General features: G+C 38.7%; 1 protein-coding gene and 1 pseudogene across 5 annotated transcripts; one reads left to right on the top strand and one right to left on the bottom strand.

The window, feature by feature from the left end:
* Positions 1-35037: 35037 nt before the first annotated feature.
* LOC129560988 (large ribosomal subunit protein uL16-like) lies at positions 35038-35730 on the bottom strand (annotated as a pseudogene).
* Positions 35731-42783: 7053 nt separating this feature from the next.
* Positions 42784-137958, top strand: ZNF292 (zinc finger protein 292). Of its 5 annotated transcripts, XM_088840729.1 has the most exons (10): positions 66987-67089; positions 85434-85468; positions 94937-94978; positions 96787-96941; positions 97134-97212; positions 99476-99611; positions 116433-116635; positions 122375-122511; positions 124360-124501; positions 128504-137958. In XM_088840729.1, exons 1-10 carry the CDS (start codon positions 66987-66989, stop codon positions 135638-135640), a joined length of 8169 nt encoding a protein of 2722 aa, XP_088696855.1. In that variant the 3' UTR covers positions 135641-137958. The 5 variants fall into 5 exon arrangements, with proteins under 5 accessions (XP_055289747.2, XP_055289746.2, XP_088696855.1 ...); XM_055433772.2 differs by lacking the exons at positions 66987-67089; positions 85434-85468; positions 94937-94978 and adding exons at positions 42784-42845; positions 43042-43238; XM_055433771.2 differs by lacking the exons at positions 66987-67089; positions 85434-85468; positions 94937-94978 and adding an exon at positions 43036-43238.
* Positions 137959-144179: the final 6221 nt, after the last annotated feature.

Raw genomic sequence — 144179 nt, 5'->3', positions numbered from 1 at the left:
AGTGCAGCTGTGGCGCTGTTATCCCTCTGATAGGAACTCTAACTCAGTGTAAAGCCCCAAAGTTCTGTTACTTATTTTTATTCAAGAGAGATCTTATAGTTTTGAGTTTCCCTCACCTTTCCTCTCCATATATTTATATATTTTTTAAAAAATATATTTGTTTATTAATGTATTCATCTGTTTGGGTGAACCGGGTCTCAGTTTCGGCATGCAGGATTTTTCAGTTGTGGCACATGGGATCTAGTTCCTGACCACAGATCGAACCTGGGCCCCCGGCATTGGGAGTGCAAAGTCTTAGCCACTGGACCACCAGGGAAGTCCCTCCTCCCCATATATTCTGATCCTCTTCTTCCACCATGACTCAGCACAAGTCCTCTATCTCCCCACTTTCATCTCTCGCTCCTCAAGTCGCACTTGCTTCCTTCTCTGAACTCTGCAATACTGATTGTTCAGTATCCGGGAGTTAGTGGTTGTGTTGATAATGGTATTTCTACAGCCATTGAAAGACTGCAAACTACCTTCCTCTTCATCATCCAGTTTGAGGACTTCTCAGCAAACCTAGGAGATTGTTCTTATTTCAAAGGTAAAAAATCTGAGGCTCTGTAATGCACGGTGATTTGTTTAAGGCCACATAGCTAAGAAAATTTTCCGTACATTTTTGAAATGAACAAATGAAGACAGAACTAGAAAACTGACTTAGCAATCAAGAGGAAGAGGCAGGACTGTTTTTAATAGAGAAGAAATTATTTAAAGCCAGAAAAGGACTATGTCAAGTCAGAATTTGACCATGATTGCATTCATAGAGACCACACTATCTGTTTGGTTTTTGTCAGATCGGTAAGTTACAGTAAAGGATAGTACTTAATCTAAACAGTTCAACAGATGAACTTTTAATAAACTTGAAACTGGAAAACAGTACCCTAAGCAGGCACTTATTTCTGCTTCTGTGACTGTTGGAGCTGGCTGTGTGGGAGAGTTAACTACTATGTAAAATGTGGAATTAAAATTAAAAAGCTCTGATGTATATTTTTAGAGGACAGAAACAATTAAAATTAAATGCAACTCAAAATTCAGTTAGTAGAGTTGGCATTTAAATTGGCTGTTTAATTAGCAAAATTCTATATGATTAAAGTAGTCACTTGAAAATGTCTTTCAAAGTAAAGCATTTTAGTATGCTCCAGTTCTTAGATGATCGACATCGCTTGATCTTTGTGTTCTCCTCTGGAATTGACTTGTTCTGCAGGTTGAGTTAAGGAACTCTTGGACTAATGTTTTAGAAAGGAGCTTATCAGAATGAAAGAAGAAAGAGAATCTTATTTGACAATAAAATATCCTGGTCCTTTAAATACTGATAGCATCTTAAGTGTAGAAAGGAGGATAGGGAGGAATCATTTTCTTCATGTTAAAGGCTTGGACCTTTATCTCACAGTCCATTTGAGTTATTGGATGGGTGACTATCTTTGAGGGTGCTGATGAATCAGAAAATTCTTGCGGTTGTGCTTCTGACCTAAAACATTTTTTAAACAAAAGACACATTTTTTAAAACCTCATGTAAACAACCATATGGTCTTTGAGAAAGGTTATGTAGTTTATTCCATTTTTTATTTCATCTAGAGTTGCACCAAAACCATGACCAGCAGATAAGAAACCAATTTTTAAAACTCCCCAGGGTACACATGAAAAGATGCTCACCATCACTAATTGTAAGAGAAGACAAATCAAAACTACAATGAGGTATCACTTCATACAAATCAGAAGGCCATCACCAAAAAAATCTACAAGCGATAAATGCTGGAGAGGATGTGGAGAAAAGGAAACCCTCTTACACTGTTATTGGGAATGTAAATTGGTACAGTTACTATGGAGAACAGTATGAAGGTTTCTTAAGAAACTGAAAATAAAAATACCCTATGATCCAACAATCCTACTCCTTGAGGTTTACCCAGAGAAAATCATAATTCAAAAAGACACAAGGACCCTAATATTCATTGCAACACTATTGACAATGGCCAGGATGAGGAAGCAACCTAAATGTCTATCAACAGAGGAATGTATCGATAAAGAGGTGGTATATATGCTGCTACTGCTAAGTCACTTCAGTCGTGTCCGACTCTGTGTGACCCCATAGACGGAAGCCCACCAGGCTCCCCCGTCCCTGGGATTCTCCAGGCAAGAACACTGGAGTGGGTTGCCATTGCCTTCTCCATATATACACAATGGAATATTACTCAGCCATAAAAAGAAATGAAATTGTGCCATTTGCAGAGACCTGTCCTGTGCTTAGTCGTGTCAGACTCTTTATGACCCCATAGACTGTAGCCTGCCAGGTTCCTCTGTCCATGGGGATTCTCCAGGCAAGTATACTGGAGTGGGTTGCCATGCACTCCTCCAGGGGATCTTCCCAACCCAGGGATCGAACCAGGGTCTCCTGCTTTGCAGGTGGATTCTTTACTGTCTGAGCCACCAGGGAAGCCCAAGAATACTGGAGTGGGTAGCCTATCCCTTCTCCAGGGGATCTTCCTAACCCAGGAATCAAATCAGGGTCTCCTGCTTTGCAGGTGGATTCTTTACTAGCTGAGCTACCAGAGAAGTGGATGGACCTAAAGACTATCGTACAGAGTGAAGTAAATCAGAAAAACAAATATCATATATTAATGCATATATGTGGAATCTAGAAAAATAGTATAGATGATCTGATTTACAAAGCAGAAATAGAAACACAAACATAGAGAACAAATGCATGGATATCAAAGGGGAGGTAGCGGTGGCGGTGGTGGTGATGAATTGGGAAACTGGGATTGACATACATTCACTATTGATGCTATATATATAATAGATAATTAATGAATATACTGTATAGCACAGGGAACTCTACTCAATGTTCTGTGGTGACCTAAACAGAAAGAAAATCCAAAAAAGAAGGGTTATATGTAAATATATAGCTGATTCGCTTTGCTATACAGCAGAAACTAACATGACATCATAAAGCAACTATGCTCCAATAAATTAATACAAAAATCAACTAAAATCCCCAGGGCAGAGACTAGCTAGATATTCACCAAATACTTTTCCTCTTCCTGTGCATCCAGATAAACGCTTCCCAACCCCTGAGCACTTAAGAAGAAGGGGCCATATAATCAGTTCTTGTGAATGAGATGTGAAAAGGGATGTGCCTCTGTCCATTAAGGCACTTAAGAGGGATCCCCCCTGTGCTACCTGGATAATGCTAGGGTGCCTCTGAGGTGACATGTTGAAGATAGCAGAGTCACAGCACAGAAGGAGCCTGATCCTCAGTCAACTATATGTAGAAGACCCTCCCATACCTTCCACCTTCCACCACTAACTGCATTGATCTTCACAGTGAGAAAGAAATAAATGGTCATTATGATAAGGCATCAGAGTTTCCGAGATTGTTTATCAGACAATTGGCTGTTGGCATACTTACTGTCTCTTTGCTCCCCTCAAAAGAAATTTCTACCACTATGAGCTACCATGAAATGTCTAAACAGTTTTTTTGTTTTCACATTTTTTTTTTTGTTCTAGTTGCCTGCTCAAAGCCAGTGGATCCTAACTTGGAAGCCAAGGAATTTTTTGAATTTGACAAAAATTCAAAACCCCTATCCCTCAGAAAATAAACAAATGCACTCATGTTCCCAATTTTTTTTTAATTGGAAGATAATTGCTTTTCAATGTTGTGTTAGTTTCTACTACACAATGAGGTGACTCAGCTATAAGCATACATAAATCCCCTCACTCTTGAACCTCCCTTCCACAAACCCTGTCCCATCCCCTCTAAGTCATTACAGAGCACTGAGCTGAGCTCCCTGTGTTAAACAGCAGCTTCCCACTAGCTAGCTATTTCACACATGAAACTGCAAGTGTTAGTTGCTCAGTAGTATCTGACTCTTTGAGACCCCACAGACTGTAGCCTCCCAGGTTCCTCTGTCCATGGGAATTCTCCAGGAAAGAATAGCCTTTGCAATTTCCAGGGGATCTTCCCAACCCAGGGATCGAACCCAGGTCTTCTGCTTTGCAGGCAGATTCTTTACCGTCTGAGTGTAGTGTGTATATGTCAAGACTACTCTCCCTATTCGTTCCACCTTCTTCCCTTTCTGTCCACATGTCCTTCCTCTATGTCTGTGTCTCTATTTGTGCTCTGCAAATAGATTCATCTGTGCCATCTTTATAGATTCCATACATATGCATTAATATACAGTATTTGCTTTTCTCTTTCTGACTTATCTCACTGTGTATGACAAATTCTAAGTTTATCTATATCACTTCGTTCCTTTTTATATCATGCCCAAAATTTTGCTTAAAACTTCAAAATATTTTCAGAATCCCAGACCCCAGGCTAAGATCCTTGCTCTTAGCAATTAGTGTATTAGGAATGTAGAGGAACCTGAGTAAGTCTTAAGTGTATATTATTTTCACTCTTTCCAGTTTTACTTGTCATCCCCTTCATTATACAGCTGCCCAGTCATATTCATGTCTTTGATCTTTGGATTTTAAAAATGCAAAATAAAACCTGGTTCTCCAACATTGATTTTTCTCTCCCAGAGTAAAGACATCAATGTAACAGTCCCAATGCCAAATATCAATTCTGCAAACAGGTCTTTTGATTTCTGTATTGATTATGAGCAGTCTCTGCATCAGAACCATCAATGATGTGATGGTCAATATTCTATGCCAGGCACTGTGCAATTGCTTTTGGAAACAGCACCTTAACTCCCCAGTGTGAGCCTTGAGACCTTTTCAGTTTTGCCCTGTCAAGCTCCCCAATCTCATTTCTCATCAGTATGGCACATAAAATATTTGTTCTTATAATATCACATGGCTCATGGTACATGGAATCTACCATGCTCTATGACTTCTCGTGGAATATCCTCTCCCTGACTCTCCAAAATCTCCTGTTATCTTTGAAGGTTCAGCCCAAGCATCACCTTTCTGGGAACCATTCCTGGCCTGCACGCTCCTGAATGAAGTGTCCTCAAGCCTGCTTCCACAGGGTGACCCAGGCCCTGGCCACAGTACTCATCACAGTGAAGATTTGCTGCTATGCCTCCCATGGGACTGCTAGCTCCTTGAGCATGAAGACTGTCTTTTGTTGCGTGCTCTTTTTTATGATTTTGTTATTGAAGTATAGTTATTTAAAATGTTATAGTACATTGAAGTATAGTTAATTTAAAATGTTGTGCTAGTTTCAAGTGTATAGCAGTGTGATTCAGTTATAGGCACCTAGCAAAAGGACACCTGCACCTCAGTCCTCTGCTTCCACATTAGTTTTTCTTTCAGGGGACTCCATTCTTTTTTTTTTTTTTAATTAGAGTATAATTGCTTTACAATGTTACATTAGTTTCTGCTGTACAGCAAATCAAATCAGCTATATGTATACATATAACCCCTCTTTTTTAATTTCCTTCCTATTTAGGACACCACAGAGCTTTGAGTAGGACTTTCCTGTAGCTCAAATGGTAAAGAATCTGCCTGCAATGCAGGAGACCAGGGTTCAATCCCTGGGTCAGGAAGATCCTCTGGAGAAGGGAATTGCAATTCACTCTATTATTCTTGCCTGGAGAATCCCATGGACAGAGGAGTCTGGTGGCCTACAGTCCATGGGGTAGCAAAGAGTCGGACATGACTGAGCAACTAACACACACACACACACACACAGAGCTTTGAGTAGAGTTCCCTGTGCTGTACAGTTGGTTCTCATTAGTATCTATTTTATACATAGTATCAATAGGAATGGGGCTTACCAGATGGTGATAATGGTAAAGAACCCACCTGCCAAAGCAGGAAACTGAAAAGAGATCAACCCAGTTTGATCCCTGGGTTGGGAAGATCCCCTGGAGGAGGACATGCAGCCCACTCCAGTATTCTTGCCTGGAGGATCCCTTAGACAGAGGAGCCTGGCAGGCTACAGTCCATAGCGTTGCAGAGTCGAATACAACTGAAGCAACTTAGCATGCATGCACACATAGTGTATATATGTTAATGCCAGTCTCCCAGTCCACCCCCCTTCCCTCTCCCCAACCCCTGCCCTTGGTGTTCATACATTTTGTTCTCTATGACTGGGACTCCATTCTTTTTCCTTTATGCCAATCTCTTCTGTACCTCACAGAATATGATTGCTGGTGAATCCCAAACCTCATATGTCAGAGCTTCCATTACCATAAGTGATTTTTCTCAAGTTCCAGGGCATAAAAGTCCAGAAGGATGCTGGCCTGACTTTGGTCATATTCTTATCCTGAATCAACTGTGACAAGTTACATAATGACCCTCTCAATAGATGCCCACATCCTGATCCCCAAAACCAGTTGAGACTAAGTTAAGGATCTGGAAAGAAATATTGTCTTGGATTATCTGTGTGAGCCCAATATAATCACAAGGGTCCTTATAATAAGGAGGCAAGAGAATCAGAGAGAAACAAAGAAAGAGAGAGATGTAAAGGCAGAAACAGAGGTCATAGAGGAGAGAAGATGCTACACTGCTAGCTTTGAAGATGGAGGAAGGGGCCACAAGTTAAGAAATGTAGACAGCCTCTGGAGGCCAGAAAAGTCAAGGAAATGCATTTTCCCCCTAAGCTTCCAGAAGGCATGCAGGTTTGCTGGCACTAATTTTATCCCAGTGGAACAATTTTGGATTTCTGATCTCCAGAACTGTATGATAATAAATGTGGTTGGTTTTAAGTCAATATGTTTGTGATACTACCTTATAGCAGCCATAGGAAATTAATATACCAATCAAATATGGCCAGGGAATGGGCTGAGCTTGAGTCCAACTTGAGTCAGATCCTGCCTCACATTGATTTCCTACAACCAATATCACCCATTAATAGTATCTGCGTTCTAGGCTACATTATAGAGCTGACAGATGTGGAATTGTTTAAGCTATTAAACTCCCTTGAGGACCCTCAACATCTAACATTTCTTTAGGGTAAAATGACCAATTGGTAAATTAAAGGTAAAGATTCTAATATATTGACTTTCCAAGCAACTTATATATATATATATTCTAAAAGAACTAAATTGCATAACATATATTAAGATATAACAGTATAAGATTTAATTCTCTAAATTCTCTACTCAGTCATGATCATTAAATGACTCCCATGTACCAGACACTATCAACCCAGGTGCTGGTGATTATAAACAAAAATTTATGTGTGAACAAAATATAAGTGATCTCTGGGACTTTTGTGATGATCCAGTGATTAATTAAAGCTCTGCACTTCCACTGCAGGGGGCTCAAGTTCGATCCCTGGTTAGGGAACTAAGATCCAGCATGCCTCATGGCATGACCAAAAAGTAAAAGAAGAATAATAATAAATAAATTATATATATATATATATATATAATTGAGCTCTGCTTTCACAGTGTATATTTTGAATAGGAGAGACAAATACTAAATAAAGTCAAATAAATATGTAATTAAAATGTTATTATAAATTATAATAATGAATATAATTTAACTGGGAAACAAGTCAGAAAAATTTAGAGTTTTTATCTCTTCAGATTTCAAGGTAAAAAAAAATCCATCAGACGTAAAAGTGATTTAGCCATACTGACATCTTTCTTCCTTAGGTAAATATAGCATATTTCCTGAATAAAGGCTCAATCTGAATTTTGGACATATACCTTCTTCTTTACATTTTTCTTTTATTTATCCCAAATAACCCATTAAGGATTGGTGGCAACTTCCTGTGGAAACTTATCTTGGGCTTTCCAGTGAGCCAGTCTTTAAGACAGAAATATATTCATCTGAAAGGAAAAATTCTCTCTAAATGTATTTAAACACAGAATCTGTGTGTGCTGAAAGGTAGCAGGTAAGATAAACTTGGAAAAAGCTTTGGCTATATTTCTACCCTGGATATCATTACAAAAGATATCTTGTTTATTTCCTCCCTGCTTTCTCTCAAAATGAATATTTGGGCTAAAGTTATTCTTTTTACTTTTTAAAAATTCCTTTTCATAGTTTACCAAGAAGCCATTTACACTTGGGATTGGATGGTAAAAATTAAGGCTGTGATGAGGTTAAAGAGACCAGGAATCTTCCTGATTTTGTGGGTAGATTCCTGCTATCCAATGACTTCTAAAAATCAGCACTGCTTCTTCAAAGGCGAGACTGTCCTCCTCACCTGCTATCGATGGACTGCTGATCACAGTCACAGGGCTGCCTTTCAGCAAATTGGGCTCTGTCCCAGAAAGTAGTTTGATCAAGATCACAGGAGTCAAAAAAGCCACAGTTAATAAGACATCTGAAAGAATTTGGAAGATGCTATTGGTTCCTTATTCCCTACAAATTATTTAATCTCCTTAATGTTCCTTAAAAGGACAAAAAGAAATCATACACACACACACACACACACACAGACACACAAAATCTTGGATAACAGCACAAGCAGAGTTTAAATAACAAATCAGATCTTATAATGATGGCAGGTTCTGGGGCCAAGTTACTCAAGGTATGAATTTGTGAATTAAACTGTAGAATCCCAGATCTTGGCTGATGAAACCATCATCATTATAATCACAGTTATGAGTGATTTCTGAGGGCTGGAATCCAGACTAAATAGTTAATATACATCAGTTCAGTTCAGTTGCTCAGTCGTGTCCGACTCTTTGTGACCCCATGAATCACAGCACGCCAGGCCTCCCTGTCCATCACCAACTCCTGGAATTCACTCAAACTCATGTCCATTGAGTCGGTGATGCCATCCAACCATCTCATTCTCTGTCGTCCCCTTCTCCTCCCGCCCCCAATCCCTCCCAGCATCAGAGTCTTTTCCAGTGAGTCAGCTCGTCGCATGAGGTGGCCAAAGTGTTGGAGTTTCACCTTTAGCATCAGTCCTTCCAACGAACACCCAGGATTGATCTCCTTTAGAATGGGCTGGTTGGATCTCCTTGCAGTCCAAGAGAATCTCAAGAGTCTTCTCCACCACCACAGTTCAAAAGCATCAATTCTTCGGCGATCAGCTTTCTTCACAGTCCAACTCTCACATCCATACATGACCATGGGAAAAACCATAGCCTTGACTAGACGGACCTTGGTTGGCAAAGTAATGTCTCTGCTTTGTAATATACTATCTAGGTTGGTCATAACTTTCCTTCCAAGGAGTAAGCGTCTTTTAATATACATCAGATTACCATAATTACTTCTCACAGTGACTCTGAAAGATAAAAACATTTATCTTCATTTTACAAATAAGTGAAATGACACTTAGAAAACTAGAAACAGTAAAGCCAACTTTCAAACCCAGACCAAACTTTCCACATCCCAGGATGCTCTCTGACTGCATATCAATATTGTTTTAATTGCTTATTGACTTTAAAAACTCAACCTAAATAAACAACAGTACACAATGTTCTAATTTTGGAATTGTTAAGCCTTGAAGCACTGTTTTGGGCTTCCCAGGTGGCTCAGTGGTAAAGAATCCACCTGCCAGTGCAGGAGACACAGGTTCTGATCGCTGGGTTGGTAAGATCCTCTGGAGAAGGAAATGGCAACCCACTCCAGTATTGCCTGGGAAATCCCATGGACAGAGGAGCTTGGCAGGCTATAGTCCATGGGGTTGCAAAGAGTCAGACATGACTTAGCAACTAAATAACAGTAAGTACTGTTTTGAATGCATCCAAACGGTTTGCCTTCATTAACTCTACATATATAAGTCTGTCAGTTTAGATCCCAACAATAATTTAATATCATATTTCAAAGAACAGTTGTTTTTTTCTTTTGAACTTTTTATTTTGTATTGGGGTATTGTTGTGATAGTTTCAGGTGAACATTGAAAGGGCTCAGCCATGCATACATATGTATCATTCCCAAAGAAAAGTTCTTTAACTTACTGATTTACTACATCTTTCATCTAATGTGTATGTCAGTTCTGTGTTTTTTAAACTAATGCTGGATTTCTCAAACTGATGTTCATTGTGAAGAAAAGTCATTCTTCAGAGACAAAAATTTACCTATTAACATTATTAAATGCTCATCTTGTGGAGAAATCTATTACAAAAATGCAATTATTGAGATATACTGGATTATATTGTGGCAACAAATTAATCTTGAATTCTTGGTTGCTTGCTTAACATAATAAAGATGTATTTCTTGCTCATCCTGCATGTCCATCACAGGTCAGCAAGTATCTCTGCTCCATTCAAGGACCCAGGCTGACCAAGACCCTACCAAATTGCAGGCACTCCATATGGAACACATAGCTTCCTCAATTAGAAGAGAAGAAAGGCTGAAAATTATACATAGGCTGCTTATTCCTTCACTCTGAAGATCTCTTTGGCTCCCATTTCATTGGCCAAAACTAGTCACATAGGTTCACAAACCATAAAGAGGCTGAGAAGTGGAGGAGGAACCAAATGAAACATTTGGTGAGCATTACTATTTCTCCTACAATAATATAATAATTTTTTGTCTTTTATTCATCTTTCTTGTCTTTTTTTAAATTGAAGAATAATAATTGCTTTATTTCTTGTCTTTTGAGAACAGCATAAATTATTGGTCAAGCTGCATGCACTCAAATAGAAATTCTTTTTAAATCATATTGTTTTGTTTTTGTGTTCATTTATAATCCATATCTATTTGAACTAACTTAAGAAGAGTATGAAAAAAAAAGAGTGGTTTTTAGATATACCCACTAACAATTTCCATTGAGAGTAAATAGGCATCTGCAATGCCCCTCCCTGCTTTCTGTTTTTACCCTTGTGATTTGATAGCACTTTTTGGTAGCTCAGATAGTAAAGAACCCACCTGCAATGCAGGAGACTTGGGTTCAATCCCTGGGTCAGGAAGATCTGCTAGAGAAGGGTATGGTACCCACTCCAGACTTCTTGCCTGGAGCATTCCATGGACAGTGGAGCCTGGTGGACTACTAAGAGTTAGATACAACTGAGTGATGGCATCACCAACTCTGTGGACATGAGTTTGAGTGAACTCTGGGAGTTGGTGATGGACAGGGAGGCCTGGCGTGCTGTGATTCATGGGATCGCGGCGAGTCGGACACGACTGAGCGACTGAACTGAATTGAACTGAACTGAGTGACTAACACTTTCACTTTTTCCATGATTTGGATACATGGTCCCACTACAAACAGAGATAAACATTTTCTTATGCACAGATTACATGCCTATTCAAATAGTCCAATATTGGCTTTAAGGTAGAATCAAACTTTCTATTATACGACTTTCCTCAAAAAAACTAGAGATCAAGTATTCTCAAATCAAAGTCTTTACTTTTGTTCAATATCATTCAACCTTAAATGAGTTCATAATTTAAAACACTATAAATCCATTTATCAATATCTTGCAACCAGTTTAACTTAATATTTCCATCAGAAAATCATATTTCTTAAAGGTATACAATTTTCTGAGTCCTTTACTGAGATAGTTTTATGGCCAAGGTCAGTGATTAATTATAGCTCCTCTACAGTCTTTCTGGAATGAAATGATTGTGTATGTGGTCAGGGTAAAGAACTTTGACCTCTGAGAGCTCACCTGTCTGTGTTTCGCCCTCAGCAAATATTGCTTCTTGAGAAGAATCTTGCCATGCCTAAAGATACTGCCATAGCCATCTCTGTGCCAAAGGTGTGAAATGACTATTTTATGAGACCCCTGCATTGTGATCCTGGCCAGTTTGGTGTGAAAAGCTAAGGCTGTGACTCCGCACACTGAATACTCATTTGATAACTTTGAGTGAAGCCCCTCTGGGAGATCTGCAGAAATGAGAGAACTCTAAAGACAGTAACAAATACTTTGCTGGTTAGGAGGTTTCTAATTCTGTGCTTTCAATAAAATTGAAGGAGCACCTAATCAAGCTGTCAGTTGCCCTATTTTTAGCACAGAACTTGAAAGAAATTTTTAAAACTGAGTAATATTGCCACAATAAAGCTTCTTCCATTCCCATTACTTACAGGAATAAAGATTTGTCACAGGTTACATCATTAAAATTTTTTTGAAAATTGAATAAATTTGATGCTGCAAATTCCATCTTCTTCTAATGATAAGTAATAGCTATCCTTAAAAGTGAAACTGATGGTCGCTCAGTCGTATCCAACTCTTTGAGACCCATGGACTGTAGCCTGCTAGGCTTCTCTGTCCGTGGAATTCTCCAAGCAAGAATACTGATGTGGGTTGCCATTCCCTTCTCCAGGAGTCTTCCTAACCCAGGGATCAAGTCTAGGTCTCCTGAATTACAGGCAGATTCTTTACCCTCGGAGCTACCAGGGAATTATCCATAGATGCATGTAAGATGTGAGTAGTAAGAGTCACATCATAGTACTGCTGTGAACAGTAAATAAACTAATACAAAAATGCCATAGACCATGAGTCACAAAAAATCAACACTAATACACATTAACTATTATTATTTTTATCATTATGACCCTTGTACTTGGCATAGAAGTAACAATCATATGAATTACAGCTGTTTCCCCATGCATTTCTAAAATGTTTAGAAATGCCTTAGTCTCTTCATCCATAAAATGTGGGTAATAAGAGTACGCTCTTCATGAAGTTGCTGTGACAAGTAATTAACCCGGTTCACGTAAAACAGACAATGCCAGGCACCTAAAGGCTATTCTATCCATATTAGTTATTAATATTATTCTCCCTACACTTGGCATGCATGCTAAGTCACTTGAGTTGTGTCCTACTCTTTGTGACTGCATGGACTATAGACCACCAGGCTCCTCTGTCCGTGGGATTCTCCAGGCAAGAATACTGAAGTGGGTTACCATGCCCTCCTCCAGTGAATCTTCCCAAGCCAGGGATTGAACCCGTGTCTCCTACAGCTTCTGCATTGCAGGTTGATTCTTTACCACTGAGCCACTGGGGAAAATCAATAATGCAGACATCTTAGCACAAGTCTATCGGTTCCTGCCTGGTCCCATACTGCTTTTTCAGCTTTTTTTCTCTTAGGATCCAGCATGAAGTTATTCTGGGAGACTCTTACCTACTTTTCCTCACATTCCCTGCATTTCCTATTTTCTGTTTCTCTGTTTTGTTCAGTTTATTATTTTCCTGAAACACTCCTGCTTTGTATGTCTGGGCTTACCATGGTGCTGGAGTTTATGTTTCTGTTGCTTTGTTATAGGTGCATGCTAAAATAATTGCAGACTGGGTTCCTGCAACCTCATCAAGACATGGAAGTTTGATAAAAAATGGTGGAAATTTTGAACAGGTCCTACTGACTACAGTCACAAGACAAGATTGTGCCAATAGCTCTGTGCATGCCTGGTCACTATGAGAAAACCCTTCCCAGGCAACTTCCCTGGGAGATGTCCTGGGAACCCATCTACATCTTATGTTTTGTCTATCCCAGATTCTATGACCTCAGCTATCATGGAAAAAGTGTAATTTGACACAACTCCATAGTTCTTGGCCAAAACTAAGTCTTAGGTTTTTTAAAAAGTAATATAATTTTATAATCCCACAGCCCTACCTCCGAAATCTAAAAATCTCTTAAAAGTGAAATCTTATTCATTACCCTGTTGGCAGTAAAACCCGACTCAACTCAGACTCATTTGGCAGTAAATCCTGGCCCAAACTGAGGAGATCATTTACAATCTTCATTCTACTTTGTGTGAATATTTATGTATTCCTGAGAAATATCAGAGTGTTAGATTACTTGATTATCAGTTGCTTTCCTAAACTTTATATATATGTATATAAATAATTATAATATGTATATAAAGAATATATATTATATGTAATTATTATATTCTTTTTATATCTATCTATCTGGCCTCTGGTGGAGTTTGGGAAAATTGCTTATAATAGAGTAATCAAGCACTTCAGTATTTCTCAGCAAAACATGTATATGTGTATATATGCTGCTGCTGCTGCTGCTGCTAAGTCACTTCAGTCGTGTCCGACTCTGTGTGACCCCATAGGCGGAAGCCCACCAGGCTCCCCCTTCCCTGGGATTCTCCAGGCAAGAACACTGGAGTGGGTTGCCATTTCCTTCTCCAATGTGTGAAAGTGAAAAGTGAAAGTGAAATCTCTCAGTCGTGTCCGACCCTTAGCGACTCCATGGACTGCAGCCTACCAGGCTCCTCCATCCATGGGATTTTCTAGGCAAGAGTACACTACATAGACATAATTTTTCTAAAATTAATACTTTAAAAAAATCTCTGAATTCTGAAACAGATTTGTGTCCAAGGGGTGCAGATGTGGGTCTGTGAGCTTGAACAGATGTAAAAACACCTGTCATATACAGTCTTCCTTCCACCATGCATTTGACCAGGGTTGAAGCTGGGTGTAGAAACATTGTAAATGAGTGAAACTGGGCACTATACCATTAATTTCCAAGTACCATTTCCTGTTTACTAGCAACTTGTTAGAGTCTCCTTCACTTGCAGTCTTGAGGAAATTCTGGTAAGCTTGTCTAACTTTTCTGGAGATAATGCACATCCTAAGTTGTGTATTATCACATGAAAAGTTATGCTTTTCGTGTGTCTGCTTCTTCACCCAGATGTTAAAGCTGTACTCTTTTTATTACCCAAGACTTTTACTGGTGCCCCCAGAATTGGACTGAAGTGGGTTTCTGAGTCACCCCTTTAGGGGCATCTCAGTGTCCTTTCTTCTAGCAGACATAACTGGCTGATTCCAATATTTGTATTTTTTTTCACCCTTGTTCCTCTAGTTCAAAATTTCCAGAACCCTGTTCTCATAATTTGCCATCAATGCTATTGTCATTTTCTTCTTTCCTATTTCCAGTTCTCTCCTTTCCTAAATTACTCTAAAAATAATCATTCACCTATTTTGAAAATAAACTTTTCATGATTACTAGAATGCATACAAAAATAAAATTAAGTATATTACAATTTCACATAATTTCACAATTTCCCTTGCGTTTAGGGAAGGACTGCTGGCTTTACGATCTTTGAATATAATTTCTAGCCATTACTTTCTGTGCAGACAACCCAGGATTCTCTACATATGCACCATGTGCATGTTTGTGCCTGCGTCCTCAGTCGTGTCCAACTCTTTGCTGCCCTATAGACTATAATGTAGCCCACTAGGCTCCTCTGTCCATGGGGTGTCCCAGGCAAGAGTAATAGAGCGGGTTGCCATTTTCTTCTCCAGGGGATCTTCCCCACCCAGGGATCGAACCCATGTCTCTTGCCTCTCCTGCATTTCAGACAGATACTTCATCACTAGAGCCACCTGGGAAGCCCCCCATACATGCACCATAGTCACAATAGTTTAAGGGATAATGTGACTTTTCCCAAAAGTGAGAGTGATAATTTGTGTTTCCAGCTAATAAATAGTTGAGTAACTCAAGCAATTTCTCTCCTGCACATGCCCTCACACCCAGTTTAAACTGTTGACTTGGAATTCCCTGGCCTTCCAATGGTTAGGGCTGGGTTCTTTCACTGGTGGGGCCCAGCTTCGATCCCTGGTTGGGGAACTAAGATCTCGCAAGTCACACCGCATGGTCAGGATGAGGGATGGAGAGGACAAAAAACCTGGAATTAATTCAATCTTTCAGTCTGATCATCCAGAAGTTTCTCTCCATCACACTTTTGAAGAAACTATTGCTGCAGATTCCAATCATAAGCATCAGATTCTGCTTGTTGAAGTTTATACTTGTTCACCTAGACACACACCAAGTAAAAAATCTCTAGTTCTGTGTGTGTGACAGTAATTAGGGATACAAGATGATTTTTTTTCCACAAGACTTGCAGAGTAAGTTGCTGATCTGTACAAACTATGAAAGCATGGCCCAGCAGAGGAAGATGTGAGACCCTTAACCCCTGAGGTGACATTAAGGGCTTCTCTGTCATTTGTGAATAGTTCTGTTCTCTCAGCAATACTCTCCCAAGTAAGTAACAATTGGGGTCTCTTTGTCACTGGCATTTTATGATCAGACCCAGCTCCAACCCTGACATCATGATGCATAAGAGGTAAGAAGCTGCAGTTAATGTTCATCATAATACATTCCTGTCGACTCAAAGTCAATATCCCACTTGACATTCAGAAAATGTCCTCATGAGCCTGCCGTGAACAAATACCATAGACTGTAGGACTTACACAGGAGAAATTTATTTTCTCAGTTCTGAGGCTGGAAGTCTGAGATCTGGGTGCTATCATGGTTGGATCCTGGTGAGGATTCCATTCCTGGCTTGCAGACGGTCACCTTCTTGCTATATCCCAACATGGTGAAGAGAAAGAGAGAGCAAACTCTGGCATCTCTTCTTAAAAGTCGCTAACCCCTTCTTGAGTGTCCTGACGACTTCATCTAAACTATAAAGAAGACTGAGTACTGAAGAACTAATGCTTTTGAACAGTGGTGCTGGAGAAGACTTTTGAAAGTTCTTTGGATTGCAAGGAGATCAAACCAGTCAATCCTAACAGAAACAGAAGATATTAAGAAAAGGTGGCAAGAATACACAGAACTATACAAAAAAGATCTTCATGACCCAGATAACCACAATGGTGTGATCACTCACCTAGAGCCAGACATCCTGGAATGCAAAGTCAAGTGGGGCTTAGGAAGCATCACCATGAACAAAGCTAGTGGAGCTAGTGGAGAAATTCCTGTTGAGCTATTTCAAATCCTAAAAGATGATGCTGTGAAAGTGCTACACTCAATATGCCAGTAAATTTGGAAAACTCAGCAGTGGCCACAGAACTGGAAAAAGTCAGTTTTCATTCCAATCCCAAAGAAAGGCAATGCCAAAGAATGTTCAAACTACTGCATAATTGCACACATCTCACATGCTAATGAAGTAATGCTCAAAATTCTCCAAGCCAGGCTTCAAAAGTACATGAACTGTGAACTTCCAGATGTTCAAGCTAGATTTAGAAATGGCAGAGGTACCAGAGACCAAATTACCAACATCTGTTGGATCATCGAAAAAGCAAGAGAGTTCCAGAAAAATATCTACTTTTGCTTTATTGACTATGCCAAAACTTTTGACTGTGTGGATCACAACAAACTGAAGAAAATTCTTCAAGAGATGGGACTACCAGACCACCTGACCTGCCTCCTTAGAAATCTGTATGCAGTTTGAGGAGCAACAGTTAGAACTTGACATGGAACAACATACTCATTCCAAATCAGGAAAGGAGTATGTCAAGGCTGTATATTGTCACCCTGCTTATTTAACGTTTATGCAAAGTACATCATGCAAAATACCATGCTGGATGAAGCACAAGCTGGAATCAAGATTGCAGGGAGAAATATCAATAACCTCAGATACGCAGATGATACCACCCTTATGGCAAAAAGCGAAGAACTAAAGAAAAGAGCCTCTTGATGAAAGTGAAAGAGAAAAGTCAAAAAGTTAGCTTAAAACTCATTATTCAGAAAACTAAGATCATGGCATCCATGGAAATGGCATCACTTCATGCCAAATAGATGGGGAAACAATGGAGACAGTGGGAGACTTTATTTTGGGGGGCTCCAAAATCACTGCAAACGGTGACTGCAGCCATGAAATTAAAAGACACTTGCTGCTTGGAAGAAAAGTTATGACCAACCTAGACAGCATATTAAAAAGCAGAGACATTACTTTACCAACAAAGGTCTGTCTAGTCAAAGCTTTGGTTTTTCCAGTAGTCATGTGTGGATATAAGTGTTGGACTATAAAGAAAGCTGAGCACTAAAGAATTGATACTTTTGAACTGTGGTGTTGGAGAAGACTCTTGAGAGTCCCTTGGACTGCAAGGAGATCCAACCAGTTTATCCTAAAGGAAATCATTCCTGAATATTCATTGAAAGGACTGATGCTGAAACTGAAACTCCAATACTTCGGCCACCTGATGAGAGGAACTGACTCATGGGAAAAGACCCTGATGTTGGGAAAGATTGAAGGCGGGAGGAGAAGGGGACAACAGAGGATGAGATGGTTGGATTGTATCACCGACGAGATGGACATGAGTTTGAGTAGATTCTGGGAGTTGGTGATGGACAGGGAAGCCTGGCGTGCTGCAGTCCATGGGGTCGCAAAGAGTCGGACACGACTGAGCAACTGAACTAACCAATCCTAAAGGACGTTAACCCTGAATATTCATTGGAAGGACTGATACTGAAACTGAAGCTCCAGTATTTTGACCACCTGATAAGCAGAGACCCTGATGCTGGGAAAGATTGCGGGCAAGAGGAGAAGGGGATGACAGAGGATGAGATGGTTGGATGGCATCACCCACTCAACATGAGATTGAGCAAACTTGGGGAGATAGCAAAGGACTGGGAAGCCTGGCGTGCTGCAGTCCATGAGCTCACAGAATCAGACTTGACTGAGCGACTGGACAGCAACAAAACCTAATTACCTCCCAAGGATTCTATCTCCGAATACCATGACAATAGAAGTTAGGGCTTAAATGTATTAATTTCTGGTGGTGGGGGAGGGGACACGATTCAGTCCATGACAGTTTCATAATGTTTTTTCTGAGCAAATAATGGAATAGTTGCCGAGGTTCAGCTCCATGGGAAAAGCATGTGAAAGAGGTGATGTGGCAATAGAGGTTTAAGTGCAAGATCTTCATCATGAACTTCATGCACGCACACACAAACACACAGACACACATGTTTTCACAAGATGGCGTCTGGGAAATTTCCCCAAACAGTAATGCAAGGTCTTAACATAAGCAGCAATTTGCTCTCCTGTTTGTTTCTAGAGGGGAAATTTATGGGCTTCCCTGGTAGCTCAGACGGTAAAGAATCCACTTGCAATGCAGGAAACCCTGGTTCAATTCCTGGGTTGGGATGTTCCCCTGGAGAAAGGATAGACTACCCACTCCAGTATTCTTGGGCTTCTCTGGTGGCTCAGGTGATAAAGAATCCATCTGCAATGCAGGAGACCTGGGTTTCATTCTTGTGTTGGGAAGATCCCCTGAAGGAGGGCATGGCAACCCACTCCAGTATTCTTGCCTGGAGAATCCCCATGGACAGAGCAGCCTGGTGGGCTACAGATCATGGGATCACAAACAGTTGGAAACAACTGAGTGACTAAGCACAGCACAGGGAAATTTATATTTCAGAATAATTTTTGGTGGGTTTTTTTTTTTTTTTTTTTGGACAATTCCACCTGAAGACTAGCCAGAGAAAGAAAAGTAAAGAGCAATCATTCTCCTCTGGCCATTTTGCCTGCTGAAAGGAAGTTTCCTCATATATTTACATCCACAACTGAGCCTTCATAAAGAGCACTTCTTTGCCCATTATGGGATTGAACCAGTTAAGGGGAAAAGGAATTGTTGTCACTTATTATTCGTTCTTAATTCTTTTTCAGTTTTTGCATGTATCCAGGCTATAGTGATTCTTTGCTTTAGAGGGAATTCCAGAAATAAAAGATTATCCTTTTGAAGACCTATTCCTTCCTTGCTTGGTTTTTGTGTTTTGTGTTTGTTTAATTTTTACTAATAAGCAATATGTCTCTGAGAAGGAAATGGCAACCCACTCCAGTATTCTTGCTGGGAAATCCCATGGACAGAAGAGCCTGGTGGGCTACAGTCCATGGGGTCACAAAAGAGTTGCACATGACTTAGCGATAAAAGCAACAGTAATATGTCTTTGCCTTCCACCCAAGTTCTCTCTCCCGCATGAATCATATTTCATTCCGTTCTGAATTTTTCCTTTTTCTGGTTCTTAAAACATGCATTGTTTGTGCTGCACAATCACTTCCTCAATAGTTCTTTAAGGTGATCATATATAACATTCAGTAAATATTTGATGAAATGAAATGAAAGTTGTTCAGTCGTGTCTGACTCTTTGTGACCCCATGGAATTCTCCAGGCCAGAATACTTGAGTGGGTAGCCTTTCCCTTCTCCAGGGGATCTTCCCAACCCAGGGATCGAACCCAGGTCTCCCACATTGCAAGCAGATTCTTTACCAGCTGAGCCATATTTAATTGGGCTTCCCTGGTGGCTCAAGTGGTGGGGCTTCCCAGGTGGTGCTAGTGATAAAGAACCTGCTTGCCATTGCAGGAGACATAAGAAACGCAGGGTCTGATCCCTGGGTCAGGAAGATCCCCTGGAGGAGGGCACAGCAACCCATACCACTATTCTTGCCTAGACAAAGGACAGAGGAGCCTGGTGGGCTACAGTCCACAGGGTCACAAAGAGTTGGACACAAGTGAGGCAACTTATCACGCACACATGGTGGCTCAGTGGTAAAGAATCCACCTGCTAATGCAGGAGATGTGGGTTCGAAACCTGGTGCAGGAAGATCCCCTAGAGAAGGAAACGGCAACCCACTCCAGTATTCTTGCCTGGAAAATCTCTTAGAGGAGCCTGGCAAAGGCTACAGTCCATGGAGTCACAAACAGTAGAACATGACTTAGTGACTGAGCACAAGCACACAAGAGTCTATTAATTATCTGTTTCCTTAAAAAGAGAGAGCTAACAGGAGAGACAGCAAGCTGTGTGCCACTGAGCTTCTTCTGGAAACCTCTTCATGGTTTATGCCATCAGGCATAAACACAGCTCTCAGGCAAGAATGAAGGGAGGTAAGGGCAGAGTGGAACTCATTTATCAAGTATTCTTTCCAATCTCTCTGCCTTATACTTAGTCCTGGAGATTCAAATTTAAAAGCAAGGAAACAATTGATCAAAAACAAGAGGTTGCTGCCTTAAGAATTCCTCAATTCTGGTTAGGATTCTGTGCTTTCACCTCTGAGGGCCTGAGTTCAATCCCTGATCAGAGAAATAAGATCTTACATGGCACAAAAGAGAAAAAGAAAAAAGGAAATTGCTACCTTGTTTCTCTGGTTCCATTGTCCTTGGGACATGTGGGGGCATTGGCAGCCTAACATCCATCCCATAGCACAACTGGGAAAGGGTTAAGGAAACAGAAGAACACAGAGGGGACCACATCCATAACTAATATTTTAAAACCTCATTTGGGTACAGATTATGGTGATTTGATTCAGTACCAAAGGCAGTTTAATAATTATTGAAGGACTTATTATAAAGAATACATTTGAGAAACAGGATTTAGTGATCAATTTAAATAATTATTTTTAAATGAATCATAAAATTATGTTTGTCCTAGATTCCTACAGGTTTCTCCAATTCTTGGCTCACACAACAACTTACCCTATCAATGACATTTTTTTTCCTACAGAAATCCATTAACAATTTATATCTGTAAAGTGCAATTTTGATCATTTGATTGCTGTGAAAAGCAGTGGTTTGCTTTCAGCAAAGGTGACATTTTGCCCCTAATCAAGGAAGAGAATAACTGTGTGTGGAGCTGTTATCTTGGTGCTAAACAATGGAGTCTGTGCATCCTGAACAAAGAATGTATTTTCAAGTTGTTGATTTCAGGAGAGATTTAGAGGAGGAAACTAATACTTGCTAAACTCTATATCACCATAATACTTTGAATTAATTTCAAATTAATGCAAAGGTTTGTATGAGTGAAAATTATATACAAAGAGCTACAGGAAAATAAATTTAGCTGCTGAAGATATATGTGTTATAAAGCTTTTTATTAAGAAATGGTTAATATTACATTCTTCTCCCAAAATTTTCTACATTCTTAGTTCTGCTACTCAGCTAGGTTACAAGAGGAATTTATTACATTCATTGTATTCCCATTAATCTTTTAAAAAATAAATACTGTATTGCTTTTCATTTTATTTCTCCGCTATTGTTTTTCCACTAGGCAATGATTTTTACCAGGAGGCTGAAATCAATAAACATTTAACAAGTACTATACATAGGTTTATCATCAATCAAAAACCCCAAGGACCTAGCACAGCACTTATTAAAATTGAGTTGGATTTCATCCTTGCTATTGTATTTTGTGAAACCTCTTTTACAGGTTCTGGTTTATTTTACTGAGAAAATGATGCAATTCTCAACAATAATTGACAAAAGATTTAAGGGCATGTAATTCAGAAAAAAATAATTTACTGCACATAGCTGGAAAATGAAAATTTGGAACGCTTTTCTTCCACTCTCATTCTGCTTTGGTAATATAGTAGAGAAGGATATTTTGAGACTACTTTGGCTTTATGTAGTTTTTACATAGAAAACCTTTACTTAAAAGGAGATCAGAGATAGAGTGCTTTCCAGGAAGGCAAAACCAAACTCACATTTTTGAGGAAAAGCTGCTTAAAATAACATGAAGTTGTCTTTGGTTATTTGATTATACTGTCTACTCCTAAGCCAAGAAACTAAAATGGGACAAGCCAAAAACTTTAAGATAAAATTATTAAAATGATGGCAGAACTTTAGAATTAGACTGCAGCACTAAATATTATTAGGAGTAGAAGAGAAAATACATAGTTAATACTAAGGAAAGCTGAAAATACCCATACAAATGGACCTATAGAGAAAAGAGTCTAGCTAGCAAGGAGAGGTCCTGGTACTGAAAACCACACAACTCCAGATGTAACGATGCAGAAATGACAGAAATGAACTGTCTGGCCAGGACCTCAAACTTTTCATGCATTGGTCTCCTTGTATAATCCTCCATCATTTGGTTACTTCTTCCTTTATTGCAGCCCATCACAGTCCAACCTACAGTATTTCTTTGGGTTCTGGAACCCACTTGCTGGTTTTTCCCACCTACCAGGAAGAATTTATGGCTGAATGTTTACCAAAGAATAATTCTCACTTATATTAACACAGCAAAGCATCAACAGTGCTAGAAGCACACTCTTCCACTTCAAGAAACTCGTAGCCATCATTTTTACACATAATCCTCGCCAAATGGAACTCAATATTGTTTGAAATGGCTGTGTTGTCTGAACATGCATGTATATGGTTATGAAGGAAATTTCTTGGGGAATATTTTGATAGTTAAGAAAAGGAAAAGAAAGGAAAGGTGGGAAGGTGTAAAAACTTTGTGGAGAATAAAGTTTAGTAATTAGAAATAAGTCTCTGCAAGAAACTGGGAATTTTGTAAGACTAACCATAAAATCTCTGGGCTTACAAACCCTTCTGTAATCAATCTATCCTCCCAAAAAAAGTTCTCAGAGGGCTGTCACTCCCTTTTCTCCCACCATTTGATTTATAAATTAAAGTCAGGGGCATTTTGTTGAAAATATCCAACAAACCAAAAGAGGATAAGGCCCATTTAAAATTTGTATACTACCAGGTGTTAAATAGCAGGAACCTGCTACAAAACACAAGAATCTCAGCTTGGTACTCGGTGATGACCTAGGTGGGTGGCATGAAGCGGATGTGGGAAGGAGGTCCGAGAGGGAAGGGAAACATGTATACATATAGCGGACTCACTTCATTATACTGCAGAGATTAACACAACATTGTAAAGCAACTATATTCCGATAAAAAAAGAATATTTTCAGTTTATGAAAATGCAGGAACACATTAGAAAAGACTCTGATGCTGGGAAAGATTGAAGGCAGAGGAGAAAGGGATGACAGAGGATGGATGGCATCACCAACTCAATGGACTTGAGTTTGAGTAAGCACCAGGAGATGGTGAAGGACAGGGAAGCCTGGCATGCTGCAATCCCCAGGGTTGCAAACAGTTGGATACATCTGAGTGATTGAACAACTGGTCAGTTCAGAGACTTTTCAGCTTCTCAAAGGCTAATATTACTTTTGAAGAATATGTTACAACTTGAATGCATGGTAATCTATAAAATAAAAGAAGAAAAATCAGAGCAACATCCATCACTCCAAGCTTTAGTTAATATTCCTTTAGAATAGGGTGATTTTTCAGAGCCTTAAATGCTTGCAACTGAAAACAGCTTTATGAATAAGAATAAGGTAAATTCTTAGCAGATCAATACCTTGTTTTCAAGGAGCCGGGTTCTCATGCTATGTAACTATGGAAATCAGATTACACAGGAAGACAATCTTCCCCAGAGAGCTGGTTACAGGTGAACCTTCTCATACTGCTAGTGAAATTAAAATTCCAAATCCAGCTATGTTGATTGAATTCAACACACTCTACTGGGCATATGCCTCCTTTTAGTAAGCTTTATTTTAGTAAACGGAAACAAAGTACAAATACTCTGATTGAAAGGCTTATTTGGCTTCTGAGTATAATGCTGCTGAACAATGTGAAAACATCCTCTGCATCAAGAATCTGGTATTAACATCCTTTACAACCAGCAGTAACACTTAGCAGTTGGTTTTGATAAATTGTTTTCTAAACCAAATCACTGTTATATTTTCTAACATCTCTAGGCTCCTCTCTCCATGAGGTTCTCCAGACAAGAATACTAGAGTGGGTTGCCATTTCCTTCTCTAGGGGATCTTCCAGACCCAAGGGTCGAACAGCGATCTCCTGCAACTCCTGCCTTGGTAGGTGAATTCTTTCACCACTGAGCCACATGGGAAGCCCATTTTGTCTTAAGTATCCTTGTTTTACAAATTTCAAGTTGTTGATTCTATACTAAAATTAATCAGTTTAAAGACTATCTTCCATCTTTTTAGGACATTAGTACTTGTTACATTAGCACTTGTGACTACTGTAATAAGTGACCACAGACTACATAGCTTAGAACAATACAGATTTGCTATCTCACAGTTCGGGAGGTCAGAAGTCCTAAAGGAGTCTTACTGCTAAAGTCAAGGCTTTGGCAGGGCTACATTCCTTCTAGAGGCTCTAGAAGAGAACCCATTTTCTTGCCTTTTCTAGTTTCTAGAGGCTGTTGCCCCCTTTCATCTTCAAAGCCAGCAATGGCTAATCAAGTCTTTCTCACAGTGAATCATTCTGACTTCCATATGTTATGACCAACCTAGACAGCATATTAAAACGCAGAGACATTACTTTACCAACAAAGGTCCGTGTAGTCAAAGCTATGGTTTTTCCAGTAGTCATGGAGAGAGGACTCTTGAGAGTCCCTTGGACTGCAAGGAGATTCAACCAGTCCATCCTAAAGGAAATCAGTCCTGAATATTCATTGGTAGGACTGATGCTGAAGCTGAAACTCCAATACTTTGGCCACCTGATTCAAAGAACTGACTCATTTGAAAAGACCCTGATGCTGGGAATGATTGAAAGGGGGAGAAGGAGACGACAGAGGATGAGATGGTTGGATGGTATCACCGACTCAATGGACATGAGTTTTAGTAGGCTCTGGGAGTTGTTGATGGACAGGGAAGCCTGGTGTGCTGCAGTCCATGGGGTCGCAAAGTGTCAGACATGACTGAGTGACTGAACTGAACTAAACTATACATATTCATTTGTATAATTTTTTCAGATTCCACATTTATGTGATATCATGTGATATTTGTTTCTGACACTTCACTTAGCATGTTAATCTCTAGGACCATCCATATTGCTGCAAATGATTTTTTATGGTTGCAATAGCGACCCATTCCAGTACTCTTGCCTGGAAAATCCCATGGACGGAGGAGCCTGGTAGGCTGCAGTCCATGGGGTCGCGGAGAGTCATACACGACTGCGTGACTTCACTTTCACTTTTCACTTTTATGCTTTGGAGAAGGAAATGGCAACCCACTCCAGTATTCTTGCCTGGAGAATCCCAGGGACGGGGGATGGGCTGCCCTCTCTGGGGTCGCACAGAGTCAGACAGGACTGATGTGACTTAGCAGCAGCAGTGTTCCCCATACATGTGTATGTGTATATGGATAGATATAGCTATACACATATGATATATATGTACGAGAAGTGAAAGTTGCTCAGTCGTGTCTGACCCTTTGCAACCCCATGGACTATAAAGTCCATGGAATATCTAGGCCAGAATACCGGAGTGGGTAACCATTCCCTTCTCCACAGGATCTTCCCAACCCAGAAATCGAACCCAGGTCTCCCACACTGCAGGCAGATTCTTTACCAGCTGAGCCACAAGGGAAGCTCGATATATACGTATGGAGTTTCCATACATACGTGAAAACTATGTTCTCCATAGTGTTGGCTACACCAATTTACAGTCCCACCAACAGTGTAGGAGGGCCCTTTTTCTCCACACCCTCTCCAGCATTTATTGTTTACTATTATTATCTTCAATTTTTTGGAATAGTTTGAGAAGTATAGTATAAGTTCTTCTTTATATATTTGGTAGAATTCCACAGTGAAGCCAACTACTCTTGAAGTTTTGTATGTGAAGATTTTTTAAAATTATAGATTCTGTTTCACTTTTAGCAATTGGTCTGTTCAATTTGTCTGTTTCTTCTTCTTTTTTAAAAAATTTGAGTAGAGTTGATTTACAGTGTCATGTTAGTTTCAGCTATAAGCAGCATGGTTCAGTTATATGTATAAATGTATTAATTCTTTTTCAGATTCTTCTCCCATTTAGGTTATTACAGAATATTGAGTAGAGTTTCCTGTGCTATACAGCAGGTCCTTGTTGATTATCTGTATTATATATAGTAGTGTGTGTATGTTAATTCCAAGCTCCTAATTTATCCTTCTCCTCCACTTCCCCTTTGGTAACTATAAGCTTGTTTTCAAAATCTGTGAGTCTGTTTCTGTTTTTTAATGAGTTCATTTAAAAAAAAAATTAGATTCCACATGTAAGTGATATTATTGTCTGTTTCTTCTCGACTCAGTCTTAGCAAGCTGCATCTTTCTAGAAATTTGCCCATTTCTTATAAGCTGTCCAATTTATTGGCATATAACTGTTCCTCTTATGATTTTTTATATTTTGTAGTATTGGCTTTTATTTATCCTCTTTCATTTCCTATTTTGTTTATTCAATTAAATGAGACTCAATTTTAAGCAATTATTATGCTGTGTAATATTAGTAAGAAATTCCATGAATATATCATGCTTGAAATTGTTTATTAACTTAGATGTTAAAATATCCCCTTAAGGGGAAAACTTACTCTCTTACATCAGTAAAGGAATATTAAGAGTGAACTAATGTTTCTTTCTCATTTGATATTTCTGCTAATAGAATGGTTTTCTGGTATATTATTTCTGTTTTGTATTAGTGACAGGTCACAAATGGCTTGATTTCTAGTAAGAATTACTTATTTTATATAAAATATTCAGTGAACCAAGGAGGCAACTTCTTTTAACTTTGCTTCAGGAAGCCCAAGTCTTGCTGCTACTTTCATTCCACTATAGGATTTCCTTCTTTAGTGCTCTGCCCTATTTCAGGTATAGAAAGAAACAGAACCCCTACAAGCACTCAACTGTCTACAGCTTTGATGCATCATTTAGAAAGTAAGAATCATTTTTTACTGAGTGCTGACTGGCACAACACAGCAGGGAAGTAAAGCCGAAAAGACAAACCAGGAGAAACTTATGTGTTCTCTATGCTTGGGTTTCCTGTCAAACTAGTAAAAGCAGGAATTAAAAAATGAATCGAATGTGCTTCAAATAAACTTTCAAGATTAAAGTCAAAACATCAGGTTTTAACTTCCAAGTGATCGTATGTATCGTTCCTCACAGAAGAATTAGAAACTACTGTGTACATATTTATTCGAGGTTGTAAGTCTATAACTATCAAAACTAATTTTATGACAAACAAGATGTTGGAGTATTTTTTATTTTTTATTTACTCAAGCTATACACACACACACACACATATACATGTATATATATATATGTATGGGACTCAAAAGGTTACTTTTAAAAGGTTAACCAATCACCATTACTATCCTGTATAAAGTTTTGCACTAAGAATTTTCCGTTACTCCAAATACTTTCCCTTTAAAACACAGTACACCTAAAGTCCCTAGTTGTGTTAAAGATGACTGCATACATGTGCCTTGTAGTGTGTCATGCAGGATGTCCATAATATCTGTAGTGACGATCTTCATGAATTGAAGCCTAAGCCCTCCATTTCCACCTCCGAACTCATAAAGCCATTTTTTGGTACAATTATCTTGGAAAACAACTTTCTTTGACACACTTGCCACTGTTAAGTTTCTATTTGGGGCGGGGGCCATATCTTCACAGATCCTTAAAATTTGAAGTTGTGTCTTAGTTGCTCTTGATGTTGAGTGATTACTATTTTTTTTTTTGTTTTGTTTTGTTTTGCTTCCAGTGACATAACGTGCTTCTATTATATTGGATCTTTGATCTCTTCAGAAACCCCCTTCGGACCACTAAATATTTTTCTAAGTTTTAGTCATCAGTCTTATTGTATCCTCTACTTTGGCCATCTCATCCATGTTCATGGCTTTAATTTTTATTTTAATTTTTATAAACGTGACTTTTCCCTTCACACATCCACCTGCCTGATAGACAGCATCACCTAGATGTTGTGCTGGCATCTCCATCCCAAAATGAACCCATCAAGATCCCCTCCCACACTTGCTCTCACCCAGGTTAAGTTTTCTTTTGCTTTCTTATTTCTGTTCAGGGTATTACTGCCCTTCCAAGTTTTGGCTTTCAAACCTTGAGTTCAGCTTTGACCTTTTTCTTCCCCTCTCCTGTCTGTCCCACAACTGTTCAAACTTGCCTACAAAATCTTTCCATCACTTCTCTTCTCCCTTCCCAATGTTGTATCCCAGCAGCTCTCATACATCTCTCCCAGGAAGAAGTTCCTTAATTAGCCTCTTTGCCTTCTGTCTCTTCTATTTTGTCCTAAGGATTTCCAGCTAGAGCTGCCCTTGTAAAGGACAACTCTGATTTTAAGGCAACTCAAGGTGGCTCAGTGGTAAAGAATCTGATACAATGCAGGAGACACGTGGAAGATATGGGTTCGATCCCTGGGTCAGGAAGATCTTCTGGTGGTCAGTGGCAACCTGCTTTAGTATTCTTGCCTCAGAAATTCCCAAGGACAGAGAAGTTTGGCAGGCTACAGTCCAAGGGGTTGCAAAAGGGTCAGACAAGACTTAGCGACTAAACAGCAACATCAGATTTGAGCCCCCAAATCTGAAGTAAGCTAAGGGTAGAGGATTAGTTAAGCCACTTTATCTTCAATTCATTAGTTCTTATTTGTATTGTGGATAATAATAATTTCTGTAAGTTATCATTATAGTTGCAATTACATGAAAATATACACATAAGATGATTTTCCCTGGCATTTTTGGTTTTCCCAGGTGGTTCAGTGATAAAGAATCCACCTGACAATGCAAAAGATGCAGGAGACAGAGTTTTGATTTCTGGATTGGGAAGATCCCCTGGAGAAGAAAATAGCAACTCACTCCAGGAATTCTTGCCTGGCATTTTATTATTAATAGCACTCAGTAGATGGTAAGTTATTTTCATGTCACTCTGCTGCTCAAAATTGTCAATAGATTGGGCAGTCAGTGGTTAGGACTCCATGCTGTCACTGCTGGTGGAGGTCGGATCCCTGGTCAGAGAAGTAAGATTTCTGAAGCCGTGAGGTGTGGTCAAACAAAAAATTTTCAGTGGTGCTGTAATAGTCACAGCTCTAATCTACCTTTCTAGTGTTGAATCCCACTTACTGGACCTTCACAAACTATTTTCAGTCATACATGCTGAACTGTTCTCTACACATTTCATTTATCTAATATGTTTCTTAGTTTCTTATTTGTCTCATGGATGTTTATTTAATTTCCCCTATCTGAGTCAACATTCTATTAATTACTACTGACATACTTTTCACAGTGAAGTTAAGTAAAAAGGGATATTATTAACTCAACCATGGAAGTCAGTCAGGGACTACAAGGCTGTCAAGCCTCATGGAAAGCACCCCCTTGGTCACTGGCTTTTTGGGACCCCACGGGCTCCACTTCTTTCTACACATCAGCTTCATGTCCTGCCCAGCAAGTTGGCTTTCTCTGCCTCTTCTTCGACCTGCAGCAGCTCACCTCACAGATATATGCCTCACTGTTTCCATCCACTCAGGTTCACACACAGATCAAATGACTCTGCATTCCAACTGCAAATTTCTGGGTCAAAGAGTCATTACTATCCAATCAGGTACAGCATGAGGGTAGATTGCCTCAAACAACCTGAGTGGCCAGGGACCACCCTGTGTACGCCAGGCAGTTCTCAGAGCAAATCCATTCAGGGTAAGATGTTCCAAAGACAGTTAATATCTCAGAAAATAAGATCATTGGAGTATGAGTACTGTCTTCCTATCTTTACATTTTCTCATCATTCTTACAAATTGTGACATCCATTCTACTGCTGCTGCTAAGTCGCTTCAGTCGTGTCCGACTCTGTGCGACCCCATAGATGGCAGCCCACCAGGCTCCCCTGTCCCTATCAGTTCAGTTCAGTTCAGTCACTCAGTCGTGTCCGACTCTTTGCGACCCCATGAATCACAGCAAGCCAGGCCTCCCTGTCCATCACCAACTCCTGGAGTTCACTCAAACTCATGTCCACAGAGTCGGTGATGCCATCCAACTACCTCATTCTCTGTCGTCCCCTTCTCCTCCCGCCCCTAATCCCTCCCAGCATCAGAGTCTTTTCCAGTGAGTCAACTCGACGCATGAGGTGGCCAAAGTATTGGAGTTTCAGCTTTAGCATCAGTCCTTCCAATGAACACCCAGGATTGATCTCCTTTAGAATGGACTGGTTGGATCTCCTTGCAGTCCAAGGGACTCTCAAGAGTCTTCTCCAGCACCACAGTTCAAAATCATCAATTCTTCGGCGATTAGCTTTCTTCACAGTCCAACTCTCACATTCATACATGACCACTGGAAAAACCATAGCCTTGACTAGACGGACCTTGGTTGGCAAAGTAAGGTCTCTGCTTTTTAATATACTATCTAGGTTGGTCATAACTTTCCTTCCAAGGAGTAAGCGTCTTTTAATTTCATGGCTGCAATCAGCATCCACAGTGATTTTGGAGCCAAAAAATATAAAGTCTGACACTGCACTGTTTCCCCATCTATTTCCCATGAAGTGATGGGACCAGATGCCATGATCTTTGTTTTCTGAATGTTGAGCTTGAATAGACCCTTTGAATAAATGTTTGTAGAAAGATCCGAAATTTTATATTGTGAGTTTGCTAAAAGCAATACCAATATTAATAGTGAAGTTAAATTTATAATTTACTTAGTCTGCAGACAAAGATATAGACTTGAATGGGAGCTCCAAGACCTCATAATGCAATGGAAATTTTTGCCAAAAAGTGAAGGCCACATGAAAAAAGGCTCAGTGTCACCAATTATTAAAGAAGGCAAATCAAAACCACAATGAGGTTATCACATCACACTTGTCAGAATCCTTTCCGTTCCGTTCTGTTGCTCAGTCGTGTCCGACTCTTTGCGACCCTGTGGACTGTAGCCTACCAGGCTTCTCCATCCATGGGATTCTCCAGGCAAGAATACTGGAGTGGGTTACCGTTTCCTTCTCCAATAGACATCATCAAAAATTCAACAAATAACATACTGGAGAAGGTGTTGGGAAAAGGGAACCCTCCTGCACTTTGGTGGGGATGTAAACTGGTACAGCCACTATGGAAAACAATGGAACTTCCTTCAAAATATTTAAAGTGGAACTATCATATGACCCAACAGTTCCATTCCTGAGTATACATCTTGACAAGGGAGAAAATTCTAATTTGAAAAGATATATATATCCCTATGTTCATAGTAGCACTATTTACCATAGCCAAGACACAGAGCAACCCAAATGCTCATTAATAGATGACTGGCTTAAGATGTGGTATGAATACATACACACACACAATGGAATGTTACTCAGCCATAAAAAAGAATGAAATATTGCCATTTGCAGTAACATGGATGGACCCAGAGAATATTATATGTAGTGAAGTGAGTCAGACAGAGAAAGACAACTACTATATGATATCTCTTATATGTGGAATCTAAAAAATAATACAAATGAATGTATATACAAACCAGAAACAGACTCAGAGACTTATGTTTGCCAAAGGTGGGGAGAACTGACAGGCACAAAATTAACATATACAAACTATGATAAGTAGAACAAATAAGTAACAAGGGTTTATTGTATAGCACAGGGAAGTATACCCAAAATCTTGTTACAACCTATAATGGAATATAATTTGAAAAAATACGAATGCCTGTGCTGTGCAACTGAAATGAACACAATAATGTCAATCGACTATACTTCAACTTAAAAAAAGATGCTCAAAATTTAAGAAATGCTCATCAAAATATGGTACTATTTTTAAATGATGAGATTGTTTTAAAGGCTTGACAAAACATAGTTCTACTAAAGATTCCTTGAAAATGGGTTCTTTTCAACACCTTTCTAAAGTGTTGATGGGACTGTAGCTGGTCCCATATTTTGGAAGCACAATTTACCAACATCTGACTAAAATAAAATCACAAATTATTTTGATTTAATAATTCTTCATTGGGGAAATTATCCATTCATATTTACCTATTCAAATAATCAAAAAAAATAATCAAATATATGCACAAGGAAGGTCACTGCAGCATTTTTATATTAAAAAAAAAATAACCTAATTGCCCATCAGAGAAATGATTAATTAAATTACCTTCATTTATACCATGGACTATCATATGCCCATTAAAAAGAATCCTGATATGGAAAACTTGTAAATAAATTACTGAGAGAAAAATGTAAAATGGAAAACCATCCAACTAAGTGGCATGAATAGATTTGTTAAGAAAATAAGAGTAGTAATAAGCATACGTTGCTTATATATACAGAAGAAAAAAAATATATATATATATTTTTGCCACTGCACAGCTTGCAGTATCTTAGTTCCCCAACCAGGGATTGAACCTCAGTTCCTAGCAGTGAGAGTATGGAGTTCTAACCACTGGATCACCAGGGAAAATAAAATTTTAAGACTAAGTAAATCATTGCTAAACCAAGTAACAGGGTGGGACTTGATCTTGGAGGTCAGAAATGGAGGAAGATGTTTATTTTTTTTATTTTATATCTTTATTTTCCTTTAGAATGGACTGGTTGGATCTCCTTGCAGTCCAGGGGACTCTCAAGAGTCTTCTCCAACACCACAGTTCAAAAGCATCGATTCTTCGGCGATCAGCTTTCTTCACAGTCCAACTCTCACATCCATACATGACCAGGGGAAAAACCATTGCCTTGACTAGATGGACCTTGGTTGGCAAAGTAATGTCTCTGCTTTTTAATATACTATCAAGGTTGGTCATAACTTTCCTTCCAAGGAGCAAGCGTCTTTTAATTTCATGGCTGCAATCAGCATCTGCAGTGATTTTGGAGCCCCAAAAAATAAAGTCTGAAACTGTTTCCACTGTTTTTCCATCTATTTCCCATGAAGAGATGGGACCAGATGCCATGATCTTTGTTTTCTGAATGTTGAGCTTCAAGCCAACCTTTTCACCCTCCTCTTTCACTTTCATCAAGAGGCTTTTGAGTTCCTCTTCACTTTCTGCCATTAGGGTAGTGTCATCTGCATATCTGAGGTTATTCCTGGGTGTTCACTGGAGGGACTGATGCTAAAGCTGAAACTGCAACACTTTGGCCACCTCATGCAACGAGTTGACTCACTGGAAAAGACTCTGATGCTGGGAAAGGTTGGGGGCGCGAGGAGAAGGGGACGACGGAGAATGAGATGGCTGGATGGCGTCACCGACTCTGTGGACATGAGTTTGAGTGAACTCTGGGAGTTGGTGACAGACAGGGAGGCCTGGTGTGCTGTGATTCATGGGGTCGCAAAGAGTCGGACACGACTGAGCGACTGAACTGAACTGAACTGAGAGGTGTGGCCTGAGAATTTGCATTTAAGTCAAAATTTTCAAGTGAATTTATGCACACTGAAGTTTTAGAGGTTCTCCTGTAAGATAATTCAGATACTGAAGAATAAACCCTATCTGGAGTCAGAGATAATCTTCTTACATTTATTTTTCTCTTTAGAATTCTAGGAAGGTGGTAAGGTCCCATATCAAGCATTGCACTAAATGACAGTGAGTAAACACACGGTGAAGAAATTGAGAAACGATTTGATTATGTTAAAAAACCAATCGGACTGGAAATTTAGAATCTCTTGAGCAGATGATAAAAAAAAACCAATATTGTAACAAAATGTAAGAGCAAAGACAAAACTAAATTAGATCTAAAGCACAGTTTGTTTGTGAAAGAGAAAGCTAGAGCCTGTGTTTTAGCAGTTCACCTGCTATAGTGTAACAACTGAACATCTATCTTGCCATCTTTTGATTCTACTTGCCATAACTTTTGATTATAGATAATTTGATTGATAAAACATGGATTCCCCAAAATATTTGAAAGGCAGCTGCAAATAGGTTCTTGTAGGTGTGCTGTGCTAAGTTGCTCAGTTGTGCCTGACTCTTTGCGACCCCATGGACTGTAGCCTCACGGGCTCCTCTGTCCATGGCGATTCTACAGACAAGTATACTGGAATGGGTTGCCATACCCTCTTTGAGGGGATCTTCCCAACCCAGTTATGGAACCCAGGTCTTCCGCATTGCAGGCAGATTCTTTACCATCTGGAGAAGAGCATGGCAACCCACTCCAATATTCTTAGTTCAGTTCAGTTCAGTTGCTCAGTCACGTCTGACTCTTTGCGATTCCTTGAATCACAGCACGCCAGGCCTCCCTGTCCTTCACCAACACTCAGAGTTCACTCAAACTCATGTCCATCGAGTTGGTGATGCCATCCAGCCATCTCATTCTGTCGTTCCCTTCTCCTCCCTGCTTCAATCATCCCCAGCATCAGGGTCTTTTGCAATGAGTCAGTTCTTTGCATCAGGTGGCCAAAGTATTGGAATTTCAGCTTAAGCATCAGTCCTACCAATGAATATTTCAGGACTGATCTCTTTTAGGATGGACTGGTTGGATCTCCTTGCAGTCCAAGGGACTCTCAAAAGTCTTCTCCAACACCACAGTTCAAAAGCATCAATTCTTCAGTGCTCAGCTTTCTTTATAGTCCAACTCTCACATCCATACATGACCACTGGAAAAACCATAGCCTTGACTAGATGAACCTTGGTTGGCAAAGTGATGTCTCTGCTTTTTAATATGCTGTCTAGGTTGGTCATAACTTTTCTTTCAAGGAGCAAGTGTCTTTTAATTTCATGGCTTCAGTCACCATCTGCAGTGATTTTGGAGCCCCCCAAAATAAAGTCTCTCACTGTTTCCCATCTATTTGGTATGAAGTGATGAAACCAGATGCCATGATCTTAGTTTTCTGAATATTGAGTTTTAGGCTAAGTTTTTCACTCTCCTCTTTCACTTTCATCAAGAAGCTCTTTAGCTCTTCTTCACTTTTTTTGTTTGTTTGGTTTTTTGGGTTTTTTGACAGGAAATAGCATTTATTGGTGAGCATGATTAAGGAGGGGACAGCACTGATGCTCATGAGTGCAGGGCCCGCCAATTTGTCCAGGGGACCACGATTAGGGATGTGTTTGACCCTACAGCTGTCCGGGATGAGTCACTTTTCTGCCACAAGGTTTTCAAATTCATCCATGTTGAATTTGGTAAATCCCCACTTCTTGGAGATGTGGAATGTACTGGCGGCCAGGGAACTTGAACTTGGCCCAGCAGAGGGCTTCAATCACACGCTCCTTGTTCTATAGCTTGGTGCAGATGGACATTATGACCTGGCCACTGTGGACCCTGGCCACTTTGCCCTGGGGCTTTCCAAAGGCACCACGCACACCTGTCTGGAGTCTATCAGCTCCAGCGCAAGACAACATCTTGTTGATACGGATGACATGGAAGGTGTTGAGCCGCACTCGGATGTGAAAACCATCTTTGCCACAGCTTTTTACCATGTACTTGTTGGCACAAATATGGGCAGCCTCCAGGGCGTCAGAAAAGAGCTGCTCATAGTCATCTGACACCATGTGGCACAGAGTGGGAACTCATCCACTTTGGCCTTCTTACACCCCAAGTTGAAGATGCAGATCTTAGCATCAGGGACACCTCGGCAGAAGCAGGATTTTGGGTACGGCTTGTTCTTACAATACTGGTAACACTGGGAAGGGCGGCGGCCCATGGTGACACCAGGATCTTCAGTGGTGTGCGGAACGGAAAGAGCTCTTCTTCACTTTCTGCCATAAGGGTGGTGTCATCTTCATATCTGAGGTTATTGATATTTCTCTTGGCGATCTTGATTCCAGCTAATGCCTCATCCAGCCCAGCATTTCTCATGATGTGCTCTGCATATAAGTTAAATAAACAGGGTGACAATATACAGCCTCGACGTACTCCTTTCCCTATTTAGAACCAGTGTGTTGTTCCATGTCCACTTCTGTTTCTTCTTGACCTGCATAAACATTTCTCAGGAGGCAGGTTAGGTGGTCTGGCATTTCCATTTCTTTAAGAATTTTCCACAGTTTGTTGTGATCCACACAGTCAAAGGCTTTGGCATTAGTTAATAAAGCAGAAATAGATGTTTTTTTGGAACTCTCTTGTTTTTTCAATGATCCAACAGATGTTGGCAATTTGATCTCTGGCTCCTCTGCCTTTTCTAAAGCCAGCTTGAACATCTGGAAGTTCACAGTTCATGTACTGTTGAAGCCTGGCTTGGAGAGTTTTGAGCATTACTTTAGAGTGTGAGATGTGTACAATTGTGCGGTAGTTTGAGCATTCTTTGGCATTGCCTTTCTTTGGGATTGGAATGAAAACTGACTTTTTCTAGTCCTGTGGCCACTGCTGAGTTTTCCAGGAAGCCAGTTTGCTGGCATATTGAGTACAGCACTTTCACAGTATCACCTTTAGGATTTGATATAGCTCAACTGGAATTCCATCACCTCCACTAGCTTTGTTCATAGTGATGCTTCCTAAGGCCCGCTTGACTTTACATTCCAGGATGTCTGGCTCTAGGTGAGTGATCGCACCATCACAATATGGTTATCTGGGTCATGAAGATCGTTTTTGTATAGTTTTTCTGTGTATTCTTGCCACCTCTTCTTCATATCTTCTGCTTCTGTTAGGTCCATACCATTTCTGTCCTTTATTGTGCCCATCTTTGCATGAAATGTTCCTTTGGTATCTCTAATTTTCTTGAAGAGATCTCTAGTCTTTCCCATTCTATTATTTTCCTCTATATCTTTGCATTGATCACTGAGGAAGGCTTTTTTATCTCTCCTTGCTCTTCTTTGGAACTCTGCATTAAAATAGATATATCTTTCCTTTTCTCCTTTGCCTTTCACTTCTCTTTTCTCAGCTATTTGCAAGGCCTCCTCAGACAACCATTTTGCCTTTCTTTTTCTTGGGAATGGTCGTGATCACTGCCTCTGGTACAATGCCATGAACCCCCATCCAAAGTTCTTCAGAGACTCTGTCTACCAGATCTAATCCCTTGAATCTAGTTGCCACTTCCACTGTATAATCATAAGGGATTTTGTTTAGGTCATATCTAACTGCCTGCTGTTGCTGCTGCTACTAAGTCGCTTCAGTCGTGTCCGACTCTGTGCAAACCCATAGACGACAGCCCACCAGGCTCCTGTCCCTGGGATTCTCCAGGCAAGAATACTGGAGTGGGTTGCCATTTCCTTCTCCAACACATGCAGGCATGCTGAGTCGCTTCAGTCATGTCCGACTCTGTGCTACCCCATGGACAGCAGCCCACCAGGCTCCTCTGTCCAAGGTATTCTCTAGGCCAAGAATACTGGAGTGGGTTGCCATTGCCTTCTCCAAACTAAGTAAGGTCGCTCAGTCATGTCCGACTCTTTGCGACCCCATGGACTGTAGCCTACCAGGCTCCTCCCATGGGATTTTCCAGGCAAGAGTATTGGAGTGGGTTGCCATTTCCTTCTCCAGAGGATCTTCCCCACCCAGGGATCGAACCCAGGTCTCCCGCATTGTAGGCAGACGCTTTACCGTCTGAGCCACAAATGTCTAGATATTCCTATTCTTGCCTAGAGAATGGACATAGGAGCCTGGTGGGCTACAGTCCACAGGGTTGCAAAGAGCCAGACACGACTGAAGCAACTTAGTTAGCATGCACAGTGTTTAGAGAGGATCATTACTCACTCTGTAAAGTCTAGGATATTTTTTGATAATATGAGGATAAATATAAATCCATTATCTATGACCGCCCAAAATAAATCAAATTAAATTTAGTTCAATGGGCATTTATTGACTACTCATTTTTACCTTGAAATGTGTCAAGGAATATTAGAGAAGGGAGCCTGGATATAAGACACAATCTCTACCCTCAAAGGGCTTACAGGCTTATGAGCATAGACTGTAATAAAAGGCAAGATAAGGGATTTCAAATCAAAATGCAGTAAATAATAGATTGAAGCTATAGGAGTTTTGAAGGGTGGTTATTTCTGTATGGAAAGTGGGGGGGGGGCATGTAAGCTAAGGGAAAATAGAACACATCAGTCAACTCTACTTTGGTGACAGATATATCCAGACTTTACTTCATTACCATCATAAAGGAAGACTTATCAGAGAAGCCCTGATTACAGAGGGTGTGGTCAAGAGAGTGAGGATGTGGAGAGAGGAATCATGAGTAAATGAACATTTTTGTAAAGGTGTGATAGAGGGTAAGCATCTAGTGGGACTCATCTGGTCCAGTGTATGAACAGAATATTAAACACTCAATTGACATTATTATTATTGTTTTTGTTGTTATATTGAAGAATATACCTGTACGAATCACAGAAATCAGCAAAACTCCTAAGAAGTTGATGTCCTAAAATAGTAAAAGAAATTTGTGCATTTCCAAGTTTATCACACTTTGACAGTTCTGTTTTTAAAAATCCAGATACCATAAAAGTGATATTCTTTGGTGGATTTCTAGTGAGGTAAAGGAAGTGCAATGATTAATACTTAGAAATAAGAAAAAGGCACTTTTTATATTGCCTTTCTAAAGGCAATTTCTAGATTTCTTGTCTAGACAGACGCTGTGAATCAACACAAGCATTCCCTGAGACAGCATAGACCACATTTATGATATCAAGATTTTATTTTGCTTTATCTTGCAATTTTTTTTCACCTAGGTTAATATGTTTGAATAATTGAGGCTCTATTAAAAGTATTTTTCCTTAGAATGCTATTACTCTTTCTCATCTGCACTTGGCTTTTCCTCCGGGAAAGAAAGACAAATCCAAATAGGCAATACAAATATCCCTCTTCATTAACTATTTTTTCATTTAAATATATCCCCTGGAGAGGGAATGGCTACCCACTCCAGGATTCTTGCCTGGAGAATCCCATGGCCAGAGGAGCCTGGTGGGCTACCGTTCATAGGGTCGCAAAGAATCTGACAGGACTGAGCAACTAACACTTTCACTTTCATTTAAATATATATGCTATCTTCTTTCCGGGAAGAATTCAAGGACTCCAAGTCATCCTTTTAAACCCGGGATCGGCGTTTCCGGCGCCTTTGGCATCATTTCAGTGTGTGGCACAGCACCTGCCTCCTGTTTTCAACTTTGAACTCCATTCTCTGCTCGTCTCATGAAAAATGTCTTCTTCGGCAAAGTGTGGTGTGTTTTTAACCGATTCCAATAGACCTTCAATCCATGCTCCTCCTTTGTGTCTGCACACAATGAGTGCTTCCCAGACTCCGGGCGGCGTGGGGTGGGGAGCGGGGGGATACCGGACCGATCCCCAGACAGACTCCGGCCCTCACCTCAGAGATTCAGAAGGCGGCCTGTCTGGGGCCTGGCGGCCCAGCCCCTCGCAAAAGAGCAGGTAGTGCCCGCCGGAGACCCAGCAGCCGCGCCCGCGTCGGGGTCTCCGCACGACAGACTTAGCATCCCCGCCGCTCCCTTGAGAGGCTCCAGCATCCCTCGGCCTGGAGGTTCCGGGCGGCCGCGACTACTGAGCCAGGATCCACAGTGGTTCCGCGGCCTCGATCCGCAGGGCTGGGTGGAGGAGCCGCGCCGCCAGATGTCAGGGCTGCGGCTGCTAAGCGCCGGCCTCCGGGCAGCGAGCGCCCGGCCGCGCCCCGTGAGCCCAGCCCCGTCCGAGGACACGGCTAGCCGAGCGGATCGGAGGCAACCGCAGCCCGGCTCCAGCCCCATGCACCTTCCCGGTCGCCCCAGGAGAAAGACGGGGCCGGGAGCAAGGGCGGCGGGAGGGCGGCCCGCGGGCTCTCCCAGCGTGCCGGGGTCGCTCTGCGCCCTGGGGGCCTCCGCCCTGAGCCATCCGCCGCGCCCGCCGCAGCCCGGGCGCGGCCTTCTGGCTCTGTTAGCAGGCACAACCCCGCGCCCTTCCGGCTCTCAGGCTCTGCCATTTCAAGAATTTTAGGGGGAAAAATGTGCCCTGGCGAGGTGGGGGCCCACGCAGCCTGGGAAACTCGTGAAGCAGGCTGGCAGGCGCGGCCTGGATGCAGTGACCTCTGTCCCCTAAGGGTCTCCCCGGCTTTGCTGATCGCAGGGGTGAAGTGGGGGGCTTTTTCTGTCTCCCAAATTTACTCTGAAATCGAGTCTCTAGGGAGTGAAGGTCCACATGATTATATCACGTCCATAGCAGTCGCGCTGTGTCCTATATGGGTACGGGGTACTCGCGACGCAGACACTGAGGTCCCCAGAGCTTATGCTTGTTTTCTGGATGGAACAGGCCTCCGAATTCTCCCAGGAACGTCTCAGTAAGTAGGGGTGTGTGTGCGTGTGTGTGCAATGATTCCCGTGATCTGACAGGTGTCTTATTAATATAAGACCAAATAGACTTAAGTGCAATAATACATCGTGTACTTGTAGATACACCTTTTTAAATAGATAGTGAAATTTCTGCGATCTTGAAGATCAACCTGTCAAAGCATAGTATTTCCAGTCCTCGTTTAATTAAAAAACCTGCACTTTTGTAGAGATTCGATGGACATGTCTAGCTAGCACCTTTGGAGTTCCAAATTGAATCTACATTCATTTTCACAATAGAACACTTGTCAGAGGAAGTGCCATTGCAGGTCACTCTTCCTCAAAACTGTAAGCTGCCTTGAGGCAGGGATAGTTTTCATTCACATTTGATTTTCCCCTGTGCAAAAGTACTCAATAAATGATTGTTAAATGATTGCACCACTCACTCCAATCCTTACATTTTCTATAGATTCTAAAGGAGGAATGTAGGAAGGGGGAGGTGGGGATGAAAGATACCAAATAGAAGTGAACAACTTAGTAGTCCAAGCTGGGGCACATTTGCAAGACAGTGATAATGCTTAGAATCAATTTGTTCATCAAATCTTTTTGGTTTTAGGGCTATCATGGGCAGGGAGTGGAAATGATCCACATTCTCTGGCTTTTTTTTTAAGCCAATAAGTGGATACATTTCTTTTGGATATATTTTGCTTTCTTTTCTCCTTTTTTTTCTTTCTATATATTAGGTGTGATGCTAAAGCTGAAACTTCAATACTTTGGCCACCTCATTCGACGAGTTGACTCACTGGAAAAGAGTCTGATGCTGGGAGGTGGGAGGAGACGGGGACGACAGAGAATGAGATGGCTAGATGGCATCACCGACTTGATGGACATGAGTTTGAGTGAACTCTGGGAGTTGGTGATGGACAGGGAGGCCTGGCGTGCTGTGATTCATGGGGTCGGAAACAGTCAGACAGGACTGAGCGACTGAACTGAACTGATCTAAAGCCATTATACTTGAAAATATGCCTTGCTGGCCTTTGAAACCTTAGATGTTTTGGATTTACTGGTAGCTAATCTCATATTTCTCACTTTTTATATTTTCACTGGCATACTACGATAACATACATTGGAGAAATCTGGTTTAGATACCTAAAATACTTCACTTGGGCACAAGACCTACAAATACTAAAATCCATTAGCTGCCTTAATTGTCGGTTTTTAGCTCTCAATGAAACTTTTGTATCTTTGTTCCTTAGCCTTTGAGTGTACTCCACAGACTCTTCTATTCCTAAACATTTGAAGAACCTGTGTTGTTAATAGGTAATATCAGCACACACATGCTGTATTATTATTTAGCTGATAATTGTTTTCATAAAGGGTTCATTTTGTGCCGACTCATATAATGGCAGTTAAACACTGGCATCACTGATGCATTACAAAACATTCATTCTGGACAACATACTGTCTAGAATGTTTTCTACTAATACTAGAAATCCTCTAGATACCTCATCACTATCATTGTTTCTGAATTTCTGTAGACCAGTTGTAAGAAGATAAGCCTTTTGTCTAATTTTAGACTACTAAAAATATTTGTTATAGTTTGAACTTTAGGCTTAAGCACTTGAATTTTTGTACTACTTCTACTGTTTCGTTCAAGTGCCAAGTATCCATTCTCTTCAGGTTGTAAATAAAATATGGTTCAGAATACCGTCTCTATTTACAGCGCCAGGAAAAAGTGCTGTTAAACTTATAACTCTAGATAACCTTCTTTTATTTTAGCAATTTTACCTCCGTTGTGATTTTTAATGAAGTCCTTATTGCTGTCTTTTTCTTGACCTACTTTCAAGAGCTTTCATATACAACGTGTTTTCAGTGGTGGTGATTTCTGTGTAGGAGAGTCTTAAATCGCGTTGGAACAGATTAGTTGGCTATCATTTATTCCAGAAATGTCTTCGTGGTTTCAAATCACCTGGTTTCAACGTCCACAATTTCACCGTCTGAAATCTTTTAAACTCTGCTTTTCATGGGTTTGCTCCGTTCTCCAGACTGAGGACTGACTGGACCTCATTCTGCTGTGATCCAATTGTTATTTTTCTTTGTTGCCTCCACCCCCTAGAGATTGTATTTCCAAGGGAGAGCCGTTCTTGGGGCTGCAGAGGAGAGTGGGACGAGATCTGGAACCTCAGGCAGTAGGAGATCCCTCCTCCCCATCCCGGTGAGAAGTTGGGGACAATTTTGACAGTTCAGAGTCTCGCTTTGGCTCTCGGGCTTGTGGTCCATGGGTAGGTTTTACCTGCTCCCACTTCCCCTGCCTCTGGCCTGCCTCCGGGCCAATCGCAAATGCAGCCCTTACCCCACCCCACCCAGAGCGCTCCCTCACCCATTCTCTTGGGGAACCGGGGCATGTGCCCGTAGAAGAATTCGGGGACTGGGGAAAGCCACGCCGGGATCCGGACGCTCGAAACGGCAGCCCCTCCCGAGGCTTTTCCCCGCGTCGCGGCGCCCACGTGACCGAGAACAGGCCTCCCCCGGCCCGCCCCTTTCGTCCGCTGCTGCCCACTTCCCGCTGGCGGTAAGTAAACCGCGGTTTTCCGCACCGCCCCACCCCGCCCTCCTCCCTTCCCCTTCCCCTCACCTCCCTCCGGCCCCCTCGCGCCACTCTCCCCGCCCCCCCCTCCCCACCGGCCCTTTGTACGTGCTCGGCGGCGTGCGAGCGCGCCCGGCACGTGACCCCGCCGAACGTGGCATTGTGTTATCACGTGACCCAGGTGCGTACGCGACGGAGCGGGGTGTGAAGATGGCGGACGAAGAGGCCGAGCAGGAGAGGCTGAGTCGCAGCGGAGGCGGCTGCGCCGCGGAGCTGCAGCGCCTAGGCGAGCGGCTCCAGGAGCTGGAGCGGCAGCTGCGGGAGAGCCGGGTGCCGGCCGTGGAGGCGGCCACGGAGTACTGTCAGCAGCTGTGCCAGGTGAGGGCGCCTGGGGTCCCCTCCCCCTTTCCCCCTGCTAGAGGGGAAGAGGGCGAGCGAGCGCCTGGCGGCCGAGCGGTGGTCGGCGCTGCCTTGGCATCGTCGGCGCCGCCGCCCGGGCGGGAGCGGCGAGTACCAGGAAGGCGCCTTTGTGTGGCTGCCGTTGTGGCGGTTGTTGTCGGCTGCTCCCGGCTGGGGGAAGGGAGTTGTGGTCAGGATGGAAAATCTCCCCCTCCCCTTCCCTTCCCCGAACTCGGGACTGCGCGGTCCCCGAGACCGAGAGATGCGGACGGCGAGGTCTGGAGCCCTCCCCGCTGTGGGAGAGGGTAAGCGGGGAATGGAGGCCAGGTTCGCTTCCTCCTCTTATTGTGCACTGGGGATTACCGCGCCCCGCGCCTCTGCGCCCCTGCTTCCCACTCCGACGGGCCTGCGCCCCCACTGGGTTGATTCCTTTGCCTCCGCTAGCTTGCTTTCATCCGTCCCGCCCCCCGGTCCCGTTCTCGCTGTCTCCCGGCCTTTGTTGTTCGAGTTTCGCTTTAGGACTGAAGGGGCCTTTGTTGATGTTCCGAGGAGCAGTCCCCGCCGATCCCTTCTAGCAGGCGAGACGTTCGGGGGTAGGGGGGCGGAGGTTGTCCCCTCCTGCCTTTACTTGCTAGGAGCCCCACTTCCATGGTAAAGGTTGCTCTCCTCGGCGGAGGGAAGCTGTGTGTGTATCCTAGGGTCGAATGTCCCTGTGGGGTGGCTTCTCCAGAGTCCCCCTCTCTTTTGCTTTCACCCTTGGAGGAGTGTGTTTTCCTCTGCCCTTCCTCCCCCGTCTACCCACCCCTCTATTACTTGGAGCCGTCCCTGTTTAGCCTTCCGGTGGAACGGAGAAGATTATGTGGACCCATGCTTAGGTCAGTTTCAGGCCTTACCCTCCTTTTTTTGCAACAGGGACACTGCTTTCCAGTAACTGCGTTCTAACCAGGATTTGGAATGTTAATAGCACTGTTTGCTTGATAGAAATCGGGGAGTTTGTGTCTACATTTGGACTTGATTACATACCCTCCAGTTAAGTTTGAAATTTCAAGGTGCTGCTGCTGGCTATGGTGAAGATTTTGGTTAGATTATTTTCTTGAGGAAGCAAAAGAATTTATACGGGTCGCATTTCGAGTTAGCTTGTGAACACATCATAGAGAAGTTGTTTATGAAAAATACTGAACTGAAGGTGGAACAATAGTGGGCCGTTTTAGCATATCAGAGTCGATCACATTTTCACTTGATTTTTAGCCTCCACGTTCTTGAATCTTCACAAGATCACGGATACTTGATCCCATACTCAAAATTCTCCATTGTTGTTTGCACCTTATTGTCACAGATTATTTGATAGTGGTTCATTTTCTTGAAACAAGCAAACCAAAAACAAATTTGTGAGACTGCAAGGTGACTTTCTGGGAATAAATGCAATGTGAAAGCCACCCTGTTAAGGTAATATAGATATGGTGAGTACCTATGGCATAATTAGAGATTATGTCATTCCTTTGAATCCTAGGTTTAAAGAATTGTTGAAATTTACTAATCTCACTATCCTGACTGTAACTACTCATTCCTAATTGGCCTTGTAGATATTAAAGTTTATCTTAGATTTTTTTTTAAAGCCACAAAACTTTAGTAAGATATGCTTTAAAGGAGCTCTTTCATTTGTAAGTGAAATTAGCTTTTTATAGTCCGTGAAAAGTGTATCTTTGCTGAAAGACAATTTTCAGGTAGCAGTTTCCACTGATGGATTTAAGGCTGATTACTGTAAATACTCTTGACCAGCTGTAATTATAAGCAGAATTAATAATTCTGGGAAAGTTCAGTTTCATACAAGTTGGTCTTCATCTGGAGGGTGTGCAACATAGATAGTTGTCACTTTAAAATGATTTTTAATGTATGAAGCAGTCTTCCTTTTTGTCAGCATGAAAGAAATTTTTTGTAGCAGTTTTAAGTGTTCCATCTTACAACATGTACATTGTTTTTACTGACCAGTGCTACTTGAAATAGTCATAAAACAAATGCTGGGTTTGTGAATTTCAAAAATAATGAAGTATTGCAGGCACTAAAATCCACAATAATGTAACTGCATTTAAAAGTGATCTCCATTATTTGAATATGAGGGTGTATCTGATGTTTCAGATCCGCCATAGAACATTTTCTGTGTGTGTGTGTGTGTATATTTGGTTACCTATTTGGTCTTGCCAGATGGGAGGTAACTGGAAACAATTGTTTCTTTAAAATTGTATCATAGACATTGTTACTTAACATTTCAGGTAGGAATTGAGCAGAGCAATGGTTAACAATTACAGAATTTATTAGAGCGATCTAAAAAACAGTGCTAGAAATACTAGGAGCTAGAAATTGCGTCTACCTTTATTATTTAGCTTTTTCTAAGGTTTCCTTGTAAAACTGGGATATTCACATGCTTCAGGAAGGCAAAGATGAATAATATTTGTAAGAGTTAGTGTGCTTCAGAGTTAACATTCTGTAAGTGTTGATGCTTAGTGCTTGTGTAATCCTCATTGTTGCATTTATTTTAAAATATGACTTCGTTTGTATCCTGATTTTTTTACCTCAACAAAAGGTGAATTTCTGGAGAATGTAGTGAAACCAGCAGGAATAAAGTCGCTTACTCTTTTTTGTTATAGATTTTTCTTTCTTTTTGAATGAGGTATAGGAGAGTAACAGATTTCTTGAGTTCTGAGAAGAACTCTTTCATTTCTAAAATAGAAATGAAAAATGTTTAAGTTTTCCTTATTGTTAACAGTATTGTTTTGCTCTTTATATTGGGTTGGTTCCTGGAAGCATGCCCCACTTCTACATGAGCATTTGCTTTAAGCTTAAAAGTAGGGGAAGGTGGTAGAGGATGGGCACATGGGAGTGTCTGTAAAGAAAAATCTTAGATTTCTTTATATCTTTATAAGCTAGTTGTAATCTGGATAATGCTTTTTTAAAAACCAAATTAGAATAAAAATATCTGTATCATTATTATATATAAAAATTGATTATAGTTGGGACTTGGGACTCTTTATTGTATTAGACTAGACCAGCCTTCACTCACGCATTCAGCATTGTTATTGAATACCTGCACCGTGAACCAGGCAACCATAAGTGTGGGCCTTGGCCACAAGGATTCTAGAGTCTCTGGAGAAAGACAAATAATTGCAGCAAAGTGTGATTTATATCTTTTATATGGAACATTGTTTATTTGGAAGTTTCAGCAGAGGCATTTCAGTAGAAGACTTGCTTTGAAAGGATTTTTAAATGACTGTTCATTTAAAAATTTATGCCATGGTAATAGTTGAAGAATGAGTTGTTGGAGCATGGTGTTTGTTGACAGCATTATATACTGGACTGGATGACTGCTTGATGAATGAGTAATGACTTTTTTGGTTATTATCAAAACTGATGACCTTTTATTTATTTTTTTATTTGGCTGCGCCAGGTTCAGTTGTGACACGAGATCTTCAACCTTCGTTGCTACATGTGGGATACTTAGTTGTGGCATGCAGGGTCTAGTTCTTGAACTGGGAGTGTGGGATCTTAGCCAGCGGACCACCAGGGAAGTCCCTAATAATTATTTTAGAAGGTGGAATTGCTCTTGTGGAAAATCAGTTGCATATCATACACACGCACACACACACACGTATCTCATACCTTTGTTCTTACCATAGTTCATATAAGCAGTGCTTCTCAACTAGGCATAATGCTTTTCCCACTGCATTTCTCTCTTCAAGGACATGTGGAAATATGTGGGGTCAGTTGTTTGGTTACTCCAGTGACTGGGGTTGTGAGAACTAGCATTTAGTGCTCATGGGTCATGGATGCTACATTTTCTGAAGTCACCAGGACAGTTGCACACCATTGAAATGTACCACTCTGCCTAAAGACCCACAGTGCCCTTTTGAGAAACAGTGGCAAGAAAGAAAAGGAATATATTAATGTTTTTGGTTGTTATGTTCTTTTTACATTAATGTATAGGTATATTGGGCTTCCCTGCTGGCTCAGAATAGAGAAGCCACTTGCAATGCTGGAGACCTGGGTTCAATCCCTAGGTTGGGAAGATCTCCTGAAGGAGGGCATGGCAACCCACTCCAGTATTCTTGCCTGGAGAAGCACCCATGGACAGGAGCCTGGCAGGCTACAGGCCATGGGGTCGCAGAGTCAGATATGACTGAGCAACTAGTAGGCACACAGTATATTAACAAATGTAGTTAATCTGGAACAGATCCAGGCCAGTGCTTTTTGACCACTGTGTAAATGCACACTGAGCTTCAGTGCACATTGAACTTGAGCATTTCTACTTTCTTAACAAATTATAAGCAATTACTTAAACAATTACTCAAACAATTCACTTTTACTAGGTTAAAAAGGTTGGCAAATTCAGCATACTGAGTTGACCTGATTAAAGCAGAGATATCACTGAAATTCTGTGCTTATAAGAAGATACAAGAGACTAGTAAGATGTAAACGAATAAGATAAGATTTAAACATCACTTTTGGTCCAGTGGTTAGATCTGTGCGTTCACTGCAGGGGGCGTGAGAGTCAATCCATCCCTGGTCTCAAAGGTGAGCTAGGATCTCACAGGCCAAGTGGCAAAGCATCATTCCCTCCCCACCCCCCACCCCCCCCAAAAGAAAATATTTAAATCACTTCAAGATGACAGTTGAAGAGGGTCAAAAGTCTGTGTGTCATTAACATACTTGCTTTCTTTTTTATTCTCTTTATAAATTGAAAATGTGGTATGTTAAAATGATCTTTTAAAAGACAAACACTGAAAACTTGATCTCCTTCCCACCAGTCACCTTCCACAAAGACAGTCCCTTAATAGTATTTTATGGATCTTTCCAGAAATGCCGTTTACTCTTTTAAGAAAAAATTTTATTTTATTTTTTGGGCCTCGATCAGAAGGACTTGGGTCCCCCATGAGCGGCGCGGGGGAATGGGTCTTCTGTACGCCACATGTCTCGAAGAAAAAATTTTTAAATGAGGGCATAGTGTACAGTGCATCTTTGTTTCACCAAAAAAAAAAGTGAGAGCATTTTGTAGCTGCACGTGTAAAGCTGTGGCTTTGTTTTAAATTGTGTATTGATTCTAGTCTGTGTCTTAATCAGTTTGTTGGTGATTATTTAAAAGAATAATTTAATTTCATGTGCAGTAGTTTCAGTAGAATTCAAAATAGGTAGTAAGCACATCATCCTGCGGTATCAGAAGGCTTTATTGAAGAAATGGGATTTGACTTAGACCTTAGTATGCCTTTATTAACTATGTTTAGTGCCTTATTGGTGTAAGAAACAAAAATGAAATTGAAACCGTTGAGAGCTACTAAGTTAAAATTGTGCAGTTACAGTATATCTTTGTATATGTTTCTTTCATCTGATACAAGTTGATTCTTTTGTCTCCATGTTTTGCTTCCTTTTAATTGTAGCGGCAAGAATTTTGAAAATTCTTAAACATTCTCCTTGAGAAACCAGACTTGATTGTTAGAGACTATCTTAAGTTAATTTGTAGGTCACTTCAAATCAGAAGAAAAGATGGCTTGCTTGTTAATTAGTGATAATTACTTTAGGTATTGAGGGAGTAATAAGTCATTTAAACTTCAAAAGTTTAGGTAATGCTCAGGGGAAATAATTTAAGTGTTCATAATTAGAATGATTGCATGCTAGAGACATTAAATTCCACTTTCCAGAATATACTTTTACCAGTTTTAGCAAAGGAAAGCTTTACCAAATTTTGCTTGTCTCCTTAACGCTTCTTGGCCCGAACTTAAAATGGGGGAAGGGAAGATGTATTTTGCAATTGCCATTCATAATATTTTATGTTCAGTTCAGTCACTCAGTCGTGTCCGACTCTTTGCGACCCCATGAATCACAGCACGCCAGGCCTCCCTGTCCATCACCAGCTCCCGGAGTTCACTCAAACTCATGTCCATCGAGTCGGTGATGCCATCCAGCCATCTCATTCGTCCCCGTCTCCTCCCGCCCCCAATCACTCCCAGCATCAGGGTCTTTTCCAGTGATTACTAACCTGCAAAACCAAGGATTTTTGAAAATATATGGTCTTAACTATGAAACTTCTGCTGTACTTATTTTCCTTGAAATTCTGTCCAAGTTGAGAAATTACCTTATTTTTCTCACCTCCCACACAAATTTAATTCATAAAATTAAACAACCAGTATGTGAATAGCCTTGCTTCTAAAATTGAAAGTTTGCTTATTATTAATGTGTTAGTCAGATACCCTGTGTAACTTTTAACTATGTATTTTCCAGGAGAGTCTCTTGATTCATTGTTTCTCTTTTAGCATTTAGAGTTGCACAGTGCACCTCATTAGAAAAAATGTTACCTTTCCCGCCTTACCTATCCTATATTTAGCCAAGATTTGTTAAAATTCAATCAATTATATATATATTTTAAAATTTATTTTAAACAAATATTTAAATTTCTCGTATGTGGCAGCACTAAGAGAGCTATGGAGACTTGTAGCATAGAGTTTACAAAGTCTGGCAATATATTCATAGTTAAGCAAGTAATACTATTAGATAGTGAAGTACCTGGTGATACAGTAAATGGAGTGTGAATTAAGAAAAACTAGAGAATTTTGAAATTACTTTAATTAGCTAAAAATTGAACAGGAAAGGAAAACACTGTTTACATTGGGTCTTAAATGTGGGTAACTAATGTTAGAAGGATGGGAATAAACCTCAGAGAACTGGAACAATTTTTGAAACTGGCATCTTGGAGAAAACGTCAGGGGCGGAGATGGAAAATTGGATAGAAAAGGTAGATTAGAACCAGCTTAAGGGTGTAAGATCCAAACCAAGGAATTTTAACTAACTTGTAAGTGTAGATGATATATGGTTACCATTTCCTGAAGACTTGGGCTTCCAAGTTTGAGGTCCTAGCATATTTAGAAGTTCAGAATCTTACAGCCTTTGTTTTTTCCTGAAATATCCTGTATCAGTTAATGCCAGGTAACTACTCAACCACAGTGGCTCTGAAAAAGTAGCCCTTTTTTATTACTGTTATCAAGTTATGGGTCTGATGGATAGTTCTGCAGTCAGCTGGTTGGTTGTCTGAACTGAGTGATCCCAGATGATCCCACTCATGTCTTGTGGTTGGTGGTTTGGTTGAGGAGCCCCAGTTAAGTTTGCTCGTCTCTTCTCAACTCTTGCCCTCTACCTTCTAGCGAGGCAGCCTGAATTTCTTCACTTTGCAGCAGGAATGCCAGTTTCCTTGAACAACTGCTTTCCAAGCTTCTGCTTGTGTCATGACCCATTGACTCAACAAGTAGTCAGAATCAGCCTCTTTGTCGGTATAGGGAGATGTGATTTCTCAGGGACCAATTTTACAACAATCTGTGACATATCCCGATGGTGTGATCACTCAGAGCCAGACATCCTGGAATGTGAAGTCAAGTGGGCCTTAGGAAGCATCACTACAAAGCTAGTGAAGTGATGGAATTCCAGTTGAGCTATTTCAAATCCTGAAAGATGATGCTGTGAAAGTGCTGCACCCAATATGCCAGCAAATTTGGAAAATTCAGCAGTGGCCACAGGACTGGAAAAGGTCAGTTTTCTTTCCAATCCCAAAGAAAGGCAGTGCCAAAGAATGTTAGACTACCACACAATTACACTCATCTCACACGCTAGCAAAGTGATGCTCAAAATTCTCCAAGCCAGGCTTCAACAGTCCATGAACCATGAACTTCCAGATGTTTAAGCTTTTAGAAAAGGCAGAGGAACCAGAGATCAAATTGCCAACATCCGTTGGATCATCGAAAAAGTGAGAGAGTTCCAGAAAAACATCTATTTCTGCTTTATTGACTATGCCAAAGCCTTTGACTGTGTAGATCACAACGAACTGTGGAAAATTTCTGAAAGAGATGGGAATACCAGACCACCTGACCTGCCTCCTGAGAAATCCTTATGCAGGTCAAGAAGCAACAGTTAGAACTGGACTTGGAACAAGTCTGGTTCCAAATTGGGAAAGGAATACATCAAGGCTGTATATTGTCACCCTGCTTATTTAATGTATATGCAGAGTACATCATGAGAAATGCTGGGCTTGATGAAGCACAAGCTAGAATCAAGGTTGTCGGGAGAAATATCAATAACCTTAGATATGCAGATGACATCACCCTTATGGCAGAAAGCAAAGAAGAACTAAAGAAAAGAGCCTCTTGATGAAAGTGAAAGAGGAGAGTGAAAAAGTTGGCTTAAAACTCAGCATTCAGAAAACTAAGATCATGGCATCTGGTCCCATCACTTCATGGCAAATAGAGGGGGAAACAGTGACAGATTTTATTTTGGGGGGCTCCAAAATCACTGCAGATAGTGACTGCAGCCATGAAATTAAGAGACGCTTGCTCCTTGGCAGAAAAGTTATCACCAACCTAGACATCTTATTAAAAAACAGAGATATTACTTTGCCAACAAAGGCCCATCTAGTCAAAGCTATGGTTTTTCCAGTGGTCATGTATGGATGTGAGAGTTGGACTATAAAGAAAACTGAGTGCCGAAGAATTGATGCTTTTGAACTGTGGTGTTGGAGAAGACTCTTGAGAGTTCCTTGGACAGCAAGGAGATCAGCCAGTCTACCCGAAAGGAAACCAGTCCTGAATATTCATTGGAAGGACTTGATGCTGAACCTGAAACTCCAATACTTTGGCCATATGATGCAAAGAACTGACTCATTGGAAAAGACCCTGAAGTTGGGGAAGATTGAAGGCAGGAGGAGAAGGGGATGACAGGGGAGATGATTGGATGGCATCACTGACTCAATGGACATGAATTTGGGTAAACTCCGGGAATTGGTGATGGACAGGGAGGCCATGGGGTCGCAAAGAGTTGACTGAGCGACTGAACTGAATGACATATCCCACTTGTGTTTATTTTCCACTGCAATTCCGGGCACTTTTATGGGTCAGATTTTTATTCTCTGTAGCCCCAACCTCTGCTTTCTTCTCAGGTATATTCTGTGATATTCAAAGATATTCAAAGATAATTACATTTTCAAAGCATACGTAATTGCCCATTTTCTCTCTGGTTGGCAAAAGGCATTTCATTCCTGCTTTCTAATCTCAGTCTCCAAATAGAAAGGCACCCTATCTGATCATTGTACCTTTGGAAAATTTATGGAGCAATCTCTTATTTCCCATGGTTCTTTACCTTAAGGTTAAACCTCGTTTGTATTTGGTGTTTTGTGTTGTCTCTCTGCCTTACACAATTTAATAATAGCAATATAGTTCTTGTCCTAATGTTTGAACTTATTTTTTCTTAACTGATAAACTTCTTTTAACCTGTCATTCAGTTTGTGAAATTCTAACATCCTGCTTTTAACCTTCTACCTCAGTGACAGTCCAGTACTCATGACACCTTTTTCAAGTTTGTGTTTGCAGAAACTCAAGAGTCTTTTAGAGTTACTCAGCTCAGAGTAAGATGTAAGTCTATTTACTTCACCACTTAGTTGTCCACTGAAACAAGAGTATCAGACAGAAATACTTATCTTTACTGTGTGTGATGCATTCTGTATTCATTTATTATTTTTTGAAAGCTGCTGTTGATTTTGTGATCCACTAATACATCATAACCAACAAACTGGAAAACACTACTTCCAGGGAATTACTAGGCACAATTCACTAATAAGCACAAACCCAGGTAGCCCTTTGTTCTAAGGTGGCCTTCTAGTCTAGTTGATTCAGAACATGCATGCATTTTTATTTTTGAGGAGCATCAAAATTAAAATATAATTTTGAATTTCTCATAATAAATGCTAAAAACCCAGCATATGAGCGTATGTCCAAGAAATCGGTTTGAGAAATGCTGGTACATAGAATCAAATCCACACTGAAGCTTGAGCCCAGTGATCGCCATGCTTTTTACTCCTTTTTTTCATACTTTCACTGTTCACCAAGAATTTTCTGCTCCATCTAAATTGTTCATTCCTCATTTTACTGCTTTTGTGACTTTGTCAAAAGGAGCAGTGTTATGCAGTGAAAAGTTAGATGTCTTTGAGTTCAAATAGGAGGTCTCCAACAATCCACACAAGGTTTTAGCTTACACTTTTTCTGGGGAGAGGGTGAAGCTTGGAGTTTGAGACTAGGCGGAACATATTGAAGAGGAAAATAATTAATGTTCAAAGCAGGCTATTAGATGCTTTACTAACAGTGAATTGTTTAATCTGAAGAACTGTGAAGTCATAGGATTAAGAACTGTTTAGTCTGTTTAAATTTCTGTTTACCCAAATTGCCTCTTAAGATCTCATCTTTGCTATATAATGCTTGTTCAGTATGACATTGATTTATCAGAAAATGATCAGTGTTATCAGGCATTTGTTTAGGAAGACTGAGCTATGTGGTTAAATGGTCAGAATGAAGCAGTTCTTTAAAACACAGATTTCAAATATATGGATAATGTATTCGTATGGAAGATTCGGCATCCTTATTGATGTGTGATGTATAGGCAGTGTTACAGTGTGTGTTCAGTTACCCAGTCATGTCCAACTCTTTGTGACCCCATGGACTGCAGCACACCCGGCCTCCCTGTCCCCTCACCATCTCCAGAAGTTTGGTAGGCAATGTTATTTATGTTCTAAGTTTATCACTCCTAGATACAAACTTTATTTACTATTTTTTTTTTACTATTATTTATTTATTTGGCTGGATTGGGTATTGGTTGTAGCTTGTGGGATCTTAGGGCATTTGGGCTCAGCAGCTGTCATGTGGCCTTCGTTGCTCTGCAGCATGTAGGATACTAGATCGAATCTGAGTCCCCTGTATTGGAAGCACAGTCTTAACCACTGGGCTGCTAGGGAAGTCCCAGGTTTTACATTTAGAGAGAGGTAATCTAAATTTTATAATAATTAATTGATTTGGTTGTCATCCCAATTAGTTTGGGGGTGTTTGTTTTTGGCCTCTTAGCCGCCTGACCAGGGATTGAACCCACATGCCCCAGTCGGTACCCCACCGCCCCCCCGCTATGAAAGTGCTGAACCGTAACCACTGGACTGCCAGTGTACTCCTCTAATCAGTTCTGTAGAGATACTGGAAAGCTCGCATAACAAATATTTAAATTAAGCCCTGTAGTAATTTTGACTTACCAAAGTTAATGAAGCAGATATTTGTGATTCTGAGAGAAATTTATTTCCAGTAAATCAGGATGATTGTGTTTGCTGCTTCTTTTAGATGAGCCATTATTGTCAAAAGCAGGCATTTAGAATTTTTACTTGTATAAAATATCTTACATTTTGTGTTTTCTAGATAAACATTTGTACATATTCTTTATCATTTCCTAATTTCTGTAAATATAAGAAGTCCCATTTAACATAAACTTGAAAACATCATTATACACCTAATTCAGAAGCATGAGTATTTTTGTCAGTTTATAGTCTGAAAAGTGTAGATTATTTTCTGAACAAAACTTGCACAGGATTATATTTCAAAAGAATAAAACATGAAGCTTAATAAAATACCTATTAAAAATTAATGGGCTTTCCAGGTGGCTCAGTGGTAATGAATCCACCGATCAATGCTGGAGATGCAGGTTCAATCCCTGGGTTGGGAAGATCCCCTGAGTTGTTGTTGAGTCGCTCATTCATGTCTGACTCTTTGCGACCCCATGAACTGCAGCATGGCAGGCTTCCCTGTTCTTCACCAGCTCCCAGAGGTTGCTCAAACTCATGTCAATTGAGTCAGTGATGCCATTCAACCATCTCGTCCTCTGTTGTTCCCTTCTCCTGCTGCCTTTAGTCTTTCCCAGCATCAGGATCTTTTCCAATGAATTGAGTCTCCACATCAGGCGCCCAAAGTTTTGGAGCTTCAGCCTCAGCATCCCTCCCTCCAGTGAATATTCAGGATTGATTTCCTTTTGGATTGACTGGTTTGATCTCCTTGCAGTCTAAGAAACTCTCAAGTGTCTTCTCCAACACCACAGTTCAAAAGTACCAATTCTTCAGCCGTCAGCCTTCTTTACAGTCCAACTCTCATATCCATACATGACTACTGGAAAAACCATAGCTTTGACTAGACAGACATTTGTTGGTCCCCTGAGTAGGAGGTGGCAACTCACTACAGTTGCGTGGAGAATCCCCATGGACAGGGGAGCCTGGCAGGCTACAGTCCATGGGGTTGCAAAGAGTTGAACACAAGTGAGCACAAGCATGACATAAAATTGATGCTTAAGTAGTTTGTATCTGTAACTTGCCATGTCTTATCCACTACATGTTTATATAACTATATTTTGAATCTTCTTCGGGAAAATTTTTTTTTAAACTGCCGGACTAAAATGGGATATTGCAGATAGCATAATGGACAGTGTGAATAAAATTTATATCCTCAAACAAATTGATCATGAAGTTCATCATCAGCATGAAGATATTTTATAGGGAGAGTATCTGAGTGCTTGTAGGAAGAGTATCTGAGTGCTTGTCATAAACTACTGCTTCTTAGTAGTTCAGGATTAACCCAAGTAGTATGTAAAATTCAATATGGAAAGAAATGAGTCAGACTTAGTATATTTAATATTGTGACCCATTTAGTATTTCTGAAAAGGCAACCTGATATTGTCAGTGCTACCTAAAGAGGAATTACTAACACCCAAAAAGACCTTTGAGGATTTACTTGTCTTGAATGAAAACATTTGTAGTGTTTGGTACCCGCCTCCCCCCAGAATCATCTTTTGTTTTACTTAACAGGAAAATCTACCCTCTAGATTCTTTCACATATACCTTGCTTGACAGCCCATTAGATACTGTGAATTAAAGTATTGGAATTCTAAGGATGTTGATTTTAATTTTCATAAAAATTGTTTATTGTGACCCTTGACATGCTACCTGTGACTTTCCTGTTTCTTCATCTTTGAATTGAGATGCTGCAGACTTTTGTTGGTTGTTATAAGAATTGATCAAAGGCATGATTATGTAAAGTGATTGTTATCATATAAAGTAACATTTTCATTTACACTTAGAGACTACTTTGGAAACACCTTTGATGTTTTATATATGATAATGATCTAGCATAATTTTTTTGCATTAATACTGTCATTTTCAAGTCATCTATTATCACTCTGAAAATAGCATTAGATTACTGATTTACCAACTTGGTTGAAGCCTACATTTTAGAGAACACAGGATTAGATTTCTTAATAACTTATGAAAGACCTTTTTGTCTTTGGAGAAGGGGTACATATTACTCAATGTGTGTGAATATGCCAGGAGAAGATTATTGACTTTGCAATTAAAATCTTTCCTTTGTCCAAAATTGTAAAACTGGGATTTGAGAGGCTTGGATGAGAGAATCTAGTATTACCTAGTAACCAAAAGTATAGATTTTGAACTGTGATTTGAATTCCAGCTCTGTGGGACTTCACGCTTGGTTTTGTGCCTGTGTCCTCCTCTCTAGACTAGAAGTAAGAATAATATCTGCCTTAAAGCTGCTGTGATTAAGATATAATATATGTTGGGCGCTTTGCATGTCATGATGCTGGAAGCACACAGCAAACGTTAACTATTGATAATACATTTACAAGGACGAAATCTGAAACTTTCCCTCATAAAAGAATATTTTTCTGTTGCCAAATCAGGTCTGACTCTTTGCGACCCCATAAGAGAATATTAATCTTAGTAAAATACTCTTTAGCTTCTTCTCTGGTAGTTTTCAAACTTAAAAAGAAATGAGGGAACTCCCTTTTCCTTCCCCTCCCCCTCTAAAGTCTGACTTGAAATCTTGATGAATAAAACAGAAAAGTTACAGCTGCAGAACAGTTTGGTTAAGTATAAAACTAATGTAGAAAATTAATAATACTGTTGCCAGAGGTTGTAAAGGGAGTTCAAGCATTGTTCTTTTCAGATGTTATTTTCTTCTCAGATGGTTCTTTTTTCTTTTCTTTTATTCTACTGCTGCTCTGCTGCTGCTAAGTCGCTTTAGTCATGTCCGACTCTGTGCGACCCCATAGACGGCAGCCGACCAGGCTCCACCGTCCCTGGGATTCTCCAGGCAAGAACACTGGAGTGGGTTGCCATTCCCTTCTCCAATGCATGAAAGTGAAAAGTGAAAGTGAACTCGCTCAGTCGTGTCTGACTAGTGCTCTACATTGTCCCAAAAGAGAATGAATGGTCTTGTTTTAGAGGCAATAACAGAGCCATCAATGAAGTAATATATTGTATTTAATTTTTCCACACTAAATAAACTCACTTTTTGGTACTTCAGATTTAAAATGTATTACTATTCTGGAAGCAGGGCACTGATGTAAATATGTCTAAATAGAGAAATTGTATTTTATCAGAAACAGTAAATGTTAAATAATAGTGAAACTTACACATGGAACAGTCCCACAGGTATACTCAGTGTTTATGTTTAATTCTTTCTGAAAATTTATTGAGAGGACCTCGACCATCTTATATATTCCCTCAAATTTCATATTTTTCTCTAAATCATCTATTGTCTTCCTTGGGTTTGCGAAGAAGTGACTGTTACCTGGCAAGTAGATCTTTTTATCTGTGGCCTTCTCAGATAACCTTTCTACTAACCCTAATCCTTGCTCCAGACTGGATGGTCTTTTCACCTGTGCGTCTTCTCAGAGAACCTTTCCACTTTCCTCTTCCTTTACATTTTTCTTTCTATCACTTCTTTTCTTTAGCTTATAGAGATGTGTGTGTGTCTTTTTTGTCTTGTTGCTTTGTTGATCATGTCTTCAGATTTTCTTCCTTTTTTCTAATCCCTTTTCTCCGCATATGAGATGTTTCCTATCCTAAAATTTATTTTCTTATTTTTAACTGGAGGGTAATTGCTTTATAATGTTGCATTGGTTTCTGCCATACAACAGTGCATATTACCCGTAAGTATAACCCCTACCTCTTGAGCCTCCCCCTACACATATAAAACCCCTCCCTCTTGAGCCTCCCCCTGCACCCACCACCATCCCCCATCCTTCTGGGTCTTCACAGAATGCCGGGTGGGGCTCCCTGTGTTTTATAGAAGAGTCCCACTGGCTGTCTGTTTTGCACCTTGTAATGTATTTCTGTCAGTGCCACTTGATTGGTCTCACCCGCTCATTCCAACCTGCTGTGTCCACAAGTCCATTTTCTTTGTTTGTGTCTCTATTCCTGCCCTGCAAATAGGTTCATCAGTACCATTTAAAAATGTTTTTCTTTAACTCTTGTTTTCTAGTCTTTCTTGCCAGACTTCTTTGAAAAAGTACCCCATATGTTGTCTTTTGAAAATGCTCTTTTGAAGGTCACTTACTTGGCATGTTTGTAATACTTTATTAACTTTAGACCCAAGTAGCAATTCAGCAACTTAGACTATTTCATATGCCTGCACGTTGTGTTTATTTTAAAAATCATAAGCTTTCATGTTGAAATGAGAGTGTTAGATTTCTCCTGGAAAATCAGAAAACTGGGTAATATTGGACTCATTCATGGCTGCAAGCTGAAGTGGTGCTTGCTCAGCCTCTGTTAGCATTTAAAAATGTTTGACCCCATCTTAAGTTGCTCTCCCTTCAATTTATTTACACTGCTCTTCCGATTCTCCTACCTTTGTGACTGCTCCCTGGTCATCTTCACTGACTTTTCTTTTCACCTGTTGGAAATGCATGGTCGTTATTAGCTAATATTAATATATCAGTATTTAAGAGGGCTAGACCCAGCATTTCTGAAAATTTTTGTGGCATTTCCTCAGTGTGCTTTTCTTCCTTTCCCTCTTCATTGGTGACCCTCAGCTGTTTTTCCTACCTCATCATCATGCCTGAGACAGGACACTAATGAGAAGGTGGCTTATGTGGCCTGTGCTTTACATACTCATCTTCAGCAGGTATCCACTCTGACAGCATCCCCTGTCATCCTGGATGCAATTTCCAGGGGGTTCCTTCTCTAGGCCTTGCCACTCTTCTTAGCTCTTGCTTTCTGTTCCCGACCACCTGTGGAACCCTTCCTCATGGGAGTTCAGTTCAGTTCGGTCGCTCAGTCATGTCTGACTCTTTGCGACCCCGTGAATCACACCATGCCAGGCCTCCCTGTCCATCACCAACACTCGGAGTTCACTCATACTCATGTCCATCGAGTCGGTGATGCCATCCAGCCATCTCATTCTGTCGGCCCCTTCTCCTCCCACCCCCAACCCCTCCCAGTATCAGAGTAGTACTTTTTTTTTGTTATTTTCATTTTTATTTATTTATTTTTGGCATTGCTTAGTCTTTGCTGCCTCACTGGCTTTTCTCTAGTTGCAAAGAATGGGGGCTACTGTCTAGTTGCAGTGCTTGGGCTTCTCATCGTGGTGGCTTCTCGTTGCAGAGCACAGGCTCCAGGGTGCCTGAGCTTCAGTAGTGGTGGCTCCCACACTCTGGAGCCCAGGCTCAGCAGTTGTGGTGCACCGGCTTGGTTGCTCCTTGGCATGTGGGGTCTTTTCTGATCAGGGATTGAACCCATGTCTCCTGCATTGGCAGGTGGATTCTTTACCACTGAGCCACCAGGGAGGCCCCAAGTAGGTATTTCTAATTAAACAAGTCTGAAATTGAACCCATCCATGCTCCTCTCCACTCCCCAACCCCTACCAAAAGAAAGACTGATGATATTTGTGTCACTACTCCCCTCCCTCTCAACTTCGGTTTTGAAACCTTGAGTCATTTTTAACTCCTCCTTTCACTTCCGCAGCCCAGTAACTGAGTTCTGTCAATTTTATATATACACCATTTCTTGTATCCTGCCCTGATTATATCTGATACACTATTAGTAACCACTCAGTTTCTTATAACAAAAAAAAAAACCCAACAGGTTTTTTTTATGAAGGTACTTTTTTGTCCATTCACTTCGCTAATCTATCACTGTCACTAATTGTCACTAAGATTATGTTATGCTTTCAAAGTATGGATATCATATTTTTAAAGGTTTTTAGCAGGGTGACACAGTGGAAGACTTCAGATACCATAAATTGAAATCCTGGCTCCACTGTTTACTGGCTATGGGCTAGTTTCTTAACCTGGTAAATGAAGATAGTTGTATTGTGAGGCATCAGCACAGCACCCATCACATTAATAAGCACCTCATAAAATGCTCTTCCATGAAAAATAAAATTCAAGCTCATTAGCCTTGCATTCGAGGACTGTCATGACCTGGCACGTAGCTTGCCAGCCTGACAGATTGGCAGCCATATCTCTGATTTCTTTTTTAGGTAAAGCCTTAAGAGTTTATAGTCTGTTCTTTTACTACAGTTTACATAACTTCCCTCACCTCTGTGCTTTGGCTTTAGCTTTCCCCTTTAGTGTTGCCTTCTTTTGTCAACTTCATTTCTTCATATTTATTCTCTTCAATCTGATCAGATTGTTAGTTATTATTACAATTTTCTTGGGGCTTTCCTGTACTTCTAAATGGATTTAATGATATATTCCCTATTCTTTTTTAATGAACTCTGTGTGCTTTTCTGACTCTTTATCATAGTTTTTCCATATTAAGATTGTGGTTGTCGCTTCATCCTCTCCCTAAATTGGAGCTCCTTAAAAGCAGGGGCCATGCCTTATTTCACTGAAGCAGAAGTGGTTGAATCTGTTGAATGATTGTCTCCTCTTTTTTTTTCTTGAATAGGTTGGTTTAAATTGTGGGTTGAATTTTGTGTTCCATTACTTACTGAAATTAGGTTTCTTTCAACCACTCTTGTTTCATCTCAATTCCGACATTAGTTTTCTATGTTCAAGGCAAGGGTTCAATTTGATCAAATGTTATTATAAAGCAAACTTGAGTGTATGATGAGCAGCAGCAGCAGCTGTTTTAATATCCTGCATTTATTAAGTGCTGGAAGGAAAGTTATAACCAACCTAGACAGCATATTAAAAAGGAGAGACGTTACTTTGCCGATCTAGTCAAGGCTATGGTTTTTCCAGTGGTCATGTATGGATGTGAGAGTTGGACTAAAAGGAAAGCTAAGCGCAGAAGAATTGATGCTTTTGAACTGTGGTGTTGGAGAAGACTCTTGAGAGTCCCTTGGACTGCAAGGAGATCCAATCAGTCCATCCTAAAGGAGATCAGTCTTGGGTATTCACTGGAAGGACTGATATTGAAGCTGAAACTCCAATCCTTTGGCCACCTGATGCAAAGAACTAACTCATTGGAAAAGACCCTGATGCTGGGAAAGATTGAGGGCAGGAGAAGAAGGGGACAACAGAGGATGAGAAGGTTGGATGGCATCACCAACTCAATGGACATGAGTTTGGGTGGACTCTGGGAGTTGGTGATGGACAGGGAGGCCTAGTGTGCTGCAGTCCATGGGATCGCAAAGAGTCGAACACGACTGAGCGACTGAACTGAACTGATTGTGTGCAAGGCACTGGTGTATGTGTGTTTCTGTGAGAGAGAGAGACAGAGATGGCATAAAGGACTGAGAGAGATGAACTCGTAATCCTCAGTCGTCCTCTTAGGTGGGTGGCTACTATCCCTATTTATATATGAGACTGCTGAGGCACAGATAAGTAACTTGCCCAAGTCAATAAACTCGTTTCATTAAAAAGAAAAGCAAAACCCAAACTAAGTTAAATTTTTTTTTTCTTTTTGGGTAAAACTTTGTTTTACATACAAAGAGAGCTTACAATAATAACCTTAAATTATTTGGAACTAAACTTCAGGAAAGCAGAGCAATGAATATAGGCAGTTATTGTGATCAAATTTGAGTAATAGTCTTATTTAAGAATGTCTTGGTTTCTTTGTTTTGCAGTAGTGGGAATTTCATTAGTTTTGAATTTCTTTGAGTAATGTTGCAAATTGGGAAAGACGTACGTCAAGGCTGTATATCGTCACCCTGCTTATTTAACTTATATGCAGAGTACATCATGCGAAATGCCAGGCTGGATGAAGCACAAGCTGGAATCAAGATTGCCGGGAGAAATATCAGTAACCTCAGATATGCAGATGATACCACCTTAATGACAGAAAGCAAAGAGGAAGTAAAGAGCCTCTTGTTGAAGGTGAAAGAGGAGAGTGAAAAAGCTGGCTTAAAACTCAACATTCAAAAAATTAACATCATGGCATCCAGTCCCATCACTTCGAAGCAAATAGATGGGAAAACAATGGAAACAGTGACAGACTTTATTTTCTTGGGCTCCAAAATCACTGCAGATGGTGGCTGCAGCCATGAAATTAAAAGATACTTGCTCCTTGGAAGAAAAGCTGTGACCAACCTAGACAGTGTATTAAAAAGCAGAGATATTACGTTGGCCAACAACGGTCCGTCTAGTCAAAGCTGTGGTTTTTCCAGTAGTCATGTATGGATTTGAGAGTTGGACCATAAGAAGGCTGAGTGCCGAAGAATTGGTGCTTTTGAACTGTGGTGTTCGAGGAGACTCTTGAGAACCTTTGGACTGCATGGAGATCGTGGGTCCTAAAGGAAATCAATCCTGAATATTCATTGGAAGGACTGATGCTGAAGCTGAGGCTCCAATACTTTGGGTACCTGATGTGAAGGGCTGACTCAATTGAAAAGACCCTGATGCTGGGAAAGATTGAGGGCAGGAAGAGAAGGGGATGACAGCATGAGATGGTTGAATGGCTTCACCGACTCAGTGAACATAAGTTTGAGCAACCTCTGGAAGACAGTGAAGGACAGGGAAGCCTGGCGTGCTGCAGTCCTTGGGGTCTCTCGACAACAATTTATAGGTCTTTTAAGGGTATAATCAATACATATTTATAAATTACAACGAGGGCAACTCGTTGAAGAAATCTGTTTCTAATGTCCTAATATAAGCTGGAAGAAGCACAGGCTGGAATCAAGATTGCCGGGAGAAATATCAATAACATCAGATATGCAGATGACACCACCCTTATGGCAGAAAGGGAAGAGGAACTAAAAAGCTTCTTGATGAAAGTGTAGGAGGAGAGTGAAAAGGTTGGCTTGAAGCCCAACATTCAGAAAACAAAGATCATGGCATCTGGTCCCATCAGTTCATGGGAATTAGATGGGGAAACGGTGGAAACAGTGTCAGACTTTATTTTTGGGGCTCCAAAATCACTGTGGATGCTGATTGCAGCCATGAAATTAAAAGACGCTTACTCCTTGGAACGAAAGTTATGACCAACCTTGATAGTATATTAAAAAGCAGAGACCTTACTTTGCCAACAAAGGTTTGTCTAGTCAAGGCTATGGTTTTTCCAGTGGTCATGTATGGATGTGAGAGTTGGACTGTGAAGAAAGCTGATCGCCGAAGAATTGATGCTTTTGAACTGTGGTTCTGGAGAAGACTCTTGAGAGTCCCTTGGACTGCAAGGAGGTCCAGCCAGTCCATTCTAGAGGAGATCAGTCCTGGGTGTTCATTGGAAGGACTGATGCTAAAGCTGAAGCTCCAATAGTTTGGCCACCTCATGCGACGAGCTGACTCACTGGAAAAGACTCTGATGCTGGGAGGGATTGGGGGCAGGAGGAGAAGGGGACGACAGAGAATGAGATGGCTGGATGGCATCACCGACTCGATGGACATGAGTTTGAGTGAACTCCGGGAGTTGGTGATGGACAGGGAGGCCTGGCATGCTGTGAGTCATGGGGTCGCAAAGAGTTAGACGCGACTGAACTGAATATAACTAAGATCAATTCTTTATCAGATTTAAAAAAAAAAAACGGCATTTGTGGTGTTTGGCCTCTTTATATGGTGCAAAGAAGTACAAAGTCAGTCATCAGTGGTCTTTAAGGCTGCTTTTAAATAGTGTTAGTCGCTCTGTCGAGCCCGACTCTTTGCGACCCCATGGACTGCAGCCCACCAAAGCTTCTCTGTCCATGAGATTTTCCAGGCAAGGATACTGGAGTGCATTGCTTTTAGTTGTGTATTCCGTAAACATTTGAATGTGAAACCTCAGTATAGGGATGTCTCATTATAAACTTCACAAGTGTGCATGCATATTACTTCAGCTTATATTGTTATTTGAATCTGTTTATTAAGTAATAAACTTTGTAGTTTAGATCGATTTCATAGGAAAAGTTTTTTCCCTCTTCTGTACTGTATTTTATACCCTGTTTGGAAACCACTGGTTTATAGTGCAACAGTAGCTGATGTTTGTGAGATACGTTGTTAAATAACTGCTGGGTTTATTTTCCCCATTTTCATGGTGTACTGGAGAAGTAACAGTGGTGACCCAATCAGATTTTGTTTTCATCCTGCCTTTTAGTCACATTTAGTATAATATGTGTTTCTGGTTTATTGTTTCTGTCATGCTTTAGCCTTTATGAAGGTCCCTGAGCATTGAGTGCCTATTAGATTCCCTCTCAGCTCTGAATCAACTTGCTCTGATATTGGAGCTTGGTCCTTTAAGCATTTCTCCATTGATTGATACTAAGTTTGTCAGTAGACGATCTGAAGAGACTTTACACATAGAGGGGCTTCTTGTTTCTTGCTGCTATGCCTGACCATGAGTGGCACAGATACAGGGATATCTGGTGGTTCTCTGCCCCAGGTGGGTGCCCAGAGTGGACACAGTCTTGTTGAGCTCACAGCCCCAGCCCCAAATTTGTGACCACCTCTCCATATCCTGACACGGACATTGCAGTCCCCAGCTCCAGCACCCCGCCTTTCCCCTGTGCGGCTGCTTGCTCCATAGGTTGTTTCCCGTGGCAAGCAGGTTCTCAGCTCCCTTTGTGGGCTCACCTCCCAGCCACTTAGGCCCAGGGAACCCAACCTGACAGACTTCTTTACCGTTCAGTAGGCTGCAACCATATCTTCTCCATCAAAGTTCAAGCCCTAGCTTTGGGGAAGGGCCCTCTACCTGGTTTGTTTTTTTGCTTCTGGTACTGTCTTGGCTCTTGAGTATTTTTTAGAGTGCTCTTTACCTGTCTGTGTTTCTCCCTGTTATGATCATTCTTTATGTGAAACTTGCCCTGTTCAAATCCCCAGTTTTTCAGTTTGACCCCTATGCACTGGGCTAAAATGAGATAAATTACATACTGAACGTAAAAACTGTATGCAGATTAGTATCAGTACTTTCCACCTCATAAACATTGCATGTTCGGCTCATCAGCTAGTTCATGGAAACTGGCTTTGGTATTAAAGCAATATATATATATACAGCATGGTTGTAAATTCAGTTTTTCATTCTAGTTAGGATTATAATTATGTAGGCGTGGTCCTGAAAAGTCATTGCTCCCCAGAGTTGTTTAGATGAGGTAATGGAGCAATTATGTGTGTTTTCATAGTTTAATATCGCTCATAGTTTAAACAGTCAGGAAGCGTCAAATGAGAACTTTTCAGTCTTATAAAGTTATTAGCATATTTATTGCTCAAAAAATTTCCACCTGGTCAGTTTTTTGAATAAATTAGCAAATGACGGGCAGGAGTTGTCTTTTAAAAAATTCCCCAAGTAGGAGGTTGGGTTAAGAAAAAAGAACACCCACACTCCCAGAGGATGTGGGGCTGGTGAGGCAAGGAGACAGAAATGTTATCTTGAGTAATTTATTAGTAGTAGTAACTTCTTAAATGGTTTATTTGTAGACCTCTAAATTTGATTCTGTTTAACATTTTCATAATTGAGGTTTCTTGTGGATGTTTAAAATCAGCTTTGCTAATTTTAAGATTCATCTCATATCTTTAGTAACACTTAGCACATACCTGCAGTTATTGCTATACAGTAGACTAAAATACTCTATTAATAAATACTACATTCAGTCCCAGGAATTTTTCTCAATTCACTGGTTACTGGATTTCTGACTTCCACTATGGTTTGTGTGGACCCTAGTTCCAGCTTTTTCTTTGAAAATTAAAATAGATGAAGATAATGTTTCCATAAGTTGAAGAAGAAAATAATAAAAATAATAATCAGGTTATTGATTCTGTAGCCAATAATTTTGTGGTATCCAATAGCCTTTACACTGGCATGAAAGTAATGAATCTACTTAGTGTATTAAATAAATTATGTACTTTTAATTAATAAAAGGACACCAAAATCTGATTTGTGTTTAACTTCACTATTTGTGACAACTTTGGTAGAAAGATTATTGAAGATAAAACTGATAATCCTGACTTTCTAGATGATTATTTTCCCAGTGGAATGTTTATCCAGTTAGTATTTTAAGTAAAATTTTAAAAGCAAATGACATTTCCTGTGAAGGAGCCCATTTAAAAAAAATAAACCTAGCTTATAATTACTGTGTACACCATGAGTGCTTTTGAAAAGGAAAAATGTTATTTTTTAATAAAGTTCCAAGTAGAAAATTTTCTCCCTGCAGTGGAAAGAATGGTACTTTATGTATCTGTAAGTCTTTGACATATGAGATTGATCCAGTTGAGAAAGATTATAATTACAAAGAGATGAACCTAATCATCTTAAAGAAAAATAGAATTCTTTGCAATAGTAAAAGTAATTGGGAGGAAAATAATTTGTAGTGTGTGTATTAGTCACTCAGTCGTGTCCAACTCTTTGTGACCCTCTGAGAAGGAGCCTACCAGGCTTCTCTAGCCATGGATTTTTCCAGGCAAGAATATTGGAGTGGGTTGCCATTTCCTTCTCCAGGGGATCTTCCAACCCAGGGATCGAACCCAGGTCTCTTGCATTGCAGGCAGATTGTTTACTGTCTGAGCCACCAGGGAAGACCAATTTATAGTATGTATTGCTATCAAATGCCTTCTTTTCTTGCTGGTTGTCTTCTGCAAGAAAATATAACATGAAATTGATGTGGCATATGTTGTATCTTACTAAAATAAAATTCAAGTATATTATACAGTGTTGTAACTTAAAAGTTACATTCTTTAAAAGCTTCCTTTGGTTGACACCGTATGGCAGTTAACACAGTAATTTTAATTTTCTTGGTGTATTCTTTGTATTCTTTTAGAACTTTAAGCATACTTTTCTGTGTTATTAATGGAGGTGAATTCCCAGGCTAATCACAAGTCTTTTTATTTACACAGTAAGCCTTAAATATTATCTTGTATTCTAGGAACAGGATGCCTTGGAGGAAAAAAGGGTTTCCTACTATTTTTTTTGAATATTAGGCAAGCTTATTCTGCAGTTTAGAAATAATAGTTGTGGGTGGTTTGGTTTTTTTGAGGAGGTGGGGAGGTTCCTTAAAACTTCATTTCATTCCTTCTCCTTTCTCCTGCGCTTTTTCCCAAGTAGTCACTGTTTTCATATTTCTGAGTCCCACTTTGCATCCTCACTCACACCCCCTATTGCATCAGTGTTGGAGAATTCAACTACCTGTTAAGGAAGATCTAGACTAATTTATGATGTCTTAAGTAGATAAAATATTGAGTAGATAATTAAAAAAATATGGATAATTTGAGGAAGGGTAAGTTGGAATAGAAGAGTCTTCAAAGAGAAAAACCACTCTATTGCTGTTACCTGAGTGCAACCTTTTTTTTTTTTTAAGTTGTTTCTGTACTCCTAAAGCCATAGTTTCGCTGAAAACTTGAAGTCAAAACATTTCCCTAACTACTCTTGTTACATTACAGCAAGTGTTCATGGGGTAGATGAATAGGAAGATGGGAGCCTTAGGCATAGTATGGATCTGTATGTTCAGGATTCCAGTTAATGTCATCATCACTCTAATCTTTTCCACTTATATGGACAAATAAATCACCTTTTCCTGCCTTCTTTACTTATGACTTTGTGTTGAATTTCTAATCCTAATAAGAATATAATCCAGATTTTAAGGGGAAATTAAGTACAAAAATGTAACAAGTTGTCAGTCCTCTCTGACATAAAACATACAGATAATCATGGGTTCAAATAAATTATATGTGTCAGTGAACTTTAAAAATCATCTTGTCCAATAACTCACTTGACTACACCTCTGGATTCCAAGGCCTTGGCACTTAATACTGGAAAATATACATGTCCTTAGCCGAATCTTTAGTTGATGGCCTGTTGAATGAACCTATTTTATGGACAAATGTTTGATATTTACTGATGACCTAATGTAGTTTGGTGCTTCTGTGTTAAAACTGCTTTTACTACTTAACTGTTTGCGCTGGCAGTGAGAACACTGAATTCATGTAAATACCAGGAATGTGAAATAAATGAATTGCTTGGGTAGGGAAAGAGCAGTGAAGAACCAGAAAGCTCCTCCATGATTCCTCAGGTGCTCCCTTCTTGCTTATTACTCCCATGGGGAGTTTTGGACCCATCATTGCTAGTTCTTCCAGTTTTTCCAAGAACTAGAAATCATATGTGCATTGTCCTAATTTTGAAATATTGGCACTTAACTCAAAATGTCTGGGAGGATCCCCAAAACACATTGTGTCAGCCAAACAAAACATGTCTGGGAAATTTAAATTTATTCCTGGATATTTTAAGCAGTCTGCAGTTTGCCAGAAACTACATGGAAAAACTCCTCCCCCAGAGTGCGATTTGGTTATGATTTCATCACTGTTAATGTGTTTCCCTTCTTCATTTGCATCTCTGAAAATAGTACTCCCCTGAAGGCATCTGGAAAGAGGTGTGTACAAATGGCAAGTCAGTCAGCTTTGGCACCTTCTTTAGAATAGAGAGCTCCCTGAGTTAACGAGTCCTGTTGGCAGATACCTAAGAAATCTCTTACCATCCTCCAAGTCTTGTATTTCTGCTATAGGACTCTATGCATTGTTTAATTTATCCTGAGGCCTGACAGATTTTTAACCAGTATTCTAAGTTTCAGGAACTGTTTAAACGTTGTATATATCCAAGGGTGATTCTATATCAATGGAAAGACAGGAGAGCAAATCAGATAATACTAGCTTGCAACCCCGTTAATTTGGTTTGGGTGATTATTTTAAAGAGTTAAAAATAAGCTTCTGTTAAAATTAGGTTTTAGAATGTCAGTATTCTTATTTAATTTTTTTGCATTATCTAAGAAGAATTCTTAAGTTTAGAATTAATTAGCTGCATTAGCTTTTGTAACAAATAGCCAGATACTAAGTTTGAACATTAATGAAAAATTTTAACAAGTAAATAACCTTTTAAAAATAAACTTATTTTTTAAAAAATATTTATTTATTTATTTGGCTGCATTGTGCTCATGCTCAGTAGTTGCAGTGTGGGTTCAGTTGCGCCAAGGTGTGTGGGCTCTTAGTTCCCCAACCAGGGATTGAACCTGCATCCCCTCCCTGCACTGCAACACAGATTCTTAACTGCGGGACCACTAGGGAAGTCCCTAAAGATTTATTGTTAGGATAGTTTTAGGCTCACAAAAACACTGTGAAGACAGGACAGTGAATTCTCATTTACCCCATGACCAGTTTCCCACATTAGTCACATCTTGCATTTGTGTAGTAACTTTGTCATAGTTAATGAACCTATATTGATACAGTGTCACTAACTGAAGTCATATTTTATTTGCATTTTCTTATTTTTTTATCTTAATGTTTTTTCTTGTTTCAGAATTGCATCTGGAACACTTTACACTTAGTTGTCATATCTCCTTAGGTTTCTTTGTGCTGTAATGAACTTCTCAGACTTCTTGTATTTGATGACCTTAAGTTTTGAGCAGTTCAGTTCAGTCGCTCAATCACATCAGACTCTTTGCGACCCCATGGACTGCAGCATGCCAGGCCTCCCTGTCCATCACCAACTCCCAGAGTTTACCCAAACTCATGTCCATTGAGTTGCTGATGCCATCCAACCATCACATCCTCCATTGTCCCCTTCTTCCGCCTTCAGTCTTTCCCAGCATCAGGGTCTTTTCCAGTGAGTCAATTCATTGCATCAGGTGGCCAGAGTATTGGAGTTTCACATTCAACATCAGTCCTTCCAATGAACACTCAGGACTGATCTCCTTTAGGATGGACTGGTTGGATCTTCTTACAGTCCAAGGGACTCTGAAGAGTCTTCTCCAGCACCACAGTTCAGAAGCATCAATTCTTCGGCATTCAGCTTTCTTTACAGTCCAACTCACATCCATACATGACCACGGGAAAAACCATAGCTTTGACTAGACGGACCTTTGTTGGCAAAGTAATGTCTCTCCTTTTTAATATGCTGTCTAGGTTGGTCATAATTTTCCTTCCAAGGAGTAAGCATCTTTAATTTCATGGCTGCAGTCACCATCTGCAAAAAAAATAAAGTCAGTCACTGTTTCCCCCTCTATTTGCCATGAAGTGATGGGACCAGATGCCATGATCTTAGTTTTCTGAATGTTGAGCTTTAAGCCAACTTTTCCCTCTCCTCTTTCACTTTCATCAAGAGGCTTTTGAGTTCCTCTTCACTTTCTGCCATAAGGTTAGTGTCATCTGCATATCTGAGGTTCTTGATATTTCTCCTGGCAATCTTGATTCCAGCTTGTGCTTCCTCCAGCCCAGCATTTCTCATGATGTACTCTGCATATAAGTTAAATAAGCAGGATGACAATATACAGCCTTGATGTACTCCTTTCCTGATTTGGAACCTGTCTGCTGTTCCATGTCCAGTTCTAACTCTTGATTCCTGACCTGCATACAGATTTCTCAAGAGGCAACGTTAGGTGGTCTGGTATTCCCATCTCTTTCAGAAATTTTCCACAGTTTGTTGTGATCCCCACAGTCAAAGGCTTTGGCATAGTCAATAAAGCAGAAATAGATGTTTTTCTGAAACTCTTGCTTTTTCGATGATCCAGCGGATGTTGACAATTTGATTTCTGTTTCCTCTGCCTTTTCTAAAACCAGCTTGAACATCTGGAAGTTCACAGTTCATGTCCTTTTGAAGCCTGGCTTGGAGAATTTTGAGCATCACTTTACTAGTGTGTGAGATGAGTGCAGTTGTGCGGTAGTTTAAGCATTCTTTGGCATTGCCTTTCTTTGGGATTGGAATGAAGACTGACCTTTTCCAGTCCTGTGGCCACTGCTGAGTTTTCCAAATTTGCTGGCATATTGAGTGCAGCAGTTTCACAGCATCATCTTTTAGGAATTGAAATAGCTCAAGTGGAATTCCTTTACCTCCACTAGCTTTGTTTGTAGTGATGCTTCCTAAGGCCCACTTGCCTTCACATTCCAGGATGTCTGGCTCTAGGTGAGTGTGATTATCTTGGTTGTGAAGATCTTTTTTTACAGTTCTTCTCTGTATTCTTGCCAACTCTTCTTAATATCTCCTGCTTCTGTTTTGAGAAGTACTGGTGAGGTATTGTGAACATCCCTCAATTGGAATTTGTCTAATGATTTTTTTCTTGATTAGACTGAAGTTACAGTTTTTTGGCAGGAAGACCAAGCTTGTAAAGTGCTGTTGTCATCACAGTCATGTTACAGGTGCATATTAACGATATGGTCTAATACTGTTGATGTTGACCTTGATTACCTGGCTCAGTAGTGTTTGTAGGTTTCTCCAATGTAATGTCACTCTTTTTCACACTTCCCATGATGTACTCTTTGGAAGGAAATCACTACACTTAAGATGAGGGAAGGTAGGTTCTACCTCCTTGATTATGGTGTCTGGATAAATTATTTGTAATTGTTTTTTTTTTTTTTTTAAGAAATTAGTAACCTTTTGTAGTCATTTAAAAATATTTATTTTTGGTTACTCTGGATCTTTGTTGCTGCGTGCAGGCTTTCTCTAGTTGCAGCAAGCAGGGACTGCTCTTGGTTGAGATGCCTGGGCTTCTCACTGCGGTGGCTTCTCTTACTGCAGAGCATGGGATCTAAGTTCATGGGCTTTGGTAGTTGTGGCTCAAGGAGGGAGGGCTCTAGAGGGAGGGCTTAGAAGTTGTGGCACGTGGGGTTAGTTGCTCTGCAGCATGTGGTCAGGGATCTCCCCTGACCAGGGATTGAATCTGTGTTCCCTGCATTGGCAAGCAGATTCTTAACACTGTACCACCAGGGAAGTCCTTGTAATTTTTTTATAATGGAAAGTTTGTCTCTCTTGCCACATTTATTTACTTTGATGGATTCATGGCTGTGTTTTGTACCTTGGGTTATAATTTAATACTGTTGTACTGTGTTGCTCAAATTGTTCCAGTTTGGGGCTTTGGCAGTGCTTTCATTTGACTCATGTGTCCTTTTGGATTACTTCGTCTCCCGAGAGAGAGAGGGAGAGAGGGAGAGAGGGTGTGTGTGTGTTAGCACAATAAGTCTTTCTAGAAAAAAAAATTGTTTTTAATAGAGGTTAAGTTTTAAACGCAGGTAATCTTTCTATTTTTACTCTCTTGCTAACCCTAAAACTCCATAATAACTAGCAAAATTCCACTATTATGATTACACTCTATTCGTGGCTTTCTTTATTCTGGTACTTTCACAGGCATTGGTGACTATTATCTTGGAAGTGAATATTGTTAAGATAGAAAATCCTAGAAGATTTTGAAGTCCTTGAAGCAGCGAAAAATTTAGCAGAAAAAGGAGTTCTTAGGTCCATGGATATATTTTTTAAGAATACTGCAGAAAAATTCTTTCAAAGGAATATTTAAATATCTAAAGAACATCTTTGAAACATACATTTATTTTACTTTTGATCAACTTTAATAGTTTTTGGTGATATAAACATTTCCAGGGATTGGACCCTAATATATAATCTGTCTGTAGAGTTTGATTTATTAGGAACCAGTAAAGTCATTGTTTGGAGTGAGGGTCACTGATGGTAATTATTCATAGAATTGTAATAGTCATTAGCATCCTCTGAAAGTCAGTTATAACACGGTTATCTATGTAGCTGAAACATTCTTTAAGTCAGATAAGATGCTTCTGTGTTACTAGTTTTTCTTAGCTCTCCAGTACATAATATTAATAGTCTCTTTCCATTTTTTAACTGTGCCCTTTAAGTTAAAAATGACATTCTTGTTATTTAAAAATCCGAGCAATACAAAAGTATCACTCTCCTTATTCTGTTCTACTCTTCACTGCAGAGCTAACTAGTTACAAAATTGTATCTTTGTAGACATTTTCCTATGCATTCACTTAAATGTAATTCTTTATGTGTTTGTATTTAAATAGCGAGATAATATAATAAATACTGTTCTGTGCTGTACTTTTTTTTCATCTAATAATATATACTGGTCATTTCATGTCGGTAAATTCAAAAGTACTTCATTCTTTTTAAATAAAACATTTTATAATGAGCACATACCATAATATAGGGCTTCCTTGGTGATTCAGGCGGTAAAGCGTCTGGCTGCAATGCGGGAAGACGTGGGTTCAATCCCTGGGTCGGGAAGACCCCCTGGAGAAGGAAATGGTGACCCACTCCAGTGTTTTTGCCTGGAGAATCCCGTGGACAGAGGAGCCTGGTGGGCTACAGTTCATGGGGTCACAAAGAGTCAGACACGACTGAGTGACTTTACTATACCTATACCATAATTTATAAAACAATCTATTACTGACATTTAAGTTTTATAATTGTTGTCATTTTGAAAGTGAAATGGTAGCTCCTTGCTGCTCTTAGTCTTATATTCCTGACAGGTAGGGTGGTATGAAAATTTCTTTTTCATAGGCCATGCTTTGCGATGGAGAAGCCTTTCAGAAGGTTTTATTTTCCATCTCTGATTCAAGGTTATAAAGGAGCTACAGCTGAAATGGTTTTCAGATAGTTTCTGTTTTAGGAGTATTTTTTTTTAATCTTTATATCAGGTGCCTCTGAATTGATAGTTAATATTTTCTGGAAAAAATATGATTTCAAACCAGTAACGTTTTAAGCAACGTTAAATATATTGATCAGTATTTTCCATTAGTTTCAAATGGATTCTATGAATACGATGCATTAAAATCAGGAAATTCAGACAGTCTTATATGATGCTGATCTGTTTAAAATTTAAAGTCTAAAATAATCGAGTCGTGTTACATAATACACATTGTCTTTGTGCTTCATGTTCGGTCATTTAAAAATATTAAAATAAGGACTAATTTGTAGATGGGAAATGGATGATGCTTAATAATACAGGTCATTATACGATACAGAATACTTGAATGTGTTAGAAGGGCTTGGGAAAGTTATTAATTCTCTCTGAATTCGGCAATCCTTATTTGAAACCATTGAAGCCAGATGTGATTCAGAATTCAAAATTTTATGACTTTTCAAAAAGTTATATGGTGCATATACTGTGTTTTACACAGTACTTTCAGAGGGGCTTTGGGTTGCCCATAGACACGTAGCAGGATATATGAATATTCTCAGTGAGTGGGATAAAAGCTGTGAAGTATTTCATTTCTTTTTATGTTTTTTATTGGATAATATTCAACTCTATGGATATAATACATTCTATTTGCCCATCTATTCCATCTAATGGACATTTGACTTGTTGCCAGGTAGTGTTGCTATGAACATTCATAAACATTTCTTTTTATCAACATGTTTATATTTGTTGGTGTGCTTTGCTAGTAGAATTGCTGGTTTAGATAGTGAATTTATGTTTACCGTTTTATGAAACTGACAGATTATTTGCCACATGTGGTTATATGTACCATTTTGCATTCTTCCCAGCACGGCATGAGGGTTCTAGTATCTCTAGATTCTCACCAAAACTAGGTATTGTCTGTCTTTAATTACAGCTATTCTAGTGGATCTGTAGTGGTATCTTTTGGTTTAATTTGCATTATACTTTGGCCACCTCATGCGATGAGTTGACTCACTGGAAAAGATTCTAATGCTGGGAAAGGTTGGGGGCAGGAAGAGAAGGGGACGACAGAGAATGAGATGGCTGGATGGCATCACCGACTCTGTGGACGTGAGTTTGAGTGAACTCCGGGAGTTGGTGATAGACAGGGAGGCCTGGCGTGCTGTGATTCATGGGGTCGTGGAGAGTCGGACACGACTGAGCAACTGAACTGAACTGAACTGAATGATATTAAACATCATTTCATGTGCTTTTTAAGTCATTTGTTAATCTTTGGTGGACTGTCCATGTAAAACTTTAGCCCATTTATTTTAGGAGGGGGTGGTTATTTTTCTTTTTATTTTATAGAGTTGTAATAGTTCTTTATGTTTTCTGAATACAAATCCTATATCAGGTACGTTATTTTCAAAAATTTTCTCCCAGCCTAAGCCTTGTCTTTTCATTTTCTTTCTTTCTTTTTTTAATAAATGCTTTCAGTTTTTTCCAGGTCTCTTGAGGTGCAGTTAGTAAATTGTATTTATTTAGGTTGTGCATGATGATGATTTGATATATGTACACATTATGAAATTATTACAATCAAATTAATTTAGCTTATGCATCACCTCACGAAGTTACCGTATTTATATATGTGTATGTATGTGTGGTGAGAACACTGGGATTTACTGTCATAACAAATTTGAAATTAACTCTAGTCACTGTACTGTACATTAGATTCCTGAAGCCTATTTACCTTATAACTGAATGTTTGTACCCTTGGGCCAGCATTTCTGCATTACTCCCACACCCCAGTCACTGGCAGTCACCAGTCTGTCTGCTTCTATATTTTTTTTTAATTCTGTGTATGAGTGAGATCATATAGTGTCTGGTTTTCTGTCTGGTTTATTTCACTTTGCATAACGTCCTCTAGGTTCATCCAAGATGTAGCAAATAACAGGATTTTTTTTCTTTTTTTGTGACTGAATTTATATATATGACATTTTCTTTGTCAGTAGACAATTCAGCTGTTTCCGTATTTTGGCAATTGTGAAAAATTCTGTGTGAACATGGGGTTCCAGATATCTTTTCAAGATACTAATTTAGTTTCTTTGGGTATATAATCAAGAAGTAGAATTGCTGGATCGTACAGTAGTTCCAATTTTAATTTTTTGAGGATCCTCCGTACTGTTTCCCATAATGGTTGTACACTTTACTCTCCCACCAACAGTTTGCAAGGGTTCCCTTTCCTCCACATCTTCTCTGTACTAATTTGGTCTTTTTGATGACAGATATCCTAAGAGATCCGAATTGATACCTTGTCATGGTTTTGATTTGCATTTCCCTGATGATTAGCAAAAGTAATAAGGAGGACTACATCAAACTAAAAGGCTTCTGTACAGCAAAGGAGGTTTTTTCCTACGTTTTATTCTAGAAAATCTATAGTCTCCAATCTTCCTTTTACCTCTGCAGCCTATTTTGAGTTCATTTTTATGAGTGGTTTAAGATAGAGGTTTAGTTTTGAAGAATTGATCACCTTTTAAGCTGGGCTTTCTGCTGTATTAGTTCATTTGAGCTGCGATAACCTAAATAACATAAACTTGGATGGCTTAAAAGTAATAGAAGTTCATTTCTCACAGTTCTGGGGATTGGGGAGTCCAAGATCAAGGCATGAACAAATCTGGTCTGGTGACAGCCCACTTTGTAGTTCAGAGACAACACCTTTTCACTTTCTAGGACCTCTTCTATAACAGCACTAACCAGACGTATTTTGTGTTCTTAGAATATAATTCTTAAAGTTAGAAATACTGTGGAGATGAAACTGCAGTCACAGTTGTCATTTTTAGGGTGTATTTCCTGTATGCAGAAAGAGTTATATAGTGTTGTAAAGAGTTAATTGGATGGAATCTAAAAACACTTCCTTTCTAGGTTATGTGCTAGACATTGTTACTTTTTAATCTCTGTTACATCAAGTTTCTTAGGAAATTAAAGAGTCATTTATGTGCATTGTGGTTCAGCTGGGAAAGAATCCACCTGCAGTGCGGGAGACCTGGGTTCGATCCCTGGGTTGGGAAGATCCCCTGGAGAAGGGAAAGGCTACCCACTCCAGTATTCTGGCCTGGAGAATTCCAAGGACTGTATAGTCCATGGGGTCACAAAGAGTCGGACATGTCTGGGCCACTTTCACTTTCATGGGCATTGTGAACAGGTTAGTGTCAAACATGTTTATATTAGTCTAAAATTGAGACCCTCTACACCAGGGAACTCATTTGACTGCTTTTGTAAACCTTATGTTATTTGTTCATTTGCTAAGTCTTGTGTCCAATTCTGCAACCCCATGAACTGTATCAAGGCAGGCTTCTCTGTCCTCTGCCATCTCCGAGTTTGCTCCAATTCATGTCCATTGAGTTGGTGATGCTATCTAATCATCTCATCCTCTGCCACCCCCTTCTCCTTTTGCCTTCAGTCATTCCCAGCATCAGGGTCTTTTCCAGTGAGTCAGCTCTTCACATCAGGTGGCCGAAGTATTAGAGCTTCAGCTTTGGCATTAATCCTTCCAATGAAAATTCAGGATTGATTTCCTTTAGGGTTGACTGGTTTGATCTCTTGCAGTCCAAGGGACTCTCAAGAGTCTTCTCCAGCCCCACAATTCAAAAGCATCAATTCTTATCAACTTTCATTATGGTCCATCTCTCACATCCATGCATGACTGGAAAAACTGTAGCTTTGACTGTATGGATCTTTATTGGCAAAGTAATGTCTCTGCTTTTTGATCTGCTGTCTAGGTTTGTCATAGCTTTCCTCCCAAGGAGCCAAGTGTCTTTTAATTTCATGGCTGCTCTCACTGTCCACAGTTATTTTGGAGCCCAAGAAAATAAAATCTGTCACTGCTTCCACTTTTTCCTCTTCTATTTGCCATGAAGTGATGGGACCAGGTGCTGTGATCTTTGGTTTTTGAATGATGAGTTTCAGTTCAGCTTTTACACACCCTTCTTTGATCTTCATCAAGAGGCTCTTTCATTCCTCTTTGCTTTTTGTCATTAAAGTGGTATCATCTGCATGTTGTTGTTCAGTCCCTCAGTCGTGTGCAACTCTGTGACCCCCATGGACTGAAGCACGCCAGGCTTCCCTGTCTTTCACCATTTCCCAGAGCTTGCTCAAACTCATATCAGTTGAGTCAGTGATGCCATCCAACCATCTCGTCCTGTATCATCCCCTTCTCCTTCTGCTTTCAGTCTTTCCCAGCTTCAGGGTCTTTTCCAGTGAGTCGGCTCTTCCCATCAGGTGGCCAAAGTATTTGGAGTTCCAGCTTCAGCATCACTCCTTCCAGTGAATATTCACGGTTGATTTCCTTTAGGATGGACTGGTTTGATCTCCTTGCAGTCCAAGGGACTCTCAAGAGTCTTCCCCAACACCACAGTTCAAAAGCATTAATTCTTAGGTGCTCAGCTTTCTTTATGGTCCAACTCTGACATCCATGACTACTGGAGAAACCATAGCTTTGACCTGACAGATGTTTGTTGGCAAAGTGATGTCTCTGCTTTTTGATAATGCTATCTAGGTTGGTCATCACTTTTTTTCCAAGGAGCATCTTTTAGTTTCACGGCTGCAGTCACCATCTGCAGTGATTTTGGAACCCAAAAAACTAAACCTGCATGTCTGAGGTTGATATTTCTCCCGGCAATCTTGATTCCAGCCTGTGATTCATCCAGCCTGGCATTTTGTATGATGTACTCTGCATATAAGTTAAATAAGCAGGGTGACAATATACAGCCTTGTTATACTCCTTTACCACTTTTGAACCAGTGATATGTTCCATGTGTGGTTCTAACTGTTGATTCTTGACCTGCATGCCGGTTTCTCAGGAGACAGACAAGGTGTTTTGGTATCCCCATCTCTTTGATTTTCCATGGTTTGTGTGATCCACACAGTCAATTTAGTGTAGTCAGTGAAGCAGGAGTAGATGTTTTTCTAGAATTCTTTTGCTTTTTCTGTGTTCCAGCAAATGTTGGCAATTTGATCCCTGCCTCTTCAAAACCAGCTTGTACATCTGGAAGTTCTCTGTTCACATATTTCTAAAGCCTTGCTTGAAGGATTTTGAGCATTATCTTGCCAGCATGTGAAGTGAGTGCATTTGTATGGTAGTTTGAACATTCTTTGGCATTGCCTTTCTTTAGGATTGGAAGGATATATTGGGTTGGCTAAAAAGTTCATTTGAGTTTTTCAAAACTCAAATGGTTTGGTATGGTAAAACCAAACTTTTTGGCCAAACCAATACTATTAGAACTAGAGGAATTAATGGGCCACACCATGACAAGGTAGGGAATAGAAAATTTTGGGGTTGTGATGTTCATGCCACCAAAATGCTGCAAGGAATTAGGCCTTGGATTCTTGAAAATTCTGGAAAGTGAGTGTTTATAGCATCCATATTAGAAATTATTTAGGATTTAAAGCTGTCAGAACCTCAGGTTCTGAATGGTCACTTCACATCCTAGAATGAGTGTATGGGCATGTGAATTATGTCAAGTTCATAATTGATTTCGTTTGAAAATGCTGAAGTACTACTGAAATAGCTACAAGAGTGGGCCATTTGTCAAGGACATAGACTGTGGTATTGGGAAACAAGTATCTTCACCAGAATAATATGGAAGTAAGATTATGAAATAATCTTGGATTTCATCACAAGTAAGAGTGACTCATTCAGTTCTCACTGTTTAGGAGAAAGATGATACAAAAATAGCACCAGCAATAAGGGACAAGCTCCAACCTGAGATGCTGAGGAAGACTTGGGAGTTGCCAAGTGATGCAGATAAGTGTCAGTCGATTTTTTGAAGTCAGACTTGTGCTTAGCTTGGTAGTTGGGAATAACTTCCTTTACCAGTTCTATTCAGAGGAACTTTTTATTATGGATATGTTAATATGTGTTCCTGGGAATATGGGTTTCTAATACTTCTTGCCAGTCGTAGCTTTTCATTTTATGTGGGGTTTTGGTGACCAAATACTAAGTTCTGGTGGAACTGTAGCTCTCAGTGTCTTCCTTTGTGGTTGTGTGTTTTGCGTATGTATGAGAAATCCTTCATTGTCCTTTGAAATACTCTCAAGATCTTGAGATCTTCTCCTCCTGTATTCTTAAAGTATTGCTTTTCACATTTAGATTTTTAGATATTTAATCCATTTGGAATATAATTCTGTTATATACTGGGAATTGTAATTTTTTTATCCTGAGGAGCTGGTTGTTTAAGCATTATCTATGGAAAGGTCTGTATATTTCTCACTGATTACTAATGGCACATCTGTTATATACGCAAATTTCCGTATACACTTAACTCTGTTAAAGCCCTCTAGTTCTCCTTTGTCATCTGTACCTTCACAGATACCATGCACCCTCAATTTCCATCTCTTTAAGATGTCTTTCTCTTTGATTGGGGGACATAATCCCACCTGGCTCTTTCACAATTGGTTTAGCATTTTGTGTGAATTTTAGAATCAACTTGTCAGGTTATATGAAAAATCCTTATGGGGAATTTCATCAGCATTCCTTTCACTTTCTATATTAAATTTGGGACATATTGCCATTTAAAAATTTTGTCTTCTGATATTCATGAATGCAGTATCTCCATTTATGCAGGCTTTCTTTTGTGTCTTTAAATGAAGTTTCATAATTTTTCCTGGAAAGATATATATATTTTGTTAGATTTATTCTTAAGTACCTCATGGGTTTAGTTACTATCTTTTTAAGAGATATTTCTACTGGCTTGCTTGTGAATAGAGTTGATATTTTTTTTGTCAGTTTTATATCCTCCAACTAATCTGAATGCTCTTGGACTTCTTATGTATGCGTTTTCTGCAATAATGACATTTTTATTTTTCCTTTTCAGTCTTTATTGTGTTCATTTCTTTTTCTCATTGGTCTGATGAGGCCTACAGTTGAGTAGAATCTGTGATAGCAGGCATTTGTTTTGTTTCTGACTTTAAAGAGAAATGCTGTTAACATTTTACCCTTAAGTATGAGGTTTGCCCTGGCTTTTACTAAATACATTTTATCGAGTTAAAGAGCTCTTCTTCTGTTCTTCGTTTCAGAAAGGTTTTGTGTTATTCTTTACCTTGAATGGGTTGTATTTTTATCCTGTCCTTTTTTGGTAGTTATTGAGATAATCATATCGCTTCCCTTTAAATCTATTACTATAATAAATTAGTTTAAAATTAGGGAAATCTGTTTATTGGTAAGGTAAATCCTCCTGAGTCCAAAATACATGTAAAGAATACATTGCAGTCCTTCCGTTTCCTTGATTCCTTATGGAGAGGAGAGCAAAGTAGGTGTCCGTGGTGGGAGCAGGGTGTTGCATTGGCCCAGGGTGAGAGTCACAGCCCAGGTTGGGTGAGTAGCAGCTCTGTGGGGCAGGAGTCACAGCCCCGTTAGGGTGAGGAGGACTCCACAGGGAGTTTGCAGGGGTGGCTGCATGTAGGGGTTTAGAGCTCAAGTAAGGTCCGTCTAGTCAAGGCTGTGGTTTTTCCTGTGGTCATGTATGGATGTGAGAGTTGGACTGTGAAGAAAGCTGATCACCAAAGAATTGATGCTTTTGAACTGTGGTGTTGGAGAAGACTCTTGAGAGTCCCTTGTACTGCAAGGAGATCCAACCAGCCCATTCTAAAGGAGATCAATCCTGGGTGTTCATTGGAAGGACTGATGCTGAAGCTGAAGCTCCAGTACTTTGGCCACCTCATGCAACGAGTTGACTCACTGGAGAAGACTCTGATGCTGGGAGGGATTGGGGGCAGGAGGAGAAGGGGACGACAGAGGATGAGATGGGTGGATGGCATCACCGACTCGATGGACATGAGTTTGAGTGAACTCCGGGAGTTGGTGATGGACAGGGAGGCCTGGCGTGCTGTGATTCGTGGGGTCGCAAAGAGTCGGACACGACTGAGCGACTAAACTGAACTGAACTGAAGATGAGTATAGGTGGGGAAGGGCAGAGCAGCCTGGTTTGGGGCTTCACAAGGGGGGCATTTCCACATAGGGGGATATCAGTGTCTAAGCATAGGGAGAAGGAAGAACTACCTGCATACACAGCCGGTTGCAGCATGCTGAGCCCAAGCGTTGATGAGGGCAGGCCCTAACTTAATCAAGTGACCAACATAGACATCATTGAAATCAGGTGTTGCTTGATAGGATCCAGTGGGCAGAAATCATCATGCTTCTGTGATATTTCTGCCAAAATGCATAACATGGGTATAATTATGAGAAAACACCGAATCCAATTTGACAGCTTTTCTACAAGAATAACCGGTATCTAATCTTTGATAGTGTAACAGCCCTAAATGAGTCTTTGAGGTTCCACTTAGGACTTAGAGATTGAAGGGACCATGCCAACTAAATACAGAGCATAGTTCTGGACTATATCCTTTTCTGTCCAAGATGACATTGAAATAAATTGGCAGGCTTGAGTTATGTCTGAGAGGAAAATGGTAGTAGTGTGCTACTGTTTATTCCTGATTCTCATGGTCTTACTCTGATCATGTAGGAAATACACATTAAACACTTGAAAGCTGTGGAGCACCAGGTTGGCAACTTACTCCCAAATAGTTCTGGAAAAAACTTCCTTTGTACTGTGTTTTCAACCTTCTATAGCTTTGTGATTGTTTCAGTTTTTTTTTTAATTTTTGTGAGTTTATTGCAGGATTTGGTTGGTAATATTTGAGATTTTAAAATCTGTTTACTAAGTGAGATTGGTCTGTGATTTTCCTTTCTCATATTATGTTTATTCAGTTTTTAAGTTTGTAGCCTCAAACAAGATTTTGGGGAACTTTTATTCCCTCCCTTTATCCCTTCCTTTCTTCCAAAGGTTTCTTTAATAGACAATCTGTTTTCTAAAGGATCAGTTCCTGGATTTTCCTATAGAAACCAACTTGATTCTTTTTTTTAAAATGGATTCAGTTTCTTTAGTGAGTAAAGGACTCTATTCTTGAGATAGTTTAAAACACTTCCCATTCATTCATATTTTTAAGCTGTTTCATTAAAAAACAAATAGTTTAAAGATTTTTAAAGCTATTTCAAATAAGGAATAACAGATTATTAAGATTAAATGTATTAAGATTAAAAAAAAAAAACCTGTATTCTGTAGTTTTGTACCCTTTCTCATTCCTAAATCTATTTGTACCTTCTTTTCTTGATTATTTTTGCCTGAGGATTTTTTTTTTTTAGTCTTCAGATGACCAGTGTCTGGTTTTGTTGATCCACTCTGTCGTATTTTCATTTTCTATTTCTTATACGTCTGCTCTTATTTTTTATTACTTTTGAATTTTTATGCTTTTTTTAAATTTATTCTCTTTGTCTAACGTAACTACTTAGTTGTTTTGACAAAATTCTTTGTAAAACCCACAAAACCCTAGCAACATCTGATAGTAAGTATATATTGCTCATTTATCTGAAGTCAGGACAGGGTTGGCAAGGCAATCTGCTGGCCTTGGCTGGAGTCATACACAGGTTTAAGATTGACTAGATGTCAACTGATAGAGGGTGGTCTCAACTAGAGCAACAGGGATGACATCTTCTCATCTTCCTGGGAACAGCAGGCTAATTTGGACACACCTCCTTTTGATGGTAGAAGCATACAAAGGAGCAAAATTCTTAAACTCATAGATAACCTACTATCACTTCTGCCACATTCTGTCAAAACAAGTCACATGGGGCTTTGTTATCTATCTTTAAAATAGATAACCAACAAGGACCTAGCACGAGGAACTCTTTTCAGTATTCTGTAATAAACTAAATGGGAACAGAATTTGAAAAAAGAGTAGATAACATGTATAACTGAGTCATATTCTCTGCCATTCTGAGAGAAGTATTCCACAGTCCACAGTCATGTGAAAAAGTGTGGATACAAAGAGTGAGGAATTCAGTCTGCCACTTTCCATCCCCAATATTTTGCTTTTCCAAGCTTTTTATTATAGAAGTACAAGGATAGTACACTGAATACCCAGTGTTAGCATTTTGCTATATGTATTTTGTCTCATGCTTTAATTCTCTTTTTTCCCTTGAATTCTTTAGAGTTAGGCATCATGACATTGCCCCCTTGTATTTATCTCCTAAGTCCAAAAAATGCAGTCATCACACTCAGGAAATTTAATACTGACACAATAATACTGTGTGATTACAATATATGTTCAGATTTCTCTGTCTCAATAATATTCTCTGCCTTTTCATTTGGTCTTTTTCTAATGCAGCCAGTTTAGCTTTATCACAACATAAGTATTACTGCCAATCACTTTGCTGTGCAAAATTGTACAACAAAAATCACAAGGCTTATGGGGGAAATGGGGTTAAAGGTACAACACTCAAAACTTCATCAGTGTCACCCACGGAGTCTTGTAAGAACTGCAGTACAATTTTATATCTATTTAGTGGTTAAGACATATATAATTAAGATAAATGTGGTGCTTTACCTTGAAAAAGACCTATACTTTGTAAGAGTGGTGTCAGAAGCGTTGCAGTTTGTGGGTGAGGTGGTGGGAAGAGAATTCTCTGAATTTGGACAGAAAGTTGAAACCATGTGTCAGTTCACACACCAGGTGAACTGACATAGCTGGTACATGTTTGAGTTGTGTGCATTTTCTGTTTTCCTACACAGCTTAGTTCAGCCGGGTGTAGTTTTCTAGTTTTACCTAATGTTTCTTACTAAAAAAATCACACATAGGCAAATAGAAGATTAATGTTTTGCTCATACTGTGTTGGAACAAATTTGCATTTTTTTAAGCTATTGCGTAACTTAAAGTACAAACATATGTATCTATAAATTTCCCTCTTAAGATTGCTTTAGCTGCATTCTGCAGATTTTTATATATTTTAGCTATAATTCAAATCTGAGTGTTCTCTGATTTCTATTATGATTTCTTCCACCCATGATTTAGAAATACACACAAGGGAGGGAGGGATAGATTTGGAATTCGGGATTAGCATGTACACACTCCTATCTTTAAAATAGATAACCAACAAGGACCTAGCACGAGGAACTCTTCTCAGTATTCTGTAATAAACTAAATGGGAACAGAATTTGAAAAAAGAGTAGATAACATGTATAACTGAGTCACTTTACTGTACACCTGAAACCTAACAGCTTTGTTACTCAGCTGTAACATTCTTTTAAAAAAAGAAATGCGCTTAAAAATTTTCAGATTTGTAGTTTTCTTTGTAGGTGTATCTTGTTCATATTTACTAGCTTTATTGCTTTGTGTTCAAAGAATGTGAAATGTATAATATTCTTTGTTATTTTTGTGATTGTGGCCTAGTGTGGAGTCAGTTTTTGTAAATGTTTTGCATTTTTAAACACTGTGCATTCTCTAAGTGTTGAGTACAGGTTAATATACTTAAATTACCTTATTTTCTTAGCTGAATATTCTATGTTTATCTCACTAGTTCAATCCAGACTCTCCCTCAGTTGTATAAATCTCCTGTCAGCTTATTCAGGCATGTTAGGTAGTCTGTTAAGTTCATCTTGAGGAAATTTGTCCTAGAGTCATCTGATATGTGATAGCTATTTTTCAGGCCCATTGTCTTCTTGGGATGTTTCTTCTTTACCTCTCTCCTGTTTCTCTTTTTCCTAGATATCATTTTCATTCCTTCCTTGGTTTATCTCCCCTCATTTTGATGAAATTCTCTCTTGAGTAGCATTGCGGAAAAAAAAAAATATGCCTACAAGTTGAACTTTTTGAGAACTTGCATGTCTGAAAATGACTTTTTTGTCTTAATACCTGTGGTTCAGTTCAGTCGCTCAGTCGTGTCCAACTCTTTGCGACCCCATGAATCACAGCACGCCAGGCCTCCCTGTCCATCACCAACTCCCGGAGTTCACTCAAACTCATGTCCATCGAGTCGGTGATGCCATCCAGCCATCTCATTCTCTGTCGTCCCCGTCTCCTCGTTCCGTCTCCTCGTTGGGCGGAAATGATTCCCCTTCAGTTTTTAATGGAGTGCCTCATTTTCCTTTGGCTCCAGTGTTGCTGTTGAGAAGTCTGCTCTGCCCCCAGTCTTGTCTGAAGCTTGTTTTGCTCTTCTCTGTCCTTGAGTGCCAGAATTTTATGAAGCAGTGCTTTGATACAGGTCTAATATAAGTTTCTGTGCTGCGCACTTAGTGGTCTTTCAATTCTTAGAATTAACTTGAACTAGTTCTTTGATTTCTTCCCCTCCGTTTTTCTGTACTAATTTCTGGAATTTCTGTTGTTGATTTTGAGATCTCTAGCGCTCTTCACCAGATCTTTTTATCTTTTCTTTCCTATGCCTTTTAATTTTGGGGTAAATTTCCTGAATTTATCTTCCAACTCTTTGATTGAAGTTTTCATTTCTGCTATTATATTTTTAATTTAAATCTTTTTTCTATAAATATTCCTTTATGATACAGTATTTTTATTCATAGGTCTAATACATTCTCTGATCCCTAGCTATTAATGATAGTTTCTTGGAATTTTGTCTTCTTGTATACTCTAACTTTCCTTTTAAACTAATTTGTTTTGACCGCTTGAGTGCTCCTCGGCTACCATTCTTTAATGGGGTGTCTGTGTGCATGAGTGCTCAGTCATGTCCAACTCTGCAACACCATGGACTGTAGCCCACTAGGCTCCTCTGTCCATGGGATTTTCTAGGCAGGAATACTGGAGTGGGTTGCCATTTCCTTTGCCAGGAATCTTCTTGACCAGGGAAAATTGCTTTGGCAGGTGGATTCTTTCCACTGAGTCACCTGGGAAGCCCCATTTAAAGGTATCCTACCAATAAACCGACTGAGAACTCCAAGGCTATGAGTGGGACCTTCACCATAAGGGGAGTCAGCTGTTTTTTTTTTCATGGTGGAAGACTTTGTTTCAGAATCTTTGGGTCTTTTGAATTTCCTGAGAATGACTCAGCTAAGAGGATTTTGGCAATTTTGAGCAGAAAGGAACTCAGGAAGGGAAGTTGTCTCTATTGTCAGTATTTGGAAAACTCAGCATTGGCCACAGGACTGGAAAAAGATCAGTTTTCATTCCAGTCCCAAAGAATAGCAATGCCAAAGAATGCTCAAACTACCACACAATTGTACTCATCTCACACGCTAGTAAAGTAATGCTCAAAATTCTCCAAGCCAGGCTTCAACAGTACGTGAACCGTGAACTTCCACATCTTCAAGCTGGATTTAGAAAAGGCAGAGGAACCAGAGATCAAATTGCCTACATCCATTGGATTATTGAAAACGAGAGTTCCAGGAAAACATCTATTTCTGCTTTATTGACTATGCCAAAGCCTTTAACTGTGTGGATCACAACAAACTGTGGAACATTCTGAAAGAGATAGGAATACCAGACCACCTGACTTGCCTCTTGAGAAACCTGTATGCAGGTCAGGAACCAACAGTTAGAACTGGATGTGGAACAACAGGCTGGTTCCAAATCGGAAAAGGAGTACATCAAGGTTGTATATTGTCACCCTGCTTTTTTAACTTCTATGCAGAGTACATCATGAGAAATGCTGGACTGGATGAAGCACAAGCTGGAATCAAGATTGCTGGGAGAAATATCAATAACCTCAGATATGCAGATGACACCACCCTTATGGCAGAAAGTGAAGAAGAACTAAAGAGCCTCTTGATGAAAGTGAAAGAGGAGAGTGAAAAAGTTGGCTTAAAGCTCAACATTCAGAAAACTAAGATCATAGCATCTGGTCCCGTCACCTAATGGCACATAGATGGGGAAACAATGGAAGCAGTGACAGACTTTATCCAAAATCACTGCAGATGGTGACTGCAGCCATGAAATTAAAAGATGCTTGCTCCTTGGAAGAAAAGTTGTGACCAACCTAGACAGCATGTTAAAAAGAGACATTACTTTGCCAGCAAAGGTCCATCTAGTCAAAGCTATGGTTTTTCTGGTAGTTGTGTATGGATGTGAGAGTTGAACTATAAAGAAAGCTGAGTGCCAAAGAATTAATGCTTTTGAACTGTGGTGTTGGAGAAGACTCTTGAGAGTCCCTTGAACAACAAGGAGATCCAACCAGTCCATCCTAAAGGAAATCAGTCCTGAATATTCATTGGAAGGACTGATGCTGAAGCTGAAACTCCAAATACTTTGGCCACCTGATGTGAAGAACTAACTCATTTGAAAAGACCCTGATGCTGGGAAAGGTTGAAGGTGGGAGGAGAAGGGGACGACAGAGGATGAGATTGTTGGATGGTATCACCCACTCAATGGACATGTGTTTGAGCAAGCTCAGGGAGTTGGTGATAGGGAAGCCTGGTGCTGAGGTCCATGGGGTTGCAAAGAGTCAGACAACGACTGAGGGACTGAGAGATTCAACTGAACTGAATGCTCCCCTCATCTCATGCAGATATCTTTTTTCCCCTCTACTTCTCTCCAGAATAAACTGAGGATTGTGGTGGTGCCCAGCTTGGGTCACCTAACTGTGGAGAGGGATGCCGAAATCAGAGGGGCCAGCTGCCTAAACAGTCCTGTCATTCTCAGTCTCACCTTTGCCTCATTGCCAGAGGCACCAAATACTCTGGTTCTTGAGCCCTTTGGTGATTCTGACGAATTAGCTCTTTAGCTAAACCCTACTTAGGAGTCATTTTTCTCAGAGTGCCAATCTTCAATATGCTTTCAAGTGTTTAAAAATTTGTTTGTCTTTCCCCTACTTCTGTTTTCTTAGTCCTTGTAAGTTTATGTCACTTAAAAAAAATTACTCTTGGTTTAGTTAGGTTTGAAGGGAGCAAACTACAAATTGTATGTGTCTGGATTCACCATTTTCACACAAAACCTTAAAGTAACGTTTAGCAAGTTTGAAATTCTGAAAGAGTATCACCGACACTCAGGCTCAGTGGGTACAAAAAAAGTGAAAACCCTGTTATTTCTTTCACTTCTCTGCAGTGGAGTTTTTCTGGAGGTTACATGATGTGTAATATTGCTGCAGATTAAATGCAGAGATAGATACGAGAATCCTCTTTTCTATTAAGTCAAACATTGAAGAGATTTGAAAAATGTAAAAAAGGCCACTCTTCTAATTTTTTGAAAAATTTTTTTCATTAAAAATACCATATTGATAGTAATATAGGATGAGTTTCCTGGTATTTTAAATCCATTTATAAGTACATAATTAAACATCTCAGTTTTCATTTCTAATTCTCATGTGGTGAGTCATTAGTTACAGCCTTCATAAACAAACACTTTGGATTTCTCAGTAGTTTTTAAGAAAGTAAAGGGGTTATGAGGTCAAAATTTTGAAAACATGCGCTCTGGAGAATCATAGATATAACCTGAACTTGGACCATGCATGTAACAGTATAAACATATCCAACACTCCCAATCTTACCTTTTCATAGCACAATAGTGTAATTTAATCCTTGTGCTCATTAGATTGAACACTCCTGTGGTTTTGTTCCTCTTTTGTTTTTTCTCCTAATAATCATGAGAGGAACTAAATGAAGCTTCTGGAAGTTACAATCGATACTGTCTTTATCTGTATAGATATTCCAGTCTCTGCTGATTTAGATAATATTAAATCAGTTTAGCCAGAATATTAAATGTGCATTTTTGTTCACAAGGGAACAAAATTGGTTCTCATTGAGTAAAAAGACTTTTAGATATTATAATAGTTTGTGGTCCATAAACAGATATATATAGTACATTTGTGGTATTACAGTTTCATTGGGGGTGAGGGCCAGTTAGGGAAAAAAGTCAAGTCTCCACAGGAGCAGATGAGAATGAAAAAGAGGTTGAGAAGCACTATTTTAGAGATCCTGCTGGAATATAACCCTTTAACCTTTCTTTTGCTTTTATTTCTTTCTCAGATCCCAGGCTTGCTACCTAATACACACTGTAGAATTGAGGTGATGACAGCAGTTAACTTGTGGGAATCCAGTAGTTCCCTTCAAGAGAGAGATAGCTAGGTGAGGATTCCAGCAACCAGAGAGCTAGTGCCTCAACTTCAGCCAGCTGTTGCAGTCCTGGAATATGAACCCAAGGTTTCCAAATTTTCCAAATTAAAAAAAGTTAGAAATCCAAATTCTCTGTAAGCTTACGATTTCTAAATGTTAGCAACTAAAATAAATTTTAAACAATATGCGTATCAATCAAAACCTCTGTGAATCACGTTTAGGCACTCCCCCCCCATCCCCACTAGTATAGTCTCTTTTGGCATGATGGAATGTGTCTCCTAAGTAGGACTCCTTTATTTATTGCATTCTAAACTCAGAGCCATTTTGCTCCTGCTTGGATAACTTCAGTGATAGATCCACCTGTCCCAGGAGGCCAACCTGCTCAATTTTTGGTTAACTCTGTTGCATGGTCAGTCTGATAGGAAGCAGAGATTTATCTTAAAACTTTAACCTAGTGGTCTTGGTTCATCCTGTGAGACCACAAAGAATAAGACTAAAACTCTTGTTTTGTGTGACAAGTCTTCAGATCTGTTACTTTGGCTCTGAATCAGCGCTTTATTTTTCTAGAAATGTATAGTATAGTATTTGAGACTTTGGGCTCTGAAGTCAGACTACTAAGGTTTGAATCTCCTCTCTGTGTCTAGTTCTGTGATCTTAGGACTTATTTATTTTATACCTTTGTCCATTTTAATATCAGCATATGACTGTAATTTATCTAATTGGTAATAGGTATTACATGTCAAACTTGAAGAACAGTGTCTGGTATATAGTAAATATTCAGTAAATGTTGTTTATTGTCCACATTAAGCATCTGATCCTTAGTTCCATCAGTCCTTCTTCAAGCTGTGCTGTACTTAGTTGCTCAGTTCTGTCTGACTCTTTGCAACCCTATGGACTGTAGACCCCCCCACCCCGCAGGCTCCTCTGTCCATGGGGATTCTCCAGGCAAGAATACTGGAGTAGATTGCCATGCCCTCCTCCAGGGGATCTTCCCAACCCAGGGATCAAACCCAGGTCTCCCACATTTCAGGTGAACTCTTTACTTTCTGAGCCACCAAGGAAGCCATTCTTCATAGACCACAGGTTTAAATTTGCTTACTAAACTTAGTTTATAGTTTGCTTATTAATGGAAGCAGTCTATGCCTTGTAGGAAGACTTATAGATTTCTTTTCTATCTCTTCTATACTATCTCCTCCCATATGCCTCTCCAAACCAGTTCACGATGACTTTTATCTTTGTTCATTTCTGTATGTATATATAAATATAAAAGCACCACACACCAACACACAGACTTACTCTTTATTGAACACAAGATCATTGGAGGGACAACCAAAGTGTGAGGCTTAGGCCCTCCCCACTTTCTAATAGAATCCTGATTTTGCTCACACATTTTTATTTTAAAATAATGGAGTTCCTTTATACTGTGTAATTTTTTTTAACTTCTTATTTTATATTGGAGTATAGCAGATTAACAACGTTGTGATAGTTTCAGGTGGACAGCAGAGGGACTCAATTGTACACATACATGTATCCATTTTCTCTCAATGGCTGTGTGATTTTTGGCATAGGCATGTGATGAAATTCTGGTCATTGAGACCTGAGGAAAAATTTACTGATAGAACTGGGCTTGTGGTTTCTGGAAAAGGTTTCTTTGTTCCTTAAAAAGATGGACATGAAGTGGTGGTCTCATCTTCTGATTATTAATGAGACCTGGGGATTGGGTGGGAGTACCACCTGAGGATGGCAGAGTGAAGGGAGAGATGGGTCCTTGGAGACACTGTTGAGCTGCTAAACTAACCAGTCCTGCAACCTGTCCTTCCTCTTAATTTCTTATTATGTGGGAAACTTTTCTTACTGATTCTGCTGCTTTGAGTTGGATTTTCTTACTTTCACCTGAAATATGGCTGGCAAATTGGATAAACAGTCCATAACTTCATAAAGTTAGGAGGAATAATTGAAATAATAATGTAATCTACAGATTTATAGTTCTGTGACATTGCCACAAACAGTATGTGTAGTGGATAGAATGTTTCATAGACAGTGAGGCTACCTGGCTTTGCTAATTACTGATTCGGTTAATATTCAAATGGCAGGTCACTCAACTTCATAAAACAAAATTAAGTGATCTTTAAGATCTATTCTGATTATGCATAAAGAGTATAAGTGATTGTTCTGGAATTCCTGCCTGAAATGGAAGGTTTTGTATAGATTAAGGCAGTAGATATAAATAGCTTTTTTAGTTGAAGAAAGCATAATTTATGAGCCAGTCACGTTGGGAATGCTTCCAGTTCCACAGTGGTTCTACTAATTTTAGTGTCTTGGGAAACAAGGGAAGCTCTACTGTCAGTACACTAACCAGTTTGAGTATCAACTCATAGCTTTGTAAAAATAGATATTTGTTTTTTAACCCAACTTTGAAACTTATTCCCCTGTAAGTCATCAGTACGAGCATGTCGTGAGTTTTCTTTTTCATACGATCTCATCATCTGCTGTGATCTTTTCTTCTACCCTTTCCCCAGTTATTAATACTGGGGAAATACTTAGTCCCAGACCATTAAGTAGCCACCTAAGAGCTCTGCTTTTCACCAGATTCTGCTTTATCTCCCTCTTTCTTCATCTATAAATGAAGTGAAAATATATATAATTTTAAAGGTGCTTTATGCTTCTAACATTCTGTGATTTGGCAGTTATTTTTCTCATCAATTCAGACCCTGTTATACCTAAAATAACTCATCGTTGGTTATAACTAAAGTTAAGAAATTTTTCACCTCAGGACAGTAGAACTCAGTTATGTAAAGGAAAAAAGGTAATATATTAAGTACCCTGTGCAGAGCCAGATATAGCAAGAAATGTAGAGCCTGGGCAAAATGTAGATATATATACACACATGTAGATATATGTAGTTTTTTAAGGGTTTTTTTGGAAAGGGATTAATTGGGAGACAAGAAAAGGAAGAAACTTATAATTTCAAAACTTTTGGGAACTCAGTACATTATTTTCTTTTCCAGGAAAAGTTAAAACTATTATAAGATTGATTCATTACTGCAGGAGAACTAATAGGGGGAAACCTAAGTGTTTGATCAAACCCATATTAACATTTGCCAAGCATGAAATTCCCTAGACATCTAAACTTCTTTTCTCAGAAAAAGGAAAATAATATTTAATGATCTTCAGTAGAGAGACAGGTGCTAGGTGAAGTAAGAATTATATGCATCAGTTCAGTCACTCATTTGTGTCCAACTCTTTGCAACCCCATGGACTGCAACATTCCCGGCCTCCCTCTCCATCACCAACTCCCAAAATTTACTCAAACTCATGTCCATTGAGTCGGTGATGCCATCCAACCATCTCATCCTCTGTCATCCCCTTCTCCTCTCCCCTTCAATCTTTCCCAGCATCAGGGTCTTTTCCAATGAGTCAGTTCTTTGCATCAGGTGGCCAAAGTAATGTAAAAGAATTACAGTGAATCGGTCCTTACAATGAATATTCAGGATTTCCTTTAGGATGGACTGGTTGGATCTCCTTGCAGTCCAAGGGACTCTCAAGAGTCTTCTCCAACACCACAGTTCAAAAGCATCAATTCTTCGGCACTCAGCTTGCTTTATAGTCCAACTCTTACATCCATACATGACTACCAGAAAAACCATAGCTTTGACTAGATGGACCTTTGTTGGCAAAGTAATGTCTCTGCTTTTTAATATGCTGTCTAAGTTGGTCATAACTTTTCTTCCAAGGTTAAACATCTTTATTTCATGTCTGCAGTCATCATCTACAATGATTTTGGAGCCTCAAAAAATAAAGTCTGTCACTGTTACCATTGTTTCCCCATCTATTTGCCATGAAGTGATGGGACCAGATGCCATGATCTTAATTTTCTGAATGTTGAGTTTTAAACCAACTTTTTCACTCTCCTCTTTCACTTTCATCAAGAGACTCTTTAGTTCTTCTTCACTTTCTGCCGTAAGGGCGGTGTCATCTGAATATCTGAGGTTATTGATATTTCTCCCAGCAATCTTGATTCCAGTTTGTGCTTCATCAAGCCCAGCATTTCACATGATGTACTCTGCATATAAGTTAAATAAGCAGGATGACAATGTACAGCCTTGACGTACTCCTTTCCCTATTTGGAACCAGTCTGTTGTTCCATGTCCAGTTCTAACTGTTGCTTCCTGACCTGCATACAGGTTTCTCAAGAGGCAGGTCAGGTGGTCTGGTATTCCCATCTCTTTAAGGATTTTCCACAGAATATATTTGTTTACTTCCACTGTATAATCATAAGGGATTTGATTTAGGTCATACCTGAATGGTCTCAGTGGTTTTCCCTATTTTCTTCAATTTAAGTATGAGTTTTGCAATAAGGAATTCATGATCTGAGCCACTGTCAGCTCCCTGTCTTGTTTTTACTGACTGTAGAGAGCATCTCCATCTTTGGCTGCAAAGAATATAATCAGTCTGATTTTAGTATTGACCACCTGGTGATATCCATGTGTAGAGTTGTCTCTTGTGTTGTTGGAAGAGAGTGTTTGCTATGACCCATGCATTCTCTTGGCAAAACTCTGTTAATCTTTGCCCTGCTTCGTTTTGTACTTTACACCCAAGGCCAAATTTGCCTGTTACTCCAGGTATCTCTTGACTTCCTACTTTTGCATTCCAGTCCCCTGTAATGAAAAGGACATATTTTTGGGGTGTTAGTTCTAGAAGGTCTTGTAGGTCTTCATAGAACTGTTCAGCATTACTGGTCAGGGCATAGACTTGAATTACTGCGATATTGAATGGTTTGCCTTGGAAACAAACATAGATCATTCTGTCATTTTTGAGATTGCATCCAAGTACTGCATTTCAGACTCTTCTGTTGACTGTGATTGCTGCTCCATTTCTTGTAAGGGATTCTTACCCACAGTAGTAGATATAATGGTCATCAGTGTTAAATTCATGAATTCCAGTCCATTTTAGTTCGCCGATTCCTAAAATGTTGATGTTCACTCTTGCCATCTCCTGTTTGACCACTTCCAGTTTGCCTTGATTCATGGACCTAACATTCCAGGTTCCTATGCAATATTGCTCTTTATAGCATAGGACTTTACTTCCATCACCAGTCACATCCACAACTGGGTGTTGTTTTTGCTTTGGCTCCGTCTCTTCATTCTTTCTGTAGTTATTTCTCCACTGATCTCCAGTTCCATATTGGGCACCTACCGACCTGGGAAGTTCATCTTTTCAGTGTCCTATCTTTTTGCCTTTTCATACTGTTCATGGTTGGTGTTAATTTCAAAAACCTTGAAGGTGTGAGTGGAGTCATCCTGCATCGTATCACCATATCATAAAATAATCAAAGTGAAGTGTTAGACAGTTGTGTCTGATTCTTTGTGACCCTGGAGACTGTAGCCTAGCAGGCTCCTCTGTCCATGGAATTTCCCAGGCAAGAATACTGGAGTGGGTAGCCATTCCCTTCTCCAGGGGAACTTTCTGACCCAGGGCTCGAACCGGGGTCTTTTACATCTCCTGCATAACCAAGGAAAACACTGAAACCAATAATGACAACATTTGCAGAATTAACGTTTTTTAGACATAGAACGTCTTGCTGAGTTTTATTCCTAGAAGTAGAGGGACAATCACAGGACAGTTCCAGAATGCAGATTTTTCCATTCAGTTGGTAGCTTTTGTTTTGATTTTTCCAAGTCCTATTGAGAGAGATTTGTACTGACAACTCTATAAACACGTGGTATTTTTTTCCAGTACCACTTCTCAAACTCTCTAACACCAAATAGGTGTCCTACAGTTCAATTCATTTAGGTCATACTCCACAGGTAAAGGGGCTCAGTCCCACAGGACTGCTCTCGTTTCACGTGCCAGTTCCAAGTACTACGCCTTCGGGTAATTTGTACTTCTGTCCAACTTGGAGAGGGTTTGGGTTTAGGAATGTATGACCACTCAAGAAAAGTAACTTGTTACTTTGTTGCTCTTCAGTTTACCAGATTACCTTTTCTATTCTTCCTCATTCTCTCTGATGGCTTACTACTTTTAGTAGTTACAGGGTTGTAGAGAGGACAAGGTAATAAGTGTTTTTTGAGTGTTTGATAGTAAAATATAATTCTGTCCTTCCTACTTCCTCCCTTCCTCCTTTCACGTTTTTAAAAAGCTTCCTCTGTATGCCAGAGGATACAAGCAAGACCTCATGGAGTATTCCTTCAAGGTGCCCTCTTTTCTAGGAAATAGCACCTAAATTTGCCATGTGTTGATGAGTCTTAAACCTTGAAGTGTGAGAAGGACTAATTGTGGCCATTTTCTATATTATAAAAACATTTAATTACAGTTCTACTTCATTTAGCATAATTGTAGAACCTTTTAGATAGTTTTTAGTAAGTAACTAAAAACTGTTTAATGCAACTATTAAATAGTACTATTAAATAAAACTATTTAGTACAACTATTTTAATAGTTGTAGAACAAGTAGATGTCTAATTACTGCTGTCAGTTTCTTCCATTTCTTCTGTAGGGTAAACAGCATTTTGTTTTTCCTTTTAATAATTTTGATGAGGTAAAATATTTGAACTCTTTACTTCATTAAGGAATGAAGAGTGCTCTTTATTTTAAAAAATAAGCACTTTATTATAAAAATTTCTTGAACTTATAATCATTCTTTAAATCTTTAATAGTGATTTTAATAATTTTAATAGTGATTTTATGTATGTTAGATTGATTTTTTTAATGATAAAACTTGTCATAAAACAGTAATACACAAATAATACTAGTTTTTATAACTGAAAATACTTCATGTCTTTTCTGGCCATAATGTGATTCATTTATTGTTAGATATGTTGAGTTTTATGTTCCTTGCGTGAAAAATAGAAAACATAAATATTTGAAATTCTTCACTGCATGCATGCCTGCTCAAGTATAACTTGCCCACACATCATCTTTTTAAAATAACTTTAAAATCTCATAAAGAAAGATGGCATTTTGACTCAGAAAGACAGAAGAGAACACTTAAACTATTTAAAACCAGACTTCATGAAATGATGCTATTTTTGATGAATTAACACTAGTAGTTTCTCCTACAAAGAGCTGCTGGATTATGGCTTTATTTTAATATTTTAATCAGTTTAAACCGCTTTTTGTTTTTATAAAATAATTTTTCAAAATTTCCTAGGGAGGAAAGAAAAACATCTGATTTGTCAACCTGTATTTTGATTTACATTGAATATTTTTTATTATTTCTTCCAAACAGACACTCCTTGAATATGCAGAGAAATGGAAAACTTCAGAAGATCCTTTACCTTTATTGGAGGTATACACAGTGGCTATCCAAAGTTACGTTAAAGCTCGACCTTATCTTACATCTGAATGTGAAAATGTATCTTTGGTTCTGGAACGCTTGGCATTGTGAGTAAACTTTTGAGTAAATAAAAATCTTGGACTAAGCTTTTTGTTTTAACTCTGCATCTCAGGTCTTATGATAGTTTAATTTTAAGTAGTTTAGTTATGGCGAGTCTACTGATAATATTAGAATTATTTATCTTATTTTACTTTAAATTTTAATAATTATTTGTATCCTTACAACTTCTTGTTTTTTAGAAGCTGTGTTGAACTTTTGCTGTGTCTGCCTGTTGAATTATCTGATAAGCAGTGGGAGCAATTTCAGACACTGGTGCAGGTGAGAATATTTACCTACTAGATTTAACATAGGTATATTTTATGGCGATTTTCTTTGTTCTGAATAAATTATTAAGTTAAAATTTAAAAGATTTAAGTGATGACAAACATTAATTGCTGTTCTTATTAACAGTGATGACTTTCGCATAGTCAATACTCAAGTTGTTTATTAAATGAATATATGCATTTAAGTAGATTGATTGAATATTGCACAGTTCTTTAAGATCAAATAATTAGAACTTTGCCACAGCATTAAGAGAACACAAAAGAAAATGCCCTCATTTGTGTTTAGAAACAGTTTAATTCCTGAAAATTGTGGTGTGCTTTAATAAGAATTTAACATACCTCATTTAATCCTTATGAAAACTTTGTGGGGGTAGGTATATTTTTCCCATTTTAAAGGTGAGGAAACTGAGGCTCAATTCTACAGTATTTATTGACCCATACTTATACAGCTAATATCAGAGAAGTAATTTGAACCAAGATTCTTTATTCTATAGCCCATACTTTTTCTCCTATATCTGAAAACACATGCTTTGTCTCTTAGTGCTGTTATTCTACTTATAAAAGTACTACATAGTTTAGCAGTTAGTTGTTTTGGAGTATTTCAAGAATATTAAATTTTGTTTAAGCACTAGATTGTGCTGGATATATTATAGCTTCGAGTAAATTTTGATTAATTGGTTAGTTTAAAAAAATGTTCCTGCCAGCTAATCTCAGAAAGTATAGTTGTCTCTCTATTCCTCTAGCCAGATTTCTTAAAATACCTTTTGGCCTTATGTTTTTCCATAGAATATTAAAAGCACATTAGTCTCAGATTTTAGAAGCATGTGAAATAAACTATAGTTAGGCCAAAACGTCAACTTTTCTATTTTAATATTAAACATTAAAATCTATGTTGAGTGCATAATTCTTGAAGATAGGATTCATGATTTTATACCATAGTATTTTACACATAGTAGATACTTAACTGTTGAAAGTGTCTTATTTTACACATAGTAGATACTTAATAACCGTTGACAGTGTCTTGTCCTGTTTGTCACATTACAACTAACTTTTTGATCATGCAGTTTCTACTTCAGCATATCAGTAACTTGTGTCTCAGGTTTTTTTTTCCCAGCAAGTGGTTATTTTTAGGTAAATGATTGTTTCAGAACTATTTTCATAGTTTGGTAATCACATACACTCTACCACAGAATTAATTAAGTAGATAGTTTATATGCAGATATAATACTGAATTCCTCATACTGATTTTGTTTGTCAGCATAAGGTAAACTTTGAAACTTTCCTTTTTGAAACAGTAGCACTACTTGATACTTTTTCATGTGGGTTAATGAGAAGGAAATAACTAAATCTCAGTATGGTAGCTCTCAGCAGTTGCTCAAAAAAAAAAAAAAACCTTAAGGCACTTGAACTTGTTTCAGTGAGATTTTTATGATTTTGAGGAATAGATTTTTAACACAAACATAGCATGAGCTTTAAGAGTTTCCATGACACATTGCTTTCATTTCAGAGCTTCTTTGGGCTTATTTTATACTGGCTTAACTACATTTATTTTGCCTGTGTTTTAACTAAGCATTTCTCTACCCCACTAGAGGATAAGCCCCAGAAACGCAGGGACTAGTTGCTCTCTTACCTGGTACTTTGCCCACAGAAATTGTCAGTAAACATTTTCTGAATTGAATTAAAATTGTTGGTCTTTTGTGGCCTGAAAAATATGCCGGTTGCACGAACACTTGGAAACAAATAAGCAAGGTTCAGTGTTAGCTTCAATAGAATATTGCAAAGACTATGCAGTCTTACAAATTATGAAAAGTCATACATTTAGTTGTTTTCATAAGTCCCTTTTATTGAAATACATGTATATAAGTTGTCATTTAGGCTTTGATGTAAACTTGTCATCTGTTAATGGTGGTAGTTTTTTCAAAAATGTTTTTACTGACAGAGGATATAAAATGTTTCAGGTCTTTCATGCTATGGCTATTCTGACAGCTTCCTCGAGAAATAACTTTGCTGTTGGTTTCGATCTTGGGGGAAAAATACGAACTTATTTCTAGAAATATATTTTATTTAAAATTTATAATTAGTATAATTCTTGAGATTCATCTTTAAAAATCAGAAGGATGCCGCACTTGGTAATGTGACATGAAAATTTTAAGATTAAAGTCTTATTTTTCAAAAGTTTTAGTATTATTTTTAAAGGCTGATAAGCTTGCTTTTGACAATCTGTTGTAATTCTTTGGATGTTTATTTAATATTTATAGGTAGCTCATGAAAAGCTGATGGAGAATGGCAGCTGTGAATTGCATTTTTTAGCTACTCTAGCTCAAGAGACTGGGGTGTGGAAAAACCCGGTACTGTGCACTATTCTTTCCCAGGAACCATTGGATAAGGATAAAGGTAAATTTTCTAGAGAGAAGAGAGAAAGAAAAAAGAATCATTAGACTAGAGAAAATAAGTACTTAAAATTGTTTTGCTATGATCCCAGAATATTCCAAGAAGGACCATTTTATTTAAGTTTTATATGAGGTGCTTGAGGCCCTTCACCTTTTTTTTTAATTGGGGGAAGATGTATTTATAGGATTATGTAATCTTAGGGTAACAGAGAAACTCAGTTTTTTTCTCAACATTATTTTATCAGAGGAATTCCCTCTGTAACATCCAGCTTATATTTGATAACTTATTTGACAGGTGGAGAAGCAAAAGTAGGGTAGTGAAATGATTTTTCTCAAAATAGATAAGAAATTAATGCTAGTAACTCTTAAAGTCTTCTGCCTCTAAGATTGGTAGTCTTTCTCAAACAGTTTTTTCTGACTTAATTTATCCTGCTTTGTTATTATTACATGAGCTTAGGCAATAAAAATCCCAGTTAAACTCAAACTGACAGGTATCCTACTAGATAGATGGCTAAATCACTAATACGTATAACACTTAATGTTCACAGTTCAAAAATTGTATGTGCTGTGAAGAAGAGCACATATTATTATCTTTGGTATTTTCTTGAGTTTATTTAGGAAAGTGCTCAGATTTCACCCTAAGTTTTCCCAAGGTATTTAACTAGAGAAATAAATAAGCTTCTTCCATTGTTTATTGTCGCTTTTCTTGTTGGTTGATGGTAAAGCTTAGGCATTTTGCTACGTGATAGCAATTTCTGAAGAAAGGAGTAAACTCATCATTTGTTAACTCTTCTGGTACTTTGATATTTACCAAAAGACTTCTCAGCTAATCTCCAAACTTTTCATCAAGCTGAGTGTTCCTACCTGACTCCTCTTAACATTTCTGCAGCTTTCTGGATAGTTTTAGCAGTGTTTTTTGGCTTTCACTGAAAGTTTATTTGTATTACTGCACTTTGTGTATTTCCACAGATAAGTTACATTATTCTTAGACCTTAGAGAAATAGATCCTCATTATTTAAAATAATAAGAAAACATTTAAAGGTTGAGAGTCTTAGGGGCTTTTTGCCTTTGGTGTATTATTTTTTATCCCCAGTATATTACCACCACTATGTTTTTATTTCTATAATTCTACTTTTTACTCTTCTCAGCTTTAGAAATATTGGATATAATATATTAATAATAATACAAAATTACATTGTATACTTATTGCAGTTTGAAATGCACTATTATTTGCATGGTTTCTTTTAATCTTCACAATGATCCTGTGGAAAAAGTAGGATCTATTTTTGTCCCTGTTTTACAGGTGAGAAAATACAGGCTCAGAAAGATTAGTTCTGTCTTTTCTGTATCACATTACCAGTGATGTGAAGTAGAGCTGGGAATTGAAGTGAGGTCCCCAGCTCTGTCCTTTTTATATTATGCCGTGTTGCACCCAGCCTAATAAAATAAAATCACACCTAGCTTAAATAAAGATTTATTCCTTTTGTCTGTGGTCAGTTTCTGAAGAGCATCTTTGCCAAACTCACACATTATGCTAATACAGAAAAATAGAGCCTTTACCTTAGCAGAGATTTAAAATTTACCTTAAAAGAATATGTGCTCAGTGTCCTTTCTTGTTTCAGTGTGCCTAACATTGTTTCTGTAACAAATGTCTTTGCCCATCTCTGTGCTACTTTATTTCATGATCCTCACCTGGCATAGCAACTGGAATAATTTGGGTTATAAAGCAAAAGGAGTTTCTACAGTAGCAGATAGACTGTAGGTAGCCAGATTTTAATATGACTGGTGAAGTAACCAGAGAGATGTTACATGACTGAGAGACTGTGCAGCTATAATCTTTATTTGGCCCTGTTATTTATACTACTTTTTTGATGGGAGTTATTCTGTGGGTGATCACATAGAGTCAGAGTATATGTTGAAGTAATTAAAATTTTATACATATACACTAATTTATTTACATTTTCAAATTGGGCAGTTGTACAGCATGTGGAACTTTCAGCTTTTTATATGATATATCCAAACCCTTGGTTTAACCTACACTGGCCTATGGCAAGTTTGATAAGAAGAGCTAGAGCTCTGCCAGCAATAGGTACACTGTAATAGGCTATGTTTGTTAGTTTGTTTATAGCAAAGTGTTTGAAGTTGTGATGTAGTATTTGAACAATGGATAATCGACTTAATTCTGATTTATTTTAAATAACTAATTTTTATTGACTAATTTTAGAACTGCTAAAGCCAGGTGGCTCAGTGGTGAAGAATCCACCTGCAGTGTAGGAGATCTGGGTTTGATTTCTGGTTCGGGAAGATCCACTGGAAGGGAATAGCAACCCACTCTAGTATTCTTGCCTGGAGAATCACCATGCACAGAGGAGCCTTGGCAGTCTGTAGTTTGTGGGATTGCAAAGTGTTGGTCGTGACAGCACACATACAAAGCCCAGCTAAAACCAAGAAATGTTCTTTGATTTAGGGATTGAGGGTGTGTGGTACTCAATTAAAAATGCTGGTTTCCCTTTAAGGTTTTAGCATCCTAGAATAATGTAACTCTAATAATTAAACCAGTGTGATTCAAGTAGATGTCCTTTGAACATCACAGGAACTTTAGGCTTACATGTTACTTGTGCCTTTCTTTAGTTATCATCTCAGAATTGGAAAGGCACTTATTTTTTACTCAATTTTAACTCCCTTCTAAAACATCACTCACTGGTAAATGAATGGACCTTTGCTTGAATACTTACAGAGAATGGTAACTATGTAATTCACTCCATTTATAGCTGCTATTAGAAAATCTTTATTGTGTAAATTGTGAAAAACTATGTACTTAGAGTTGCTCTCTTTTGGATCTAGTGCTACCCCTAAAGCCATGCATACCTAACAAAGTACAAATCCCTCTAAAGGGACTAAAAGCTGTACTGGCGTGGTGTGATTTTAAGTCTATAATCATGATTTCTGACTTCATTGTATTTTGTTTGTTGTTCATGTGTAATTCTCGAAACTTAACGTGAACCCCAAATACGATCTGGCCAGCTCTGAAGTCATTGGCACTTCCATCCTCTTCATCTTAGTGTGACTTACGGTGACATTACCTTTTTGGGTGGCCTTATCATTCTCGAAACTCAGTGAGGTTACTAAAATCACCAAAAAATTTAAAAAAAAATACATGCTATTCAAATTATTTGCATTTTTATACATAGTATTTTGGCATACAAAGTATTCCTTTTTTTCTTTTTTTAAATTTCACTGTGTTAAATCCATTCTACCTCTGCAGTTTGTCCATATTATGTTAAATCCTGGTTTTGTTAGTTAAAGGATTTTGTCTTTCCAAGTTTAAGCAGATATTATTAGCATACACTATGTTGTCATCCAGGTTCTTGATAACGACCATTAAAAAGGTCATACCCAAAATCCTAGCCCCTGGGATACTTATAGAAATTTTCTTGTTTCCTTTTAGTCTTTTAGCCAATGCCCTTTGATTATGGTGGTTTCATCACATATGCCTGTTTCCTTGTGTCTGGTCCATGGCTTTCCTTTTTAATCTGTAATGACACTGATGAAAGACCACAGGAGGTATTTGGCTAGATTTTTATTAAGTAAGATTGTTTACTGTTGAGGTTAGTCTGACATTAATTTTTTAAAAAATATTTTTGTTTATTTATTTGACTGTGTCTGGTCTTAGTTGCAGTGCATGGAATCTTCATTGCATCATGCGAGATCTTTCAGTGCTTCTCACAGGCTCCAGAGCACGTGGTCTCAGTAGTTGTGGTACAGGGGCTTAGTTGCTTCATGGCATGTGGGATCTTAGTTCCCCAAAAGAAGACTGAACCCGTGTCCTCTGCATTGCAAGGTGGATTCTCAAACACTGGGCCACTCGGGAAGTCCCTGACTTAATCATATTTTAAATGAATTATTTTAGAATAGTTTTCTAAATACTCCACACCAGTTTTCCCAACTCATAGTATTGTACATTAGTATGATCTATTAGTCATAATTAATAAACCAATATCAATACTTTGCTATTAACTAAAATCTATACCTTATTCCGGAGAAGGCAATGGCAAGCCACTCCAGTACTCTTGCCTAGAAAATCCCGTGGATGGAGCAGCCTGGTAGGCTGCAGTCCATGGGGTCGCTAAGGGTCGGACAAGACTGAGCGACTTTACTTTCACTTTTCACTTTCACACATTGGAGAAGGAAATGGCAACCCACTCCAGTGTTCTTGCCTGGAGAATCCCAGGGACGGGGGAGCCTGGTGGGCTTCCGTCTATGGGGTCACACAGAGTCGGACACGACTGAAGTGACTTAGCAGCAGCAGCAGCAGCATACCTTATTCAGATTTCCCTAGTTTTTACCTATTGTCCTTCTGTTCCAGGATCCCATCCAGGATATCACATTACATTTAGTCATCATGTCTCCTTAGGTTCCTCTTGGCCATGATAGTATTTTTAGACTTTCCTTGTTTTTGATGATCTTGGCAGTTTTGAAGAGTATTGTAGAATTTCCCTCAGTTGGGATCTGTCTGATGTTGCTCACGTGATTAGTACTTGGCTTATGGGTTTAGGGGAGGAAGATCACTGAGGTACAGTGCCATTGTTGTCATACCAAAGGTACCTATAACCAACATGAATTCTTCGCTGTTGGTATTAACCTTGGTCACCTGGCTGAGCTAGTGTGTCTTTCAGGTTTTTCCACTGTGAAATTACTTTTTCCACCTTTCCATGCTCTGCTCTTTGGAAAGAAGTTACTATATGCAGCCCACACTGCATATAGATGGAGAGTTAAGCTCTACCTCCTTGAGGAGGCGGTATCTACCCAGATTGTTTGGAGTTCTCCACAGGCAATTTGTCTTTTCTTTTGTAAAGATTACTTATTTTTTGGCTGTGGTAGGTCTTCATTATATGCGCTGCCAAATAAGCACTGTGGTGGGTCTTCATTACTGCCCTCGGGCTTTCTCTTAGTTAAGATGAGTGGGGGCTCCTGTTTGTTGTGGTGTGTGGGCTTCTCATTCCTGTGGCTTCTCTTGTTGCAGACCACTGGCTCTAGGCTTGCCAGCTTAAGTAGTTGCAGTGCCTGGGCTCAGTAGTTGTGGCACCTGGACTTAATTGTGGGATCTTCCCAGACCAGGGATCGAACTGGAATTGCCTGCATTGCAAGGCGGATTCTTAACCACTGTACCACCAAGGAAGCCCGAGATTTGTCTTTTCTTCCTTATCTATTTGTTTAATTAGTATGGACTCACTGATATTTACTTTATGCTTTGGTGATAATCCAACACTATTTTGTTGATCAGGTTGTTCAGCTTTGGCCACTGGGAACTCTTCAAGTTAACTTCTCTGTCCCTTTGACATAGCCCCATGGTTGTGGGTTATGTTTTTGTTTGAGTACTTCCTTGTTTTCTGTTTCTACAAGATGCTCCAGGTTTATTCTGCGTATTTCTTGCCCCAGTCCTAGAATCAGCTGTTTCTCCAAGGAACCTAGGAACCTTAGTTCCTTGGAGAATAGTGTTAGGAGCCAAGCCCTGGTAACTGGTTGTGCTCATTCCTACTGAGGTGTCATTGCCTCCAGGAACTCTCAGCAGACAGAGTAAAAAAATATATGTAGGTATAATTAATCTGTGTATGTACACATATTTATAAATGTTTGTATATATAACCAGTTTTATCGATATTAAACTAAATGTGAGAGTTTATACAGATGGCTCCAACTCTAATCTACAGCACCTGGATCATTCTGACCGTCTCTTCTTATCTATAACCTCTCATTTCAAAAGAATGTCATATAATTGGAATCATACAGTATGTAGTGTTTTCAGACTTGCTTCTTTTACCGTAGACCATCCACATATTACTTAATCATCCATATAATACTACTTACTCCTAGTGTACATGTAGTGATTTTGGAATTGATAACCTATACCCCTGTGGAAAACCGCTTTTAAAAGTGTACAGAGTTCCTCTTTCCATATTCGTACTGACTTCTCATCCCAAGTTAGGTGAGCAGCCCGTTCTCCCATCTCTTTCAGTGAAGTTTTTTCATTACATTTATAAGACAGAATCTTTTGCAATATTCTACAATCTGTCCTGGGCTTTGCAACCTCCTAAATCATATTTTCAAATTTGCCTACCTTTGGAGTCCTTCTTCATGCCATGAAGTTGTTTGGGTTTTGACCAATGCATATTATCATGTATCCTCCATTACTGTATCATACAGGATAGTTTCATTTTCCTAAAAAAGATTAACTGTGCTTCCCCTGTTCAACCCTCTCCCGAAAAGATGACAGTTACTTATCCACGTTTATAGACTTTTCAGTCTACCTTCGCTCCTTTAACAATATGCATGTAATATTTATCTATGTATTAGAGTGACTTAATAGCTCATTCAAAAAAAAGTTGCTGAATTATATTCCATTGTAAGAATGTACCACAGTTTGTTTATCCATTCACCTATTAAAAGACATCTTGTTTTCTACCAGTTTTTGGCATTTATAACTGCTATAAATATTTGCATACAAGTTTTTGTGGATAAATTTTCAGATCATTTGGGTAAATACCTAGGAGAAAGATTGCTAGGTCATGTGGTAAGAATATATTTTGCTTTGTGAGAAGCTCCCAAACTATATCATTCTGCATGCTGTTCTAGATTCTCATTGGTAGTTGCTTTTATCTATTTTGGGAATTTTAGCCATTCTAATATGTGTTTCATGATATCCCATTGGTTTAATTTGTGTTTCTGTACAGACAAATGATATTGAACATCTTTTCACATGAATATTTGCCATCTGTATATCTTCTTGGGAGAAAGATCTGTTTCTATTTTTTGCTTTTTAGTTGAGTTGGGTATTTTTTATTTTTTACTGGCATATAGTTGATTTACAATGTTGTGTTAGTTTCTGCTGTACAGGAAAGTGAATCATTCATACATATAGCCATCTTTTTTAGCTTCTGTTCCCATGTAGGTCATTACAGAGTATTGAGTAGAGTTCCCTGTGCTGTACAGTAGGTCTTTTTAACTTATCTGCTTTATGTATAGTAGAGTGTATATGTCTGTCCCAGTCTCCCAGTTTATCTCCCCGTCTTTCCCCCTTGGTAACTGTAGGTTTGTCTTCTACATCCATGACTATTGCAGTTTTGTAAATAGGTTTATTTGTACTCTATTTTTTTAGATTCCACATATAAGCGATATCATGATATTTGTCTTTCTCTGACTTACTCAGTGTGACAATCTCTAGGTCATCCACTGTTCCTTTTTGTTGTTATAGTTTGGTACAGGTCCTTTGGGCTTCCCTCATAGCTCAGTTGGTAAAGAATCTGCCTGTAATGCAGGAGACCTGGGTTTGATTCCTGGGTCTGGAAGATCCCCTGGAGAAGGAAATGGCCATCTACTCTAGTATTCTTGCCTGGAAAATCCCATGGATAGAGGAGCCTGGCAGGCTGGAGTCTACAAGGTTGCAAGAGTTGGACACGACTTAGCAACTAAACCACAGGTCCTTTAGCAGATAGGAGTTTGGCAAATATTTTCATTTACTCTGTGACATGTCATTTTTCTTTATAGTACCTTGCAGAGGGCAGAAGTTTAAAATTTTAATAAAGTCCAACTTATTTTTTTTCTTTCATGGATTGTGCTTTTGTTGTTTTATCTAAAAATAATCACCAAACCCATGATCATATAGATTTTTCTCCTTTTATCTCCTGGACCCTGGAGAAGGAAAACCCCATGGGCAGAGGAGCCTGGCAGGCTACAGTCCATGGGGTTGCGAAGAATCAGTCACGACTGAGCGACTTCGCTTTACTTTATCTCCTGGATGTATCATAGTAATAGTTTTGCGTTATATATTTTGGTCTGTGATACATTTTGAGATAATTTTTGTAGAAGTGTAACCTAATTTATGTTTGGTGCATCTTTCTTGGTTCTTAGCAGTCACTTTTTTTTCCCTGAACACTCACAAGTCATATTTTTAATGTATTTTAAGACTCTTAGGAATATATTTATTCCTCTAGTCTACAGTTCACAGAATGTACCTCAAGTCCCATTTTGAAAATTATGTTTTCCCATCTGTGTTTATTGTTCTATCCTTTTCAACCTAAAGGTTATTATCAGACCCACCATTTTCTCTGTCATCATAAATAATGAATAGTCAAACCCAAGGAGCAGAGACCCTTCTCAAGAAGTTACCCACCTCCACCAATTTGATTATATCCAGCTTATTTGGCACGCTTGTTGTTTAGTTGCTATGTTGTGTCCAATACTTTTTCGACCCCATGGACTATACCCTTCCAGGTGCCTCTGTCCATGGGATTTCCCTGGCAAGAATACTAGAGTGAGTTGCCATTTACTTTTCTAGGAGATTGCATCACAAGCAGATTCTTTACCACTGAGCCACTAGGGCAGTCCAGTTGGTAAGCTAGGGCTCACCTTTTTAATAACAGTTTGCGTAGGTTAGTACCAGGCGCTGACATTCATGGTGTATGCATCCTTGGTCTTGAGCCTGCTGTTTTTTCTTTTTTTGTATATGTCATTATTGCAAAATTTAAACTCTGAAAGAGCTCCCTACTAACAGTTACACTGAATTCCTTCAGCCCTTTCCCTTCTATTTTGGAATAATTTGCTGTTGCATAAATTGTATTTTTATTCAGCTTGCCAGTTCTTTCTTGAATCCTAAGCCCTGTGGTTCATTTTTTGTTTTTTGAACTCCTTGGTTTTCAAAGGAAATTTCTAAAGCTTAAGATTTTCCACAGTACTTATAAATCCTTCAGAGCTTTGTGAGAAAATTTCAGTAATAAACTTTGCATTTTAAAATTAACAGGAAAAACATGCTGCTTGGTTTACCAGATATTAGCATATTACGATGTAATAATATTTTAAAGAAAGAGATGGAGAGAACAAGTGAAATGAGGCCAGATCTGATTATATGCAGCTGAATTTGTTTTCAGATAGAAATCTCTAGTTCTTTGACTTGGTGAAACTTTTCCTGTATTTTTTATGGGCCTGTGTGTATCTTCACCTGTATATTCTATGTTTGAAATACCAAAATGGGTGATTCTGAAACCTACACTTAAATATGTTGACAGTTTTTTTTGAGTGTTAAAATATTTCTTATACAAAATCACTAAAAAGAACATCTTATAGATTATACATTAAGTAAGCTTAAGAAATACAGTTCTCCTAACATTTGTGTTTGGTTATCTTGTTTCTTTTTTTTTTTTTAATTAAAAAAATTTTTTTGCTTTCTCTTTTGTTCTTACTGACCTTGTCTTGTTATAAAAAATAAATAAATGGAATATTTTGGATTTTATTTTTAAAAATCACTGCTAGATTAGATTGCCCTCTGTTTAGGTTTTACTTAGATCATTGAGGATCAGTGACTCTGGATAGAATTAAGCTGATGGAATTTAACTGCAGTAAAATTGTAGAAGTGTTCGCTTTCCCATTTCAGACAGATGTTTTATTTTGCGTTTTGTTAGCCTTAATTATATTCTGCTGTTAAGTACCTAGATATATGGTGACCACCAAGATTTTATTTTTACTACTAATGATTTTAAAACATAAACTTACTGGCTTTTCTAAACATCCTAGAAAAATTCATTGTTTCTATTCTAATGAGTCTGATTTCATTATCATGTTACATGGATAAAGACATGAGAATTTAACGAAATGTAATAGTAATAATTAAATCTTATTCCACAAGAAAATTTTAGGGTTACATACTTACTTTTGTTGTTGTTGTTCGGTTGCTAAGTTGTGTCTGACTCTTTGCAGCCCCACGGGCTGTAGCACGCCAGGCTCCTCTGTCTTCCACTATCTCCCAGAGACTTACTGGATTAATCTATAACATGGAATTTTAAAAATTTATATAAATTCTGTTTTACATCAATCATGTCAAAAATCGGTTATGATCATAAAGTTTCAGGCTTAATGACAAAGCAGGCAGTTTAAGCAATTCTGAAATCTTCAGTGAAAATGCTGTTTCTTGAAATTTAGCTTTTTCTCCCAGAAGAGGGTGAGAGGTTGGGTGAAGGAAGTGTTAAGCTTATTAAATTTCTGAATTTGAATTTTTTGAACTAATAATGCTGAATTGATTTTTTTATTGTGTTTTTTTCTTGTGCTAAAAACAAAATAAAATTATCATTTAGTCATTTTTAAGTGTTCAGTAAGAGTTCGCTAGTGTTTTCTATGTTCATGTTGTTTTGAAACAGATCTGCAGAACTTTTTTAATCTTGCAAAAAGATTTTATCACTTGCAAAAGTGATTTTAAACAATAGCTCCCTCCTTTTCCCATACTCCACTCCCAGTCCCTGGTTAGTCAACATTCTGCTTTCTGTTTCTATGACTTTGACTACTTTAGATACCTCATATAAGTGGAATCATACTACGTATTTACCTTTTTTTGATTGACTTATTTCATTTAGCACAATGTCCTCCAAATATAACTGTTGTTAACAGTGACAGAATTTCCTTCTGTTTTAAAGGTGAATAATACTTCATTATATGTATATGCCACATTTATTTATCAGTTCACCTGTTGATGGACATTTGGATTACTTCTACCTCTTGGCCCTTGTGAGTAGTGCTGCTGTGAACATGGGAGTGCAACTGTCTCTTTGAGACCCTCCTTTGACTTCTTTTGTGACATCCAGAAGTGGGAGAGCTGCACCACATGGTAGTTCCGTTTCTGATTTTTTGAGGAACTTCTAGACTGTTTTCCTTAGAGGCTGTATCATTTTATAGTGCTATCAATAGGACACAAAGGTTACAGTTCCTCTACATCTTCAACCAGCATTTATTTTCTCTTTTTGTTTTGTTGTTGTGTTTTTGAAAATAGCCCTTCTGAGACAGGTGTGAAGTGATATCTCATTGTAGTTTTGATTTGTATATCATTTTTGGAGAAGTGTCTCTTCAAGTCTTTTACCTGTTTTCAGTTGGATTATTTGATTTTTGTTGTTGTTGAGTTATAGGAGTTCTTTATATATTCTGAACATTAATCTTATCACATATGTAATTTGCAAATATTCTCTCCCATGTATAAGTTACCTTTTTACTCTGTTGATTCTGTCCTTTTATGTAGGAAGTTAACTTTGATGTAGTCTTATTTTTTTGTTTTTGTTCTTGGCTAACCCTTGGTATCATATCTGATAAATCATTGCCAAGTCCAGTTCTTGGAACTTCTCCCCACTGAGTTCTTCTAGAAATTTTGTAGTTTTGGGTATTTAGGTCTTTAATTCGTTTCAAATTTATTTTTTTATGTGGTATAAGGGTTTAATTTTATTCTTTTGCATGTGGATATCCAGTTTACCCAGCACCATTTGTTGAAGAGACTGTCATTTCCTATTGTGAGTGGTCTTGCCACCTGGTTGAAGGTTCAGTTCAGTTCAGTCGCTCAATCGTGTCCGCCTCTTTGCGACCCCATGAATCATAGCATGCCAGGCCTCCCTGTCCACCACCAGCTCCGGGAGTTCACTCAAACTCATGTCCATCGAGTCAGTGATGCCATCCAGCCGTCTCATTCTCTGTCATCCCCTTCTCCTCCCGCCCCTAATCCTTCCCAGCATCAGAGTCTTTTCCAGTGAGTCAACTCGTCGCATGAGGTGGCCGAAGTATTGGATTTGATCATTTAATGATGGTTTGTTTCTGAGCTTTTTCTATTCTGTTGCATTGCCTGTATTCCTGTCTTTTTGCCACTTTTGATTGTTTTGTAGTCCCATTTGAAGTGAGGAAGTGTGAGACCTCCAACTTTGTTCTTTTTCAAAATTGTTTTGGTTGTTTGGGATTCCTTGAGATTGCATATGAGTTTTAGGGTCAATTTTTCTATCTCTTCAAAATAGCCATTCTAGTTTTGTTGGGATTTCATTGAATCCATAGCTTGCTTTGGGTTATTGGACATCTTAACCACATTAAGTCTTCAAATCCATGAACATGGGGTTCCCTTGCATTTCCCTGTGTCTTCTTTAATTTCTTTCAGTAATGTTTAAGTTCTTTCAGAGTTTCTCTGGTGATTCAGACAGTAAAGAATCTGCCTGCAGTGTGGAAGACCTGGGTTCAGTCCCTGGGTCGGTAAGATCCCTGGAGAAGGTAATGGCTACCCACTCCAATATTCTTACCTGGAGAATTCCATGGACATAGGAATCTGGTGAGCTGTATAGTCCATGGGGTCCCAAAGAGTTGAACATGACTGAGCGACATGAATTCAAATTCATTCAAATTAGCTGTTTGCTTCCCAGGTGGCACTAGTGGTAAAGAACCCACCTACCAGTTTTAGAGACTCACGTTCAATCCCTGGGTTGGGAAGATTCCCTGGAGGAGGGCATGGCAACCCGTTGCAGTATTCTTGCCTGGAGAAGGCCATGGACAGAGAAACCTGACAGGCTACACTCCATAGAGTTGCAAAGAGTTGGAAACACCTGAAGCAACTTAGCACACACCCAGTGTTTATAGGTTTCACTGTACAAGTGTTTCACTCTCTTGGTAGGGTGTACTAAGTACTTTATTCTTTTTGTTGCTATTATACATGGAATTGTTTTGTGAATTACCTTTTCAGTTTGTTCATCGCTAGCATATAGGAATGCGTCTTGTTTTTGTGTTCTGATTTTGATATCCTGCAACTTCACTAAATTTATTTAGTGCATTGTGTGTGTGTGAGCTTTAGGATTTTCTACCTATAAGATGATGCCATCTGCATTCAGAGGATGTTATTTCTTCCTTTTTATTTTGGGTGCCTTTTACTTCTTGCCCAAATGCTGAATCGATTTTAAGAGAAAATAAATTTTTTTAATGGAATAGGTGATGCAGATTCATGAAGGCAATGATGGGAATTTTGGAATTTACCGTTTGAACACAAAGGGAAACCACTTGGATATTTTAACTAGGAAAGGAGAGTTAAGTATGTTCTTCGGGGAGAGGGGGAGGAAGCATCCTGAGTCCTAGTGGAGATGTGTTAGAAAGACTAGCAGAATGCAACAGAGTGGTCTGAGAGAGTAACAGTTTGGGCTGGGAGAAGTGGGTGAATGGTAGGTGTATAGGTGGAGAAAAATGCATGGGATTAAGTATTTAGGAGTTGGAAGTGACAGGATTGTATGATGGATTGTAGGTTAGGAGAAGAAGGAGGAACAAGGCAGAAGAGGAAAATTTTCATACCACCTTTTAGTTCTCTAGTTTTATAACATGTATTGTGGTATAGATATTTTTGTATGCAGAGTTTGAGATGATTGTGAAACAGCTAGCTGGAGGTGCTGCAAGGGGAATTATGTGCAAATCTGTGTGTGGAGATTGACACTCAGTAAATAGATTTGACTCCACTTTGGGGGGAATCCAGGACCTAGTCCTAAATTATGGTGTATGGTTCATGATCAGTTAATATTTATATAAAGATTTATCACAAATACTCAACTTACATATTGTAATAGTTTAAAAATTAATTATCTTTCATGTTTTTCTTTTTACTGTTATGTAAGTGACATTTTATGGAAAGAAGGCCATTGTTACTTTAATTGAACTGACAATATCACTCATTTACATTGCCATTGTAGGTCATCCAGATCTCTTGATAGGCTTGAATGTAGTAAAAACCTGCTTTTTCCTCCCAAGTACATAAATACACAGAAAATAGATAAAAAGGCTACCCAAGTAAAATTCAGTGTATTTTACAGTTTTCTGGGATGGGGGTCGGAAAGCAGGGTAGGGAGTGAAATTTGATGTGACTAGCTACTCAAGGCAGAGAAGGCAATGGCAAGCCACTCCAGTACTCTTGCCTAGAAAATCCCATGGACGGAGGAGCCTGGTGGGCTGCAGTCCATGGGGTCGCTACGAGTCAGACATGACTGAGCGACTTCACTTTACCTTTTCACTTTCACACATTGGAGAAGGAAATGGCAACCCACTCCAGTGTTCTTGCCTGGAGAATCCCAGGGACAGGGGAGCCTGTTGGGCTGCCATCTATGGGGTCACAGAGTCGGACACGAGTGAAGTGACTTAGCAGCAGCAGCAGCAGCTACTCAAGGATAAAGATAAAGCTTTTTTCAGGAGTCTGATAATCTTTGATGTGCTGTTATAACTTTGTAAAGAAAACATGTCCTGGAGTGGAGAGAAATAGAGAAACATATAGAGGAATGAGGGAAAAGAAAGCAGGTAAAAGGAAAATGGAGAAGGAGGAGGGGTAATGTGGGGAGTGAGTTTCCCTCCCCTAAGGGGAGGTTCTGAATAGAGCGTTAAATGTAATCTACTTTTGATCCATCTGAACCATGAGCTTCAGAATACATAATTACTTTCCTCTGAAAATGACTGCTACTTCACAGCTCTTTTACTTAAAGTGCTATTCTAACAAGTAGTAGGCAAACTAGCTAAAGAAGAATTTTCTTTTTCTCATTGCACCACTGTGTTAAGGTGGAAGTTTGCAAGACTGGTCTGCTTCTGGTCCCGGTTCTATTGTTAACTGGTTTTATGACCCTAGGAAGACATTTGCCTTCTGTGAGCCTCAGTTTACTCATCTGCCAAATGATGGAGCTGGATAAAATGATCTATAAAGCTCCTTCTGCTCTAATATTCCGTATTTCTTTGAAATCTGTTTTACGCTAAGTGTGGCAATGGTTTCCCATTGTTTAAAAACACACACACAAATATGTTTTTGAAATGTATAATAACATATTCTACTCGAGTTAGTACAGAAATTATTTTGTATAATTTGTCATTCTAACTGCATGTTGCTCTTTGAGATTTTAGGGACTGTTTGAAATTCTAATAAGATTATCATTAGTTTCATTTAAAAGTTGCCACCTTTAAATAATTTCTTTGCTATGATCGTCACAGTTTGCTGAGTATGAGTTTTTGTGGGAGTATGTGAAATAATTTCCAGGCTTTTTACCACTAGTGTTTCCTGAAACCTCAGACTGTTTCTTAAAGTCCATAACTTATAGCCAGAATAACTTTTTTTAAAAACTCTTTATTTCCTTAATGTTTTCATTGAAAATCTTTACAGATTTTGTTTTGGCTATATGAGCTAAACTATGAAAAGATATTTTCAGTGTAATTGTGTGATACTGAAAAGAAATGCCCTATGTATGTCAGACATACCGTCAGAGGTACCAGAGGGTTATACAGATAGTGTTATTTATCTGTGTTTAGTCTTCATACTTTTTTTTTTTTTGGTGTAGTATAATGTGTAAAGAATAGAGAGTAGCAGGAATAAGGTCTAGACTTCAAGAAAAGGATGAAATTTGGGATCCTGTATTAACTTGCTTATATGCTCATGGTTTTAATACTGAGGAGCTTTGATCATACTATTTTATAGAAGAATATTTTCATAGTGGAGTATGGTTAGAGCTAAAATTACTAAATGGTAGCAAAGGATATTTACAGAGAGGAAGAACATCTTTTATTTTCCATGTTCTAACCCACAAATTACTTCCTAGATATGTTTTCCAGTCCTTTCATAAGTTGAGAAATCTTGTGTTTTATTTATAGGGCAAATAAAATTTTATCACTTGAAAACCTTCCAAAGGTTGTTGGCTCGCCATCACCAAGTAAATTTTTAAGCACCATTTTCATCCTGGTAAAGAAAACTTAGGGAAAAGTTTAAATTTGTGTTTGTTAAATTTTAAAATCTTCTTCACAGATTAGAAAAAAAAGTTAAATTCTTCCTTGTAGTTGATCAGACAAGCACTCAGAAATTCAAAGTTTGAACAGAATGAGTATTTATTATACATTAGTGGGTCTTAAGCAAAGTGTTGAGGTTTATTGGTTGATACTTTTAAAACCTAGAGAACTTTCAGCAGACTACCCTCCAACCCCTTATTTATCTTTCCATCGATAATTTAAATTTGTCCTAAGACACCTATTAAAGCAAGATGGGGCTTCCCTGATGGCTCAGCAGTATAGAATCCACATGCAGTGCAGGAGCCGCAGGGGGAACTCATGTACACCCGGGGCGGATTCATGTCAATGTATGGCAAAACCAACCAATATAATATTGTAAAATAATTAGCCTCCAATAAAAATTAAAAAAAAAAAGATCAAGTTCCACCCCTGGATCAGGAAGATCCCCTGGAGGAGGAAATGGCAACCTACTCCAGTATTTTTGCCTGAAAAATCTCATGGATAGAGTAGCCTGGCAGGTTATAATCCATGGGGTCACACAGAGTCAGACATGACTGAGCATGCATGCTCAGACTTCACCTTTTAAAATGAAAAATACATCAACAGAATTGAACACAATGTTAGTTGAATTTCATCTTCTAGAATATCCAAACATCCTTTTGTGGTTACCATATAAGAATCCTTCTGCCATTGCAGGAAATGCCAAGAGAGACAGGTTCAATCCCTGGGTTGGTAAGATGCCCTGGAGTAGAAAATGGCAACCCACTTCAGTATTGGCTGGAATATGGACAGAGGAAACTGGCGGGCTATAGTCCATGGAATTGCAAAAAGTCAGGCACAACTGAGGGACTACGCATATACACATATGAGTGTGTGATGCCCTCGCCCTGCGAATTTCTAGAAATGCTAACCCCTGATATTCAAGAATAAAAGCTGTGGGAGAAAGAATTTAACACTGACTCAGAATTCAATGCAAAATTATTTTTATAATCAGGAATTTACCTCATTGTAAATCACTATAAATGGTACTTTATGGGCTAAAGTATTAATGCAACTCTAAAAAATTAACTACATGATCATCATCTGCTTATAAGATCAAATATTTTGTGATAGTCTGAGAATAATAGAAAATTGCAACAACAAAGAAGTTTAGTTTCTCTGCTTTAAACAAATAGTCCTTGTAAGTATTTGTATTGCAAATGAACGATTTACCAAATGTTAATAATCTATTATGTCTTGTTTTTTAAAGTGAATGAATTTTTAGCTTTTGAGGGTCCCATCTTGTTGGATATGAGAATTAAACATCTAATCAAAACAAATCAGTTAAGTCAAGCAACTGCTCTAGCAAAGCTGTGTTCTGACCATCCAGAGATTGGTACAAAAGGTAGTTTTAAGCAAACTTACCTTGTCTGTCTTTGTACATCATCACCAAATGAAAAGTTAATCGAAGAGGTGAGTATGTTTTCTTTTGTTAGTAATTATTTTTTAAAGTAAAACTAATAATTTTTAATTATATTAGAATGTCTTTGACTTCCTTTTCTCTTAAATAGTGAAGAGCCATTGTTATCAGTGTTAAGTTTTTGATATGCTCTTAGATAGTGATTATAAGTAGCTTTCAGGATTATATGTAAACATTTCACCTGGCTTCTACTTGAAATAAATTGGCTCTTTTTTATTGGAAAGATGGTGGTAGTTTAATTTAGCTAGCATTTTATATTAGTGTTTGGGCTTTAATTTCAGTTTTACCTGACTTTGCAATACTGGAAGATTTTATTTTAACTAAGTAACTTTAAAAAATTTATATGTCTTCCCCCTAAGAATACTCTCTCTCCCCACCTCTGTATACGTATTTATCTCCATATCTATCTATATACATTTTTATTTGCATAGTTTAAATTTGCATATTCAGTTTTTCTTTGTAAGACAAGTGTTTTTTTTTCACTTCTAGTTGGTGTAAAGCATAGTATTCATGTATTTATGTATTTTATACTGCAGATTTCTAAAAGTAGAATCATAATCCAACTGGAATTTTACATCTTAGAGGACTCATAATTCCAAAATGAAGTTGAAGACAGGGTAGGAGAATTGAAAGCTGTTGATCAAAAAAGCAGAATATGTATATAAAGAGAATAGATAAAGAAAACTATAATACATTGGACAGTGATGTGTATATATGTCTTATATCTCTAATATAAGTATCCTTTGATTCCAGAGCAGTAGCGAATGGAGAACAAAGGGACTGTGGGACAGATTTTAGGATATGCAAAGGGAGAAGGTGAAATAGAGAGAGGACAATTAACAGAGGGTGCATGATCCCCTGAGTAGATGGAGACTGTAATCAGAATTACAGTAATCTGTAATTACAGTAATTACTGTAATCTGAATCTGTATCCATCCAGAGGGAAGATAACCTCTAGCAGAAAGCTAAATGCCCACATGAGGTTAAAGGTTGGAATTATCATGGTGATTGTGTGATTTTTCTTGAGAATAGAAAATAAAGAGGAAGATGATAGCCTTGGACCAAGATGAGAAGCCTGTTGTGTATGTTTTGGATAATGAGGATCCTGGGAAGAGTGATGTCATGCAGTTTCTAGACCGGATGAAGTAGAGCCAAGGGCTCTGGCTTAGGAGATGTCATTAATTTGGATATTAGCTAGTTTTCTCTTTAGTGTTTATCTTTTATCTCAGGTAATGGCTTTTTCATCGCTGTATAATAGGAACTAAATAGAGGATTGAAATTTTTTTATTAGTCAAGAATAATTTTGTAGACAAGTTCATTGGCAAATGTATAGTTTCTTGAGATACAGCCTTTGAAATGTGTGTGACATTTTTTAGTCCTTAAATAGTTATTATGATATTGCATCCTATGTATTTTTCAGCTTCATTTAAGTTTTCATCATCAGTTCAGTCCCAGCCCTTAAGTCTGTCCATCTGCTCATCCTTCCTTCAGCAGATTTTTAAGTAAATGAAAGGTGTCATCTAAACACCAAGGGAGTTGTAAGTGAATAAAGCATGGGTCCTTAGAAGCATACCTTCTAGCAGAAAACTGTCTAAAGATAGGGTGGGTACATTATCTTTTAAAGTCCTGTTTGAAGTTGAAGACTATGAATTTGTTATCTCAGGAAAGTCTCTGTTTCTAGCTATCCTGAATAGTCAAAAAAAAATCTTGCAGTACTGAACCTAAATTCCCTCTTGGTTTAATTATCCTGAGTTAGGTAACAACAGCCCACCCCGCTGTGGGAGATCCTCAGGAAAATTCTCTCTGAGGACCCTGGGTATCTCTGATGTCATATGAAGTTGTTTTTTCCTTCTCATTTTAAGCAGGTGGAATTAAGATACTTCATGTTCTTTAAGCAGAGTACACAGAATCAGTTTCCCCACCCAGAAGCAAAACTAGATCACATACTGTAGAACAGAACAGGATATGTGTAAGTCTTAACAACATTCCCTGTTAGAAATCCCTTTTCATTTAGAGATTGTTTGATTATTCATTAATTTTTCTGTTACAAACATATTGAAGCTGACTCTTCATTGTTCCAAGTGAAGTAAATTCTGTCATTACTTCTGCCCCAAGGAAAGGAATCACTTTGGAGCAATTGCCCAAACATTGCCCCCTTCGGAAGAGGACCCGCTTCAAACATTTCCTTTACCTGTCTGGTTCTTGTATACATTTGAGGTTTTTACCCGTTCCTTAGAGTAGGTGGGAATAGATATTGGAAAGAGTCAACCATGACCTGGACCTATAGTCTTTGTCCAAATGAGCCAGTAAGCAAGGAATTGACTATTTCTCAGGACCCTTCCACTGCGATAGAAATAACAGCTAGCCCTGGTGGATGGCCGAGGAATGAGGCTGAGAGAGACCAGTGTTTATCTGGCGTCTCTTTAAGGACTGGGCTTTGGCCTGGGTTCTTGGTGTCAGTATAAAAATGAAGTTAGCAGTGTTTATTTTATATTCAATATTTCTATTGGTTTTGTTGTCAAAATGAACATAAAAGTAAAATCTTCTACTTTGTTTCTCTCTGTTATTTCCCATTTGACCCAAGTAATCATTAAATGTGAAATTTTTTATTTCTAATATTTTTACATATAAACATACTTTAAACATGCACACATCCTGGCTGCTAGGCACTTGTCCTGCTCTTAGTATGGACATCTTTCCATGTCATTTCTTATAAATCAACCTCATTCCTTCTCATGGCTGCATAATTCCATAGTATAGGTTTGTAATTAATATTTTAGTCAAACTAGAGGACATTTAAATTGTTTCCTGGTACTTGTTGATACATCCTTTCATTCTTCTTGGGGGTATGCTGGTGGGGTAAATTTCTGTAAGTTGAATTGCTGAATCAGAGAACCTACACATCTTAAATAGGGCCATGCTACCATCCCCCCCAAAGAAAAAGATTATATATGAGTTATGCTCCCATAAACAGTATATAAAATTTTTTATTCCCTAACACTATAGATTATTCGTCTTTTAAATCTAGCCTAAGATTTTGCTACTCTGAGAGTTTTTAAAAAAAAACTGTAGCTAATTATTTTAGTGTAACAGGTTTACCATTTAAGGTCTTTTCTGGATGGAGGAAAGCAATTTTATATTGATAAGCAAAAAGCTTCTCCTGAAATGTGTTCAAGCCCATACATTTTAAAAGTGCACTTGGTAAATGTATGTGAAATATGAAGTGTTCTATATTTTTTTAATATCTGGCAGAAAGCCATATTAAAACATAAAAGTCATTATTTGCACTTTTGAAATAAATTTTACACTTTACAAGGGATTTAGCAAAGTATATCTTTAACAAACAGATAATGCTAATTGACTTTAAGTGTTTTATTCATATTTTTAAATTTTCTAGGGTTAAAGTTTTGCTCATTTTTTCAAAACAATACAGAACAAATATCTGTAATATATAAATAGTCCCTATATTGGTAATATATTGATAATCCTTATTTTATGCTGCCTTGGATTATAAAAGATAGTTCTTGCTCATTGATGGCTAAAGTTGACCTATGTTTCACTTGCACAGTTTTAATGCAGCCATTGATTAGGTTTCATTTTCTCTGTAGTGTCCTATTTTTTTTTTAAGTGGGGTATCTATATTAGGGAAATAAAGGCTATTGAATAGTGCATAGTAAAAATTGCTTCCTTAGCATACCAATAAAAAGTGAGGTTTTCTGTATAATTAAATATAGCAGATGTTTCAGTTAGTATGTTGTATATTTGTGGATTTATAGTGACTACCTTTGTTGTTTTTATATTTTACATAGATATATGTTTTATCATCAAAAGTAAGCTAATATAGATAATATCCTTGGAAAGCTAATTTCTTATATATAGTGTACACATTTTGCATTATTTAAGTATTCAATAAGAACACCTTAGGTTTTTTAAAAACATGAAAATTTGATTGAAAATAAATTACACTTTCATGATGTAAGAATTTTTTAAAATTGAACTTGTAAAATCAGCATTGATCAGTGAAGACCCTCAGTGTGCTTATGCAATATGCTTATGTAGAAGTCTAGAAAAAGCACAGACTTTGAAGCTAGATCTGGGTTGAAATCTTGACTCTGCTAATTAAGCATGCAGCTTTGAACAAGTAACTTAATTCTCTGAGCCTTGTCTCTCCAAAGAAATAGTATTAGTTTAAAAAAAATAATAGTAGTAGTATTTACTAGGCAAGCCATTGTGTTGGTTTAGCAATGCTGTTCCTGAAGAAACTGACACAAATAAATGAATAGTAGGGTAGCTGCTATTTGTTATTATTACGGACATCTTATGTATAAAATGTTACTAATACCTATCTAGTAGAAAAATTATGATTAATAATTATATACATGTATAAAATGTCTAACAATACATTTAACTTACTGTAGGTATTTGAAATTACTAATTGTATAAATATATATTGTTCAGCCCTTTTTGTGTTTGTTTACATAGGTTTCCTTATAGATAAAGATCTGTACAAAAGAGGCAGACACAAGAATAATGGAAAAAGTACTGTGCCAGGGAGTTCCAGGATTTGGGTTTTTGTCATAACTCTTATACTAGCTTCATATTTACTTTAAGAAGTGATTGTTGTTAAACGCATAGATTCAGAGTTGGGTCTTAGTGTTTTCTAGCTTGATTTAATGTGTAAAATGGAACTTCTGAATCTGTCCCCTTGCAGTCTTTATCCTTGTTGTCAAAGATCAAACCTCAGGTTTACCCCATTTCCATCCAGACACTTGTTTAATTCTAAACACCTTACATTTTACACACAGACACACACAAACACACACACTTTTCCTGTATTCAAAAATTAATGAGGAGACACAGAGATTAACAGGGAGATGTATAGTTTGCTCTGTGGTACCTGGGTGCTAATGGTTTGTATTGATCTTCAATTCTTTTTGCCATTTGACAGAAATACCATGTTAATTCTGTGGAACACCAGTGATTTGTGATTGTATGCTCTTTGTCACATCTTTATCTTAAAGCAAATACTTATAGAGATCATAGGTAAATTCTGATTGTTTTATCGTAGTAAATCATTATAGTAGAGATAATAAATTTTAATTTTTAAAAAATAAGCAATAGATGTAAGTGCATAATTAAATGAAGCAAGTTGCCTTCATCTAGGTTATACTTATGCATGCATGACTTGACAAGCTTTGAGATGGAATGAATATATATGAAAAGAAAAATAATGGAGATTTATAGAAAACTGAGGTGAGCTTCATTTAAAAGTGGTATAGCTACATAAAATGTTTCATGTTTTATTTTATTCCCTCTGATGAGTAGGCACTTTGTTTTTTAGTCTATATCCAGTAAATGTTTCTGTCTTTTTGTTCATTCTAATGCTTTTTAAATTACTGGATAAAGGGGAAAAAATACAAGTAGCTGCTTTTCTTTTTCAATATTATAGACCTGATTTAATGGGTAGAGGTTGCTTATAATTAGCATTAGTTATTTACATATAAATGAATAGTTGTAAAGGTCTTGAAAATCATTGGTTCTCTGACTTGAAGAAAGATTATTTCTTTAAACAGTAGCCCAGTCATGACAAATTGTGGATTGATAATGTGTGAGTTAATGAGGTTTTACCAAAGAAATGATCTGTACATATCTAATAAAAATTGTAAAGTATATTACTATGTATTCTAACATAAAACCGTTTTATGGCATATTTCTGTATCCTCTCTCTGTAGATTTCAGAAGTTGATTGCAAAGATGCCCTAGAAATGATCTGTAACTTAGAATCTGAGGGTGATGAAAAAAGTGCTCTTGTCTTATGTACTGCATTTTTATCACGTCAGCTTCAACAGGGAGATATGTACTGTGCTTGGTGAGTTGATTTTCTTTTGAAAAGAGAAGGTTGTTAAATAAGATTACAGATAGGTTGTGCAGATAGCTTAAGAACATATTTTTAAAAATCTTTTTAGTGTTACCAAGACAAAAAAACTTATTTTCAGATACTTTATGCTGTGTAAACTGATTATCAAGTAGTTCATATTATAATTTTAAAAATTTTTTATGTTAAGAGACCACACAATTCCTTAGTATACCAGTAATGATCATATAATGATCAGTTATAATTAGGAAAATTTTAAATGTTGGAAGCTGAAAGAAGGGCTTATTTTATTTAATGCTACAATAAAAATGTTTTCAGATATGTAAGCCACCTTTAATTTAATGTATGTATTGTTCCTTTGCATATTGTACACTTTTTGCTATTAATGCATAACTAGGTGCTTGCTAGTCATTTATGTGTAGAAATGGTTACCCACTTACAAGGTGTCATTCTATTAATACTTCGCTAAATTCTTCAATACACATTTCTTCATATGGTACATTCCCTAGTATGCAAACCTGTTATATATATCATCCTTTGGGAGGATACAGATAGCAGGGATAATTACTTCAGTTAAATCAAAAAGCTTAAGATCAGCTGTCTTAAGTTAGTGTGAGCTCAAACTGACAATTTATCTGGTCAGTTGACTGTATTATTAGTCTTCAGTGTTGTGCTTGTATTGTGGAAACACAAAAGAAAATTTAGTGTGCAGCTTTCTGAAATTTAAGAATATTTACCTGAACTGTGAGGGTGAGCTCATGGTAGGAAGTGGCAGTACAGGTAATTAAGTTGAGATAGAAAAATCAACTAGAAAGCCTGTAAGTAGTTCAGCTGGGAAGTTATGAAAGTTTCCTGTGGATATGGGGTGAGGTAGAGAAATGTTTGAAGGGCTGATAGATAGGGTCAGTGTTAATGATGCATTAAATTAGAAGGGCAGTGAACCAAAAAGAATGTTAATTATCCTTTTCATGTATTAACTTTCAGGTTTCAGGAGAGATCAAAGTGGGGAAGTCTTAAAAAACTAAAGAGGTGAAAGTGGTCAAGACTAGAGAGACAGATTGTGAAGTCCTCAATATGCAGGTTAAAATCCAGTAGATGAGCAAGTTATTCAAGTGGATGGTGAAAAGGGCAAAGTTTCTAGGACTGGAAACTGAAGAGCTAATTGGAAAGTCCTATATGGAGAATACTTGAAGTAGCAAAGATTGTGTGGAAGTTAACTATGGAGGACAGAGAGAAATAGTATGATAGGTTAAAGGGTGGAAAACTTCTCAGTTCAGGAGGGTTATTTTCTATGAAAAATACAATGTGATTGCATGTGGAATAAATTTCAAAGTTTATTTTTCAAAGTCTTTTATTTTTTTCACTGCAGTAGCACAGAGTAGTTATTTTCTTCTAGGTTCTATGTCATCATTGATTCTTAACATTATCTAATAATAAATTATTAGAAGATAAAAATTAAATGCTTTTTAAAAATCATTTTTCCATTGATGCATTTTATATATACACACGTATTTTGCGTTTCTTATTACTTTTGAAGTTCAGATGGGTGTGTATCTTGTTTAAATGTCAGGTATGTATCTTATTTAAATGTCAGGTGCTTTCCTAGTAAAAGGTAGTGAGTGCTTCTTTGAGATTGAAAAATCTTAATAAAATGATAAATCGTATCTTGATTTTATTTAATAAGTCTCTAAAAATTGAGGGTCTTTTTCTTTTAAACCTCATTCCACATATAGCATTAGAATCTGAAACTAGTCTTAATTTCAAATGTAATTACTAGACAAAGTTCATGATTTTACATTGCACCTCCAACTTACTTTTTTACTTTTTTTTTTTTCTTTTTAGGGAACTCACTCTCTTTTGGAGTAAATTACAGCAGAGAGTAGAACCATCTATTCAAGTGTACCTAGAGAGGTGTCGTCAACTTTCTTTGTTAACCAAGACAGTGTATCACATATTCTTCCTGATTAAAGTTATTAATTCAGAGGTAAGAATGATCAAGGTATCTTAATTTCAGATGTGTAAATTACACATTTAATATGTGGACTTCCAGTGACTTTTATTTCATTTGATGCTTTGAACATTGATTTTCTTATTAGTCCTAAATTTTACTTGATACAGAGAAACTTAAAAATGCAAATGAGAGCCAGGGGCTTGCTCTTAGCCTGGAGACAAGCAATGTATACATATACTCATGTTTTATCATTCCACAGTTTTTCTTCTAGGTGTTAACACTGTTTTGATAATTTGGTTCTATATAAATTTAGAAAGTGTAAAAAGAAATATAGCTTCCTTTGCTTGCTGTCTGGCAGATTACAGTATTTGAAATTCCTTCTACAAAAGACCCAGAAATACTTGATGAAATAAAACATTGTTCTTAGTGCTTAGCAGCTTAATTACAAGAATAGTGAGGAATTCCCTAGGCTCAAAAAGAAGAGGAACCTAAAAACTGGAGTAGAAACTTTGAGCTGAGGCTAGGGTTCTCTTAACCTGCTGGGGATTGGGGTGTGTTAGTACTTGGAGCAGCTAAGGGGTTTGAAGTTTTATATTCACACAGGGATAAGATAAGAGATAGGATCTTGGGCCCTTTTAGGTTGGAGATTTAGAACTTGAGTTCCATGTCCCCCCACCTCCTCTCCACTAACTTGTCAAGTACTATAATTTCATTACAAAGTGAACTGGAAAAATATTACTTGAACACAGATGATGGTCAGGAACCTTGTACATGTCCAACTGGACAATGGGTCAGAGAAGGAAAATGTTTTCCCTAATAAATTGTAACCACAGGTTTGCCCTCACAGATTTAGGGCCCACATTTACCCTACACTATAACCAGGAATCCCCACAGCAAGTGAGTGTCAGGGAAGAAGACCTTTTCCTCTCCATTTCCTTCTTAGTTATGTTGGTTGTTCTAAGAATTAAACAGACATGGGGCAAAGTAACAGGAGAACACCCAGCAAAAGTTTAATAACATATATACATGGGAGAGGCCCAGGAAAACTAAGTAGCTTGCCAAAATGGCCAAAATCCTCACCTTAAATACCGATTTCAGTTAAAGACAAAGAGATCAGGATGTTGGGAGTAGTGGTTTGGGCACTCAGAGCAAAAGGAGGCAGTTCACATGGAAATGGAAAAGCAAGTGCTTGTTGGGTCCTGCAGAGACAACGGGACACAGTGGACTTTGATCTCCAGGCCCTGCAGAGTCTCCTTCACCATACCCAACCCATGTTCTTTGCAGATATATCTGGGAATAGCCCTGTTACAGGAACAGGCCCTTTTTCTAAATTCTTTTAGTCAATAAAGAGGAGTTTTGAGGGGTAACAAGAAAAACCTCCTTAGTCTTCTGTTTCTTAAACATAATCAGCCTAAAATAATCCTCCTGTCAAAGAGACACATTTTGGGGTTGGTGGAGTTTGCTCCCCTACGTAAGTAACATTTAAAAGTAAGGGTGAAGTCCTGGGCTGGTAAATGCCTGGGATCCCTGGCAGAGGCAAATGAAGAACTTCTTTGGATGGACATACCTTCATAGATTAGACAAAATTCTAAAGGGAAGTAATAACAGAGATTGCATATGTGTTTCCATTCATTTACTAACAAAAACAGAATCCAGCTTTTACAAAACTTATTTCTTTTGTTATAGTAATCCTTGTAGGAATGTATTTGGTTTCCACTTTAAAAGTACACAAAAGACAGTTTCCAAAGGTGCTACCACTGCATGGGATGGGATGCCAAACAAGTCTTAGGGATTCTCGAAAGCTAGGATGTAGCATGACATGAAGTATTTGTATGTATAATTTTGTTTTTGAAAGTAGGGACCAACAGACATTCTTACTGTCTTTGATCTTTTAAGACCTATATTTGGTCAGTTAATCTTACATGTATCTTTTGTTTTTTTCCTCCTGAAATAATTTCTCTTCATTTTCAGGAGTAGAGAACAGGAATGAACAGTAAAGGAAAGAACAGTAAAGAACAGGAATGTTTATCTGGTGTACCCCTTTCCCCTTTGTACCTCAGAACTCCAGGAGTTGTTGAGAATTGTTGCCCAGCTACTCACATAATGACTTAAAATAATTATTTCCTACTTAAACTGTAATTGAGATCTGTAAAGGAAATGGAGTAGATAACTTGGTTCATCATTTTATTTATTTTTTCCTAGACCCCTGCAGTCAAAGAGTTGAAAAAATAAAGCCCTACCCTTAAGGATCTCATATTTGCCAAGACACATACCAGTTGCTTTGTAATATGTCTTTCTTTAATAGTGGAATATCAAGACTCCTGAGAGGGAGAGAGCACATGGCTTAGCACCGTCCCTGGTATAGAGTAGGTGCTGAGTGAAGAAAGAAGAGGGCCCTCTAACCCATTTATTTGTTAGACTCCCTGTTAGATTCTCAAGTAGTGTTGGCCAAAGTTCCTAGTAACCAAAAAAGCATGAAAAGTAGTATAAAGAAAAAAACTGTTTTCTCCTCTGTTCGCTACTCACTAAGTGCTTCTGAGCACACGTGTGTGATTTTTTTCTACACTAAGCACTCCTCTGATTCTCCAGACACCAGTTCGGTGTTCTGTAATTTAACTCGGTTCTGACACTGTTCACCTAATTCTATCTCTACTCAACTCTAAGGATAGTTGTCATATAACCAGTTTATGAATTGAATATTACCTCTAAACTTAATCTTCAGTCACACATACACAGAACAATAAAAAACTCACAAGAACAAAAATTTTGACATTGTTTTGTTGGCCTGACGTGTTAAGGTTTCAAATTGATTTACATTAAGATGGCCAGTTCAGTTTCTCAGGCTGTTTCATTCACTCTTCTTTTGGCCCGCAAATCTAAGCTTCCCTTTCAGTAAAGTATTTTGTTTCCTTCTTAAACCTGTGAAAATACAAATCCTTTCAGCTCTTTTGAACTTCTTTTGACTTCCTTGCCCTTTGGTCTGAAGCACACATATTTCATTCCCCTGAATGTGGCCCCATCTTGTGACTGGCTTATTTCTCATTTATCTGTTCTCTTTTAGCCTTTTAAAACCCATTTTTATCTCTTCATATATTTTTTAAATGACTGTTACCTTTGTTACTGCTATATTATCATAATAGTTCAAGATGCTAATTCAAAAGGATAAAAGGTTTGTTGTGTCTCCTGCTACTCCTAATTCTTAGGATGTTCCAGTCATGAGGTAGGTGATTTGGCATTCAATTTTGGGCTTCCCTTGTGGCTCAGCTGGTAAAGAATCCTCCTGCAATGCAGGAGACCTGGGTTCAATCCCTGGGTTGGGAAGTGCCCCTGGAGAAGGGAAAGGCTACCCACTCCAGTATCCTGGCCTGGAGAATTCCAAGGACTGTATAGTCCATGGGGTCACAAAGAGTCCGACTTGACTGAGCAACTTTCTCTTCACTTTATGAATGAATTAGGATTCCCAGTATTAAAAAAAGAACTTTATTTTCAAATGTGAGAATCTTTTTTCATTGCTAATGAGTTAGGAATTATGGGGACATTCTCAGTTTTATAACTGAACTAAGAGGGTTGTTGTTTCAGAAGGATTGTAAATGCAAACTTAGGAAGTGAAATTTGTGATAAAGTTAATGACATTTGTTGATCACTTGCTATGTGCCATACATGATACTTGAGATGCATGCTATCTATTAATCTTCACAGCAGTTTCATTCAGTTTCATTAAGTTTAAGTGCTGTTTTGATCTCTTATTTTATATTGTGATATGAAAGATCAGAGAAGTTAAATAACCTCCAAATTTGCCTGGCCATTACATGATTTTATACTCATGTCTTAGCTACTAGTGTTTATGTTTTTTCTGCTGTTCTCTACAGCTCATTTCACACACACACACAGCCACAATGCTTGGGAGGGGTTATCTTCATAGATTGGCTATTGCAAAATTTGAGAAAACAAACCTCAGTTTTAAAATTACTAAATTCACAAATCTACAATGATGAGTGTAAATTAAGGTAACATTTCTTGCTTGCTTCTTCACAGACCGAAGGAGCTGGACTTGCCACTTGTATAGAGCTGTGCGTAAAAGCTCTTCGCCTGGAATCTACAGAAAATACTGAAGTGAAAATATCTATCTGCAAGACCATTTCATGCTTGTTGCCTGATGATCTGGAAGTTAAACGTGCTTGTCAACTGAGTGAATTTCTTATTGAGCCTACAGTAGATGCATATTATGCTGTGGAAATGTTGTATAACCAGCCAGACCAGAAATATGATGAAGAGAATCTTCCAATACCAAATTCCCTACGCTGTGAGCTCTTACTTGTATTGAAAACTCAGTGGCCCTTTGATCCAGAATTCTGGGATTGGAAAACTTTAAAACGACAGTGTCTTGCATTAATGGGAGAAGAAGCATCCATTGTGTCTTCAATAGATGAATTAAATGACAGTGAGGTTTATGAGAAAGTAGCAGACTACCCGGAAGATAGTAAAGACACTTCTGTGAATGGTGGAATTGGTGCTAATTCTGGCCTTCTTAGAGACATTTGTGATGAAAAGCAGAAAAAGAGAGAGATAAAACAATTAAGAGAGAGGGGATTTATATCGGCTCGGTTCAGGAATTGGCAAGCCTACATGCAGTATTGTGTGCTATGTGACAAAGAGTTCCTTGGTCATCGAATAGTACGGCATGCTCAAAAACATTACAAAGATGGGATTTACAGTTGCCCCATATGTGCAAAGAACTTTAATTCTAAAGAAACTTTTGTCCCTCACGTCACGTTGCATGTTAAACAATCAAGTAAAGAGAGACTGGCAGCTATGAAACCATTAAGAAGGTTGGGAAGGCCTCCTAAGATCACAACTACCAATGAGAATCAGAAGATAAATGTTGTGGCCAAGCAGGAGCAGCGGCCGATCAAGAAGAACAGTCTCTATTCCACAGACTTCATAGTGTTTAATGACAATGATGGCTCAGATGATGAAACTGATGACAAAGACAAATCTTACGAGCCAGAGGTGATCCCAGTCCAGAAACCAGTACCTGTTAATGAGTTCAATTGCCCTGTCACTTTTTGTAAAAAGGGCTTTAAGTACTTTAAAAATTTAATTGCTCACGTAAAGGGACATAAGGATAATGAAGATGCCAAGCGCTTTCTTGAAATGCAAAGCAAAAAAGTTATTTGCCAGTACTGTAGGCGGCATTTTGTAAGTGTTACTCATCTCAATGATCACTTACAAATGCACTGTGGCAGTAAACCATACATTTGTATACAAATGAAATGTAAGGCCGGTTTTAACAGTTACGCGGAGCTCTTAACCCACCGAAAGGAACATCAAGTCTTCAGAGCAAAGTGCATGTTTCCTAAATGTGGCCGAATTTTTTCAGAAGCTTATTTACTCTATGACCATGAAGCACAGCATTATAATACCTACACGTGTAAGTTCATAGGTTGTGGTAAAGTTTACCGTTCTCAGAGTGAGCTTGAAAAGCATCTGGAAGATCACAGTACTCCTGAAAAAGTGCTTCCTCCTGAAGACCAGCTTAATTCAGCCAGAGATTCTGTTCAGCCTTCCAGAGTAAATCAGAGTGCAGAAGGGAACGCCGAGAAAGAAAAATCCATGCTTCCTTCCGAAAATAGTGTTGAAAACACCATCCCAGCTGATAGAGGTGGTGCTTGGGATAAAAGCAAGGCAGAATCACCTGTGACCAAACAAGAGCAGATTTCTGCTTCAGAGCTTGGACAGGCTGATGGACCACTGCCAAATGGTTTGGGAAACGCTGCTCCCACTTCTCTGCTTCAGGCCAGTGAAGTAGCTGTGTCCATTAAGGTGTCCCTCAATCAGGGGATCGAGGAGAACTTTGGAAAGCAAGAAAACTCAACAGTGGAAAGCACTGGTGAATCACTGGTCACAAACTTACATACACCAGTTGAAAATGCTTGTAATGATATGTGTCACACAGATTTCCAAGAGAGAAAGGAACAGGATTGTTTTAATGAAACCCAGATTACTCAGAATTCTTTAGTGGCCTCAGAAGCCCTCAAGATAGACGGCATAACCACACAAAACTTAGAAAGACAAGTGAGCAACCTGATGACCTTTTCTGTGCAAAACCAGGCAGCGTTTCAAAACAGTTTACCAACTCCTAAGTTTGAATGTGGAGGTAATGTTAAAACGTCATCCAGTCTTTATAATTTACCTCTGAAAACTCTGGAAACTATCACGTTTGTTCCACCACAGCCCAACCTCAGTAATTCTTTAGGAACTCCATCAGTGCCTCCAAAAGCACCAGTTCAGAAATTCAGTTGCCAGGTTGAGGGATGTACTCGATCCTACAACTCTTCACAGAGTATTGGGAAACACATGAAGACGGCACACCCCGACCAGTATGCAGCATTCAAAATGCAACGCAAAATCAAAAGGGGTCAGAAAGCTAACAATTTAAATACACCAAATAATGGGAAGTTTGTTTATTTTTTGCCATCGCAGGTGAGCAGCTCTAATGCATTTTTTACACCACAGACCAAAGCCAGTGGGACTCCTGCCTGTTCTAATCAGTTGCAGCACGTCTCATCATCCATTTTCCCAGCTCATTTAGCAAGTGTGTCAACTCCACTGTTGCCCTCGGTGGAAAGTGTCATAAATCCAAATATACCTTCTCAGGATAAAAATGAACAAGGTGGTGGTCTGTTATGTTCCCAGATGGAGAATTTATCTAGCACCACCTTGCCAGCACAAATGGAAGACCTAACCAAAACGGTTTTGCCTTTGAATATCGACAGTGGCTCAGATCCTTTCCTTCCGTTACCTGCAGAAAGCAGCTCAGTGTCTCTCTTCCCTTCACCAGCAGACAGTGGGACTAACTCTGTTTTCTCCCAACTGGAAAATAATACAAATCATTTTTCTTCACAGATTGAAGGAAATACCAATTCCTCCTTTCTAAAGGGAGGGAATGGTGAGAATGCAGTTTTTCCTTCACAAGTCAGTGTTGCAAATGACTTCAGTGGCACCGGTGCCCAACAGCCTGGTCCGGAAAAAGTGAAAAAAGACCGTGGGCGGGGCCCAAATGGGAAGGAAAGAAAACCCAAGCACAACAAAAGGGCTAAATGGCCAGCAATCATCAGAGATGGGAAATTTATCTGTAGCAGGTGTTACAGGGCTTTCACTAACCCCAGATCTCTGGGTGGACACTTGTCTAAGCGATCTTACTGTAAACCACTGGATGGAGCAGAAATTGCTCAAGAACTTCTACAGAATAACGGGCAGCCTTCTCTTCTTGCCAGCATGATTCTCTCCACAAATGCAGTAAACTTGCAGCAGCCACAACAGTCTACATTCAGCCCAGAAGCGTGTTTTAAAGATCCATCATTCCTGCAACTTCTTGCTGCTGAAAACCGCTCCTCAACATTTTTACCAAATACATTTCCTCGGACTGGTGTGACTAGCTTTAATACAAGTGTTAGTCAAGAGGGGAGCGAAATCATCAAACAGGCTTTGGAAACTGCTGGCATTCCCAGTACATTTGAGGGTGCCGATGTGCTCTCTCACGTCCCCACAGGTTGCGTCTCTGACGCAGCACAAGTAAATACAACAGTGATGCCAAATCCACCTGTGCCAACTCTGCTGCAGACAGTGTGCCACCCAAGCCCCCTGCTGACAGACCAGAATGGGACACCAAACCCCAAAACTTCCTCCCTTGAGGAATGTAGCAGTTTGCCTGTTTTTCCAACAAACGACTTACTACTAAAGACTGTTGAAAATGGTTTGTGTTCTAGTTCATTCCCTAATTCTAGCGGGCCATCACAAAATTTCACCAGTAGCAGTTCACGTGTTTCAGTTATAAGTGGTCCTCAGAACACAAGGTCTGGTCATTTAAATAAGAAGGGAAACAGTGCTTCTAAGAGAAGAAAGAAAGTTACTCCTCCACTAATTGCCCCTAATACTCCCCAAAACTTGGTAACGAGTGACTTAACAGCAATGGGACTTATAGCAAAGAGTATTGAGATACCAACTACTAACCTTCATTCCACTGTAATTCCCAATTGTGAACCTCAGGGTTTGGTGGAAAATCTAACACAGAAATTAAATAATGTTGACAATCAGTTGTTTATGACTGATGTGAAAGAAAACTTCAAAAGCAGTCTTGAATCCCATACAGTGTTAGCTCCTTTAACATTAAAAACTGAAAATGGTGATTCCCAAATGATGGCTTTGAATTCATGCACACCAATAAATTCTGATTTGCAGATCTCTGAAGACAATGTTATACAAAACTTTGAAAAGACTCTTGAAATTATTAAAAGTGCTATGAATTCTCAAATACTTGAGGTAAAAAATGGATCTCAGGGTATTGGTGAAACATCACAGAATGCTCAAATAAATTATAATATTCAGCTTCCTTCAGTAAACACTGTACAAAATAACAAGTTATCTGAGTCATCTCAGTTTTCCTCCTTCATAGGTGTAATGCCAACAAAAAGTAACATTCCTCAGTCTGAAGTATTACATAAGGAGGATCAAATACAGGAGATTTTAGAAGGCTTACAGAGATTAAAATTAGAAAATGACCTGTCCACTCCAGCACCCCAGTGTGTACTGATAAATACATCAGTGACACTGACTCCCACTCCTGTGAAATCAATTCCAAATGTCACAGTTGTTCAGCCAGTTTCTGAAATTATAAGCAACATTCAGTTTAATGACAGAGTTAATAAACCCTTTGTGTGTCAAAACCAAGGCTGTAATTACAGTGCTATGACAAAAGATGCACTGTTTAAGCACTACGGTAAAATTCATCAGTACACTCCAGAAATGATTCTTGAAATTAAGAAGAATCAGTTGAAATTTGCACCATTTAAATGTGTAGTACCTACATGTACAAAGACATTTACAAGAAATTCTAATCTTCGGGCACACTGTCAGTTGGTACATCATTTTACAACAGAAGAAATGGTCAAATTAAAAATAAAAAGACCTTATGGAAGAAAGTCTCAGAGTGAAAATTCATCAGCCCCACGAATTACACAAGTAAAAAGACAGCTAGCTCTGACAGAGGAAAATAAAAGGGAATTCCAGCCTGCTTTAGAATTGGGAGCAATGAAAGAAAATATCCTCAGTAATATAGCAGTGATCCCAGAAAAACAACTTCTAGAAAAAAAAAGTCCTGAAAAAACAGAAAGTTCTTCTCAAGTGATTGCAATTACTTCAGAACAATGTAATACAAATCCTCTCACAAATGTGCAAACCAAAGGACGGAAAGTTAGGAGACATAAAAAAGAAAAGGAGGAAAGGAAACGCAAGAAGCCAGTTTCTCAGTCTCCTGAGTTTCCCACAAGATACAGTCCCTACAGACCTTATCGCTGTGTTCATCAGGGTTGCTTTGCCGCTTTCACAATACAGCAGAACTTAATTCTGCATTACCAGGCTGTGCACAAATCAGATCTACCTGCATTTTCTGCAGAGGTTGAAGAGGAGAGTGAAGCTGGTAAAGAGAGTGAAGAAATTGAAACGAAACAAACTGTGAAAGAATTTCGATGTCAGGTGAGTGACTGTTCTCGAATTTTCCAAGCAATTACTGGCCTAATACAACACTACATGAAGCTTCACGAGATGTCGCCTGAAGAAATTGAAAGTATGACCGCTTCTGTGGATGTTGGGAAATTTCCATGTGATCAGTCAGAGTGTAAATCTTCATTTACCACATATTTGAACTATGTTGTTCATCTTGAGGCAGACCATGGAATCGGGGCCAGGGGAAGTAAAACTGAAGAAGATGGCATATACAAGTGTGACTGTGAAGGCTGTGACCGAATATATGCAACCCGGTCTAATCTCCTCCGACACATTTTTAATAAGCATAATGACAAACATAAAGCTCATCTTATTCGGCCACGAAGATTAACACCTGGTCAGGAAAATATATCAAGCAAAGCAAACCAAGAAAAGACAAAGTCTAAACACCGGGGGACAAAATACAGATCTGGAAGGGAAGGAGTCAAAATGCCTAAGACCAAACGAAAGAAAAAAAATAATTTGGAAAACAAGACTGCAAAGATTGTGCAGATTGAAGAAAATAAGCCTTACTCTCTGAAACGTGGGAAGCATGTATATTCTATAAAGGCTAGAAATGATGCCTTGTCTGAGTGTACAAGCAGGTTTGTCACCCAGTATCCATGTATGATAAAGGGGTGTACATCGGTTGTTACAAGTGAAAGCAATATAATCAGACATTATAAATGCCATAAATTATCTAAGGCATTTACATCACAACACCGCAATCTCCTCATTGTCTTCAAACGGTGTTGCAGCTCACAATTAAAGGAACCTTCTGAGCAAGAAGTTGAAAAGAGTGGTGCGAAGGATTCTGACACAAGTGTATCAGAGAGCAATGATAATGCAACAATAGCTGTAGTTCCACAGAAGGAAGTTATAAAAAATGAAAAAGATGAAGTGGATGAACTAACAGAATTATTTATTACCAAATTAATAAATGAAGACAACACAAGTGTGGAGACCCAGCCTCAGACCTCTTCAAATGTAAGTAATGATTTTAAGGAAAATAACCCCTGCCAGTCAGAAAAACAAAAAGCGAGTAATTTGAAGAGAGTTAAAGAAAAAAATGTCTCCCAAAATAAAAAGAGAAAAGTTGAAAAAGCAGAACCAGCACCAGCAGTTGAATTAAGTAGTATACATAAGGAAGAAGAAACTGCTGTTGCAATTCAAACCACTGAGGAGCACCCTGCATCTTTTGACTGGAGCTCATTTAAACCAATGGGATTTGAGGTATCATTTCTCAAATTCCTGGAGGAGTCTGCAGTGAAACAGAAGAAGAATACTGACAAAGATCATCCCAATAGTGGGAGTAAAAAAGGATCCCATTCAAATTCAAGAAAAAATATCGACAAGACTGCTGTGACTAGTGGAAATCATATATGTTCTTGTAAAGAAAGTGAAACTTTTGTACAGTTTGCCAATCCAACACAGCTTCAGTGCAGTGATAATGTAAAAATTGTTTTAGACAAGACTCTGAAGGATTGTACTGAGCTTGTCTTAAAGCAGCTTCAGGAAATGAAACCTACCGTCAGTCTGAAAAAACTTGAAGTACGTTCAAATGATCCAGATGTGTCTGTTATGAAAGACATCAGTATGGGCAAAGCCACAGGGAGAGGGCAGTACTGATAACTGATGTGCTATAAATACATTATTTACAGTTTTATTTTAAATAGGAAGCCATCAAGCATGCTAAAATTGTGAATCTTTTTCGTTATTTTTTGTTGTTGCTGACATGAATTAACCTGGCCAAAAAAGAAAAAAAAAAAACATGACATTTTGTCATGTAAAACTTTTTTTTATCCCTATGGGACTTGAGGAACAGAATCCATACTTCAGTTACTGTAAATAGTTGAGCTAAACCTCAAATTTCTATCAGCCAGTTGCCCTTTTCATGAACTAAACTGAGTTATCTGTGTGATTGATTTGTCTCACCAGGTCACTGCTCATGTGTAACAGTACTCTTTGTTTGTAGATACCTTTTTTTGTATATATTTATTATTGTAAATCATCTGCTGCCACCAGCAGTGTGTAAGTCTAAACTATTAAATGACACATTTATATTTGGAATTTTAATTTTTAACCAAGTGATCAAGTTTTTTAAATTGTTCTTTTATTGTTTTAAATTAAGAATTTTTTGAACTAAAAACTAGAAACTCTGCCATAGTTCATTGATTTTTTTACATAAAGCATTTATTTAGAAGATGATCTCCAAAAAAAATTTACTTTTCACAAAATAGGCACATTATATCAACTTGCTCTGCTTTGTAAATTTACCTTCCAGGATATTTTGGGTGGTATACATGTGAAATTAAAGCAGATTCTTTAGCAATTTCCTACAGCTACAATTTTTTTTTTCAAAGCTTTCAATTGGATATAGTTACTATGATTCCATGAAATATAATGGAAATGTGAATAAAGGATTTCCTACATCAAAGATTTTAAACATTTGGTATTTAAAAAAAAATCCTTTGTGAATGTGATAGAAACTAGTAGTGTGGAGCAGTGTAAATATTTGAGGTGGTGATTTGTGAAGTAGCCCAGTATTGCCTTAAATAAAATCACATTTCATTTCTTGTTTTATACATGTGATCTTATAAAGGTTTTGTTCCCCCCCCTCCATTTTCTGAGATTTATAGATTGGTGTATAGCTTTAAACTGTATAAACTTTTGTGGACAGATTTTTTTAAACATTTTTATAAATCTTAAAATTGGTATCATCAAAGTGAGCCCATCTTGTGTTTATAAAATGCAAGAGTTCCTTAAACATTTATAATTACATAGATAAAACACTTTCTATAAGGAAGTTGGATGTTTTGATTTTACTGTTTATAGATGTTAGATTGTACAGATTTGTCTGTATTTTCTTGCCATATCTAATGATACTTTTTTCATTAGATTGGTCTTCCAGAGCAGTATTAGTTGTTATAATTTGATTATTCAGTATATAGTTAGCTCTTATAGTTTAGCTTTATTCACCATATTTATACTGTGGATTTACGGCCAGAGATAGAGGTTATTTCAGGAGAGTTTATGAACCTTCCTTTGAAGTCCAACTAAAATCAGTACTGGAAACAAAACATCCTCTCAAATTTACTTTTGTTTCTGTTTGCCATGAATAGTAGCATTGATTTTTGACTTTGTTATAAACCAGTTACATTCACAATATTATTTGCCTGAGATATTGATGATATTGTGAAATGAAAATGTGTATATTCCCTGTGAAACATCAGACTTGCAGGCAAAATGAAGCACTTAATATTAACTGAAATTGCTGGTACTCTGAATAAATAAGCATGGTCAAGGAGTGAATTATTTTCTTTTGGGAAATATTTTTTTAAGTTTTATTATTAAAGTATTATAGTTGTATTTTTAGGGCCGAATGGGGTATATGGAATAGTTGGTTTCACCTCCTTAAGGTTTATTACCAATATGCATAAAACTTGACACATTAAAATCTCTACCCTTTGGTAAGCCCACTGTTATTTATTAAAATAAAAATTGTTCTTATGGGTGATTAATACATGTTTTTTTCTAAATAATAACTTAACTTTGAGTAATTTTAATATTAAATTTTTGTCAACAACTGAATGTTTCCGTACAGTTTTCTTAGAAGTTGACTTAACTCTTAAAGGTAGGCATTTGGCAAACTGCTGTATACTACAGCAGCAAATAGGTTTATTTCTTATGAATGTAGTGATGACCCTGTTAAAGGAAAATGCCAATGTATTGGGGCTTTTCTTTTGCTCATTAGCTTAAGAAAATTAACCACTAGACGTTTCTGTAATTGTTCTCCTACGTGTCGGGGGGGAGATTTGCCAACATTGAGTTAATTTTTTTTATATTCCAGGTACTGTATGCTAAAACTAATTATGGAATAGGGCTTTTTAGCATGGAACAGAAAAATCAAATTATGGTATAAAATAAATAATGAATTTATAGAACAACAGCATGTTGGTAAAATTTGGTACGGAATGTAATGCCTAAGTATTAAAAAAGAATCAAAAAGTACATATTTTCATTGGTATACTTTTCCTCAATCCCTGATCTTTGAGATATTTTCTTTCCACGGTGTAAATTTGCTTAAGGTTTCATCGTTTGAAAAATGGATTTTTTTTCCCTCTTCTAAACCCAGAGAATATGAATCTTACCAGTCAGAACATGTTATTAAAAACACATCGAGTTAAGTGAAATGTAACGTTTTGAGAATTTTTCAGCAATGTCAAATTCAGTCAGCATAAGTAAATTATTTTTTTTAACTGCTGGACAGAGGGTTTAACAGGGCAAATTTTGATCAGGTAAGCAAACACAGTTGCTATAGCTATTAAAATTACGTAAAAGCTAGAGATATTAAGGCGGAAATGCTCTGTTTTCAGGGAGAAAGATAAGTGGATATGAGTGTTTATAGAAAGATGAGTCTTGAAAGATGAATGAGAGGTCAGCAACTGGTCAGAGGGGAAAAGGAAATTCTAGGCTGTAGGTCGGGAGTAGTATAGTGCATTTGCAGTATTAAGGTGGTCAGTGTGAAAAGATAGGGAGTTGGAGAAGCTGAACCGAAGAGGCAGATGGGCCAGGTCATAAGGTTCTTGTATGCTGTGTTATCTTCACCGTGTTTTGATTTTTAAGTGCTTACTGAATGTGTTTATGTTGAACAATTAGGTACCAATCTTAGAAAGGCAGTTGGCACAGTATAGAGGATAGGTCGGATAAGTTGGAAGTTAAAAGTTGGGAAACTTGAAATAGTTCAGGCAAAAATTAGTGGGTAGTGTGTGTGATGTCAGTGGGTTGGAAGGTGATGGCAGTGATCAGAGTTTTCTAAACTGTATTCAGTTCAGTCGCTCAGTCGTGTCCGACTGCTTGCGACCCCATGAACCACAGCACGCCAGGCCTCCCTGTCCATCACCAACTCCCAGAGTTTACTCAAACTCATGTCCATCGAGTCGGTGATGCCATCCAGCCATCTCTAGATCTTCCTTTAAAGAACCCAGTGTGTGTCTTAGCATGTGGAATTTTGTTTGTACAGAAAAGATGTTAAAGTGGGAATTTTTCAGACTTCAATGATGATGAAATATAAGATTGACTATAGTTCCCTATGCTATACAGTAAACCTTTGTTGCATATGTATTTTTTAATTAGAAATCTAACATTCTGTTCATAGTCTAGTAGAATCAAAATGTCATTTTTTTAGGCAAAATATATTTTCCTAATATATATAATGCATTTATATATATATGTATACAAAAGCTTTCCTACTACACTTGATAAAGACTTGAGAAAGATCATAAACAAGAGATGGAAAAGTTGGAAAACAAACTGAAATGGGAGCACTGAATATGAAATAGAAAAAGTAAAACTAGATAAAAGTAAAAGATCATTGTGTAGTCCAGTTGTTTTTAAACATGACTTGCTCATTAGAAATATCTGGAGCTCTGGAGAAAAAAGCAATGCTTGAGCATTTGTATTTTTCAAAAAGTTTCAAGATAATTCTGATATTCATCTGGATTTTAAAAGGTGGTTACAGGTTTTTCTGTTATATCCTAGTTTTGGTGAAAATGTGCTGTGGTTAGTCGCTCAGTCGTGTTTGACTCTTTGCAACCCCATGGACTGTAGCCTGCCAGGCTCCTCTGTCCGTGGGATTCTCCAGGCAAGAACACTAGTGGGTTGCCATGCCCTCCTCCAGGGGATCTTCCCAACCCAGGAATTGAACCCGGGTCTCCTGCATTGTAGTCAAGTTCGTTACCATTTGAGCCACCACACAAGCATTTCAGTGAAAATACAGTTTAATTCTTTTTTTGTTGACCAATCATACAGTGGTATTAATAGTTACATAATTCACTAGAGTAAAAGACATTTATCAGTTTCACAGTCAATAGCCAGGCAAAAAAGATAATTGTAAGCCATAATGGGAACATGATTAACTTAATAATATAAAATAATTACATATAATTTGGGGAGTCTCAAACAGTCATCTGGTAAGTGAAGGTGCATACATGCACATGTTTTCATCCACCCAGCCACCTGTCTTTTGGTTGATGCATTTAATCCATTTACATTTAAGGTAATTATCCATATGTATGATCCTACTGAGTGAGTGAAACTCGCTCAGTCGTGTTCGACTCTTTGTGACCCCATGGACTATACAGTCCATGGAATTCTCCAGGCTAGAATACTGGAGTGGGTAGCCAGGGGATCTTCCCAACCCATGGATCAAACCCAGGTCTCCCACATTGCAGGTGAATTCTTTACCAGCTGAGACACAAAGGAAGCCCAATGATCCTACTACCGTTTTCTTAATTGTTTTGGGTTTACTTTCTGTAGGTCTTTTACTTCTCTTGTGTTTCCTGCCTGCCTAGAGAAGTTCCTTTAGCATTTGTTGTAAAGCTGGTTTGGTGGTGCTGAACTCTCTTAACATTTGCTTGCCTGGAAGGCTTTTGATTTCTCTGTCAAACCTGAACGAGAGTCTTGCTGGGTAGAATATTCTTGACTGTAGGTTCTTCCCTTTCATCACTTTTAATATATCATGTCATTCCCTTCTGGCTTGTAGAGTTTCTGTTGAACAATCAGCTGGTAGCCTGATGGGAGTTCCATTGTATGTCATTTGTCATTTTCCCCTTGTTTGTTATGTGTTGCTTTTAATATTTTATCTGTCTTTAATTTTTGTCAGTTTGATTACTATATGTCTCCATGTGTTCCTCCTTGGGACTATCTGTACTTGGGTCTATCCTGCTTGGGACTCTGTGCTTCCTGGACTTGGTTGATTATTTCTTTTTCTGTGTTCGGAAAGTTTTCAACTATTCAGTTCAGTTAAGTTGCTCAGTCATGTCTGACTCTCTATGACCCCATCAGCTGCAGCAACCAGGCTTCCTTGTCCATCACTAACGCCTGGAGCTTGCTCAAACTCATGTCCACCGAGTCAGTGATAGCATCCAACCATCTCATCCTCTGTCAACCCCTCCTCCTACCTTCAGTCTTCCACAGCATCAGGGTCTTTTCAAACAAATCAGCTCTTCGCATCAGGTGGCCAAAGTATTGGAGTTTCAGCATCAGTCCTTCCAATGAATATTCAGGACTAATTTTCTTTAGGATGGACTGGTTTGATCTCCTTGCAGCCCAAGGGACTCTCAAGAGTCTTCTCCAACACCACAGTTCAAAAGCATCAGTTCTTTGGCACTTAGCTTTCTTAATAGTCCAACTCTCACATCCATACATGACTACTGGAAAAACCATAGCCTTGACTAGATGGACCTTGGTTGGCAAAGTAATGTCTGCTTTTTAATAAGCTGTCTAGGTTGGTCATAACTTCTTCTAAGGAGCAAGCATCTTAATTTCATGGCTGCAGTCACCATCTGCAGTGATTTTGGAGCCCCCAAAAATAAAGTCTGCCACTGTTTCCACTATTTGACATGAAGTAATGGGATCAGATGCCATACGCTTAGTTTTCTAAATGTTGAGTTTTAAGCCATCTTTTTCACTCTCCTCTTTCACTTTCATCAAGAGCAGCCCACTCCAGTACTCTAAATCCCATGGATGGAGAAGTCTATGGGTTCACAAATGCGACTCGACTGAGTGATTTCACTTGCAGTGTTGTTGAGAGGTCTCTTAAGCTGTCTTCTGTATTCTTTTCTACAGCAGTGATTTCCACTATTCTGTCCTCCATGTCATTTATCTGTTCTGCTTCAGTTATTCTGCTTTTGATTTCTTCTAGTGTATTACTCATCTCTTGTTTGTTCTTTAGTTCTTCTAGGTCTTTCATAAACATGGCTTGCATCTTCTCAAGTCTTTGCCTCCATTCTTTTCCCGAGACCCTGGATTGTCTTCACTGTCACGATTCTGAATTCTTTTGGAAGGTTGCGCCTCTACTTCTTTAGTTGTTTTTCTCAGATTTTATCGTGTCCCTTCATCTGGGACATAACTTTCTGCTTTTTATCATGATTAATTTTCTCTACTTTGGTGGTTGTTTTAGCCACTGTGAGACTGTGCTCCTCCTTCTGACTGCCTTCTGATGGATGAGGCTAAGAGTCTTGTGTAAGCTTCCTTATGAGAGTGACTGGTGATGGGGGAAACTGGGTCTTGCTCTGGTGGGCAGGACCTTGCTCAGTGAAGCTTTAATAGAATTACCTGCTGATTGGTGAGGCTGCACTCCCTCCCTTGTAGTTGTTTGGCCTGAGGCAACCCAGCCCTGAGGCTTGCAGACTCAATGGCAGGGTTAATGGCGAGCTCCAAGAGGGTTTACACCAAGGGTGACCGTCCAGTGTTCCCATCCCTGTGGTGAGCCCATGCCGACCCACATGTCCTCAGGAGGCCCTCCAACACTAGCAGGTGTTTTGGTTCAGTTTCCAGTGGGGTCTCCTCTGTATCTTGGTGCACGTAACATTTTTTTGTGCCCTCCAGGACTGGAGTCTGTTTCTGCTAGTCCTCTGGAAGTCCTATAATCAAATCCCGCTGGCCCTCAGGGCAAGATTCCCTGAGAATTCCCAGTTCTTTTGTCGGATCCCCAGGCTGGGAAGCCTGGGGTTAAGAACCTTCACAACAGTGCAAGAACAACTTCAGTATTCTTGTTCTCCAGTCTGTGGGTCACCCACCTGGAAGGTGTGGGGTTGGATTTTGTCGTGATTGTGTCCCTCCTGCCATCTCCTTGCGGCCTCTGTCTTTGGGTATGGGCTGTCGTTTTCTGTTGGGTTCCAGCATCCTCCTGTCGATGGTTGGTCAGCAGCTAGTCGCAATTTTGGTCCTCTCGCAGAAGATGAGCATGCCTCCTCCACCATCTTGAACCAGAATCTTTCCAGACACTCACCCGATTTCCCATTTTCCTGATGCTTCCACATCCTCGAACACATTCTAAGCTTACCCACCCCCACCACCTCAAGCCGTTACACATTTTCTTTGGAATGCTTATTCCTCTGTTTTTATAAGCTCAGCTTAAATGGCAGCTCCTCAGAGAGCCACCCAGATCACTCTGTAGTGAAGTTTTATGTACTCATTTTCTATACCAGTGTGTTTAATGTTTGTATTTGTTGTTTATTATCTGCCTCCCAACCTACCACTCAGTGAACAAATTAATGACCCTGCTCATTAAACGTACCTCTCATTGCAGTGATCTTCCTGTAAATGGGAGCACTGTGCTTTGACACAATGAAAACCTGTATCACTTCCAAGTCTGGAATTAAAATTCCAACCACAAACTTTCCAGCTCATCTGCTTGAGCTCCCTCCACTAAAAAGTATTTCTGCGTCATCACAACTAACAGTTAATCCCACCACTTGATCACTCTTTACCAGTTCACTCCTGTCTTCATCTGGTCTGGCTTAGAGGCTAGATTCCACTTTACAGGTATCTTCAAACCATACCCCTGCAGTTGAATGGGAGAAAGTTATTTAAAAAGGCAGGTTAACTGTCTCAAATAGGCTTAAAACTACTTGGCAATTTTTAAATTTTCTGAGAAAAATGCAAAAATTTGATAGGAATTTTCTCAGCTTTTCGTTCCTAAATTTACAAACCCATCGATATCTGCACTCTCTTCTGCTTAGGAAAAGTCAATTCAATCCCTCCTCACCTCAAAACGTTGAATTGACTATTCTTGTTTCATCAGTCTTACTAGATTCTTCCCAACAGCTCATAATATGCCCCTGATGGCTGCCGTTCTTTAAAGAAAGGGGTGAAAGAGAGGGGTCTTTTGATCCCATCCAACTATACTCTTTTGTTTAGTTCCCATCATAACTAATTTGGGTTACCTCCATTCTTCATGTACTCAGTTCAGTCGCTCAGTCGTGTCCGACTCTTTGTGACCCCGTGAATTGCAGCACGCCAGGCCTCCCTGTCCATCACCAACTCCCGGAGTCCACTCAAACTCATGTCCATCGAGTCAATGATGCCATCCAGCCATCTCATCCTCTGTCGTCCCCTTCTGCTCCCAATTCCTCCCAGCATCAGGGTCTTTTCCAATGAGTCAACTCTTCGCATGAGGTGGCCAAAGTATTGCAGTTTGAGCAGCTTTAGCATCAGTCCTTCCAATAAACACCCGGGACTGATCTCCTTTGAATGAAACAGTTGGATCTCCTTGCAGTCCAAGGGACTCTCAAGAGTCCTCCCCCACCACAGTTCAAAAGCATCAATTCTTCGGCGATCAGCTTTCTTCACAGTCCAACTCTCACATCTGTACATGAGCACT

This window comes from Moschus berezovskii, chromosome 10 (assembly GCF_049115385.1).
Source record: "Moschus berezovskii isolate FMDL1 chromosome 10, NW_MosBer_1.0, whole genome shotgun sequence".
Taxonomy (NCBI): domain Eukaryota; kingdom Metazoa; phylum Chordata; class Mammalia; order Artiodactyla; family Moschidae; genus Moschus; species Moschus berezovskii.
This window is presented reverse-complemented; position numbering and strand designations above follow the sequence as displayed.

What these genes read in the sequence shown, in the direction of transcription:
- ZNF292 (XM_088840729.1), top strand. Translation starts at nt 66,987, where the DNA reads ATGGCAGTTAACACAGTAATTTTAATTTTCTTGGTGTATTCTTTGTAT. An exon ending in AATTTCAGACACTGGTGCAG is followed by an intron (nt 97,213 to 99,475) that starts GTGAGAATATTT and finishes TAATATTTATAG; the next exon opens with GTAGCTCATGAAAAGCTGAT. An exon ending in ACCATTGGATAAGGATAAAG is followed by an intron (nt 99,612 to 116,432) that starts GTAAATTTTCTA and finishes TGTTTTTTAAAG; the next exon opens with TGAATGAATTTTTAGCTTTT.